The following is a 115807-nucleotide window of genomic DNA, read 5'->3' as shown; positions in this document are numbered from 1 at the left end:
GACTTCAGGTCAGGCTCTCCAACACCAAAAAACATCTTTTATTGTTGTGTTTTAAGCATGATTTCACAAAGAAAAAAATATTGAGATAAATCATTCTATACCACTCTATACTCCACTTTCTGTTATTTGGTTTCTATTTAACCGTCTTGTTATAGTTATTACTTGCTATTAGAATTATTTCCCACTAAAATGGATTTTTGAGTGTGTGCGTGTGTGCTTTTGCGAGAATATTGCAAATAAAAGTATATGGTTAAATTAGCCCGAGGTGGTTAAGCCTTATGCCAAAACAATTAAGCGGGTGCCCGATTAAATTGGCTGATATTAGCATTTTTCGAAACTGCAAAAATCGGCCAATGTGTTTTTTTTTTTTTTAGACATTAACATGTTATATATGACAAAAATGTAAACATTTCCATCACCCCAAATCAAGTCAGTTTAGCTTCATGCTAACAAACAAAGTAAAACTCCATAGACGGGCGAAGGAATAGCATCAGTGTTGCCACATTGTGACCATTTAAGGAACGGATATTTGAACACAAACTGTGGCGCAGCACATGTTAACAGACAATAGAACAACACTCAGAGGCAGGTTTTCTTTAGTCTTTGCAAAAAAAAAAAAAAAACTATCTTATGGAGACATTTTTGAAAATCTTCATGTGTCTTTCAGAATTACACTGCAAAAGTTGTGCAATTAAGATGGAGCAGCGCAATGCCTAGTGAATTGAAGGAAATATGTTGCGAATTTTTATTGATTTACTTCCCATTTAAATATTCCATTTCTGTAGGATTTTATAACATACGCGCATTTTGTTCTCCATATTGTGCATCAGCATCTGCGTGTATTCACTCAAGCAAGACTTCTGCCACATCAAAGTGCAAATTGCCCCATTATCTGTCATTAGCCCATCGGCCTTGAGGGAAAAAAAGGAGCAGTAAAGCTCCATTTTCAGCCTCTAATGACTCAAGTGCCCAGCAGCATGTATTGCGTAAAGCGCGGCTGCCTTGATTTTTGCCATCTCAGGTGGATGCTATTTATATACCTCGGTAATAATGTCTCCCCTCCCACCCTTCCTGTGTTGGCATGGCGACAGCATTTCCCGCCACAAGCTAGAAAATATGGAACAGCAGGGGGCGACTGATCACTACAAATAGGAAGAGGCAGTCGCTGGACACATGCACACACACGCATTCATACACAACTGCAGCCTTCCACGTTGTCATTAGCAACCGCTGCCCTGACCTTCTCTCCGTTTCTGCTGTAATGAGTCAGAAACAAGCCGGACAACACACACACACAAACACACAAAGCCAAGGTTGAAATTCAAAGTTTTGATGGATTTCCTGTGCAGTTATTTCTCTACAGCCTTGTGGAACTGCATTTGGATCCTTTAATATGCAATATCGCACATTCTCTTCAAGTCATGGTTAAGGGTTTTCAAACGAGGGTTAGGATTTCAAATTAGGGTTTTGGTTTTGGCCAAGGTTTTTAAATAAGTGGTAGGACTGCAAATTCAAGTGTCAAAATAAGCGTTTCAAACAGGGGGAAAAAAATCCAAATTAGGGTTTCAAGACAGGATCGAGGTTTTCCGTTAGTTTTTTCAACAAGGTTTAGGGTTCCACATTATGATATAAACAAAGGGGAAGGGTTTAAAGCAGGGGTGGGCAAACATTTTGATTGGCAGGCCACAATGGGTTCTAAAATTTGACAGGAGCAGATGGATGGAATGTTTTGGTAAACTCATGGGAGAAATTTAATTTTAAATGAAAATGAACAAAAGCATTACAACAAAATGTCAGTGTTTGACACACCAGAATATTTAGAAAATAAGACATTAACAAGTTTTATTCATTTAATTTTTTCCAAATTTGGCGGGCCGGATTAAAACCTTTAACGGGCCGCATTTGGCCCGGGGCCGTAGTTTGCCCACGCCTGGTTTGAAGCATGGGTTAGGTTTTAAACAAGGGTGAGGGTTCCAAGATAGAGTTGGGGTTTAAAATTTGAGTTTCAAAACTAAATTAAAGCTTCAAGTTTGGAGTGTCAAATTAGGGTTTCAAAACCGGATTGGGGTTTCAAGTTAAGGTTTTAAACAAGGTTAGAGCTCCAAATTTTGGTTTCAAGACAGGCTTAGGGTTTTAAGCAACGGTTGGGTTTTAAGAAAGTATTAGGGTTTCAAGACAGAATTGAGTTTTCAACTTAGGGTTTCAAAAAAGTGTTAGGGTTCCAAAATATGGTATCAAAACAGTGTTAGGGCTTCCAATTAGGGTTTCAGGTTTGGAATTAGAGTTTCAAACCCTGGTAAGGGTTTCATAGTAGGTTTTAAAGGCTGAGACAGGGTTTCAAACGAGTGTTACAGTTTTTCAAATTAGGTTCTCATGCCAGAGTCAGGCTTCAACACATTATTGGTAAGTTTGTACCCGAGCTGAATGATTTAGAAAAATCATCAAATTGTTTCTTTACTTCTACACTTGAGTAGCAGACCTAAATTGGCGGATATATTTGTTCATGTGGGCAGTATGGCTGATGAAATTAAAAAAATTAAAGGTAACGCTCTCATTTTATAATTGACAGTCTATCGCTTGCAAGACAAACGCGGCTGTGTGGACAGATAAGCCTTTTTACTGGCCACAAGTTTACAAACATGCCGCATAAATATGGGCGGGCCGTGCCGTGAACTTTTAGACTCACTCAGTGTTTGTCGCCCTCTCTCTCTCTTTCTCTTCATTTTTTTTTCTTTTGCAAGGACCCAGATCTTCCTCTTCCTCATCATCCTTCTTTAGCGGTTACCAGGCAACGTGAGCGAAGGAAGCTGGATGGAGAGCACATGTGTGGGTAGAGGATGAACACAAATGGAACCAGTTTCGTTACGGGTCAGATATTTTTATTAAATTACTTCTATTCCATTTTATGTATCAGAGAAACGTTTTTTTGTCCTAAAAACACCAAAACCAACAACAAGTGAATGACCAGGCGCGGTGACATCGTGCAGGCGGTGATGGGCTGCAGACTTCCCTAAACATGCTTGCCCAGCACGCCTGCAAAAGGTCACAAGTGTTCTGCTGCACTCGGTCGCCATGGGAACCGCCTCCCTAATGGACATGGCACGGAGTCCCCTGGACAATCTGGCTGCTGTGAGCGCCATGATGTCATTACATAAATGGGAGGAGAATATCATAGCGTTCTTTTTTTGATGGACGATGGAGAAAATAGGAAGAGATAAATGCTTGACATATGATGTGGTATGCTTTGGATTGTGGGATTAGATGGATGATAGCTGGTTGGTCTTTGGAACAAATTTTTATGCTGTTTTACTTAAGGTCAAATAACTCCTAATTGTTTCTTCGAGAGATCTTAAAATACGGGAAATTATAAAAAAAAAAGAAATGTGACAAACCTGCACAAGGGAGAAGTGTGGGGAGGGGGGCGATGGGGGAGTGGGGGGGGGGTGAATTAACAGATTTAGTGTCATCTCTCAGTCTGGGAGTATCGACCACCTTAATCCCTCATCATCCCTCTCTTCCTCCACCTCCTCCTCTACTGTCTACCACCACCCCCTGATTTTCCACCTCTCTTTATCCGTGTGTGTTTTTCCATACCTTCAGATTAAGATAATACTTCATGTTTGTTTGTACGTGTCAGCGTCTACGCTTTAAGCCTGCAGCAGACCCAGCAGCGTGACGCCGAGACCGCTCAAGATTGTCAACATATCGATTTATCGGACATCGTTGGAACGCTCGTCAGTGACATCATTTCCCGTTTTACTTTTTTATTGATTGACCTACAGGGGGTGCCACATCGCTTTTTAGGAATCGATTGGACGGCGCTCTCTGAGGTGGGCGAAGGCGCGAGGAGGGCGAGGTAATATCCTTGGCGGCTTATGTCTTCACTGCAGACGGTTTATGAAGACGGCGTTGCTATCTGTTAATCTGACACCCGTTTCGTGGGGGACAATCAGCGCTAATCCCATGACTAGCCTGATAATACCACTCACAATAAGACCCCACGTGTGGACAACTCACAGCGCATTCATAAACAATCAACAAGGTTGCATCGGGCATGGGCGCCAGCTTGAAAAATCGATTAAAACTGAAAACAATGGCAACAGAAGGGGATTGTTTCTGTTTTGGACATTGGAATTTGGTATACAAAATATGAAGTCATCATTATTGGTGCTGGACTTTACGAAAAAGAAGACTTTTTATATATTTTTTTATTTTGTCGTACCTTCCGAAAATCAAGAGAAGCTACTTAGTTTGCAATTTCTGAAAAAGAAGACAAACGTTTAATGTTGAACTTTCTGAAAATGAAGATTTAGGTTGGCGTTTCCTTAAAAGAAGAGAAGTTACCGAGTGCAGTTTCTGAAGAAAGAAAGCAAACTTTTAATGTTGCACTTTACGAAAAAAAACAGGAGACTAACTTACATCTTCATAAGAAGAAGACAAACTACTGGGTTGCAATTCCTGAAAAAAAAGACACTTTTGATGTGGCACTTTCCTAAAAGGAAGAAAGACTGTTGCTCTTTACAAAAATGAAGACAACGATTAATCTTGCGTTTTCCTAAAAAGAAGAGAAGCGATTCAATTGGCAATTTCCGCAAAAGGAAACAAAATTTTGACGTTGCGTTTTTCTAAAAAGTATTCACGGTATGTTGCATGTTTCTAAAAAGACAAGAAGTTACTGAGTTTGCAATTTCTGCAAAAGAAGACAAACCTTTGAAGTTTTACTTTCCTAAAATGAAGACAACTGTTTATGTTGTGTTTTCCTACAAGGAAGAGGAGTTACTGGGTTTGCAGTATCTGAAAAACGAAAACAACGTTTGATGTTTCACTTTACTAAAAAGAAGACAAACTTTTATATGTTGGACTTTCTTAAAAAGAAGTGAGGCTACTGAGTTTACAATTTCTGAAAAAATTGGGAAACATGTGGAACTTAACTAAAACAAAGACAAACTATTTATGTTGCACTCAAGTAAATATCTGTCTAAAGAAGTACAAGTACAAAAGATTCATCGCGATTAGTTAGCGAAGTCTGTGATTAATTTCTTTAAAAAATGTAATCACTTGATAGGTCGAAAAAAAACACCTTTATTTATTTTATTTTTTTTGCTCCTCCCTAACAAGAAGAAAAGCTGCTGAGTTAGGAATTTCTTAAAAAAAAAAAAGAAAAAAAAAAGACATTTGTGTTGTTGTAATTCCCTAAAAAGGAAAGAAGATACCGATGTTGAGATTCACGATCAGGAGGTGCGAGGCCGTCTGCAATGCACTTTTGTACCCTTTTTTAAAAAAAAAAATTTTCATCATGAAAATTAGATTCTGAGTGATGTGAGCACGTGTGCGTGCGTGGGTGCGCGTTTAGAGAGTGAAGGAGGCCGGCTCCTGCGGGGCGCGAGGGCGGGAGCCGGCCCCTCGCGAGGTGAGACGTGTAAGCTTGATGCTTGCAGTGGCGTTAGTGCGGATTAGGTCATGTATCTGTGGGATCAGGCCGCGTTAGTGGAGACCCTGCGGCCCCCTGACGCCTTTGCCGCTTCACCCCAAGCGTCAGCGCCACCAGCAAAGCACCAGCAAAGCACCAGCGCGTCGGCGCCTCACATCCTGTCGCTCGCTATATTCCCCCGTACGTAAAGAAACAGCTTGAGATTCGCTTGGCTGTTGTTTTATGACCCCGCTTGAATTTTGGAGCCCTTCGGAGGACAAAGGCTGAGGGGTATGAAAGCGTTCGGCAAGGTGACGGGGTCAGCTTGTCATTGACGGGAGGACGGCGGGGTAGCCATTCCTAAAATTTAAAAGATTAGGCTAAAGTGAGGGTGGGCAATGTATGGCACGGGGGCCAAATTGGGTCCGCAACGAGCAAAGAACTACGAATGAGAGGGGATTTATTACACACACCTTGTTCACGATTTTGAGCCCGATTTCCCAATTCCACTCAATCTCAGCTAAGGCCTGACTTCAGATTTCTGTGAAAGATTATCCTTTGGTGTGGGGTGTGTTCAGAGTCATTTTTTTTTTTCTTCGCTTGGGGCCAACAGTCGTAATGTGGAGGACACAATTCAGTACACTTCTTAGCGTTTTCCCTGATTTGGATCAAAATCAGCATAGACCTAATTTTTTTTATGCCTCTAAAAGATCATCCTGACTGAAAATCATGTGGTGCGGGGTGTGTTAAGTGTGATTTTTTTTTTTTTCCCCTTTCCGATCTGCTCAGAAAATAGCCCGGCCAACATTCGCAATGCTGTATACCGATAATTGCACCAGTTTTGAGAAATTTTCACTGCTTCTGATAAAAATCAGCATCGGTACGATTATTGGAAAGATCATCCTGACCGAATATCCTGAGGTGAGGGGTGTGCTAAGAGTGATTTTTTTTTTTCCTCACCCTGGTCTGCTTGGAAAACAGTTTGGCCAACAAACTTAATGCGGGGTACACACACTGATAATAGGGCCAGATTTGAGCATTTTTCCCTCCTCTTGATTGAAAATCTTATCGTCACCGATTATCCTGCGATGTGGCCGGTGTGTTAAGAGTGATTTTTTTTTTTCCTCGCTGATCTCCAACAATCATTAATGTTAATTAAATCTGTTCAATATTCGTGTGTGGTCAACTCTGAGTTCGGTTCGGGGAAAAAAACAATTCTGTAAAATCTGTGATTATCCTGAGCGATTATCATGTGATGTGGGCCTTGAGTTACTGCCCTCAGTTAGTGCATCTTCTCCTATTTCTTCTTCTTTTACCACTATTCATTCTTCTTTGTATTTTTGACAGTCTGGATGCCCTTTGGCACTGTACTGCCTCTCGCAGGTCAGCCTCGGTACTACAACACGTCTGGTTTGCAGGAAGAGACTCGCCACTGTCAATGAATATATCGTTATGTGTGTGATGTGCTGTGTTGATCATCCGGAGGACACCACACGCTATAAGCTCGGTAAGGACACACATTTTGCAACATGGAGCTCGCTTACACATGGACGACAGTTGAGTCAGAATTCACCCCATTATTAGTCAGAAAGAGATCAATTTGACCCAAAATCTAATCTTTGAGGTTGTGTTATATTAAACAGTCGATTACAAAAAAAAAAAAATAAGGTCGCCCAAGGTCGCGATCTGTCCCTTTTTGAGGCATCACTGGGTTATTTTTGACCCAACTGGTCTTTATTAAATGATTGGCTGACACATTGCATCATTCCAGGATGCCCCTTCGGGATAAATGTGTGCACAGACGCAGGAGGGATGACGGTGTGTCGGTGGACTATGAGGTAAGTTCCTCTGTGTGCCTCCCACTCTTTTTGTCCGGCACCCTCGCCGGAGGCCCTGTTGGTTTTGCTGCTAAGCTTTCCTCCGGAAGCGCAAACGATTGCCAGATAAAGAGGTTAAAACACAGAACACGAGGGCGAGGAGCTAAAAGAAGTGGGTGCGAGTTGCAACGAACTGGGATTTTTAGTGGAAAATACTTCTTCGAGTATCATATGGGCGGTCGCATTTTCATGACTCGGCAGTTAGTTTTTTTGTCCAAATCAGATTTGTAACAAAAAAAAACCCATCATTAACTGCTTAACGAGACACCACGACCAGACACACACACAGACTCCGGATTAGCAAGTTTAGTGGCCAGAAATGCTTGTTGTGCATTTCTCGACTTAGATGGCTTGCAAAGAAACAGAATTAATTGACAGATTTTGAGTCTAACAGATAGAGGCAGGATGGTTGGGGGGCGAGGATGGCGGGGTCAGATTTGTAATAACCAAAACAAAGCGCTTTGTGGACATTTGAGCAATCTTCCATGGAGAGCCTCACTCTTTTTTTTTTTTTTTTTTGTCTGCAATTACATTTCATTAACTTGACACTTTGTGTTTACCTCTGTAAATAAAGACAACAAATGGCGCTTTTTAATTTATTGATTTGAAGCATATTAGTAAATTAATGAGTCTAATTAAACCCATTAAGTTATATAATTATTATACAAATTAGATTATCTATAAAACACAATTAAATTTTTTTCATTTAGAAATAATTCATAAACCATTTTTTTATGAATTAATTTACAGATAAAGATGTCCTTTATTAGTCCCACAATGGGGAAATTTGAGAAAAAAAATGCACTGCAGCATCCATAAAAATATGGACTCTCTGCTAACAGTAGCACCTCAAATCATTGGGATAGGGCAACAACGAAACTCAAGTCTCATTCCAATAACATTCACATTCACTGACAGCCTGTACTTATAAGAATTATTTTAATTTAGTTTATTAGTAATGTGTTTTGGGGGTCATTTCACTTATTTTCACATTTTCTTTTACATAGTAGACTACCTGGACAATAAAGGCAGTAAAATTCAAAAGTTAAATTGCTAAATTTAAAGTAAACTTTAAAATTCAGCCAATTAATGTTGCACATTTTGGAATATTTTTCAATCACATTTTTATAAGAATGGATTATTGACCTGCTCTTTATTGAATCATAAAATGTCAATTTTAAGTTGTAAATCAAATTAAATGGAAAATAAATAGAGAGAGAGAGATGGAGAAAGAGATCGCATAACTGTATTAACTTTATTTAGTTTTTTCTCTTCAAAAGTTAATTGTAATTTATTTTTGTTAACAGTAGTATTTAATTGTCCAACAGGCGTGGACATTTCGAATTTACTGCACTTACTAAGCAAAACATGAGCTGAGCTGAGTGCAGTTGCGGCGAGTGTCCACACTGTGGCGACGCTGAGTCGATTTGCCACTGCTCCGAACTTCGCTGCCAAAGACAAATGTAACTGACAAGTGTGTCAGAAGCGAGTGCAAGGACACATCAGCATCACTGTACACACCATGTGCATCGTGCGTGTGTGTGTTTGTGTTTGTCAGTCCAGTTGAATTTAACGTGTGTGTGCCTGTGTGTGCGCGTGTGTGTTTTATGTATGGTCTGACAGGTAGCGAGATATTCCCAAAAAACAACAAAGTGCGCCGAAGAGACACAGGCCAACACAGGGAGTGCGAAAAACATGTGGGGGGGGGAGTTCTGGTATGGAGGGTTGGTGGGGGGGTGGGGGGGTGCAAATTCAAGTGAACCATGTGAGGGGATGCGCTGGCCGGGTTGGAGGGAGTGGGGGGGGGGGGCGAGGGGATGTCGGATTGTTGCAAACAGGGATTTGCATCAGCGGGGAAAGAAAGGAAGGGGGCAGTGGCACTGAGTGACAGAGCACTATAGACTCTCGCACACACTAACACACTCACACACACTCACCCCGTGTCCTCCTGTCAGTCACGCAGTCGGTGCGTCCATTCTTTTTTTTTTTTTTTTGTCCGTGTGTGTGTGTCTGTGTGCACGTGTGTGTGTGCCGTCATGTCGACCTCAGCTCATCGTTCATCTCTATGACTGACGGTAAGTTCATCTCATACTTTTTTTTTCTTTTTACATCCGTGTGTGTGCCTGTGTGTGCCTGTGGGGGTGTGTGTGTGTAATGATGGAGGCCTCCGCAGATCATTTGTAGACTGTAGGGGTCCCAACTAATGAGGTGTACCGCAGAGGCGCAAGTCAAAGGTGGCTTATTTTTTTTTAATCACACTTTCATTTTGACCGCTGAAGGCCTGTAATTAGCGACCAAGTAGCGTCGTTCCCACACGCCTGAATGGCGCCTTAATCCGAAGCATGTATGATAGCCAATGAAAAACAGACATTATGTTTGCCATGATCTTGGTTCATTCTAGCAATTTTGTAGGATTTTATTTCAAACAAACAACCAAACAGGCATATATGCTACACTTCAGTAAAATTCCGTACAGAAACAATGCAGCCCTCCTGTTACATATCGTTGTCGTCGGGCAGAAAACTCGTATCTCCAAAACCCACTTTTCAGGAAAACAAGAAAAGACCATGTTTGTTGGACAGACGTATACACACTTGTGTAACTTTGGTTTTATTGATACACCAAAAATGTTGACGGGTCAATGTGAGCCGCTAAAAATAGGAGGAAATTCCACTCCCTTGTCAAAATAGTTGTTTGAAATTGTGGCTCCATAGGAGTGTGCTTGCGTTCCCGTTGAAAGTGTCCACGGTGGATTAAGCGTCTGACGTTAATTGGATTTGCCCTGTGAGACTTGTGAATCTTTGTGTCAAAAATGATTAAGCCCGCTGAGTTATCGCACTCCACAAACACATCGATTAATGCGTCTAATCAATAGTCACTATGACATACGATGTTGAAATTGTGATTGTTAGTTTAAATCTTAAGAGTTGAAATGGATTAGGCATTTGTTATGAATGAAATGTGTTGGCAAGAAGTTTTCAATGGCTGTAACAGTTGCATTATTTGTTATATATGTGATGGGAAACAGTTTCATTCTTACCCTTGATTTTTCAGTTTTACAAACAAAAATTACAGTTATTTGCTTGCATTCCTGACTAAGAAACTGAATTTTGGTGGTTGAATGTCATGCTTGAATAATCCAAATGGTGTGTTTGAAATACGTTAACGTTGATGGACGGTGGGATGGATGACTGGTTGCTTGGGTTGGTGTCTGGGTTGCGTGGAAGGATTGCACATGATTGTGTCAGTGCATCAAGAAGTCCCACAGAAAATGCAACTTGTCATTTTCTGCCTTGCCTTGCTCCAGGACAAGTGAGACGCACATTAGACAAGGAAAAAGAGGAAGATCCTCCCTTCTCCCGCTCGCCACTGCTGCCTATGAGCCACCCTGAGGCTCTCTGTTGGATTTCCCAGCATTCCTGACAGACAGCAGACATCATGTCCTCGCCCTCCCTCCCTATGAACTCGCTCCCCCCCAGCCCGCTGGCCATGGAGTACCTCAACGACTTTGACCTCCTCAAGTTCGAGGTGAAACCAGACACACCGCCGCTTTCCGCTCAATGCGGGTATCCCAAATCGGGCGGCTCGCCGTACGCCGGCCACCCTGCGCCAGATTCCAGCCTGAGCTCCAGCCCTTACGATTCGCTGCCGCCCTCACCGACATTGAGTGATGCCCACCCGCCGCCGTCGGGCTCGTCCTCGTTGTCGTCATCGTCGTCCTGCATCTCCTTCCCGCTCTCCGGCTTCACGTCCAGCGTCGGTTCCGCCGGATCTCAGGGGAACGTGGACGGCAGCCCGGGCCACGCCGGCCACCCTCAAGGTCCCGGCCCGGCCTCGCTGGAGGATCTCATCTGGTTTGCGGCTCTGCAGCAGCAGTTTGGCGGAGAGGTCCCGGGGCCTGCCACCCTCCTGGGCGCCCTGGGTGACAGAGAGAGGGCGCCGGTTAACGGCTTCCTGGGCTGCGAGGACGCCGTGGAGGCTTTGCTGAACTCGGCTGCTGCGGCCGTCAGCTCCCAGGTACCATAACGGGTCGACATCAACCGAGATCTTTTGACCATGACCTTGCACTGATGGATGGATGGATTGGCAGGGTGGATGAATGGATGGGTGGGTGGATGGATGGATGGATGCATTGGCAGGGTGGATGGATGGATGGATGGGTGGGTGGGGGCTGGTTGGGTGGAAGGATGGATTGGGAGGATGGATGGATGATTGGTTGGTCGATCGATCAGTTGGTTGGTCGGTTGTTTGTTGGTGAATGATGGATGGATGATCAATGATGGATGAATGAAATATGGATGTTGATGGATGGATGGTGTATTTATAAATGATGCGTGAAGGGTGGCTTCTTCATGTAATGATTGATTGATTCATAAATTATGGATGGATGATTGATTGATAGATAATGGAAGTATGGAAAATGATAGAAAAATGGATGATAATGAATGACAGATGAATGGTTAATGGTTCGATGGGTGATAGATGGATGGTGGATATAACGATGGATGGTCGATGATGGATGTACAGATGGGTGGATTATGGATGGTTGAGGATGGATGGGTGGAGAAATGCATGGATGGATGATTGGATGGATGGAGAGTTGTCATAATTAATATCTGAATGGAATAATGGGTGGGTTGGTGGGTGGATGGATGTCAAATTAGAGAAAGAGGGAAATGAATGGACCATCAGATAGGAGGTGAGGGTGGATGGATGGATAGCAAGATAGAAATAGATCGACCGACTGAAAGTTGGACATCTTTATGGTATCTAGTATAAAGAATATACAATAAACTTCCTCTCTTGCTTCAGTTTCCAGGTCTTTCTCAGAGCTCCAGCAGCGCCCTGGGAGACTCGGGCAGCGACAGCAGCCCTGATGCGTCCTGCCCCAAGGGCGGCGACTTGTGCCACCGGCCGCTCGTCTTCCTGTCCAACCCCTCGCTCCCCAACGCCGCCGCCTCCGTGGGGTCGGCTGCCTACCCGCAACCTCACAGCCCCCAGGCCCGCCCCGTCCCCCACCAGCATCACCACCATCAGCACCATCTTCACCACTCCATGCATGGCAGCCATCACCATCATCATCACCCGCAAATCGCTCAGGTGGGTCTAACCAAACATTTTATGCTATCAAAAAATCTTTTTCAATCATTTTTTTAGGCATTTTTGGGCTTTTAAAATTTGTGCCGGTGTCTAAACTTTGCAGATTCCCTTACTGTAAATGTATGTCATAGGGCCTTCTTATTATATTATTCTATATCTTATATTATATTTGAGTAAAAAATCATTTTTTTGAACAGTGCCAAATTCAAATTTCCATCTGTCTGGTCTGAGACACTTCATTCAATGATTTTTTTGCTTTTGTGATTTTTCTTTGCGTATAATCATGAATAAACAAAATTAATCTACGGGCCGATTATAATCCGTGACATCATCAATAATCTCAAAATTAATATTACCAAATTAAATGTCGCAATTCAATGACCAGCATTTCAATTTTACACTTGGATGTCTTGGTGGATCTCTTTGAGCTCAATGTGGAGCGCAGTTCAGTCTTATTTTTATATCTGCTATTATTGCCTGGCGTAATCCCGATAACTGTCAGGCACACTTAGGTCAGATTACATGACAGATTATGGGACAACGAAAATGAACCCCCATCCCTCCTCCCCCCCGACAAACAAACGTAAATAAACGCATTGTTAATTATTTTCAGCACCAGTGGGAAAAAAATGCCATAAATCTTATTCCTCTCATGATTGTGTTTTCTGGCAGTGCGGCGGGAACGATCGCTTCTCCGACGAGCAACTGGTGAGCCTGTCGGTGCGCGAGCTCAACCGCCACCTGCGTGGCGTCAGCAAGGACGAGGTGGTGCGCCTGAAGCAGAAGCGGCGCACGCTTAAGAACCGCGGCTACGCCCAGTCGTGCCGCTACAAGCGCTTACAGCACCGCCACGCCCTGGAGTCGGAGAAACATGTTCTCACGCAACAGGTACATTGATGGCGCTCTGGTTCATCGTCCCCGTTCACGTACGGCAATTTACTAGGAATTTGTACCCAAAAAAAAAAAAATCAAGGACATTCTGAGTTGTCCTAATTTCTTACAACACATGAATTGTAAAAAATGAAAAAAGACATTCTACATTTTTGTAGTGTTAAAAAAATAAGTGGAGTCAGCACTCTGCCGTACAAAAAAAAAAGCATAGTCTAAACAGGCGTATTCTACTATTTTGTCAGATTCCCACCATAAAAATACATTGGAATTTAAAAAATAAATAAAAAAAATAGCCCGTAGTCTACAATTTACAAGTGTCGTAATTAGTGGTGCCATAGCCCCCAAAATCATGTAATAAATGAAAAAGACATTTTACAATTTAGTGGGATAAAAAATAAATAGATAGATAAGAATAATCAGCAAATAAAATTAATATTGTCCAATTTTGTAGAATTTTATACAGAAAATGTCCTATTTTTGAAAAAATGTCGTACAATTTTGTCAAATTTAATTTAATTTTTTTTTATATATAATTTAGAGAAAAACAGAACTATGCTATTACAAGTCCACACCAAAATAATGCATTGTCATAAGCAAAATGAAAAAAAAAATGGCTGGCTCCCGATGCGTTTTGCAGCATGGCTTCTTGAGACTTTTTTTGTACATTACGTCGCATGATGTTGGATCTACCCACCAAATTTCATGTTGCGAACATAAATCTGTCTTCTGGAGCTGAATTTTGGAATACTGCCAGGGACTCTCTTGAGCCTATTTTTCAGGCTCAAGTCCATATAAACGGGAGATCACTGAAAAATATTTACGGCTTGAAAGTCTGGCGATATTTTCTGACAGTTGGAACGGCCGTCTTGTCTTGTCTTTTGTGTGGCCAGCTGGAGCAGCTCCAGTGCGATCTGACTCGGGTGCTGCGCGAACGAGACACCTACAAGGCCCGCTACGAGAAGCTCCTCGGCGCCTGCCACGCCGAAGCCCCGACGGGCCGAGGCGGCAACGGCGGCAGCCCGCCTTCGCCGCCTCCTGACTTCTTCCTCTGAGGTGACCCCGCCCACAGCAACCCCCACAACCACAGAGACGAAAAGACGAAGGAAGAGCCAACATGGAGCAAACGTGGATGATTGTGACTGTTGATGAGTTGGGTTTGCTGCTTGGACTCATTTTGACTACACTGTGAATGATAGTTGCACTCACTTCGGGGACGGCAGTGCAACTGAGGGCAGGGACAGACTACACTATTTGGACCAAAGTCTTGGGACACAGTTTGAATTTGGATAATGAAGTTGCAATATTATGGGTGGGATATTTAAAGCATCCTTTCAGAAAAAAGTCAGAATTTATAATGAATATAGTCGCAGTTCATAATTAGGAATATTAGGATTTTTTTTCTGTTGATATTAAAAAAAAAAAATGACACTTTTTCTTTGATCTAATATACTGACTTTATTCTCATCATATTCAGATTTATTGACTGTTTAAAAATAGAATATCACAAATTTATTCTGTTAAATTTACATTTTTTTTATGTAATATTGGAACTATATCCTTGCTAAATTCGCCAGATTTTTATGTAAAATTTCACGTTCGCAATATTCCGAATCAGTTTTTCAAATACATGACACTAAATAAATCTGTAGACTATTAATTTATTTTCTGATATTTTTTTTAGTCATCTATATTTTTTAATTGGATTCAATTAAAATTCTGACTTCATTTTTATAATATTTTGACTTTATACTCAGAAAATGATCATTTCCATGCAATATTAGGACTCAAATTATTTATGAAGAAAAACCTTATTTTGTAATATTATGACTTAATACTCATAAAAATTCATTTTCATGCAATATCAGGACTCAATTATGAAGAAAGATACATTTAGGAAAATGTCAAATTCAGACTAGTAAAGTTACAAGAACGACTAATGCAATTTTGTCCATGTTAAATTTTTTTTTTTTTTGGGGTTATATCACAATTTCAGTATATGGACCGACTCCATGCTTTCTTTAATTGTGATTCGCATCACACGTTCCATTACTTTTGTCCAAATGGTGAATTTGATATGGACTTAGCTTGCATTAACACTGCTGAGCATTTCATGTATGCAAAATTCTCTAGGCCTGCAATAGTCTCCAATAGAGGCTTTGAGGCTGAAAATGTAGTTATTTATATATTTCTACTATATGCTGTTTCTATAAATTGTATAAGAGGCTGCTTAAGAGATGCGAGTAGTGCAGTGGTGCTGGCTAACGAAGTTTGAACGAAGCATCTGCGGCATGCAGTTAATATTTCACAGTTGCCTACCAAAGCGTTTTGTCAGATTGAAGAATGTATGACAGGAATCTTCCTGTGATTGTGCTCAAGCCGGAATAAGAAGCACCTTTTTTTTTTTCTTTTTAGGGACTCATTCTGCAGTTTTCCTTTTTTTGGTTTTGTACATACAAAAAGAGCTGCTGCTGCTTTGAAAGGTGTGCTGATCTTTGACAGGGTTATGGCAGCAGAGTGTGTGACGTGTGTGCTTGTGCCCAGTTCTAAGCTACCCTTGGCATCAAATTGTCCCCAGGCACACCTTCGCACCCCCTTTTTCAAGGCAACGACTGGAAATAATCATCAAACTTTGACACTGTGCTCTGCCCACATTTGAGTCATTAAAGTAAGAGTCCAAAATGGAGGATTTCTTGATCAATTCCAGGCATGGGTGATGGACATCAAATTCCATGTCCATCTACTAAACGGAGCCATTTTTTTCCCAAATTTTCCAGGGGGCACTACTGAGTGTGTTTTTAGGGGCCTTCTGTTCGAGACCGACAAAACACATAAACATTCACCCGGATACGTGAGCTTGCCAAAATTGGTGCATTTTTGCCCAAGTTGAAGCTCCCGAGCTCCCCAGACCATTTCTTCATTGAAAGAATAATAACTCGAGCCGCAAGCTGCAATGAATGTGCTAAAAGCTTGGTCATTAAGACTCAAGAGTACCTGCTTCCAGTTTTGGCTCAATTGGGTGAATTCTTTTATTGCTGATTATTTAAGTAAGAGCCCAAAAAGTCAGTTTCAAGTTCTAGAGACTTTTTCCGGCATCTGGAATTCAAACCAAAATGGCCAACTTCCTGTTGAATTTCAACCGTGCGTCCTTGTGACTATTTATGCATCCTTTTGCAATAGACAAGTCCAAACCAATGTAGTGTCAAAAATAGTATCCAGGGGGCTGATTTTCTCTTTTTTTTTTTTTTTTTTCCCTAAATTCCCAGGGGGCGCTACTGAGTGGGTTTTGGGGTGTTGTGTTTGGATGCTTGCCAAATTTGATGCATTAACAGGCAATTTGAGTCGTCAGAAATTCTCGTGTGGTGCTCGGGTCCTAATATTAAGTAATGACGCAGGGATAATAATGCAGCGAAACAATCTACTCATGGAAACATGAAACTATTGACGGGGTGGATGCATTAGAGCTACTGTATTTATTTTGTTTGGGTGTAGGATAAATAACGTGTTGTTTTATTTATTCACTTATTTATTCCATATTTATTGATTGTTTTATTTTGTGCTGATTCTAATCACTCTTTTGATCTCATTAGTGTGTATTTGACTTTCTTACTCTTGGTTTTAGCCAGCGGTGGTTAGAGGGAACGCGAATGATGACGGTTGTCACTCCTACTCTAGTTTGGTTTCACAGCAAATAAACTTGACATACTTTACCATATACTCTGACTCACTGGCGTTTTGTGTACAGCATAAAAAGAAATGAAAATGACAATTATTTGCATAATAGACTTTATTCGATGAAGTCGCAATTTATTTTTCATAATAGCGTCACTTCAATTCTATTTAAACAATTTTCCTAATATTGTGAATTTTCTTTCTTGTTGACTTTTCTTGTAAAATTAAATGTTTTTCTCATAAATGAATGATAATTTTCTAATTAATACTGTGTGGAATATTTTTGTAAAATAAATATTTTATTCAGATAATTCTGATGAATTAGCACTATTTTTTCGAATATTACACGAAAAATAATATTGTGAGAATAGTGTCAATATTACATTGTAAAATGTTTAATTATTTAATATTAATATAGCTTCAGTATTACGCAGTAAAAAATATTTTTTAAATACTAAATTATATGCGAAAAAATGCCACATGAAACTTTTTAAAAGTTTTGTTTTAAGAGATTAAAGTCGCAATGTGTAATCTGACGGGAGTATTAAATCTTAAAACAGTCATAATAGTGAATGAAAATGTACTTTCACAAAAATAATGTCAGAATTATGCATAATCTTTTCATCGTACATTATCGTAAAAACTTCAAACATCAACCCAAAAAATTTTAATGATATTAATAATACAAACCAAATATTGATCTAATTTCATCTAAAAATCATCTGACTCATTTTACAATAATAGCTTTAAAAAAATTCATAGTTGCGTACAAGCGGCAAGTCCCTGTAACTTCCGCTAACAGCCCGGACTAAACCTAGCTCCACCTCTACATACAAAGCTTGTCTCTTCATCATGCACATCACTCCAACACTCTGAATAGCAAACTGCAAAAAAATGTAGCGGGTTACTGTACACGTCGAAATCTCAATCAACTCACTACTCTGTATTAAATATAAAATTGCCATTGGAAAGTAAACGGACGGCATCTGGCGGGGCGCCGCCTGCATTTTCACCACCACTGTGGCTGGCCCCGGCGTCATTTTGTAGCTTTCCATTCAGCGATCTGCACGCGTACCTCTCACCCTATTCTTTCCATCCATCCCTCCATCCCGTTATCCATGGGGGGGGGGGGGGGGGGGGTTGCAGTGACCCCTGGCTGTGTGCTGTTTGGGATGACCTCATCTTCAACGCCACCTCCCTTCTCTCTGTGTGTCTCTGGCTCTCTCTCTGGCCCGCAGAATAGGCGCGGGATTAGGCCCCATAATAGCGTCCTGGCAGCCCACTGCCGGACTCTATTGTGCCTTTTATATGTGTGTGTGTGTGTGTGTGTGTGTGTGCGTGTGTGCGTGTGTGATTCACACAACTACGCATTGCATTCTGACTATAGGGTCTACGTCCACATAGCCGATCGTAATATAGTGTCGATTGATCCATGTCTCGATAATATCGATACCAATGTTGATATTGATGCATAGCAGTGGAGTCAGATCAATACTTTGCTTTCACTGCTACGATTTCATCGAATATTAGCAAATATTTTGTTCAACACTTTTGTTCTTTAAACGCTCCTATTTTCACACCATTTTCAATAGCTTCGAGCTGTTTAATGCCACTTCCAGTTGAAGTTTATTTTCAAAGTAAACATAAAACCGAGAGAAGTGAGCGTCTGCAATTGGCTGGTGACCAGTTCAGTGTGTACCCCACCGCACGGCCCAGCACAGCCTGCCACTCTAGCGAGGAGAAGCAGTGCAAATAATAGAAAATCACACTTTGTGTATTTAAAACAACCAAAAACAAAACAAAAAAAGCAAAAACACTACAAATATTACAGCTTACTGTTACTGCTTACTGAAGTTGTGAAACTCTTCTTCATGTATGTCGGCAAGACACTATTATATTGGCACTTCTTTTTATGAAATGTTTCAACTGGTGTCGGAAAAAAAATGTCACATGTCGACATGGTGAATTGTGTTTGAGCGCTGGAGAAGCGCTCATCATGGACATGTTGTGATTTGCTGCCCTCTAGCGGTACGCTCCCACACTGACACAGGAAAGGTCAACTCGGTAAAGGAGAGAGAGCGAGCGAGCGAGCGAGAGAGAGTGAGAGAGAGAGAGCGAGAGAGAGGGAGAGAGAGAGAGGGAGAGAAAGAGAGAGAGAGCGAGAGAGAGCGAGATCCCATCGTCTTGTTTTACTTTGTAGTTGCAAAGAGCCGCGTGACAGGTGAGGAGGGCTCAGGTGCTCAGTGAGTGCGTGGGTGAGTGGGTAAGGGTGTGTGTTGGGATTTAAGGGTGGTGGGCGGGGCTGTTGAATTGTGTCTTTTCCCCACCGAGTCCTCATCTCGCGCCGTGTCTCAGCTTGCAGATGCCGACAGATGTGCCCCAAGACGGACTCAAGACCGAGGAGGACAACCTCAAGGTACAAGAGCGATCCGCAATAAGTACATTAGTTGCTGCTCGTGTGTGTGCGTGTGCGCGCGCGTGTGTTTGTGTGTCTAAGCATTAAGAGGTTAAGAGACACCTGCAAATTAGGTTTTGTGTCTTTTTATATTTTAATATGGAAAATTCTACAACTGTATGACATAGTTCTTGGGAAATTTTCGTATGCAGTAAAAAGGGTATTGCAAAAATTTTAGTATAATTGCCTCTCATTGTAAGTATTTTCCCACCAAATATATATATATATATATATATATATATATATGAAAAAAAATGAGTAGAAAAAAATGGAGAGAATATTCTGTAAATATGCAGACAACTATATATTTCTCTGCCTCCGTTTTTTTGGGTGCAATTCCACTGTTGGCCAATAGATGGAGACACATTTTCCCTTTGACGCTAAATTTGAAAAAAAAAACAGTGAAACCAGGAAGTATTTCAAACTCAGTCGAGATTTTGCTAAAGATTATTAAATGTGAAATCCTCTTCAACCCTGCTCTTTTTTCCACCTAGAGAAAGTGACGACTGTTTTAGAATGAACACGGCATGATTAGTGATCTATACTGTGTTTGTTAGTCTGGCAAAAAAAAATTCCTGTAAACACAGAGGCATCTGCGTACAGTTACACTGTGCAAATGTTTTGTCTTATCCATTGCACGTTTATTATTTTTCTATACACGTTTAATTCTCTTGATGTTGTGTTTAGTTGAACAGAAACTTCAGTGGGGGTTAATAAACCTCTTTTATTAGAAGAAGTGTTCATTATCTGCCAAATGGCTTTTTTTTTTGTGCAGCTCACTGCCACCCCAAATTCTTTTTTTGTTCAACATGAAAAAAAAGAGTATTCTTGATTATTCAAAAATATGTTTTCCTTTTACTAGGCGGCTACCGTTTTCTCGCATAAAATGCACTTTGCACAGCCTCATAGAGTCGGCGTGTACGCTTTGAACGCCCACTTAGGTTACCAAAAATGGTTCCCTGTCAAACTTCCAACAATTCTTCCAGTGTGACCCCATGACCCTGTCCAGCACGCCCACCGCCCGGCGTGGCAGCACCCCGCTGCCCATCAAGCACCAGCTCAGGCGGGAAGAGGCCGTGCACGATGACTGCGACTGGTCCTCGGACGCCGCCGCCACCGCCTCACCGCCCATTCGCTTCACCTTGGCCCCGGCTGACCTGGCGCCACCGGCGGCGACGGAGGAGGCGGAGGGCAGGCCCGACGGCCCTCTGAGGATAGCCCTGCTCGGGCAGAACGGCGTGGGGAAGTCGTCGCTGGCCTTCGCCCTGGCGGGGGATGTAGACAGGACGACGTCGGTGGATTCTGACGGTTGTTTGTTTTGCATGTTCGAGGGCGGCCCGTCGCGCTTCTCAGGGTTAACCTGTGCGCTCGTTGTCCTCAGGGGAGGGTCACCTGAGCGCCGTCACCGTAGACGACGAGGAGAGCACTATTATCATCTATGACAACTGGAGACAGGTGAGACAAACATGTCCGCACTTTTTTTCTCCATCATATTCTTTTGTCATTAATACAGATGCTCAATGCATATAATTTGATTAGGAAACTGTAATTGTTTTGTTTGAGTCTATTCCTGTATTTGAAAAAAAAATTCCACATTAGAAAAAAAAATTCTGTACTCATTCACTGCCATTGACGGGTATTGAAGCCAAAAAGTGCATTCATTTTACCTAGGCTGGCAGTCAATGAGTTAAACAATATTTATGTATTTTTTTTACATATATTTTTGTACTTTTTAAAGAATGTCTAAATCTAAATTTAAGAATAATTCATGTTTATTATATCTCTTTTTCAAAATAAATAAAAAATTCTAATATTTACAGTAAAACATTATATATATTTTTTACAAGTACTGTATAAATAATAGAAATAAATATCTGAATATTCAAACTAAAACAAAATCTAAACTTTAATAAATAATATTATTTATATTTATATTTATATTTATATTTATATTTATATTTATATTTATATTTATATTTATATTTATATTTATATTTATTCCAAATAACAACAATAATACAATACTGGCTGTCCTATAATAATTTTGTAATAAAGGTGAATTAAGGGTTAGGTTCAGCAAAAGGTAGAATTTTGTTTTCTGGAACATCACAGCTATAAATTACAATCCATGATAAAGTCGGTATTGCGCAAGCTTTCATAGATCAAACATAAAACCAAACAAAAAAAAAAAGAAAATATCTCAAAAACCTGACGTGCAAGAAAAAAATATATTTGCGTCAACGGCCATTAGTGGGAGTCACAAACAACAAGACCACAATTATGCATTGCAAGCAAGGGAGGAAAAAACATAATTGCGAGGACATGCAAACGCTCCGTTTGTTGCATTTCTCCTGGGATCAAAACAATGGCCACATCGTGACCACCCCGTGTGCTCATTATCCATTTGTTTTGCGTGTTCGACTCAGGTGTGTGCGTGTCTGCGGGCTGCCCACAGATGTGCGAAATGACTGAAGGTGGCGAATTCCAGTGGGAGTGCAGCACAAACAACACGAATCATAGCGTGTCGTGTTTTGATTGTGGGATTTATTCCACAGTGTGTATGTGTGTGTGTGTGTGTGTGTGTGTTGCCAGGACCTGTCGGCGTTACGCTGCGAAGTGTGCGTGTTGGTGTTCTCGGTGACCGACCGGCGCAGTTTCCACCGCACGGCGCAGCTTCGCCTCCTCCTGCGAGAGACCCAGCCGCAGACCCCCATCATCCTGGTGGGCAACAAAAGCGACCTGGTTCGCTCCCGAGAAGTCACCACACAAGGTCAGACCAATAAGTACAATGGTCGCTCGCGTATTTGTAGTTTGTTGTTGTTTGATGTTTAAGTCAAAGGCCTGTCTAATATAAAAGTAGTGCTTTGGAACCAGCTTGGTGCCAAGGAACTATGTTGAAGTGAAGGGGAGGAGCTTCATTTGGTAAGGCCATAGCACTGTCTAATTGAAAAAGTGCTGCTTTGCCATCTTCGGGCGTGAAAGGAGGCTCTTATGACTAACTTGTGAGGGGCGTAATCACGTTCATCATGACGCGCATACAAAGAGCACCATCTATTGGTCAATGCTGGAATTACAACCAATATAAATTCGAGTAAGACCAAAATAGAGTCCTTAATTGTATAAAAAAAATATGAAGTTGTGGGCAGAACTGCAAACCAAATCTTTATTTCATTTATTTTTATTCATTTTAATAACCTTGATCGTATCTTGAAAAAGTCCTCCTTGTGCGTCCCCCCCCCCCCTCAGAGGCCATGTCCAGTGCCGCCCTCTTCAACTGCCTCTATCTGGAGATTTCGGCCTCTCTCGACCATCGCACCCCGGAGCTCCTGGAAAGCGTCGTGCGGCTAGCACGAGGCCAGCCCCCGTGGCCCCCGGGCACCAGCCCGGAAGATATGAGCGCCGGGGGCCAACGGGAGAGCATCACCTCACGCGCCAAGCGCTTCTTGTCCAGCCTGGTTCCTCGGTACCAGCGCGAGCGAGGGGACACTGGCCGCTTCCTGCGGCAGAAGTCGCGCTCCTGCCATGACCTGGGGGCTCTGTGACGAAGAATGATGTCGAAATCGGAGGGTCAAACTTGTTCTTGTCACCGGACACGGAGTTATTGTTGGCCCAAGGCGCAGCTTATCACGGTGAAACCACATGGAGGCGATATGATAAGTCTACACACCCCTTTTCAAAAACCAGGTTTGTGATATCAAAAGGTTTGACTTTGAGAAATCATTTTAAATCATTTGTTTGTGATATATAAGCTGTACACGTCCACTGAAAATTCTTTTAAGAGCAGGGAGGTAAATATAAGTGAGATCATGTGTTTGCATAAGTGTGCACACCTTCTGACAACTGGGGATGTGGCTGTTTTCAGAATTAACCTAATTGGCCTGCCATGACATGCCACCCCCATTGATTTAATGTTGGGTATAAGACACACAAAATGGCTTTAAAAGTCTACACACCCCTGCTCAAATACTGTTTTTGTGTTATAAAAAAAAAAATCATCATTATTGAGATCTATTTGTACAAGTCATTTTTTTAAATTGAAGTAAAGTGAAAAGAACTTCTGCTAGAAGAAGGGAGAAAAATAAACTGAGAAAAAATTGGTTGCAAAAGTGTGCACACCCTCTTATAATTGGCTGCGTTGCATGCAAACTCGCATTAAATGGGCGCATGCACACGACTGCCACTATTTAAAGTGCCTCTAATTAACCCCAAATACACTTCAGCTGTGGAAAAGGTTTTGAAATGATTTATCTTGATCTAATTTGTTATATCTAAAACCTGGCATTTGTCGGGGGGGTGTAGACTTGTTTATCCACTGTAGATGCACTGCAAGGAGTGGATCAGTCCGCCATAAATCAGCAGTTGGTACCTTGGTTTTTAGGCCACGGTTTGGTTCACATTTTTAATGGAACAAAATGCAAAAAAAAAATGCATATGCTTTGTGTAAATAGGAATGAATGCACGACCATTTGGAAACAAAGAGCAACAGCTAAAATCTTTTTCGAAAACTGCAACATCAAGAGTTCTTAAACGACACACACGAGGGCAACAGTAACAGCTTGAGCAGTGTGAATCATGATGCTAAAAAAGAAAAAAAACGCTAATTAATAGCATTTGTTATTGCTTTAGCTCCATTTGATTAGCCTGGAACAGATTGTGAAGCTATGAAACCAAGAGAATAGGTTGTTGGGGAAAACTTAGAATTGAGGTTGCGAATCTAGGTCAGTGCTTCTGATTTGTGTTCAGCAGAAAAGGCCTCGCTGGCCCTGACCAACCACCCGTACCGTAATATGTTGTGTGAATCCTAATAATCACCTCTTCATATTACATAACTTAACTGCCCCAGGAGTTGCTTGGTTAGTTTTGATAAGAAGTCAAGGTTAAAATGAGGGCAAACCTTAAAATCACTCAGAGGGCCTTAAAGGGGACGTCAACCCCAAAAAAATTCTTTGCGATAATATGTTGTGTGCATCGCCGCTAGTCTAAACATGGCATCCTGATTAATATTACGTTCGTGGAACATGAGTTAAGCAACAAAATCCACCCGTTTTTAGCCATCTCAGTGACGGCCATTTTGTCACTCTCTGTCAACTTTAAATGACATCACAGTTGCTCAGGGAACGACCAATCATGGCTCACCTGTTTTCTGAAGATGATCCATGATTGCCTGCTACTTGAGCATTGAGCAACTATGATGTCATTTTCAGTCAACAGCAAGTGGCAAAATGGCCGCCTGCAGAGATGGACAAAAATGAGTGGATTTTTCTGCTTAATTACCTCAAACACAATATTAATCTTTAGTCAGAACATATTATTGTAAAGAAAACTTTTGGGGTTGACTTCCCCTTTAAGTTTGACACCCGTGTGCTAAACGGAAGCGTAATGTTATGTCTGTTGTATTCATCCATTCATATTTTGTACAAAAAAGGACAAAAACATCATAATTTTGTGGAAAAGAGCTGCCGCAGTGATATTTAAATGCGAATAAAAAGCTATGCTTTTTTTTAAGACTAACAATAGTGTGCCTCGTTCATCTCAGTTACAACAAGGAGGCAGTGCAGCAATGCTGTTGACTGCAAACTCGCAAGTTGTTAGCGAGGAGGGATACCACGCTGATGATTCATTTACTCTCATTGTGGTATCCATGGCGATGGTGGGCAAGCGGGGAACCACTGAATAGTAAGCAAAGATAAAATGAAGATGAGGGAAACTGTGCCTCGTCGTACACGGAGGCATTGTTGCCACGTTACGGTCGTCAAGGAGACGCGAAGCCATCATAACATACGTTGTGGTGATGACGTCACGCCACTCTTTCCTCCTCTGCTGCTGTTATGCATTTGCCATTTCAGCCAGCAGCTTCTTCCTCCTCCTCCTCTTTCTTTTTCTTCTTCTTCTTCTTGGCGTTCAGCCACTATCCTCCCACCTCTTCCACCCACACGTGCACCAGGTTTTTGGAACATCACAGGTCATTTAACCCATTGTTTGTTGTCAGCAAATGATTGCAGAGCAGTGATATTTTGGAATGCGAGATTATATATATATATATATATATATATATATATAGTGTCATGAGGTTCTGATTCATTCCGTTCTCTGTAAACCACTGGAGCACTGGAAGCGACTGATTGGGGCTCGATAACGTTGACAACGGGCTCCCTCTAGTGGTCAATATGGTGTCCTGCAACTGAAAACCAATAGAATACGCGAATTCATGCAGCTCATTGTGTAAATACATTCAGGAAAATATGAATGAATTAAAAACTTCAGTAAATAAAAAAAAATGCTAAAAATACAATTATATACGTACATATCCATGTATATCGTCAAAATATCTTCACGACAAAGGCACAATGAAAAATAAAAAGCAATTAAAAAAAAAAAAAGAAAGAAAGAAAATTATTTCCAGAGGAGAGCCATCTTACATTGGACTGGACTTCTGTGAGATTATGCTAGGATCCTCATATATTAATGTTAGTATCAGAGTCGGGTGAGGGGCGGCATTAGCGTTGGTCCACCATTACGTGTCTGTGACGTCACAAGACCAAACCCAGAGAACAGGTAAACTGTGATTGGTTGGTCCCGGAGCTGATGTAAATTTCAGTCAACAGCAAGTGGCAAAATTGCCACACCCCAAGATGACTAAAAACGGCTGGATTTTTCGGTTTAGCTCACATTCATGAACGAGATATTAATCAGAATAGCGTGGTTCGACTCTTGGGTCGCATTGAACATATCATAGGAAAGATTACGTTTGACTTGACTTCCCCTTCAAATGTATATAGTTGTCATGCACTTAAAAACACTCATAAAAAGATCAGAGACATTTTGTTACAAGGTTTAACAAATAATTTTTATTGGAATGATTGAGACATTAATTTTGTTAAAGATTTTCTTGCTCCGAAGAGTTGAATAAGCCTGATGAAGGAAAATGATGATGATGATGATGATGATGATGAGACATTAGCTTAGAGGCTGCAGGCCTGGAGCTTCTTGTCGGCCACCTTGAGGGCCACCCAGGTGTTGAGCATGGAAGCCCTCAGCTTGCACCAAACCAGGTGATTGGTCAGACCGAAGATCTGAGCCGCAAACAGAGCGGTCGCATCAGGGGAGAGGATGGTGGAACAGCCCAGACCTGCAGCGATAGAGAAAGACTTTGAATGAGTGATATCGTCAATTTTACTTTACCAACACTACAAAAACAAAAGCGAGACTTACCGCTCGGCATGCGAAGGGAGGACCACACGTCCTGGGAGCCCCAGTCGGGTGTAATGGGCGGGCAATTGATGACCGGATAAGCAGTGTTCCCTGACATCACGGGGCCGAGGCCGTTGCTCCGGCCAGCCACCGCCACAAACACGGTGGGAACGCCGTCTCCTGGTAAAACAACAAAAATATGACATCAAACAGCCACTTCCTTGTTTAATTAATTATTAATTCATTTAAAAAATGTATTTAATGAATAAATAAAATAACTTTTTTGTTCCCCTAATGCATAAGGATTTTAATTACAGCAGAGAATTTGACCGTTGTACAATATTACAACCGAGAGGAAATAAATAAAACCTGCAAAAATTGTATGTTTTTTTTTTTTGGTTTAAATGTTATTATTTTCATCTTAAGTTGCAATGTATTAAAAGGGAAAAAAATATTTTAGCCAATTTTAAAAGAGCTAATATTGGCAGATTAAAATTGGTTCGGCCCAAATTAATCATGGCTAAAAAGTGAAGCGTGGAGAATCTCTGACGCCATCTCACCAATTTCCTCACGAACTCCAATAACCAAAGCATTTATTACTTCCCAGCGCTCAAGAGGGACCAACCTTCGTATTCGGCTTTAATGCGCAGCGTTTCGTCTGGGCCTTTGTGCGCAGAGGTGACGCGCAGCACGCAAGGAATCCCGTAAGAGCTGCAGGCCTTTTTGATCTTCTCGCAGTGGGCCATGTCTGAAGTGGAGCCCATCAGGACCACCACCCTGCCGTTGGCTTGGGACTCCAGCAACAGCTAAGGAGGTGCAGCATAAGGGACAGTTAGCGACATTCATTTAGTCAACAAAACTAAGCCCACAAAAATAAAAAATAAAAATGTCATTTGATGTCAGTCATGTGGATGCCAAACTAATGGACTCAGACAGGGAGAGCATGTTTTTAATAGGAGTCTTTTGAATTGTTTTAATCGAAAGCTACATATTTTTACATTAAAATTAATCTACAAAAATACTTGGCATTTTTAAAATAATTTGTATTAAAACCCTCAGCCAAATACAAAGTCATTTTTCTGACTTAGGCACTTATGCTGTTAAGATTTTATTCATGTATAATCTAAAAAAATGAATAAATAGTTTTTTTTCTGAATATGTTTAAAAATGAATTAGGCAACTATGCTATAAGAAAAATATTTTATGGTGGGTTCTAGATTTTTCATTTTTTTTAATTTGGAGATTCAGCCTTTGCATAAAAAGTTTAAACATTTTTTTCCCCCTTGATTTTTGCTTGGGAGTTTTCAGTTTAGAGTTGGCTTGATGTGGTTAAAATTTTCGGAATGCAACCTAGCAAAAATAATTAACAGATTCAAAGATCAAAAGCTTCTTCTGATCAGCGAGGATTAAAAAAAAAAAAAAAAAAAAAAGGCTTGGCGTACCTTGACCCTTTCGGAGACCCACTCAAAGTTTCGCTTCACCATTTGCATGGCCTCAGGGGTCACCTCTTTGAGGTCTCTGTAAACCTGGAGGGCGGAGCAAAGTCCGTGGCTCACTCAAGTCAATCAGTTCTTGCAGATGAAGAAACAAAAGACAGACCTGCTTATCTTTCTGCTGGCTTCTGTCTCCGGCGGGCCACAGCCTCCACGAGTCGTTGTCGATCACATCGGCCAGAACAATCTCCTGAGTCTTCACGTTCACGCCAAACTCGATCTGGGAGAAAAAAAAAAAAAGGAGTGTTTCAAACTTATTACAGGCTTCGCCAACAGGGGGCAGCAATTCACCCACACGCTGAATCAAAAATTCATCACTCATACAAATAAAAAAAATAAACAATCACTCGCTCACACCGGGGTTATAATAAGTTTTGGATTTTCCATTTTTTGTTATGACTTGTTTCTTAAATTTCAGTCAATTTTTTTTTTTAGAAATTCTTTTTTTTTTACTTTTTTGAAAATTCTTTGTTTTAGGTTAGTATTTAATTTTTTATTAATTCTTCTTTAATATGAATTTGTGTTGGCCAGAAAAAGAAAGGTCACGTGGCATTGTGTAATTCAGAAAAAATATTTTTAAAATGAAAGCTGAAGGCTTTTGTATGATAAATGAAAAAAAATGAAATGACATTTTCACATGAGTTAGTTTTATGAATGGAAGATGCAGTTTTGGTTGGCTCCGTTTTACTAAAAAGCATTTATTTTTATTTCATGAAGGAAAATGTGTCACAAACTACAATTACCTTGACTCACACACACCCACTCACCCAAGTATACCACCCACACAAAAATCTGACACGCAAAAAAATGTCACATGCACACACAAAAATCACACATGCATTGAAAAAAAAACTCACCGAAAAGATTAATTAAAAAAAAAAATCCTATGCACACAAAATAAAATCACATAAACATATCTCCCCCAAAATAAGACTTTCAAAAAAAAAAAAAAAGAAATCACAACCAGCACATATGCGCGCGCACACACACACACACACACCTTCATGTCCACCAGCGTGCAGTTCTGCGTGGCCCAGGCCTTCTCGAGGATTTCAAAGATGGCCACGGTGCTGCGGTTCATGATGTCCACCTCGCAGCGGCCGATGGCGAAGCCGGCCGGGGAGAACTTGGCCTCCAGCAGCTGCTCCTCCGACCACTGCGGGTCGTTGTTGGCGTCATCCTGGAGAAGTGTATTTTGGCAGCTTAGTGATTTTCATAATGCACTTCGATTCTTGAACCTTGGGGTACTTTAACCAAACTATGTCACAGAAGTATGGTGGGAACTGTTTTGAATTTAGCGTGGACTCACTTTGAAGAACATCTCCATCTTTAGCGGGGAGAAGCGGTAGCCCTCTTTCACACCGGGGTTCCTCTTCAGGAAAGAGCCGGTGGCGACCCTGCGACACACCCATTCGATGGGAATCATCTCGCAATGGGCCGCCACAAATGCCGTGTCCGAGTGCTGCCTCACAAAGGCCGTCTTGATGCCTGCAAAACATTGAACAAATTCGGCGCCAGGGGATGGAGGGGGAGCGTGGGGGAACAAGAAAAAAAAAAAAAAAGATGACCGGTCATGAGGGGGGATGACATCGCTTACGTTCTGCTTGATTACAAGTCACAAGGTGCTCACGTGCAAGATTTGACAGTCTCATGATTGGTAGATGGGTTACAATTAGACAATTTTAAGCAGCGTGCCGAGTCACGCAAGAATCGGGATAATGCAATGGCACATGACAACATTAGTGTGGGCTTTCAACACTGTAAAATGTTAATAGCGCACATCACATTTTACATTAGATTAAGGTCAAATGTTTAAAGCAAGCAAGCAAACTTGTCTTTTGGTAGAAATTATTCTCAAAATTTTAAATGAAAAAAAAAAATAAATCTTCACATTTCAGAATCCCAATTGTATGACTCTCTCTACATTCACCTACATGAATAGTCAAGACAAGGTAGTTTTAATGTAATTTGTAAAATATTATACGACTAAATTATGGTAAATTTGGAAAGTCTAACACTCATTGTGGTATTTTCCTTACATTACATAGTTTAGTCAAAATGTACTCAGGAAAAAAAAAATGTCAAAGAAAATGTAAATCATCCCTGAAAAAAAAGCACCTTAAAAACAACAAGTTTAATTTTGAGCAAAAATGTGACTTTAAAAAAAAGTAGACGTTATAGTTATAAAGTACATGTTTATATATAAAGTTTAACTATACATGAGGATGGGCGAGTACCAATAAGAGGTACAGGGTACTCATGGAGGCTGCCGATGCCAGCCACCGATACTTAAGGGGGGGAAAAAAATGACAGTGGAGTAAGTCCTCCTCTGCAGTAGTTGGCGCTATACTGCAACAGTTTGACACAGCGGCAAATTATCACCTCCGTCAGAAAATAAAGGTTTTGCGTCATTGTGTTCAAATAAAATTTTAGATGTAAAAAAGGTATTTTCAAAACTAACTTAAAGTAGAATAAATATGTACAATATAATAAAAATCAAAATGCATACCAAAAAAAACCCCCTGCGGGTTTAGAATCTTTTTAGGATTTAACAAATATGTGATGTAATAAAGTACATAAAATAAATAGTATAAGTCAAAAAGACTGCATCTGATTTGGGAGTTTACGAAATAAATTTAATTTTAAAAATTAATAGAAGGAAAAAGTGATTCTTTTTTTAATAGCATTAAATAATGTAAACGAGTCTTCAGAACGTAATGATTGCAATTGATTAAATCTATCCTTCTTTAGTTACTGCACTGATGTTTGAGTCCTGCCTGGTTACGTGTCTAAAGTTAAATTTGACTCATTTTGATGACGAATTACCAATTCGGCAGCTATTTTTCCTAACCATTTGTCCCCGTAGCAAAGTGCGCATGCATGCATGTCGTTTTTGTGGCTTTTTTCACCGGCTTGCTGCAACAGTTCAAACACGCAGCTCGTGGTTTTATTGGCGATTGCCGCTTTGCCCTCCATCTGGTCTTTCCTCACGGCATTCCCGGCGGTGATCTGGTCTTTGGACTGCACCAGAACCAGTCCGGGCTGATCCACGATCTCGAAGATCTGTTTGGTCTTGCCTTCGTTCAGCTTTTGGCCGATGCTCAGCTCTAAAAAGATGACAAGAGAAAAGCTTTGTGAAACAGTGCGATTTTTTAAAATAGTTTGCAAAATCCAAAGTATTGTACAGTACTCTGTGTTGAGGCCATGTTTCTCTTCGACGCGCCGCAAAACTGCACGACAAATAAAACAAACACAAAAAACAGTTAGCCACTCAAAAAGTTGTCAAGCGAGAATGAAAGTCGGAGGCGCGCAGGGCAGAAGACGGAAGTTGAGCGTTTCTTACGTGCTCTCATAGCCAATCAAGGCTCTCCACTCACTCATTTAGACCAATCACAAGAGCGTATTGCTCTCACGGTGGGTGGAGACGCCCCTACTCTATTCTGTCTCTAAAAAAAGTTATTGGGTTACATTACGAAACTTTCACAATTTCTTTTTTTACTGACACAGTGAGACATAACCGCCGGTCAATCAGCTCAACCCAATAGATTCACTCGATCGAGGTGATTTGTTATCAAACTTATCGCACAGCACTTCATTAAATCTTTCAAAGTTTAAGTAATGGCGCCCGTGATACAATACTGCCAACTTGTGCCTTTTTTAAAAGACAATGTTTGACCCCTACGTGGTGTTATCGTCTCCAGCTGATTTAGTGCCATTTTCGTGCGTTTTAATCGACCGTGTCGTGTAAAAAAACACGCTCCTGTTGTGGCACGTGTTCTGGAAACAAGAGCTGAGAGTTGTGCGCATGCGCAGATTGCCCGTTCGGCCACTTTGGACCAGCATTCGAAGCAGCGGCAGCGGCGGCGGCGAGATGGAGTTCGAGGAGTCCGGTATCGGGGAGGAATGCGGAGTGTTCGGTTGTGTGGCGGCCGGAGAGTGGCCCACGCAGCTGGAGGTGGCTCAGGTGCTCACCCTGGGGCTCGTGGCGTTGCAGCACAGGTAACGTAAAAGGAAGCATCTTGGCGACACTTTTCAAGTCACTCGAGGCACATGCGATTTTTTTAGGGCTAGGAAATGACAACAACATCACAACAACCAAAAAAGAACCGTTTCGGTGTTATTTGTTCACTCGTTTGTAAACGTGCGCTTCAAAATGGTCAACGAGCGGCTATCTAGCGTGGAAGTGGCAAAAGTTTGTGCCGAGACGCGTTCAAGGACCGAAGCCAGTCGTCTTATGACAGTGATGTCCAAACTCGTTTGACATTCTTCACATAATGAATATTAAATCCAGAGGTTGGTTGATAGACTGAAATTTCAAGCAAGAATACTGTAAAATGTATTAATGTTAATTACTCAAACGGAAGTAAATATATTTGGAATGAAGGATGATAGAAGTTGAAGCAGAGGCGTTTCTAGTCCATTTGGGGGGAGGGGGGGTCCTTAAGCAGCCCCCATATGAATCCCAGCACCCCAAAACATTTGACAATTAAAAATAAAAGTTTTACTCTGTCGATTTGAGCAACCTAGAAGTGTGTAAAACCATACAGTACTTGTTTGAAAATCCGACTGTATTTTAGCAACAGAAATACAGTTATGTACGTTATGTGATCATTTGAAAGCCAACGTGCTACTGAATAGCATGGTGACTGAAAGCACTGTAACATTATCTCTCCTTTTAGGACAGTCGGAGAGGAGCAAATAATTAAAGTAACGCAAAGGGAAAACAATAAATTGAAGCAGAAGTCAAATCCGATTTTTTTTTTTTCCCCAATACTATTGTCAATGGGAATGATCACAATCCCAAAAGGCTTTTTTGGTGTAAAGAACAGAATGTACATACAGTCCTAAAGATATTTGTGTAAAAAAAATGTAAAGAGTTAAAGTAAAGTGTATGCTTTTTTTTTATAGCATCGACAGCTCTTTCAAGATACAAATAACACTGTTTTACAATTATATGCTGCATATACACCAAATCTACCCAATGAAATAATCGACACTCCTTTCACCAGGAAAGAAAGTTTGATTCTACTATTTTTTCCCAATCTTTAGTATCCAGCAGTAGAACATAGGAACGTTTTATGAAATTGAAACATTTCTCCCAGAAACTGGAGAATCAGTGTCACAGCTCTAAGACCTCAGTTGTACGTTTTTCACATTTATGGCCAACTCACACTAGTAATATTGCAACACTGCAATATTAGTACATACAATATAAGGTTTTTACGTAGCCACAGACAAGGTTGATCAAAAATATAAAATAGCGCATCAGTGCCATCTCTTGGTGGTGGTGCCTCATACCACTCTCCTCAAGCTTGGAGCAGCATCAGATCCCCATAAAGCAAAAAAAAAAAACGAAAAACGGGAAAACACATTCTTAAAAAAAATGTAGAAAAACTAATTTTGGGCAGTTAATTGTACAAACATAATCCGTCTGTCTAGGTAATAATATGCGTGGCAATAATGATTAGGTTTATATGCATTATATTTCTTTATAAAGAACAATAATTGAAATAAATCAGAATTTTCAGATTTTTTTCTTTGGAATCGAATGACCCCCAGTGGCCTTGTATTCACGCTCAAACATATCTGCTCGTGCACCAGCAGCGGAATCTCATCAGCTTCACATTCATAACAAAACAAAAGCAATCTGTCTTAAGGTGACCTTGACATGGAGCAGAAAGTGGAGTGAACAATCTATGTTAGATAGCGTGCTATCTATCTGCCACTGCAGACAAATGATCTTTTTCTTCATTGGGGCACTATGAAAAGACATTTTGTCACTATTCTAGTGAAGTTTTTGCCGGAATAAAAGCGAGTGAGACATGAGAAAGAATTTCCTCTTTTCTTTCCCTGCTTGTAGAAAGTAACGAGCATAATGCCGGCCACCAACATGGACTGTGACACTTGTAAATGTTCGCATTTGCCAAGGGCGGCAATTAGTATTTTTTTTTTATATATATATATATTTTGAACTCGAATATAGATACAAATCCATTGGTTACTTCCAGGGTGGTCATTTTTGGCCAATGCTAGCATTCAATGAGCACAGAGTGGATGTTCAATTTATATCACGAACCAATAAATGTTGACCCAATCATTTCTTACAAATTAATTTACTACTCTGACGACTGTTATCGAGCAAATGTGTCACATAACCTATCACACTAAAAACTACACGGCAGTTTGGAAAGTCCCTTTGCACTTTTTTACGATTCAATCACAAATACATTTCAATATAAAATATTTGCGGTGCATATTCGAGTTAAAAAAAAAAGACATATTTTTATTAACAGACCTGTTTTAAAGTTAAACTAAAAAAAAAAAAAAAAAATAGAAAACTGCTTGCTACTATTGACCCACGTGAAAACCGTTGGACACTTGCCTTAACGAGCATGGATGGAATGTTTCCCTAAAACTGGGAGTGGGTGTGGAACTGACGGCCCGTGCAATTCTTAAAAAAAAAACAATAAAACCTGAAAGGAAGCATTTGCCAAAGTCTACAAAATGGCCCCTAATGAGAAACGTGTTCCCACTCCTTCTCTAAACTAACCCAATTAAATGTCACATACGGGTGACACCCTCACGGTAACGTGACACGCATTCCACACGTGGTGGTAACCGTGCCCAATTTAAACTCCGCATTTCCCAGAGCACTGGCCCAGAACTGTGACCTTCCACGGATTAAGTGAACTTTTCATCATTATTTTAGAAATAATTACCTGCGTCTCAGATGATGCATCCTGGTCGGCCATCGAGCAGACTGAAAGGACTTCTATTATTGGAACGTGAATCTGCTCTTCTTTAACGTTCACATTGTCCGCAATTTTTTTCACTGGTGTCAGGGAAGCGCCTGTGGAGAAATAAAAGAGACAAAAGCATGAAATCCCCCCCCCCCCCCCTGTTTTTTTTTTTTCTTTTTTTTTTTTAGTGAATGCAAAAGTGGTTGCATCATGAGTCTGGCCTTTTGTCCGCAGTGACAAACGTACCACTATCCGTACTAATTTCATTAAGAGCCCAATCATGGGACTCGGGGAGAGAGGGAGTCTGCGAGTCGAGAATTACAAAGGCTTGTGGTTTGTCATGTGAAGTCATTACGCAATCATCGGACACATTTCAAACCTTCATCATCCGCCTTCCTCTTCATCCCTCGGCCATCCGACAAAGTGTCACCGTGCGGCGGGCTGCTTTCACAGGATCCTGCAAAGGACACGCCATAAAAAAGACAAGTAAAAATAATTTGTCGATTTATCATAATGCATCTCTGCCCCACCCACAAATTAGAACCTTGGCTGGGTCAACATTGTCAAGCAGTAAGCAGATTACTTTTTGGCCATGTGGTGCATGCAGCAAACACATTCGGCATGGCGATGGATCGCTAACCCCCAACAGTGAAAAATTTAAAACTCCTGCGGGGGTGGGGGGTAGAAAAAAGATTCTTCTTTTGACATTCAGTCACACGAATGATTAAATCCTCGCATCTATTTTTAAAATGTCGTAAATCGGTGACAGGAGATTGCAAAAGTGAAGTCAGCATTCGTGTTATGAAATGAAATTGAATTAATTTCATTGGATTTGCTTCTGAATGGTCGCAACATCAGGCAAGTTTGCAATATTAGATAAGACGTCGTTAGAAAGGTTCATTACAGTTCTGTGCCGACCAAACCACAATAAAAATAATTTAATAATAAATGTACTAGTCAGGATAAAATAATTCAATAAAATTTTAAAAAAAGTAAATTAGCAAAAGAAAAATATTAAGTGCATTTAATAGTAACAATAAACTAATTAAAGTGAAAAAAAAACCCATGAAGGTGTACCTAATGAAACGTCCTGTGGGTGCCACTGGTCCAAGTGATGACCACTTCCTGTTTTCATCCCTTGTTCTTCCTGTGGCGTGAGCGCGAGGCGCATCGGCGAAACCGACTCCGAGCGACACTTTCTTTCCTCCGCCTCACTCACTGTATGAGCGTTGCCCTCCAACATGTCAGTTGGGCGCGAGTCGGCGCGGCGTTCCGCCCGCGAGCCCCTTGGCCTTCGAGTCATAATGGCGTCCACTTCGCCGTAATACCTCATGAGGCGCTTGGGGTCGCCGTCGTCCGTCTTGCCCTTCTGGAGCGAGCGGTAGAGGTACTTGAGGTTCTTGTACTTGGTGTGGCATTGCTTCCAGTCGCGTTCGATGCCCTGCTGCATCAGACGGTTGGAGATCTGCGTAAAGACGTCCCGCTTTCTCGTGGAGCTCTCCAGCTGCCGCCTCACCCGCTCGTCAGACCACACCTGAATGAGCGCTCGCACCTCCTGGTCGCTCCAGTTCCGACCCGTGTCCGACATGGTGACCACGTGGAGCTGGTCCGCGGCGGACGGCTCCGCGGCTGTTGAATTGACACCGGAAGGGAATTAACAAAGGGATCGTGAGGGCATCAATCGTCGGGCGTTTTACCTGTTCCTCTCCATTTGGAATCGGGGTCGCCGTCCATGTCGTAATGGTCGCTGTTGTCGTCTGACGGTGAACAACACTTAATAGTCACGTGTAATCAAAAGCAGATTTGCGTTTCCTGTGCCTACTGCATGCACCACATGCACAGATCCGCAACAGTAATTGAATTTGGTGGCTTGAAGATGAAAGTCTTTCCTCCACATGTGTTACGTAAGTGCAATTTTAGGTAATGAAGTGCTGCAGTGCGAAATTGAAAACACAATTAATCCACCATACTAATTGACGAGGGTAAATATTCAGCCTGATTTTGTGATGAAGTGCTGCGTCAGTGAGTGAAAATACAATTTATATTTTTGCTATTTTTTCTTCTTTTTTTTTAAAAGTTTTTTTTAGGCTCATTTTGATATTGATCAGAATGAAACTGATAACCGATTGATCGCCGATTAATTAATTAAAAAATCCATAATGAGAAATATAACTTCTTTCTATTCTTAACACTTACAACAGTAACAATATGAATTACAGACAGAATATTTGAGTTTTAATAATTAACTCATTTAAAAAAAAAAGATAGAAACACTATTCGCTGCCATCTCACATTACATGCTAAGTCCTCGGATGACGCTGGTTTTCCCGGAAGAATATGGCATACGTACAATTATCAATCTCGATGACGACCTCACTTTCAGAAGCCACTGGCGTCTTCTCCCCGTCGCACAACCTCCTCTTCATCCCCAGAGAGCCCTCTTCCAGGCCGCGGTCCAGCAAGATGGCCTCCACCTCGTGAAAAAACTTCATGTACTTCCCCGGACTGCAGCGTCCGCCGCGCTCCGCGTGGGTGCTCTTGGCCATCTTATAGTCGTACTTGAGGTTCTTGTATTTGGTGCGGCATTGTTTCCAGTTGCGCACCACGCCGAAGGTGCGCTGCATCTCGCTGGATATCTCCTGGAAGATGTACTTGTTGTGTAGCGTGCTCTTGAGGCTCTCTCGGACACGCCGGTCGGCCCAGATGCACAGCAGCGCTCGCACCTCGTTATCCGTCCAGTGGCGGCCTTCTTCCACGCCGAGTAGCCCCTGGTGAACCGGAGCGCCTGTTTTTGGACATATGTGAGGGCGTTAAGTGGGGACATCCGCGATAGAGAGGTAGCTACGTTTCATCCAAAAATGCACAGTTTAGCAAGGTCTTGTTAGGTAACACTCTATGGCAGGCGTGGGCAAACTACAGCCCGGGGGCCACATGCGGCCCGTTAAACGTTTTAATACGGCCCGCCGAACTTGGAAAAAAATTAAATGAATAAACCTTGTTAATGTTTTATTTTCTAAATACTCTGGTGTGTCAAACACAGATATTTTGTTGTAATGCTTTTGTTCACTTTCATTTAAAATTTAAATGTATTTTTTTTCCCCCGATGAGGTGAGGTTAGCAAAACACTCCGTCCATCTGCTCCTGGTCCGGCCCCTCGGTCAAATTTTAGAACTCATTGTGGCCCGCCAATCAAAAAGTTTCCACACCCCTGCTCTGTGGTCTTTTCTTTTGATTTTCACGTGTGTGGGTAGATTTTGTCTTGCATGTCTCTACAATGTTTTTCACCATTTTTGAGGTGTTAAAACTAAGCTATTACTTGAGAAATCGACGACTAATTGATTATCAAATGACTCGCCAACTATTCTTGTAATCGTGTCAACATTGAGAACCATTGTTTAATTTAGTTTTTTAGAAATCGAATGATTGCAGTCTCTCAACAGTAATTATTCTCTAATTTCTCTAATCCATGGCAGCAGGCGGATTGAACCTCTCAATAGCAAATATTAATCAGCGATGGATTTATGTGTCCCTAAATGTATTATGGCTGCTGGACGATACTTTCATTAACTTTCCCCGAACTGACACTGACACAACACCCACCGCATGTACGTCAACCAATAAGAGCACGGATTAGCACGCAGGCTAGCTTGTGGCTAGCGCTTCTTGTCGCGCGATGGGAAGCCCCTGCGGCGACCCAGTGGGATATCGTTCAGGAAGTGGAACCTTGTCGGCCTTTGGAGGCATAAGAAAGATTGTGTTTTTTGATTGAATGTTGACAGCTGAGCGGGGTGTGGTTTCAGCACATTTACATGACACGCCCACAACCTTCCAGAGCGTGGCTTGATTTATTTATTACATTTTGAAATCTCGTTTTATATACTTGCTGATTTTTTTTTTTTTTGTTAATGAAACAAATTTACAAAATATTTTCACTTTAAAGGGACTTTAATATAAACATAATATGTACCGCAATTTTGTATTTTCTTAATTGCAGCAACATATAGCGACACAAGTAGCAGCTTATAAAAAAAAAAACAATCAAATGTAATGCTTTATATAATTACTTGAACTGATTTTTGGGCGCAATAATTGAAGTTAGCGTGTTGGTGTGGCCCTCGACAAGCGTTCCAGTCTTCTTTGGAAAAAGGAATTGCCCACCCCTCGGTCTAAAGTTTTACCTTCGGGTGCTGAGGAGGTGTAGACGCTTCTCTGATGTGCCCCCACCTCCTCCATTGTCGTGTCTGCTCGAGGCCTCCTGTCGCTTTTCCTCGCAGCCACGTTCGACGCTGAGCCTCCTCAGACGCTCCGAGACCAGCTCAAATGTGACTCTGCTCTGAGCCTCGTGCTGAGCCACCGCCTCGTCCCCCCCCCCCCCCACACCAGAGCCAGCTCATCCGCCTCCCTCAACCGCCTTTATCGAGCTGACGTGGAAACGCTTTCCCCACCCCCACCCCCTCGACCCGTCTGGCTCTGCTGCTCAGTTCCCTAGGCAACCAGGCGGTTAAACCCGAAAGCAACGCCCCCACGCCGGAAAGCGGCCTCACCACTGGCTTAAGCTATGTGCAGAAGGGGGAGGGGCCAAATGTAATCTGAGAAGCAGCTTGGTAAATAGACTGGAACTGCAGCAAGGCAACAACTCCTTGTCGCTGGAAAAGCTCCTCAGCAACCCCCCCCTCCCCATCCCCATCTCCATCTCCTGCCAAAACCCATTTTAAGATTCTCCTTCCCGCTCTCTGAAACCTGTCTTGTTTGCCTGCAGGCTTGGCAGAAATGCGACGCTTGTATCGGTTGATACATGTTAAATGTTGCAAAGAGTCAATGCACAAATACATTTTCTAATTGTTACCATTGGAAATCACATCAAGTAAGCTACAAGCTTTATATATCTATCAAGTTACTTTATGCAGTTCTAATATTGACTTCTAAATTTTGGTGTCAAGGCTACACTAATTACCAACTTTCCGTAGTGGCATCGCAATTTTTTTTTTCCCATTGAGCCATGCGATTGTGCCTCCACAGGGGTCAGGAAAGTGCAGGGGTTGTCACAAGTGATGGTGCCAGTCCACCGACATACACAACCCTCAAGGTGAATACAAATCCCCTCGCAAACTTTATCAGTAGGTGAATCATTATCTCCTCCTCATATTGATTGCATGCGATTTCTTTTCAGGGGATGGGCTTGGTCAGCTCCGCTTTCTCCCCCGAGGCGCTCCTCAAGCTGCGTTACGGCAACCTCGGCATCTGTCACACGCGCTACTCCACCACTGGCATGTCGGAGCTGCAGAACTGCCAGCCCTTTGTGGTGGACACGCTGCACGGACAGATAGCGGTGGCACACAACGGAGAGCTGGTCAACGCGCACGCTCTGCGGAAAAAGGTATTTTCAGTCAATATTAGCGCCGGTGGGATGTCGCAACCGAGGAAAAAAAGTTTATTTATTCATTTATTTGTAAAAATTCTCAAAGGAAAGTCCTATTTTAATGCGACAACTAATATTTTTCATGAGAAAAAATATACTTTCATGAAAAAAAAAAATTTTATTCAAAAGAAAGCAGTCCTAATTTCATTGGAAAAAGTAACATTTGCAATAGGAAAGTAGTAATTTAACAAGGGGGATATTTTAAAAGGAATGAATTATCTTATGAGGGGGGGTAAGCATCATTTTATGAATGCTACACTAAAGAATACTAATTTATATGGTGCAAATATTCGTAAGAAAAAAAAATCTCACATTAACAACTTGCGGGGAAAAAAATTACACCGTCACTAAATTTTCTATAAATTGTTTTAGTCGTTTTTTTCTTTACTTCCCAACCAACATTTTTCATTGCACTGAGTTGTTTGCGTGCCCGTGCAGGTAATGCGTCACGGCGTAGGCCTGTCCACCAGCTCGGACAGCGAGCTCATCACACAGCTGCTGGCCTTTACTCCGCCCCAGGAGGAGCTGGACGCTCCCAACTGGGTCGCCAGGTTTGTGTCCTCGTCTAACTGTTTGCCATTTATTCCGCCAGCGATTAAATTGTCTCCCACGCGTTTTGTAGGATTAAGAATCTGATGACGGAGACGCCGACGTCGTATTCGCTCTTGGTGATGTTCAAAGACGTCATTTACGCCGTGCGGGACCCTTACGGGAACAGACCACTCTGCATTGGACGCGTGGTTCCCATCTCCAAACTGCACAACTCAGGTAGTCGCCGTCAAGTCAGAGCGAGAGCAACCCGTCTGTCATTTGTTTCTTAACGAGAAGACAATCGAATGCTTCTCCGTGTAATGTGTTCTGATGATTCTCTTGATCGGTTTGTGAGGTGGCGGTGAGGCCGACACGGAGGGCTGGGTCGTGTCCTCTGAGTCCTGCAGTTTCCAATCCATCGGTGCCAAGTACGTCTTTGGTCAAAACCGATTTAATCTTCGGACATATTCCTTCTTCTGACCGGCCCGTCTCTCTTTTGACACTCAGGTATTACAGGGAGGTCCTCCCGGGAGAGATTGTCCAGATATCCCGACACGGAGTTAAGTCATTGAGCGTGGTGCCTCGTCGCGAGGGGGACCTCCCCGCCTTCTGCATATTTGAATATGTTTACTTTGCCAGACCTGACTCCATTTTTGAAGGTTAGTGTGGACACTGTGCTGCTTTTGTACATTATTGGTCACTTTTGACCAATTGAAAGCCATTTTAACCTATTCGGGCTAACGAATAGCATCAACCCACAGTTGGCCAAGACGTTTCTCAGCATAAAAAAAAAAAAAAAGCATAGTTCGCGACAATTGACGTCAACAGCGCTCCTCGTTAGCTCCCGGCAAATGGAATGTACTAAGGGACTGTTTATGCAACAGGACAGATGGTCTACACCGTCAGACAGCGTTGCGGCCGACAGTTGGCCATTGAGGCTCCGACGGACGCGGACGTGGTCAGCACCGTACCTGAGTCAGCAACCCCCGCTGCACTGGGTTACGCCCAGCAGGTCCGCCAGGAACCAAATCTTGTCGTCAGTTGTCGTCTTTGGTGCTAAACTAAGCTCTCCCCCCCAGTCTGGCCTGCCCTACATTGAAGTTTTGTGCAAGAACCGCTACGTCGGGAGAACTTTCATCCAGCCCAACACTCGCCTGAGGCAGTTGGGCGTCGCCAAAAAGTTTGGCGCCCTGACGGACAACTTTGCGGGCAAACGTGTTGTGCTGATCGATGACTCCATCGTCAGGGGCAACACCATCTCGCCCATTATTAAACTACTGAAGGAAGCGGGCGCCACAGAGGTTTGTTCGTTCCTCGTTACTAGCCAGTGTTCTTAAAATTGCATCAAGGCTGTTTGAGGTTGTCAATTTTGACCACCTTACTACTTAGCAATACAAGATCATCTTTATAGATTTTTTTTGGGGCAAAACACACATGTATACAAACAACTGCAGGACTATATAAAGAGTGCAACCTCGATGTAATGGACCCAGATCCAAACTAGTCCTGATTCTCCACTCCACTCAAAACCGCACAATTTGAAGCAATTTTGTACCGCATTAGGTGTTTTTAGGCCATGAAAAAAAAAAAATACTTGTATGTAACTGGACAATCAGCTTTAACGGAAGACCCTTTTCCCCACAATTAGTACATTAAATCAAGGTTCTCATTCATAAACTCTTTATCCTCTGCAAAAAGCAGTTTAGAGTCCATAATGAAACTGTATTGTACTGCCCCCTGGTGGCCAAGGCACGCACCAGGAACACATTGTACGATGGTAGAATGAATTAAAGCCATTTCCACTCATTATCAATGCTGACATTTTATTTTTACACCACTCTTACCTAATTGCAGTAATTACATACCTTGTCATACCTCATGACCTCTCGCAGCTCACTAATACGCTGCAGCACAGTGGATGGGAGTCACTAATCGAAGGCTGAAATAAGCATTTCAGTTCAACCTTTGAGCTGGACTTATCAGTTTGACCACGATGGTAACAGTGGATTGCGTCGCACTCCTCCTCCCGACAGGTCCACATCAGAGTGGCCTCCCCTCCCATCAAGCACCCCTGCTACATGGGCATCAACATTCCCACGAAAGAGGAGCTCATCGCCAACAAGCCGGAGTTCCAGGACATCGCCGGATACATCGGTAAGCGCCGATTGGCCTACTTGGCGTTTTACTTCCGCTGACTATTATCTTGTGTGTTGAATTCAGGTGCCGACAGCGTGCAGTACCTGACAGTGGAAGGGCTGGTGACGGCGGTCCAGAAGGGAATCGCCTCCCTGCAGGGTGACAAAATGATCAACTCCACGTACAAGTCAGGATGCAGCGTGGGGCACTGTACCGCTTGTCTGACTGGAAAATACCCGGTGGAACTGGAGTGGTAAACTGGCGAGTCATGGTACATGTCACCCTCCTTCTGACATTAAAAAAAAAAAAAGCCGAGTGTTTCTACTGAACTCTAGTGGTAGATTAATCTGTGATGTAAATATACAATTAGAACACTTTAGTTTGCCCAATTTTATATGATCATAATTATGTTTAAAAAAAAATCTATATATATATGCGCTCAAACCGCGACCAAAGATTTTCCTTTTTATAAGAACATTTGAGTTTTGTACTAAAGCGAGTGATTGTGTACAACGTTCTGGTGGTCCGAAATATGTTGCGTTAATATGCTCTTTTCTTCTTTCACACAAAATACATGCAATAAAATAAACACTGAGAAGAAGTCCCAAGGTAGAGATTTTCTTTTGTCGTTTTTATGGAACTCACATTTAAAACACACACAAATGGTGAAACTACAACATATTGAATATTTTTATCTAAAATGCAAATTGAAGCTGTTTGAATAAAAAAAAAAACTTTCCAGAGGCAAGTAACAACATAGAATGAAACATTTCAACCAAGGATGCTTCACATCTTCAAAACACCCCAATAATCAAAATTCACAACCGATTGAACCTCTTCGTCTTAAAGCGGTGTCGTATAAAGCGTTTACCAAATCAGGATTACTCCAGCAAGGCGTGCCCCTAATCGGAATCTTCCAAAAGCGGTCGAGCACTGTAACCCTGAAACATTCTTTGCCTAAACACACCACACTGAGAAGCCTCAGCATCCGACAGACAGATCCGACGTCTCAGCTTCTCATTTCTGAGCCACTTCAACCCTGGTGAGTAAGGACTCCAGCGTTTGGAATGGGACGAGTTCTCCCAGTCCGACTCCCGGTGCCGCTTCTTCAGCTGGAAGCGGTGCGGTGACAAAGCCAGCGCTGCCAGTGTTTGGGATGAATGATGCCGGCGGGCCTCGGCACACCCGACGCACATTCGGCTGGGGGGCCCGTTGGAGACTTTGCTCTGACACACAAACTTGTGGTAGTGCTTATTGTAATCGTCGTCCAGGTCTTTTTGGGAGTATGTGACGCAGCCCGACGCCACGGAGGAGTCAAACAAGAGGTGGCGCCAAAATGTTTTGCGGGCCGGTGGAGGGGAGCCCAAGCAGGACTTGGGGTGAAGCGACTTTTGTAGTGGTGAAGCCGAGGATCTGGAGGAGCCCAGCACATGAGCAGAGTTGGGGCTTCTGGACAAGACCTGATGAGATCTTCTTAGGCCTTCCCAGTTCACCAACCCCGCTTTTAAAGGACTCTGCCTGACAGGGAAACCACAAGCGTGAGGTTTCTCTTTAAGTTCAGTGCTTTCAGAAGCAATGCCCGCAGAAAAGAAAAGACTTTCGGAACTTTGAGACAAGTCAGAGGAGGGACCGGCCAGCTGTGAAGAACTTAGGACTTGTGGGGACAGCTGCTGCAGCTCATTGACAGCAGAAAGAGCGAGTCTTTTAGATCTCAGTGAAAGGTCCAAGGAAGAACCGAATGACCGGGATGGACTTTGGACCCACGAGGAGGTCTGCCGCTGTTCTTGGGCGTCAGCAGCAATGGCAAACCTTTTAGACCTCAGAGACAAGTCTGAGGAGGGACCAGAAGACCCTGAAGGACTACGAACACACAAGGATTGCTGCTCTCTGGTAAAAGCGTTGGAAAGCCTTTTGGCTCTCAGTGACTGGTTTGGGGAAAGACTGGAAGACTTTGAAGGACTAAAGACCCACGAAGAGAGCTGCTCTCCGGCAGCAGCACTACATACCCTTACAGACCTCAGGGACTGGTCCGAGGTGGAACCAGAAGACCGCGAAGGACTGAGAACCCGCGATGATGACTGCTCTCGGACATCAGCGCTAGAAAGCCTTTTCAATCTCAGTGACTGGTCTGAGGAGGGACTGGAAGACTGTAAAAGATTGGAAGCCTTTGAAGGACTTAGGACCCACGAGGAGGTTCGCGCTCCGGCAGTGGTGTGAGGAAAACTTTCAGATCTTAAGGAAATGTCAAAGGACATCCCCATTGAGGCATCAGAAGACCGCGAAGGACTAGGCATGCCTGAGGATTGCTGATCGCCTGCAACAGAGAGAAAAAGCCTCCTGGAGCACAAAGGCTGGTCCAAAGACACTCCCGAAGAGGTACCAGAAGACTGTGAAGGACTGAGGAAGCACGAGGACGGGGGCTCTCCCATAAGCCTTCTGGATCTTTGCAACATGTCCAAGCATGCCTCAGAGGAGGAATGAGAAGACCATGAAGGGCTGAGAACGCACAGAGATGGCATCCCACCGGTAGCGGGGACAGAAAGTCTTCTGGAGTTGAAGGACGGGTCCGGCAAAGTCCCGAAGGAGGCACTGGAAGGACTGAGGGCAAAAAAGGATGGCTGTCCATCCACAGTGAAGGTCTCGTTTAGTTCAGTCTGTTTAAATTTAGGAGATTCTGGTTCACAAGACAAGTCCACGGCCAGAAGACTTTGCTCCCTCAGAGGTGATTCGCGGCAATTCAGTCCAGGATTCTTTGTCAGTTTCTTGCACATGGTTGGTCTGTGGCTCGTGACGGCGTTGTTCATGTGGTTGCCTCTGGTGGACTGCCGACGCCACTTGTGGTACTTCCGGAGCACACTGCTCCCCATCTTGGAGATGTGCCAGCGTTGCCGCGCCCGCCCGATTCGATCGACCATGCCGGGGTAGAGCTCGGACAAAGTGCTGCCTTGACTCCTCAGGCTCAGCTCCAGCTCCTCGTCCTGGTCCTCAGGGAGGACATCCGTCTCTGGGAAGTTCCTCTGACTGCTGTTGAGCGGGCTCTGACAGGAATCCACATTTGACACTCCTGCAAAAAAAAAAAAAAAATTTAAATTTGAGAAAAAAGCAAATTTTAAAAGGAGACTTGCACAACTTTTTCTTAAAACACAACATAGCGATCACAAATTACAGCACTTTTTACCCCCTTTCTTGTCAATGAGTCAACTTTCCATATGCCCCCTTGCATCCCATTAAGTGTCATTTTTATAAACGGTTGCTCTTACCATCATCAGCATCCTCATTATCAGCAGACATCTGACAAGAATCATGCGTCTCATCGCCTCCACGATCTTGTTGCGTTCGGTCAAGCTTTGGAACATTAGAACAAAATCAAATGCAAAACATCTTTTCGTCGGGAAAATTAATTTTCTGTACAGTGTGCAGAAAGTGGACGTACCTCTGAAGTACTGGAAGAATTATGCGCTATGGGGTGGGCAAAAAAAGTAGTATTTATGAATACAACTCGTCTACCAACGTCAGATATATTTTTATATGTAATTGACCCTTACATTGTAATAGGTCATCTCGTGAATCCAACAGGCTCTGAGGAGAGATTCAACTTTATTATTTTTTAGGACTACATTGACCTGTTTTGACACATACACTACTCACAAAAGACAACAATATTTGGCTTGCAGGTGAAGTTTCATGACGAAGCTTATATGCACTAATACCTCGAAAGGTGCATTCAATTTGACTTTGTCTAAACATTTGATTGCAAATGGCAAACTTTAAATGTTTCAGTCCTTTTTGTAGCGCTTACATTTCTCTAACAATTGAACTGAGGGGCAAAAATGCACACGTTTCAGCCATCAATCAAAATCACTTTTGTGTCTTTCTGTTACTCATTCAGTCTCTGTTTCAACTTGCTGATGACACTGAGATAAGTGTCCACTTCGCTTGAGAACATCTTGTTTGATGATCAGCTTGATGAGAAGGGCTCTTTAAATACCAATTCTAAAGCAGGTAATAATTAGATTACATATTTGCTCTGGAAAGGGGAAGCTCTCCAGTATAATGACAATAAAGGGCATTCTGGTGATTAAAATGCATTTTCGCTTCATCAAGAAAAATAAACCCTTAAAGTCCAATATAACTAATTTAAAATAAGATGCATATTTAAAATTCGAAGGGTTCGCGGGAAAAGTCATTCTACTTTTTTGCACCTCTGATTGCATCGCTTTCATCTGCTTTTCAGACAGCGTCATGTAGTCCATCAAATCTTAGGGAGGAGGAGAGAAAAAAAGTGAAAACGTGCTTATCAAGAGGCTTGACGTGAACATGAACAATAAACCACGACTTACTTTTTGTGCTAGTGTGATTGAGGTCCACTTCTATCGCCGCGTCTTGACTGCGCAGTTTGGAGTACTGTTTTTTTTCGGGGTGGGAGGAAGACGAATACAAAGTTTGAAATTTGATGTGACAAGAAGAATGCGCTAACTTTGTGGCTCCGGCAAACGATAGATCGCGTTTCGTCATCAATTATTTGGAACACGCACCTTTTGTATGATTCGATGCAGAGAGCGTTTGTATGCGAGGCCGTTCAGGGCGAGTTGATGCTCCATATTTTCGTCCATTGTAACGAATTAAAAGTGAACAGTGAAGAATGGGGAAAATAAGCAGAGGAACTGGCGAAGGCGCTCTAAGTTCAAAACTAGGTCGTTATCATTGGGCGAACGGTGATTGGACGAGAGTATCTCTGGGTGCGTTCAGGTATATTCAGGAAATTAGAACGCTTTTTATAAAATATATAGAAAGTGAATTTAACACACATTTAAACGCTATTTATTGTCTTCAACATTTTAATGTAAGACAGAAAAGTAAAAAAAAAAGAAGTATACATTTCATGGGTGTCATTATTTCAAAATTCGTCTTATCATTGACGTTGATTATCGTGAGCCCTGAACGCAGCTAGTTTTCAGTCGCGAGTTTGCATTTGACGTCATCATCACGCGACAATGTTATGGCTGCGGCGCGGAACAAGACCGTCTCCATTCCTGAACCCAAGTTCGGTATTAAAAAAATATGAAAATGTATTGAAGAAATAATTGTTGTGAGGTAGCATGGAGTCCAGCGGAACTTTGCACGGGCTCGTAGCCACCACCGCCTCGGTTCACTCTCAGCGGGTGGCTGTCACGTTTGACGGCGGGTCCCCGTCAGACGATCCGGTGTCACTTCTGTACAAGGACTTAGTCGAACTTTCCAACGAACTCTGCGGCCATCTGCAGCAACATTGCAAGCACAATAACGGCGTGATAGGATTGTACTGTAGCGACGATGTCTTCATACCAGTGTGGATCCTTGGGTGAGTTCCGTAAATATGCCTTAACATGTGCGTGTAAAAAAGTGAGTAGAGAGTGCAATCTTTATTTCTTGCATTTTTGATGGAGCAGGATTCTGCAGACACCTGCTGCCTATGTGCCACTTGATCCAAGTGCTCCAGGACTTGTCTCCTCCCGGGTCATGACCAAGTGTCGCCTCAAGTTCTGTGCTGTGAAGAGCGACCTCCTGCAGGTTCCCTCCATTTATTTTTTTAGTTGATTTGCTCTATGGCAGTCATTGTAAATTGTCCGCTCTAGGATGCCAAGGAATTAGGTGCCCCCTCGTACGTGTTCCAACTGGAGACGTTCGAGGGAGAGCTGGTTGACTCCAAAGTCAATTACATTGCTGTAATCTAGCCAAGATTGATTACTCTTTCAAAGTCCTGCTGTGTAAAAGCTCGCTCATGGTACAAATTAGACTCGTTAATCAAGAAACAACTGTATAGTGGTATGTTGCTTTCCCCAAAATAATCAGACTTGACTTTCCTTTCCCATGAAGAGATTCCAGGCAGCATTCACCCAGCACATGAGCGTGGAAGTATGCGCTGTGTTGCCAAAGTTCAAACTCACTCTAGTTCGGGTCGAGCCCCCGGAGGATGTCAAACAGGATGATCAAAAAACGGAACCGTCGACATCTGTGCCCGAGCCAGGAGGAGGTTTGGCGTACGTGCTGCATACATCCGGAACGACAGGCCTGCCCAAGATTGTGCGGGTGCCACACAAGTGCATACTTCCCAACATCTTGCACATGAGGTCAGAAACAACGTGGTTTTACTGATTAATAGCAGATTGCAAATAAGGTAATAAACCAATCTAATTAAATATGTTAAAACAAATAAATCAAATTACCAGAAATAATAGTTGAATATAAAATAAATTCAAATAGTATATCGAAAATGTAACATGAAAATATGAATACAGGCGTTTGTTTTCGGTGAGTTGTGGCGACGTGGTCTTCCTGGCGTCGCCGCTGACCTTTGACCCGTCAGTAGTGGACCTTTTCCTGGCCTTGTCATCCGGGGCTCGGCTCCTCGTGGTTCCGGCCGTGCTCAAGAAAATTCCCAAGAGGCTCTGCCAGCTTCTCTTCAACCGTCACAAGACGACGCTCATGCAGGTCAGACTGCTGCCTTCAATTGTGGCTTGGTTTTCTCACTTTCTTCACCCCGCATTTGAGGATTTTGTGACTTTCTGATGCAGCTTTTTTTTTTTTCCTTCCTTGCTCAAAATTCCTTTTCTATATCCTTCCTTACGTCATCATCTTGTTTTTTGTTTTCAAGTTTTCTTGCATCCTTCTTTCCATGGCTTAGTCCTGCTTTTTTGCCTTCCTTTCTTACCGTCTACCTTTGACCTCAAACCAGTCATTTTAGTTCTTTCTTGCCTTCCTTCCTTCCTTCCTTCTTTCCTTTCCATCTCATTCCTGTACATGTCTTCTTTCCCAACCTCTTTCATTTCATCCAACCTTCCTTCCTTATCTTCCTCCTTTCTACGTCATTTTCTGTCATTCTACGACTGCCTTCATTCCTCCAAACATCCTTAATTCTTTCCTTACCTCCTTCTTTCCACCTCACACCTGCCACCTACCATCCTTTCTGCCTTCCATCCTTCATTTTTCTTTCCTTCCGTCACACCCGTCTTCATCCTTCATCCATCCTTTACCCTTCTTCCTTCTGTTGCTTAAACCTTCTTTTCAGCCTTCATTTTTTACCTTCTTCTTTTCCACTTCAGATGGGCGTTTTTTTCTTTCTTTCCTAACCTTTTTCATTTCTTTCTGCCTTCCTTCCGTCCCTTATTCTTTCTTTCCTTCGATGCCCCTTTCCTTCCTACTGAGTCCTTTTTTCCTTCCCGATCTTCTTCATTCTCTTCTACCTTCCTCCCTTCCTTCCTTCCCTCAGCTATTCTTTTTATTAATGCACCCATCCTTCCTTCTTTCACTTAAACCTGTTTTCTGCCTTCTTTCCTTCCCTTCCATTTCACCTGAGAGCCGCTTATTTCTTTTATCCTTCCCGACCTCCTTCCTTCCTACTTTTCTTTCTGCCTTACTCACAGTACCTGTAAAAAAATGTGTACAGTGTATTTAATGAAGAAGAAGAAGAAATCGAGTGTCACTCTCATGTTTCCCTTCTACAGGCCACCCCGACGCTGCTGTCGCACTTCGGTCCGCAACTCCTCCGACAGGAGGTGCTGTCGCACAGCACGTCGCTGCGTGTGCTTGCCCTGGGCGGCGAGGCGTGCCCTTCGGCATCCACGCTGAACGCCTGGCGCCACGAGGACAACACCACAGCGATGTTCAACCTTTACGGCGTCACCGAAGTGTCCTGCTGGGCCACCTGCTACAAGATCCCGCTCTCGCTCCTGCGGCGGCGTGACAGCTCCGCCTCCTCCGCCGTGCCTCTGGGGAGCCCACTGATGGGTACCAGGGTGGAGGTGAGGGACCAAGATGGTGGCGTGGTGACGGAAGGTGAAGGAGAGGTGTTCATAGGTGAGTCCGTCCTCCAAAGCTTGTTAAAAATTGTAAAGTTTTTTTACTTTTGGCATTTTATGTATTTATTTTTAAAGCATTGAACAATTCTACACCGAATCATTATTTGAATTATTCTGTTGATTATTTTTTTCAATGAAAACAAATTCTCTCCTTCATTGAATTTCCAACTGACAGTGCAGAAAATGCACAAACATCAATTCATTATGATTCAGTTCCTTGTAGGGATGGACGAGTACCAAAACATTTTACCTGTGATTTTCGTGTACGCTACCGATACCAGCCACCGATACTTAAGGCAAAAATAAAATCTTAGCTCACCTTGCTCACATTTTTGAGGCTGGGGTTTCTAGAATATTCTGCTCCCTGCACTCTTCCATGTTTCTTTATGCGGCCCTTTCTGTGGGAAAAGTTCCGATTCCCCTGAACAAGCAAGTCTTAATACCAGCTTCTTGGTGGAAGCAGGCGGTGACGAGAGGGTGTGCCTCCTGGACCACGAGGACTCAGTGGTGCCCGGGACAATGAGGGCCACGGGGGACTGGGTGGACGTGAGAGACGGGCAAATGTCCTATCGCGGCCGAAAGGACAGAAGCGTCAAGCGCCACGGCAAACGAGTCAACTTGGACCACCTGCAACAAGTAAACTCATAAACCTAAATTGTTTTTTCTACACTTTCATTGAATTGAGAGGTTTTTCTTAATTAATAATAATAATAAATAAATAATAGCAACAGATTTAACCGATTTTAATGCAGAAAAATAAATAAAATGTCTGTTTTTATTTTTTTTTATTTTTGTAAATGACATTTTTTGTTTTCATTAATTTGACGAAATTTATTCACTTAAATCGATATTTAGTGCTCCTAATATTCATTTATGTACAGATATTTCGATAATATTGGCATTTCCTCTCATTTCAGCTGTTGTCGAGTCTGCCTGAGCTGGAGTCCTGCGCCGTGTGTGTGCACAAAGACTCCCGACTACTCGCCTTTGTCGTCACCGCCTCGCCCGTTGATTCCGAAGACGTCGGGTTCCCGTCCTCTTCCGACCTGAGCAGGCACCTCCTGAAGCATCTGACTCCGTTGCTGCCCTCCTACGCCATTCCGGACACGCTGGTGCACGTCCCGGCCTTGCCTCTGACGCCTCATGGTGAGAAAAGACCAAAAATGGATTTCTTAAATATGACTTGAATGTTCATTGCTTCTTGTGTGCAGGCAAAGTGGACACGCGAGCGTTGTTGAAAATATACCAGAGGCAACGCTTGGACGTCAACCAGTCACATAAAGATGTCTCAGAACTCAAGAAAACGTTGCAAACTTTATGGCAGGTATGACAATTTTCAGCTTTCAGTGGAAATCTGCGGGACGAAACAACAAAAGTAGTAAAATATTGCAATTAAATGTGTTTTAATTGATTTTAAAAATGATCCAAAGAAGAGGCGTCTCTCAGCTCATATGCATTTAGGAGCGAGTTGCTTCATGTTCCAATTCATTTGCTCTTAATTTGAAAAGAAAGACTGTCCAAACATCCAACGTGAAACACTAATGCTATCTTAAGACAAATTTGACTCACATTGTATACTTACTCGATGTTGCTTGGGGTTCTCAGTTTCCTGCTGAATTCCACAAATATTCATATTTATTCGAACCTGTCAACAGGACGCCCTCGGTCTCGACGGGAGCGCCTCTTTGGACGAGGGCTCCCGTTTCCTCTTCGGCGGCGGCGACTCCCTGAAGGCGCTTCGTCTCTGCGAGGACGTCCTAGTCGCCACAGGAGTCAGCTCGCCTCAGCTTTTGGAGGTGTTGCTCGACGGGACTTTCGCAGACGTTCTGCGGCTTCTTGTTGCACCGGGGAAAAGAGAGCGTATTGCGGCGGAAGCGACTTCAGGGAGCGGTGACAAAAGTCCACCTTTGAAAGTGTTCAAACCAGAAAGTAATGCGACAGCGATGTGGCGTGAAGACAGAAGAGGCGTGCTGGTCCTCAACGAGCGCTGGTCCTCGGACACTGGCCGATGCGTGGACGCCTCCCCGGTGCTTCTGGAACGGGAAGGGCAGGAAGGCATCGGAACCACGGTGTTCGTCGGCTCGCACTCGCACCGGATGCAAGCTCTGGACCTGGGCAGCGGTCGCCTGCTGTGGGAGCGCGTCCTCGGTGGACGCATTGAGGCGTCCGCCGGCGTGTCTCCATGCGGACGCTTTGTGGTCGTAGGTCGGTTTTCATCCTTTTTCACCGCCGCTCCTCAACCGTCGGCGTAATGACGTTTTGTTGCACAGGTTGCTACGACGGCGGCGTGTACGTGCTTAGCGCCGACTCCGGGGAGACGTGCTGGGTCTTTGAGACAGGCGATGCCGTCAAGAGTCGCCCCACCGCCGACCCCCTATCGGGCCGTATGATGGTGGGCTCACACGATGGTTTTGTGTACGCCTTGGACCTCCAGGTGAGTTGTGACCGGAGGAGGCGTACCAAATAGTAGTGATGGGTAAATGAAGCTTCAAATCTGCTTCATGAACCAGTTGTAGTATTTTTGGACTCTCTGTTCAATATTGGGCCGAAAGCACATTGACTTGCCATTTTTTACAAGCTTTTTTTAAACCAACAGTGCCATCTACAGGACCCAAAAAGTACTACAACTGGTTCATGACGCGTTTTTGAAGCTTCATTTTCCCATCACTACAAAATCAACCAATGCTGGTAACTGGAAAAATCAATGTCCATTTTTATTTCAGGCTCAGTGTTGTGTTTGGAGGCATGACTGCGGGGGCGGGGCCGTCTTCTCCTCTCCCTACCTAGACGCCGCCCGCCGCCAACTGTACGTGGCCACGCTAGGTGGCAAGCTGCTGTGTCTCCACCCAGTATGTTTTAAAATGACTTTTGTTTTCGCAGAACAGAGTCCCCAAAAATGTGACGCTGTGTTGTTTTGTGGCGCCAGGACAGCGGCGACGTCTTGTGGTCGCACAGAAGAGACGTCCCGTTCTTCTCCTCGCCAAAATTGGGAGGTACCGGTGGCCGCGTGGCTATCGGCTCCGTGGACGGAAACATCCTCTGCTTCAGCCACGACGGCACATTGGTGAGGAAAATACCATACCATGCCACTTTTGTTTTTTTTTTTCCTAAAGATTTTCCCGTATTTGTCCCATCAGTTATGGCAGTTCCAGACAGACGGCGCCGTCTTCTCATCGCCGTGCGTCTCTTCGGACCTCAAGAGGCTGCTGTGCGGTTCTCACGACGGCCGCATGTACTGCTTGAACGCCGCCGACGGATCCTCGCTTTGGACTTTTCGGACGCTGGGCAAAGTGTTTGCCAGCCCGTGCGTTTTTGACAGCGAAATGCCAGGAGAGCTGGTGGGCGTGGCATCGACTGACGGCACCGTCTATGTCCTGGACATTCGGGACGGACGTGCACTGTGCTCACGGGCGCTTCCTGGCGAGCTTTTTTCTTCACCGGTGGTGTGCCGGCGCTCGTTGGTGGTCGGGTGTCGGAATGATTATGTGTATTGTTTACAAATGGATATCAAGCCATAATTTAGGAACTTTTTTTTTTTTATATATATAAATGCGGTATTTTAAATATATTTTGTTGGCTTTTAATGTGCAGTATCAAATTTTAATGGACTAAGTCAAGTTAAGTCATTTCAGACATATTTATTTAAATTCTTCATAACATTTTTTTTTCATTTAACAATCCCCTTCATATGTTTTTGTGGGATCCCCCCCAAAAAAGTGCAAATAATACCAAACATCTTTTTTTTTGTTACACATAACACTTGGTACACCAGCAAGGTTAGAAACAGAAGGCTCTTGTCTTACATACAGTACATATGTTGCACATGGTTACGGCAGGAAGAACATTGACCAGGGACGAAGAGGAGAAAGTGCTGATGAAGATGATGATGATGGCCTAGAAACAGGATCTACATCAGGGGTGGGCAAAATTTTGTACTCAAGGGCCACATTTGATTTTTAAAATGGACGGATTGAGACAGATTTTGTAACCAGGACATTCGTAGAAGAAAAAAAAAAGTCAAATATTTCATTGTTAATTTGAATGATTTAATACTAAAACAATGTAAAAGAAATATTTATTAAATAAAAATTAAATTTAAATAAAATTTTATATATATATATATATATATATATAATAAATAAAAAAATATTATATTACGTAATACTTTGAATTATATGATGTTGCATTAATCTGTTTGATTGTTTTATCATTTATTTATGAATAAATTTGCCAATTATTTAACACAATAAATCTGTCTTAAATTCAATAGTTTTAAATTGAATTGTAAAAAAACAAAAACAAAACAATTATCAAATGTTTTTAAGAGAAATGGTCCACATTATTTGCTGATGGCTAAATTATATTTGAATTAATTACTTGCGAGCAATTGGTTGTCACGTCCGCCTCACAGTGCAGAGGTGCAGGGTTCGATTCCTGCTCCGGCCTTCTTGTGTTGAGTTTGCATGTTCTACCCGTGCGTGCGTCGGTTTTCTCCAGTTACTCCGCCCACATTGCAAAGACATGCATGATATGTTTAATAGAACACGCTAAATTGGTGATTGTGAGTGTGACTGGTTGTTTGTCATTGCGAGCCGTGCGATTGGCTGACAACCAGTTGAGAGCGAACCCCGCCTACCGCTCATTGACAGCTAGGATCGGCTCCAGCACACCCTCGACCTGACCTTTGTGAGTTTAAGCGCCTTAGATAATGAGTGCATAATTACTTGTGTCTAATTATGTTAAACGTTGCTCCTTTTCTTGGGTTATTAAATACCCATTTATTATAATTCATTAAACAATTATTTAATCAAATCAAGTGAAAAATTCCCAATGATGCGTGAAATGCTAAATTAATGCAAAAAAAAAAAAATATAAGACTCTTAATCATGTAAAATAACAATAAATTCATTAACCAATGATAGGGGTGGGGGGTGGCTCAATTATTAATATATCTTAGAAGACTCTTGACGGTACAAAATAAAAAAAAATAAATACAGTTGGCCAGATGTAAGAACATGGCCCGAGTGCCATACTTTGCCTACCCCTGATCTACGCTGTACAGCAAGCAGGAAGTGACCGGAAGCCGAGTGTGTGTATCAAGTCCCCACAATTCCGCCGCGGTCACAGTGGAAATAACACTGCTAGCCCTTTTAAGAGACCCTTAGTGACTCTTTCACATCTTCACCTCGTCATTGGAGGGCGCTGAGTATTTACAATCCCCGTGATTGGCTACAATAGGAATCAAAATGGGTATTGGTGTGTTAGCCGCATGCTTGCAACCTTTACATATTATAATATTTGTATATTTGAATGCAGCCAAGTGTGATGGGAGTCGTTGTGCAGTGGTGTGGTCTCTCCATGCAGAGCTGGTGCATGTGTTGTGGAGTGGAGTGCAGCGGCCCCCAACTTTTTTTTTTAACATTTTTTTTAGCCCCGCGGACCGGAAGCAATATTTTGAAAGGAATTAAAGTGACTTACAAGTTAAATTTGTTATTTAAATTCATTTTTTCCATTTATTAATCTGTTTTTATTAATCACTTTTTTTTTTCAATGGTCATCAAAATGTGTTTTGCTGGACAATACGCCAGATCAATCAAAAACAGAACTATGAACCATGTTAAAAAAAAAAAACCAGCAGGGTCTTATTTGCATGCTGTCTACTTTGTTGTTTTGGTCGTTGCAGAAAACCATGTTTAACAATAAATGGGATGTTGGAAATTGAAGCTAAAATTTCATCCATATAAGAATAAACTTGACCAACAGATTTTAGGCTGGACTGCTTCTGTGTTTTTCTTTAAAGTTTCTTTTGTCTTATTTGGCATTTTCATATTCCTGAAGAAGTCACATTCATTTTTCTAAGTTTAATTATCTAACGGGCTATCTTTTTTATAACTGTATCAGGCAGCTGCAAAAGTTTTCCGACGCTAATGATCAACAAAATCTTTTTGTTGGGTGCCAATACGCCACGGAACGGTCCCGGTCCACGGCCCGGAAGTTGGGGACCGCTGATATAGTGAATTGGAGGGTTGCTGGTGGGTTTGTTATTTGATGATCTGGGGACAGTCACTCCAGGCTTTGGCCTTTCGCTTGGCCAGCGCCAGCCAAGCGGGCTCCGTGGACACCTGGGATGAGTCCATTCCCGGGAAACGTTTGGACACCTCCTTGACAGCAGGGGGCGACGGCGTCGAGTCAGCGATTTCCACTGACAAGTTTAAAGGTTAAAAGAAAGAGTTGAATCGGTACATTTCCTTTTACAAAGTCTTTTTCTTTTTCTATTTAAGTACAGTAGAGAGTGTCGAACTTTTGCCAGCGGTGCATACCAGTGACGGAGCTGGGAAGCGTGTTGGCTTTCTTCAGCTGCTCTCGCCTCTCGAACCGTCCCAGCAGGCTGTCTGGTCTCTTGGGACCTTCCGGTGTCTGAGCTTTAGAAACCGTGCTGACGCTCCCGCTTCCTCCTCGGCTCTCTGTGGGGCTAATTGTCATCGCTAAGCCGACCTGAAGACCGATATGTGCAAAGATGAGGACATTCAGTACAAATAAAGAATGAGTACAAAAAAATTGGAAATGTCACATAAAGTGTAATCACTGTACGTAAGGTAGTATTCATGTGAAGGACGTGTGCCTTTAAGAGGCGTGGCCTAGTGAGTGACGTCAGGATCTGGAGTAGCGTTGGCCTGGAAAGTTTTCGTGGAAGCGTCTGGGACGTGAGTTTTGGCCTTCTGCAGCTTTTTTTGAACGCTATCTGATGTTTTTTTTTGTTTTTAGCCGCGGACACGAATAGTGCCGGTTGCCTCCTGGTCGCAAACGGTGCGACCGTGTACAGACTCAACTCACACTGTCTCGCTCACGGGCTTGCTTTTCGGCCAGCTTGGCTTCCCGATGGCTGCGACGCTCGTCGCGGTTCTGCTGCTGTTCCCGGAATCCTTTCTGCTTCTGCAGCGCCAGCGTGATCCACAGGGGGCCCGCCTCCTTCTCCTGGATCCTGGCGCTGTCCAGGGAGTGCCTGCTCTGAAGCGATGGTTTCTCTGTAGGAACAAAGAAAAAAAACGCCAAAGCAATTTGGAACGGGGACAGCTATCTATCAATCAAGGACGGTCTCTGTAAGCCGTACATTTACAAGACCTATGTGGACTAGGTGACTCTGACCTCTCTTGATGAGCTCTGTCTTCCTGTCCACTTTCTCCCTCCAGGGAATGTTGATGGATGGGAAGAAAGATCTTTTCTCCTTGGGCTCCTCTTCACATTGGCCTTGGTTGCCCCGCTGCAGCTGGCCGACTGCCGTTGGATGACTCCGGCCACCCGAGTCCTCAGTCTCGTCGTGGCTCACTTTAGGTAGCGGCGACGGAGGAGGTGTGGGAACTCCCTCGGCGGGTTTGGGCGAGGCGTGGTGTCTGCGGTAAAGCGATGGCTTGGAAGGTACGTGGTCCCCGTCGCATCGCAGCGTGGGGCTGGGGGATTTGCCTGAGTCAGCCCTTGGGATCACAGGGGAGGCCGAGGCGAGGGAGTACTTGGCTTCTCTCTGAGGTGACGCTGGACTGGATCGGTCGGAAAAGACTGGCGAGGCGTCGGAATCCAGCTCGATGGGGGTTAGGGGTGAGGGGACGCCGTCAAAGCTGTCTCCGGCACTGTAGCGCTTCTTTCGTTTCTCCATGGACTGCTCACTGTGGAACCGGAGTGAGTAGTTGGTCCTCCTCAGCTTGATTCCAAACGGTGAAGGCGTCTCCTCGCCGTCGCAACTCGGTTCGTCAGCCTCCACCGTGCTTTCGGGGTCCGCCGACACGCTACGATCCCGAGCCTTCCATTCAGGCCCTTCACCCTTGGCTCCAGGGCTCGGAACGAGGAAAGACGGGAGATCTTTGGCAAACACGCACTCATCCGCCGCTCTTTCTGCAACGCGGACATTCTTATTCGTCCTGTTCTGAGCTCTTCGGCTTGCGGCGGGCGAGGCAGAAGCAGACGCGTCGGACGATGCCGCATCCTCTACCGGTTTAGCATCCGCCATGCTGGAACTGGAGCACTCCGAATTCCTTTTGGGATCTCCAAATTTTTTCTTGGCAGGCGTGATGGAGAACTTGCCGCTGGCAGACATGGACATCCGCAACTGCGTGTGGGCAAACTCTTGCTGGTCTTCGTGGCTGGCTTGAGGTTGACTCCTGCTTGGGTCTGGGTACTCAGCGCCCTCCTCCACACCCTTAAATATCTTGGACCTGATGGTGGCCCACTCAGCCAGGATGGCTGCACCAGCCGGATCGATCTCCGTGGACTCAGAGAGGGATTTCGTCTTTGACGATTTGCGGTCCGGCGATATCTTGGTGCTGGCGGGCGGCGTTCCCTGGGCTTTCCGGTCCTCATTGAGACCGAGAAGGGACTTGCAGGCGGCGTCCCTGATCTGGTCCAGATTGACGGCAGGGCCGCACAACTGCGCGCCAGTCACCAAGATGGCGGTGTGGGGGACGTACGGAGAAGTCTGCCGGTTGGGGGAGTCCGGTACGTCGGATGAGGACTTGCTGCCTTCTACTGAATCGACGGTGGCTCCGTGAAGGGCAGACGTTGCCGTCACAGGCGTGAGGTTAACCTTCGGGAAGAGGATTTCTTTTTCGCCGGAGGAAACTTGAAAGGAGAAAGGCCGCTGCCGCTCTTCCATCTCCTTCCAGCGAAGCTCCTCGGCTCTCCTCTTCATCTCCTGAGCATTCGAGCAACCGTCCGCCTCGTCTTCCGACATTTTCTTCAGCTGTTCCTCCGATTCACGTTTGCGCTTCTCTTGGATCTCCCGCAACCTCTGCTTTTCTGCTTCCTTCTTCTTCCTCTTCTTGCTCCGCTCTTCCTCCAAATGTAGTCGCTGAGCATCGAGCTCCTGTTGCCTCCTTGCCTCCTCTTCCTCCTTCCTTCTTTGCTCCGCCCTCAGCCTCCTTGCCTCTTCCTCTTTGCGCTCCTTGTCCTCCTTGTGCCTCGTCTCCTCTTCGTTCCTCAATCGTCTCTCCTCTTCCTCGCGGAGCCTCCTTGCTTCTTCTTCCTCCTCGTGCCGCTTGCGACACCGCTCTTCTTCTTCAATCCTCAGTTGCTCTGCTCTCTGCCTTCTCTCCTCTTCCTCCAGCTCCCGCTTCCTCTTCATTTCTAATCGTTCCTCTTCAACTTTGTGCTTTTTGAACGTTTCCAGGGACTCTTCGGCGGACGATCTGCGGCGGTGCTCGGCGGACACCCCCGCCACTTCTTGGTCTTCCTGCACCACGCCAGGGATGGAAACTTCCTGGGGGTCCTAAGGATGCATAAGTATGGTTAGTTTCCGATGGTATTTCGGGCTACAATGGTGGCTATGTTCTCGGAAAAAAACTCGGAAGGATGACGTGGACCCAAATGTTTGTGGTGTAAAATGATATTTGTTCACCTGCGTGAAGCGCCGATGCTTGCGTGACACCCTCTGATTTTTGGGTTTGACGGACAGTTTATGCTTGGCGGCGGTGTTGTCCAGGAGCGATGCTGACTGCGGAACAGCGTCCAGGTTGACTGACTCGATGGTACCGCCGGGTGGGAGGACTCTTTTGGACCTGGGGGACTTAACAGGGGTGCCATGTGATCTTGCTTGAGGGACCACTTGGACCTGGATAAAAAATAAATCCAAAATGGATTTCGGACTTCATAACCCAACAGGGCGTGAAACTGAAGTGTTGTCAGCATTACCGTCGGCTCCGCTTTTGCAGGCTCCATTTCGACCTGCGCCGTCACCCTCAGAGGACTCTGTGGAGCCTCCTCCTCGTCTGAACTCCCCTCATCCCCTTCGCTTCGTCTCAGAGAAGGGGGCCTCTGGCCGAACTTGATCGTCTGCGCTATCTGCTTCTGCGTGATCAACAGGGTAACATTTTCAATATGGTATGAAGAGAACACCTCTGTGTATCTCACTATCGTCAATCAAGGATCCCATGTATTGTTGCGGGTTTGGAGACCATCGGATTTCGCATTTCAAAACAGCACTACAGAAACTGCAAAAACCACGCCCCATTCAAGGCGTTGATGTACTTTTCTTTGCCCTCGCCCAGGGCGGGTTGAGAAATTTGTGCTTGGACGCCTCACCTGCAGATTTTTCACTTTGTCTGAAACGTTTTCTTGGGACATGGCGTGATCCTGCTTGGCCGACTCCTCCGGGATGAAGATGCTGTCGTGCGAGAGGGCTCGAGACCCGACGGGATTCAGATCCCTGTGGACAGTGGGATCACAACCTTGTCGGAACAGTCTGCTTTGAAATTCAAATCGATTTTGCTCGACGAATAGATCTATAATGCATCAAAATGAAAAAAAATGTTCCATCTGGCTCCTTCAAGCTGCTTACACTAAAGCTTTGTCAACCTGAGCACGTTTATCCAACTGTTGTTCCTGCTCGAGGTGCTACTCCAGTGCTGAAGACAGAACACACGGTTCTGAATACGGAGGGGGGCGATGAGCATTTCCTACTCTGACTGTCTCTCAGAGTCCTCACAAGTCACCAGCAACACACGAACACTCGATATTAACTTAACTAATGGTCCGACATTTTAGCATGATCCCTCCAAACCTTTTCATCCTTTTTGCTGATTGGTTGCATAAAGGCAGCTTGTTAATGGACGATCTGAACACTTTCACTTTTCAGGAAAGGATCAACGAGTAGAGTGTACCTTAGACTTTGACTGGCGTTCTCGTCGTCGGACACAACTCCATTGCACACCTCCCCGGTGGAGAAACTGGCCTTCAGTTGCGCCCCATCAAAGCCCAACTGGACCTCCCTCTTCTGCTTCTTCTTCCCAAAGAGGCGTCTGAAGGGCTGGAACTTGCCCTGTCGCCTTCGCTTCTCTGCCGGTGAGAAGAAAAAAGAGCCAAGTGATAACCACACAGTATAATCTTTTTTTTTTTTATACCTCCGGCCAGATAATGATCAAGGGAGGCGGGCCTTTGCGGAACGTGTGATTTTTGAATGAGTGACGGATGAATGACATGAAAACAGAAAGTGATAACGAGTTGACTTGTTCGGAAGAGAATATAATGCGCGAGGGGATTGGGAGGGGGGCGGGGGGGGGGCAATCCCCATGCAGCGAAACAGGGCGAGCGAAGCAGCGGATAGCACGTCTCTAATCTGATGCGGAACCAGTGGTACTTCCGTAATGCTCGATGATGTCATCATATCACCGCCGTTTGAGAGGAACGCTGCTGCCACAACCATAAAATATGTTAATAAGTCATGAAATCATTTTATGGACGCCTTTGATAGCGCTGCAGTGTGCACAATTTCCTTTGTCAGGTTCGACAGTCAGTATTCTATTGAGTCCTACTTTTAAACTAATTTACCTGTTGTAAATATTGAGGAGCGATTTTATTTTTAATCCACCGGATTTGTCATAGGGCAAATTGACTCATTAATAAGTTAATAAAGTCATTTTTCTTTCGGTACAAATCATGTTTTGCTTAGCTAGTGTTAATTCACATTTACAAAGAAAATTTGATCCAACTTTTTTTGGGCATAAAAAAATGGTTATTTTGGAAGAAAATGACCCAAAGTTGGGTCAGATAGACCCAATAAGTGGGTCAGTTTTGTTTGACCAAAATTGGTTTATTTTTGACTCAGCAGTTTTAAAGATTCCTCAATAACCCTGCATTGCTGTACCCAGCACTGGGTTAGCTATTTCACCCAATTTGGGTTACTTTCAACCCAGCGGTTTTTAAGAGTGTATTGTGGTCAGGGGGTTGCGTGCCTCAATGATTCAGCAGGAGCTTCGTCTTTAGGTGAGACACCCAAGATGGGCACATCTTTAGGTTGGGGTCTGACACGACTCAAAACCTAATCCCACAAAGAAAACCCTATGCTAAAAAAATATGCTGGCACATGATTTGTAAGCATGATACCCCTCCATATTTCTTCCTCTCTCTCTCTCTCTCTCTCTCTGGCCTACGAAACAAAGACCTTAATGCACCGCCAAGGGCCCGCTCACACACTCATGCGTGAAATGAGAAAGGACCAGCCACTCTTCCTTCATGCTTGCTCGCTCACTGTGTTTGACACCCCCCCTCCCCCTACTCCCGGAGCCTCCTGCCGGTTCCTCACGGTGGACAGACATCTGATGCAGCCAATCAGGTAGAGGTTCAGCTAGCCCGAGGGAAGCAGGCGGGAAACCAGCGGGAGACTTTCGTTTGCACCTAAGTGTCTCCTACAAGATTCAAAACCACCACAAGCAGCAAAAGTCCAGCTCTTGCGTCACTTCAAAGCACACCATGCAGCTCTAAAAGAGACAGTGGCACCGGGGGAAAAAAAACCAACACTGTCTCTTTAAGAGATTTTGGGTCCTTTTTACCTGTGCCTTTGTATTGCTCTAAAAGCATGCCCGGCTCGGTTTCCGTGGCGCCCGTCGCCATGGTCGCACCACAGCACCCCTCGGCTGCGGCGAGATGAAGGAAGCGTGGGAATTTACTGTACTGCAAATGGATGTGATGGGTATTTTTTCAATCAGTAATGTCACGGTATGCAACTACGTGCAGCTGGAAAGAAGGAAGGGAGATGGTGGCGTGAAGGAAGGAGGGAATGTAGGAAAGATGATGTTGGAGGAAGGATACAAGGATTGTTCGAAAGGAAGGAAGAAAGGTAACAAGGATGTAAGAAAGGAAAATTGAAGGTAGGAAGGAGGGTTGAATGCAGGTAGGAATGTCGGAAGGAACAACATGCAAGGTATGGGAGGGAGGAGAGAATGAAGAAACACAGGAAGGAAGGAAAGAAAAAAGGACAGAAGGAAGGCGACAAAGGCGTGGAAGGAAATTATTATGCAAGGAAGGTAAGAAGGAAGGAAGGAAGGAAGGAAGTAAAGAAGGAAGGAACAAAAGAAAGAAAGAAAGAAAGAAGGAAGGAATGAAGGAAGGAATTAAAGAAGGAATGAAGGAACAAAAGAAAGAAAGAAAGAAGGAAGGAATGAAGGCAGGAAGGAACGAAGGAAGGAAGGAATGAAATAAGGATGAAGGAAGAAAGGAAGGAAGGAAGGAATGAAGGAAGGAATGAATGAAGAGAGGAAGGAATGAAGGAAGGGAGTAAGGATGCAAGGAAGGAATGAAGGAAGGAAAGAAGGAAGGAATTAAATAAGGATGAAGGAAGGAAGGAAGAAAGGAAGGAATGAATGAATGAAGGAAGGAATGAATGAAGAGAGGAAGGAATGAAGGAAGGGAGGAAGGAAGGAAGAAAGGAAGGAAGGATTGAATGAAGGACTAGTCTCTCTATATTGCGGATATTATGATAAATATCATAAAAGAATATGAAGAGAAAAAAGATCAAAAGTTTGCTTGTAAAACACAATATAGTGTGTGTGGGTGGGTGGGGGTTAACACCATATTCCAATTTGGAATACGGCTGCAACAAAACTCAATGAAAAATGTAACAATGTGAAGCAAAAGCACTTTCCAGATGCATCGGAAGTGACACAACTGGTCTTCCAAAACAAAACAAAAAAAAATACCCTCATGTGGCGAATCGTTAGCCGCAGATGAGATGGGAGAAAGCGCGGCGAGCCGCCATGCGTGCCGTACGCAAAAAGCATCGCCAAGCTTGGCTTCGGCGCATCGCCCGGCAGCTGCCGGCGGCCACAGCCAGCAGCAAAAGAGCAGCGGGACGTTTTTTTTTGCCAGACGGACGTCACGGTTTTACCTATTTGGGCCGCGCAGCTCGACAGCGCCGCGCACCACTGCAGTAAAACCTTAGGGAACATGGGCGGGCTCGTTTGCAAACTTTTGAGGCCCACGGACGCCTCGGAGGCCTCTGCGACTGCGACGGCTTGGTAGGAGGGAGGAAACGGTCACAAGAGACATTTTGTTAGGATTACGGCTCACATGGGACATGATGGTGGCATGGAGGGTGGGCATGGAAGGGGGGTGGAAACTGAAGCAAAAATTATTCGAATAATAATAATTAAAAAAATCATAATAATAATAAAATCATAATAAAATTAATAATAAAATTAATAAATAATAATAATAAATAATAAATTTAAAAAAATAATAAATTTTTAAAAAACTCCACTTGTTGTACTTTCTAACAGCAGTTAACCAGCGTTCGCAATTTTTTTTTATACTCTCCCATATGCTTTAAACTTTAAAAACTCTTTCTAAACCCAATAAAAACAGTTTTCAAATGACGAATGCCTAAGCTTCGTAATCGCAGGCAGTTTTATCAGAACCGCCCAACATGGCTTCATTCAGAGAAGCGCAAACAACAACAATGGAGGCTTTTTCCCTCCGATGGCCCCCCCACTCCCCTTTCCGGTTTGTTTTTATTGTACTCGGAGGGTGGGGGGGCTCATGCACTTGGCATCCAATAGTCGCAAACATCCTGCATGACAGTCCGGACCGAGTCGTGAACGATGTCGTCGATTATTTTTGGCGGCGTGTCGCCGCGTATCGCATGACATGAGATTTTCCACTCGGCGGTTAAGCGGAGCGCTGGAGTGTGTAAAGAACTAAGCAGTCTCCGGATGCACAAAACAAACGGGAAAAAAATGAGGAAAGTAGAAGATGTAAAGAGATCTTAAGGATTTTGAGGTTTGAGGTATTTAATAACACAAAAAAAAACAAAACGTCATCTTACCGTGCAGCTGTACGTGCAAGGTCTATCTGGGGAGTGTTCCACCTGCCTGCTGTCACTGTGGAACGAGGACGTCACCTGGAGTCAGGTATCACAGGCAGTGACGTTTGCTTGTGTGTGTGTGTGTGTGTGTGTGTAGTTTTTATTTTGTTTCGACTATTGCTTTGGAAACTTCATTTTAATTCATTTTAAGAGCAGGTTTGTTCGTTTTTATTTTGGTCTAAAAAGCTTCGGTTTAGTTGAGTTTTTATTAGTTTTAGTATTAGTTTTATTGAATGAAGATTAAAAAAAAGGGTCACTGAGTGTTGCGGAATATTTACACGGTAATTCTCAAACATTTGTTCGGCTTTCCTTCTTCTGTATGGATGTATAGCAAGAGCAAAAATAAAGACAGTTAAAATGAACAAGAAAAGTTCATATTTTCACTTTTTTTTTTTTAGTTTTATAAAAGTCAGATGTAGTTTCAGTTAGTTTCAGTTTATTTTTTTTGCAGTATTTTTGTTTTTATTTAATTTTGTCAAATGTGTTTTCAATTTTAGTTGTAGTTGTTTATTGTTACGTACAATGACGTTCGTGCGTGTGTGTGTGTGTGTGTGTGTGTGTGTGTGTGTGTCGTCCACTGTACAGTGCTCAAGACTTCATCGTCTCATATTGTAGCCAGTCAGCTGATCTATTTCTTTCTGTGTGTTCCGAGCGTCCTGAGGAGGCACAAAGTGACACTTTGTCTGGCAGCTGGAAAGGCACCGTGCGTCGGAACAGAAGGGCATTCATCCTTCGCATCGGCCTCACGCACACAAAGCCGTCGGTTGTGGACAAACTTGCGCTTGTGTGTTTGATGATGTGGCACACCACAATTCCTAATTTACACCTCTGGAAGTGCGACTATGCTTGTTGTTTTCCTCGTATTGTGGTCAGGAGAGATGATTTTTCATTAAATTGAGTATATAATACATATGTGAAAAAAATGCTTATTTAATTTAGTTAATTGAGTTAAAAAAAACTAAAAAGAAGGGGGAAAAGGAGGCCTTTATTTGAGGTGAAGCGCTTACATTACTTTTAAGACATTCGTTACTACGACAACGGGGGGGGATTAGGGGGTTGCCACTAGATACTTGGCAATGAAGAAGTCAATTTTACACAATACGGGACGTCTCCATCACAGCAACGAACAGCTTTGAATGACATCTAAAGGAAAGTGATTTTGCATCACGTTGAATATATCCTTCGATTTTTTTTTTTTTAATTCTGATTTTCCACCACATAACGGAATGCGTCGCTTTTGTTGTGATTGGAGAGAGCAGCGAGGCACAAAAGTTGCGTGCGACACAGCTGTCTCCCATTTGAGCAGGATAGAAAACAATGAAGGGTTCCTGGGCTCGCTTGTATGGAGTTTGCATGTTCTCCCCGTGCCTTTGTGGGTTTTCTCCGGGTACTCCGGTTTCCTCCCACTTTTCAAAAACATGCATGGTCGGTTGATTGGACACCCTGAATTTTCCCGAGGTGTGTTTATGAGCGCAAGTGGTTTGTCTTTGTGTGCCCTGCAATTGGCTGGCAACCAGTCCAGGGTGTACCACGCCTACCGGCCAAAGACAGCTGGGATAGGCTCCGCCCAATTCATCTGCGCTTGCCGTTTTAATTTGTTTTTACAATTGCACAACTGCTAGCCCCGTAGATAACCCACCCCACCCCACCCCACCCCTTCCTTGTGTTCAAGCATCTGTACCTGCAGGTCTACATCAGCCTGCATCGTGCAGACGGCTGTGCACTACTGCAATACACTCACACACACACACACACACACACACACCTGCTCTTGGGCGTCGTAGCACAACAATCCGAGCTGGGTTTTACATAACTCGACAATAAATGTAAGAAATAAATATGCAGTGAGCAGTTTGTCTACCAGTGCTCCATAAATGCAACAACTCGGAGCATGTCATCGTCATCCTGCCACCGCAAGACAGTATAATGCAGCATCGACTATTAATAAAACAATCAATAAAAAAAAATGCGTGATTCCATTTTCAGCAGGGTGGGTGTGAGCGAGAGAGGAGGGGTGAGGAGGGGGGGGTGTTGCAACCATCGGCCTTCCAAACCTCCACATCTCCAAAATGATGCATTGTCTCTTGGACAAGCAGACGTCACTAACAAAAAAAAAAGGCGTGAATCAAAAAGGAAAGCTTTTAAATGGCAGAATCGTGGCTACGCGCCACGCGTGGACTGCACGACAGAACGAAGAATGTGGCTTTTTTTTTTTTTTTTTGGTTTGCGTTGAAATAGCCGTGTGGATGCTTTGGCAAAACACACATTCGCACACGCGCGCGCGCGCGTACACACAACACACCCAAAGCGGTTTGGCAATTAGGCCCGCGCACAAGGGCGTCCAAATTGCACGTTTTGACGCACGTTGCGCGCGCCCGCGTAAGGCAGGGAGGATGAATGGAGGGATGGAAGGAGGTATGGAGGTGTGGAGATGCGCTGACAAGGTCATCACACGACGGGGAGAAAGCGAGAAGACTCACGCACGGCGATCGCGTGGTGGTTCCTTCCTGTTCTGTCTTCGACCCTTTTGTTGCCGCCGAGGATGAGGATGAGGATGAGGATGATGATGATGCGCGTACCAGACAGCGAGAAGCACGCACACGCACAGCTGCACGCGCCTGAAGGAGAGGAGGAGGGTGTGGTGGTGCACATGAGAGAGGTAGAATGAGAGTGAAGTTAACCAGGAGGGAGGGGGGGGGTTAACTATAAAAATAAAAAAATAAAAAACATACACATAAAGCTCTTTTCTCAGATTTGTTAAAACTATCATCTTGACTTTACCGTAATACGTGATAAAGATGATCACCGTGAAAATAATTTTGCAGTTTCTAGCCCCATCTTGTGGTCGTCAGGGGCGAAGCTACGTGGTGGCCAGGGTGGCCAAGTAGCCACCCCTTTTCACTCTCTGGCGACCCCCACAGGGGAAAATTTAGAAAACTGTGATTTTGTTTTCTGACATTTTTACATGCATGCAATATTCATTGAGCCCTTAACAGATTTACTACCATTGACGGCTAAAGATGTCAAAGGTCATGGAATTCATTTAGATAGGGCGAAAAAAAGAACTGGGCCAAGTATGGGACCTTGTAGGACCCCTACTGAACATCGAAGGTCGGGTGATTTGACAACATCGCTCATAACGGCACGCTGAATGAGAGATGTGATGTCATCTAGTTTAAAGCTTGTTGTGAAATGTTTTAATTTAGTTGATTTTGCAAAATATGGTCTACCTTGTCAAAGGCTTTTTTTTTTACAGGTCTAAGAGTACAGCACAGACATAAACGCGTGTTTTTCCAGGAACACACTGATAGCATCCCCGGTTGAGTAATTAGAGCAAAATCCGAATTGCATGCGATGTGGAGAAGTTCTACGTTTTTTAGTTAATAGTTTGAACAATCCATTTTTCAATTATTTTTTAGACCACTTGAAGTGAATGTTAATTGGTCTTAAATTCTTTAGATTCTTGTGTCCTGCTTTGAAGATTGGACAGACCAAATATTGTAAATGCATCTGGGACGACTGAATTTTTATGAGCGTATATTCCTGATTAGGCAAATAAAACAGTTATGTCTTGAACAGCATTGATAAAACAGTTACTAAACTTAAAGTCAGATTATTGATATTTCTTTCTAATTTCTGGATGATTTTTTTTGTTGCTGTTAACGTTACGTTTCTACGAAGTTCATAGAATTTGCTTGTTCTACGCAAAGTTTAGGTTGTAAATGCTATGAATTCGATAAAAGTGTTGCCGCCTGAGGGTTAACCACCGGAATCTGGTTTGATCAAATTATGTTAATAGGCTTTAAGGGAGCGGTTAGAATGTAAGGGATCAACATAGCTGGAATATTTCATATGTACTACTCGACAGTGTTCAACGCGGCACCAGATTCGTGAAAAAACGTTTGAGAATACCCCCCCCCAATTACTCGGTATTATTTTCTTCTTTAAATAAACAAAAAAACGTATTCAGTTTTTTTTTGGGGGGGGGGTGCAACCTCCCTTATTGAAGGTAGGAAAGGAAATTTATGTTAATTAAGTCACGAGTTTGGTCCCGGAGCGAAGTTACCACTGTACAGTAAAAAAATATTTGCAGTGTATTTTATTTTGAAACGTGCAATCGGATGTCTTTCTATTTTTCGGTTTTATGGACCATTGTTTCTCCCGTCAACTCAGGAGTTTATTTTGAAAATCCGACCGGAAACACTACGCGTGGATGTTGGCTGAACAAAAAGTTAACTATGGGTACGTGGTAGGTAACGCATCCAGCGCTTTGTCTGCTGCGCCTGTATCTTCAACAACAACGTTCCGAGAGGCGACTTGTTAGCGGGTCGGACGCCCCGGCGATGGCTCCTCGAAGGCCGGACTCGGTGAAGAGAAGCGGCGGGGGCGGCGTTCGGAACCCCGACTTTCGGAGCTCGGGCTCAGCGGCGCGCCGCCACTCCGCCACCGTGCTGCCGTCCGTGCTGACCTTCCTGGTGATCGTCGCATCCGGAGGCCTGCTGCTTATGATCGAGAAAGGAATGCTCAGCGGCGTCGAGACGCCTCCGCCCCGGGGAAGCCGGAGGCTGGCTGTCGGCCGGCACACGGGCCAACGGGAGAGGGCAGCGGAGGACGCGGAGTCGCAGGTAAGGGCTGGAGGCCACCCGGTCAGCTTCTGAATCGAGGGACTGGCACAACTTCTGCTCCCTCTTGAGTGGTGCTGTTAGTAGGTAGGCCTAAATAATCCGAGATTGCAAAATATATATGAAGTAAAAAAAAATAAACTTTTTTGGTAACACTTAAAAAGAAGTACACTAATAAACATTAGCCAAGCATTTGTAAATACTTATCATTCACACAGCATGTTTCTGACATGAATCGTGTGCAAGTGCAAACTCTTTACCAGGGTTGTCAAACATACGGCCCATGGGCCAGATCAGTGCCGCAAGCGGGTTTATGCAGGAACGCGAGATTTGGTAGTCTAAAAATAAGTACGGCCCAACTGAATAAATAGCCTCCCGAAAATTCGCCAAAAGTTAGTTGCGCACGAGAAAGATAAGTCTGCAAACTTAATTCAATGAACATCAGATCTTTTAATATGTATTGTAAAATTCAAAGTGGCAGTCAATCTGTAAACCTTTCGTTCAAAATGCTTAGATGAGTAGAGCAAGTTAAACAAGGGATTAGACTGAATTAACTTTTTTTTTTAAACCGGCAATCATTCATCATTCATCTTAAACCTGTGTGTGTAATCCCCACCTTTTCCTTTGCCGTGCCATCCAGATCCTCCAGGACATCCGAAACCGAACCATGACGTCCATGTGCAGCCAGAAGAACATGCCGCGCAGCCTGTGGTCACTGACGCCGCAGCAGAGGAAGACGCTGCTGCAGCACGTGCTGGTCAACGACGAGTACCGCTTCCTGTACTGCTACGTGCCCAAGGTGGCCTGCTCCAACTGGAAGCGCGTGCTGAAGGTGCTGGGCGGCACGCTGGAGAGCGTGGACGTCAACATCAAGATGGATCACCGCAGCGACCTGACTTTTCTGTCCTCGCTGAAGCCGGAGGGAATCCGCTACCGGCTGCAGCGCTACTTCAAGTTCATGTTCGTGCGCGAGCCCATGGAGCGCCTGCTCTCCGCCTACAGGAACAAGTTTGGCGAGATCGAGTCGTACCAGCGCAAATACGGCGCAGAGATCGTCAAGCGTTATCGTAAGAGCCGCGGCGGCAAGAACTCGCACGTCGCCGGCGACGACGTCACGTTTGCGGAATTTGTCCGCTACCTTCTGGACGAGGACGTGGAGCGTATGAACGAGCACTGGATGCCCATTTACAACCTGTGCCAGCCGTGCGCGCTGCGCTACGACTTCATCGGATCTTACGAGCACCTGGAGCGGGACGCCGAGTTTGTGCTGCGCAGCGTCGGGGCGCCGCCGCATGTCGGCTTTCCGGCGCGGCAGTCGTGGTACAAACCCGTCACGGCGGAGACGCTGCACTACTACTTGTGCAGCCTGCCGCAGAAGCTCCTGAGGGAGCTCCTGCCCAAGTACATTTTAGACTTCTCTCTCTTTGCATATCCGCTCCCCAACACGACTGCTGAGCACTGCCGGCATTAAAAAAAAAAAAAAAAAACTGGATTAGTGTTTAAAAGACTTATTTGTACGGAGGCCCAGACTTGACAAGGGGTGGCCATTGACATATGCACTGCAATGGAAAAATTTCAGGTTTCGAGGCTCCCTATAAAATATAGTCAACTGTATATATTTTTTTTTAATGAACCACAAAAACCTGGTGTGGTTGTCAAGGAGGAAGCAGATGACAGGAAATGTGCGAAGAGAAGGGGTGTGGATTTCTTGTGAGGGTGTCGGTGATCTATTTGTTTTAGCGACAGAGACTCTCCACACTTTGCTTTCCAGCCACAAGTTCATTTTAAATATTGAATTGGTACGAGACGTCGGTTGGCTACTTTTGATTTAAGAGCAAAAATCTGAGAACTGAGTGCAAAGCACGACATGAAGTGCCCCGACATTTGCTTGGCTCAGTGATGCCACAAGTTGGTGCCACGTGTTACGTTTTATATAAAATTATTTGCAGGCAGTCATTATTACTAGCGGACATTTCATTATGCAGTTTCTGGAATTAAATAAATGTGTGACTCTGTATTTTGTGCACAAATTCTACCTATTTTGTGGCCACAAATTGTTTTGAGCGCACATTTTCTTCATTGTGACCACAATTCCAAATGTTTCCCCCCCCCATGTCATGTCTGGTCTTCTGTAAATTTGTACTGCACTCAGTTTTTCTACTTTTCTATAAAGACTGTTCACATTTTTAACCAAGACGTCTCCTGACTTTTATTTAGTCGCCCGTCAGCAGGTTGCGGATTATTTTTCTTCCACGATTGTTGTTGTTGTAGAGTGAGGGAAATAATTATTTTCATCCCCTGCTGAATTTGAAGTACTTACAATGAAATTAACCGTCTCAAATGTCGATGGTGAGAGTCAGAAAATCCGTCAAAAAGGTGTCCACATAAAACAAAAAGCTTGACATCATTTCCAATGAGAAGTCAATCAGCATCTTCTTCCAAGGTTCCATTGTAAGACTTTGATCCTTTTGCTTTGTCTGTGCTCGAGATGTAGCGTCAGGGTCAGTCTACGGGTTTTTAGCTTATATGAAAATCCAAAAATAAATTATATATAAAAGGGAAACTTGCGGTCAATAGATTGAGTGTTAACAAAACGCACTGGTGTTTACGGTAATTAGGCGACATTTTCACGATTTGAATCGAAAGCCAAGTCCTATTAGGCATTGTCACTGCCGTCGTATCTAAGAAGCCAAAAACAATGACTTGGAATGAAGACAGTTAAGAGCCTCATTAAGGTCCGGTTAGGGAGGGCTCGTCTCATGTAGTACGGCTCCAGTCGGCAGCTCTAAAGCCTCATTTTTTGGAAGGCGGTCTAGTGGTGGGCTCACTGCGAGTCAGTCCCTGAAGCTCACGTGTCTGAAAGGATGACAAGATACCAGGAAGGTTACAATAAATATTTTGGGGGGGGGGATTTTTCATTCTAAGTTAGATTTGATTTTTTTTGGTCTTTTTAAAGTTAGTTTTAATTTGTTTTTAGAGCAGGTTTATTAGTTTGTATATTTTCGAAAATGCTTCATTCGGTGGTTATTAGTTTTAGTATTGATTTTAGTTTTGGTTACGAATATAAAGTATTTTGGAACGTAAGATTTAATTTAAAAAAAGGTCGCTCCATAAACGGCCAACGCGGCGTGACGCATCTACCAAATTCACAAACACGCTAAATTAGCCCATTGCCCCGGCTCGAAAATGACGAAGCACTCGGGCACCAGTCAAAAAAAAAAAAGGCGCTAATTGAAAAGTGACTTAGCAGCTTGCTGATTAAGTGAAAGTACGGTGCATTCTTTTTCTGGATTTTATCTCCTTGATCTGTTTCAAGATCGACTGTGACTGCGTGAAAGGCATCAGCCTCGTAACTCACTGCTCCCCGGTCGATCTTGCGTTCGCTCGGTCGTTCGTCTGTCGTTGAGGAGCTTGCTGATTGGTCACCTCCCTCGCAGGGTTGCAGTCGCCGCTGACAAAAAGCAAAACGTTAGCGGCTGTGAAAATATGCCTCGTGCTGTGGAACATCCAAACGCGTTTGCCTTACGTCATATTCTCAGCCGGAGCGGTGAGCCTGTCTCGTAGTGCCCTCAGCTTGGACTCTCTGTCGCTGACCTTCTGAAGAGCGGCGGCGAGCAGCGTCTCAAGATTGCGCACGGTTGCTTTCTCACTCTCCAGTTGCTTTTTAACCTGGAAAACAAAGAGAATCATTCTTGCGTGTTTCGAACTCAATGAATAATCGTGTTTAATAACCGGCATTTAAATCATCAGACTAAAGGCCCAGCCCTACGCACCATGTCGAGCTCCATGCTTTTCGATGTAAGCTCACACGCGGCGAGCTCCTTGTCCGTGTCCAGCCGGGCGCAAAGCTCCCGGACGCAGGCCAGGTCGGAGAGGAGAGCGGCCGGCCCTTCCTGGGCTTTGCGCAGCTCCACGCCGATGGCGCCAACGAGGTCTTCCACCTGCCGCAGCCTCCGCTCGCGCTCTTGCAGTTCCGAGTGGGCCGCCTGCAGGCGCTCCACCAGCTCGAAATTCTCCTGATCCTGTGGTTAACACATCACGGTCAGCATGAGTTTAGTAATGAACCACTTTGGGTTCCTCGGTCTTCAAGGTTTGAGGATCCTTTTGGAGTATTTGCCATGAAAAAGGGGGGGGGGGGCGCCAGGGCCCGTTTAATTATCCTTGCCTTTGTCCTCAGCAGGTCCTCGATCCTGTACATAGCACTGACGTAAGAGTGCATGCTCATCTTGAGCTCATCCCGTTCACGCAAAACCACCTCCATCCCAGCGTGCGCTGCCTTGATGAGGCGAGAGAAAATACAAATTGGGGTTACAGAAAAAAATAAGAAAGAAGAATATGAAAAGGAGAGAAATAATCCACAGATGATTGTTATTACTTGTTTTTCTCTGGCCAGTGTGGTCAGGTCATCTTGCAACCTCATGTTCTCTTTAACGATGACTTCTTGAGAGTCATCCTGCAGCTTTGGCGCCCCCTGTAGTTGACTGAGAGAAAAATATTCCTTAAACTCTAATTCAGTGCTTCTCAATGATTTTATGTTACGCCCCCCAAGCAAGAAAATTATATATATTATATACATTTTCAAAACAAACCTTGGCGAGTGAGCTGCTTTCCTCCGCTTTGTTGCCGCCTCCGCCTCCTTCTCTGAGTCCTGAAGTCGCTCAGCGGGCTGGAAGTCCCACCGTGACTCCGCATCCCATTTGCCATCTCTCAGCAGCAAGAGCTGTGAACGCAGCTCCAGCCTCTCCCGCTCCAGCTTCAACGCAGAACACGCACACACACAGATCAATAGTCAAGCATTTCCACGCTCGCCATCAGATATTCAAGTGCACCAAATTGGATTTTTTTTAAATTGAATTTTGCCTCTTTTGTCACAACTGTAATGCAACCCTTCTCACGTTCTGGACGGCATTTTCCAGGTCAACAATGCGATCCAATCCAAGTAAATTACTTGAACTTGTCTCTGGAGGCTCCTAAGAAAACAAAAACACAACAAATGGAACAATTTCCCGAGGTTGTTCCAGATTATAAAATGAGTTTTTATTCTTTTGAACACGATGGATGTAGCAACTTACCGCTCTTATTTTTACAAGATTATCTTCTAAATCTTTAATGACTTCCTGCTGACTTATAATGACTTCCTGAGGAGACGTCATGGACAAGAATATATCTTGTAATCGACTTCATTTGTCCTCATTTTCTTCCCGACGCCGAGTATTCTCACCTTGGAAGCGGACAAGTTCCGGTAAGCGATATCCAGCACTCGCTTCTTGTCCAGCTTGGTCTGCTCCATGATGTTTTTCTTTTGCGTCAGCTCTCGACACAATTCGATGTTCTTCAGGGAGAGGTCGGACACTTCGGCGGACGACTTGTGCTGCAGTCCCTCGAGCTTCTGTTCCAGCGTCTTGTTGCTCTCTTGCAGGTACTCGATCTGTGTGAGGAAATCATTGGCGTTAAAATATGCTGGATCATTTAGAAGAGTGCCTACCTAACAATAATTAGAATAAATAAATACAACATATGAATAAAAAAAAAAAACAACATGAAAAAAATACTCGTATTTTAAAAAATATTTGAAAAAGACATGCACTTTACCTGAAGGGTAAGATAGGCGATCAGTTTCTTATTGGTGCTGTTCTGAGCCTCCAAAGCGACAGCGTCATGAGGTCCATGAAGTGCATGATTCAGATTATCAATCTTTTTGTCCCTCTCGGCCACCTACGAGTGTTTGGGGAGACTCAGTGAAAACATGAACTACTCGTGCAACCAGTCGCTGTCCACTTACTTGGGTAAGTAAGAGTTTTATACACCCGTGGGCATTGTCCAGGTCGGATTTGACTTTGCTGACGTCGTCCTGCAACCCAAGAAGCCTACAAAAAGAAAATCAATTGATTTTTGTGTGTTTATGTGTCAATGATATTCTATTTGTCATGGCATGTCATTACTGGTTCACTTCCGTTTTATTTATTTTTTTTGCAAGGAGCTGTTAAAATAGAAAATTTGGGATTATCAACAAACCTTCCATCTGTCAGCGGATGCCGGTCATCTCCATAAGCATGCTCAGGCGAGTTGGGTGGAAGCTGATTAGTAAATGGTATGACTTCATGGCTCTGCATTCTGTGTGGCACTGGGAAAGAATACAGAGCTGCTTGCCACATGACAATACGTTTTTATTTTTTTTTTTTTAAACGTTGGCATTTCTTTTACCATTTTTAATCAATTAAAGATGAACAATTCCAAAGGGGCCCTTACATCTTTCTATATGCTGCTCTCGGCGGAAAAAGTTTGGAGACCCCTGTAATAAGAACTGTTCCTTCTTTTTGAACACTTAGATGGATTGCGCTACAGAATTTAATGTGATAATGGTGGTACTCGAAGCAATTTAAAAAAGACTTAGGTGGTCTAAAAAGTTTGAGAACCCCTTGGATAGTAAAACTGATATTTTTGGCAGCCCCCCCCCCCAATCAAATTTTACTGGTAGCCCCCTTAAGGTGTGTATTGTGCAACATCAACGTTTGTATGGTTGTGTCTCTCCACATTAATAATAGGAGAGCATTTTAATTTTACCTCTGGTGACATGGTCCAGCTGCCACTTCACATTATTCTTCTCCCCGGCCGGTTGAGCCTGCTCCGTCCCGTGCGATGGTTCCGCAGTGACATCACTGCTTTTCTGTAAATTTCGCTGGACTCCCACTTGACAGTTGACAATTCCAAAGTGGACTTGCATATACTCCAGCCCAGGGCAGCGTACCCAATACTTCCCAAGAACAGCGACGCTGTCCAGTTATTCAAATACACAGCGAAGCAAATTTTACGTTTACGTCTAATTTTGTACACACACCTGTCGCTTAGGGGGAAAAGACGAAGGCGAAAATAAGTGTTAATCTGCGGATGAAAGTTTAGCAAATGTTTACGACCGGCGTCGCGTGACGTCATCGGCTAATTAGCATGATAGAGCTAGTTTAGGATTCTAATGCTGTAAACAGGCAAGCGCAAATGTACGGCCGGTTTTTTTTTTATTTACGGGAGTTTTGTTTTTTTTACATGTTTCATTAAAATTGTGATTTTTTTTTTTAATAACGAAGGTAGTTATGATCACGTCTTTGATCCCATGTTGTTACGTGTCATAAAGACAAGCCCGTCATAGTCCCACCCACACTTTTTTATTTTTTTTAATTAAAAAAAAAAAAGAATAATATCACAGTACAAGCACAATGGCCCGACCGAGACGGGTCAAACTTTGGAAGACAGAACTTTTTGTCAAATCGAATTGATCGTGCTCTTGACAAAGGTGCCAGGATCGCGATTATCGACTGGACCACAACAACAAAACTTAAATGATGAAAGGAACTTGTTGTCTTTGGACCTGCGCTACAAGATGTACTCCGAAAGTTTGACTCTATTCATTCAACAACATCCAAAAGAATGGAGTGAAACCTCAGAATCATAATCTGGTGGTGAGATGGATAAATGAAGAGGATGACGTTTGCAAGAAGTAGTAGCCACTTCTGAAGGGACAGACTTGGAACCATCAGGTTTGTTGAAGGCCTTTCCTCACAGCTGGAATGTTTGAAACATCCATAATTAGCCAGTCCCTGAATAATTGTATCTGAATTTCCACCACGTCTATTTTTTAATCAACCTTCCTGTTGAAATGTGAATGACGGCTGTCATTCACATTCACTTCCAAGCAATTTTTATCATGAAGCGTCATCTTTTTGAATGATACTTCATCCATTCAAACTGTGGTGGAATAGAATAAGGTTAAAATCATAATTCAAGTTGAACATGAGCAATCGCTATGCTTTGCTCAAATGACATGTCAGGGTTTACTTGGGCTTGACATCATGGTGAAAAGTTCTAGTATCCCTTTTGGAAATACCGTCCATGTTTTACCCGATGCTTATCAATGTTTATGGCAGTTGAGCGCGATGGATATCAACAAAGATAAGAAATGGTCCAAGCTGAGGGGTCGCCTGCACATGCTGGGCTACAATCACAATCTTGGAGAAGAGTCTGTGCCACTTGTTGAGCAACTTTTCAGGTACAACTGTCATTTCTACCTTCTTGTCATTGTGAGTATTTTGAACCATCGCCACAAATTATTCTAATATTTGAAAACCATGAATACAGTAAACACCTTCCTATTAACGCCTCATTATTATTTTCTGTGGAAACTATACTCGGATATTAGTTGAAAACCTCACCTATATAAGTCTCCTGGCCTACTTTTATGATCTCACTATAATGCCATAAGAAGCCACAAGATGGTGGCAAATCCCACCCTAATTGGAGAGTAGTAATCGGTGACAAGGAAGTATGTTGTAGAAATATGTCTTTGTATGTCGAGAAGAAGCCATTTTAGCTTGGATTGTTAATGGAACATATGGAGACTTCATTGCTGTTTGACAATTGGTATTTATAGGTTGTGAGAGCTGCGCAGTTTTTTCAAATTCAAATCATGGCTTTGTTACCAATGCAGTGATTTGGTTCACACCACCGAAAGCCTGCGCGAATCTCAACGATCAACAGACAAGTCGGAGAAAGAAAGCCAAAACAGTGATGCTCGCCTTGCCCGAGAGAACCAAGAGCTTCACCTTGAGCTCATGATGGCCAAGGGAGAGAAGGCCCACATGACCAGAGGTAATCGGCGCGTGACATGTCTGACCATTACCCGGTCTGCGGTGACCCCACAAAACATCTTATTTCTCCTTCCAGAGTTGAAGATCTACATCTCGAAGCTGGAAAATGACCTCGCTTTGCTGAAGTCTTTGAACGAGCAGTATTTGCAAGAGATCCACAGTCTGGAGAAGGACTGCAAAGAAAAGGCCAGGCTCATCCGTCAACTGCGACGGAAAAATTTGAACAGTTGGGTGTTAGGCTTGTTAACAAAAACATTTGCATGTTGACTAACCTCAACCAGCTTTTTAGAAGTTTTTCAGTCTTGTAGTGAACTAATTGGTCTCCAAAACGAACAAGTTATTCTTTAGCGCATGCACCATCCCTCCACCAAATTTTCATTGATAATTAGATCAGTAGTATTTACATAATTGTAAATGACTAACCATTGACCAACTGATCTGCTAACGACGTACATATAACTAACTACCAACACCATTCTTGGTTCCTGTTCCAACCCACTGTTTCATGCTAATCAGGTGAGTCGTTTTTAGTCATTTTATATACTTACAGGTTAATAAAACTATTCGACCAACCAATTAATATTTGCACCACCCTTCAACAAAAGTTGCATGCACATCGAGGGCATGTGTGACCCTGGGGAACGTGTTTTTTTTCCTGCCGTACTACAATAAAGTGTAATTGCACATCCACTCCAGTAGTTGGCAGTGGCGCTAACTGCAATCGAAGCATAACCTCTTGCCTCACGTGATTCAAGCTTGCCCGAGGGAAATAAATAAAACACAATTGGCTGCATCGTCATCTCGAAAAAATAAAACTAATCTAAAATCCATTATGTGTCTTTACACGTTCTGTACTTCCTCAGATGAAAACAATTTGATGCATGCATCACCTCATGCTGTGTCCGCGCCTGACGATCCAGAAGCGGCTGACCTGCTGCCAGGGGAACTCACGAAATTAAAAACAGAGCTGGAAAATTCTCGGGGACACATACAGCACTTAAATAACCAAGTAAGACCATCAGATAGAGCGTTTCTTTTTCTCTGTGTATTTGCATATGTCACCGTCCACAGATTGATGAACTGCAAGAGAGCAACTTGTCACTGGCGCAAAAGCTCAAGGGAGCGCAGCGCAAGTCTTCTAGCAAAGTGGCCGAGCTCACCTCAAAGAACCACGAACTGTGTCAGGAGATCACGGACATCCGCAACCTAGCTAAGATGATGGAACTGGAAAAGAAGCAAAAGTTGCAAAAGGCCGAAATGAAATTGCAAGATCTGAAAGTGAGAATCAACCAAGATCACGTTAACTCGGAGAGAAACCATCAAAGAGTGAAGATTTGGTTCTTTCTCCAACAGGCCGTCATCCGAAAGCTACAAGGCGCCATTAAAGATTTGGAGGACCAGCTTAGTAATAAAAGAAAGGTGAGAGCTAGTGATGGGTAAATGAAGCTTCAAATCTGCTTCATGAACCAGTTGTAGTACTTTTGGACTCCAGTAGATGGCACTCTCTGTTCAATATTGGGCCGGAGGCACACTGACTTGCCATTTCTAAAACCTTTATTTAAACCAACAGTGCCATCTACAGGATTCCAAAAATACAACAACTGGTTGATGAAGCAATTTTCAAGCTTCATTTTTCCATCACTAGTGAGAGCTGCATAAACGGTACATACTGAGGTAGGCCCCGCCCCTTTCACTCCTGATTCCGCATTGCAGAATTCAGATCTTCCAGACGAACATGAACAAGCGCCGAGTACTGTTGACGATCAGGAAACTTCTGACCAGGAGTTTACAAAATCCCAACTTGGAGATCTAAGAGAGCAGAATGAAAAATTTGAGGTAATGGTGGAGTTCCTGGCGGCAGAGAAAAGCAGGCTGCAGGGCAAAGTGCAGAAGATGATGTCCGTTGGTAAGCTGCGGGTGCATTTTGAGTCCTCTTGCAATTTCTTGCGGTGATCCACAAGTTAACGTTCTCCAGAGAAAGTCTTGGTGCTGGAGTTGGAAACCTGGCGATCGAGATACGGCATTTGCGGAAGGGAACGCTCGCCATCGCGTCTGGATGCTTTTGTCAAGAGTTTGGAGGAGGAAAGGGATCACTATCGTCAGGAGGCGGAACACTACAAAGACATCGGCAGTCGCAGTCCAGACAGGCCGAGGAGTCACGTAATTGAGGTAAGCCACCATAGTTGATCACGACTTGTTGTCCGGCATCACGTCAATTTGTGGAAATCACAACAGCAGTCTGACTACCAAAACTCAAACCAACCCGATGAAATTCGAAACCTGAGAGAGGAGCTCAGACGGGTCAGAGAAAATCTCCAGCAGGTGACGAAAGAAAAAGGCTATCTGATGGAAGAATTGAAGGTGAGTCCCACCGGACTTTGTTATGTTCCACATATTTGCGTTATTACGGCGCTTGAAAGATTTCCCTTCATCTGTAACACAAACGCAGAAGGCGCACAGCAGCTCAAACGCGTCCCCGGAAATTCCAAATGCGAAGGAGAGGTTCAAACGTGCTGTAAAAATAGTTCAACAGGAAAGGAAAGAAAACGACGAGGCAACAGAAGACGCGGTGGAGCTTAGTACCAGCGGCTCAATCGCGTCCCCGGAAATTCCAAATCCGAAGGAGAGGTTCAAACGAGCGATAAAAAAAGTTCAACAGGAGACGAAAGAAAACGACAAAGCAACAGAAGACGCGATGGAGCTGAGCACCGACGGCTCATGCGCATCATCTGAAATTCAAAATCCAAAGGAGAGGTTCAAACGTGCTGTAAAAAAAGTTCAACAGGAGCCGAAAGAAAACGACGAGGCAACAGAAGACGCGGTGGAGCTTAGTACCAGCGGCTCAATCGCGTCCCCGGAAATTCCAAATCCGAAGGAGAGGTTCAAACGAGCAATCAAAAAAGTTCAACAGGAGAGGAAAGAAAACGACGAGGCAACAGAAGACGCGGTGGAGCTGAGCACCGACGGCTCATGCGCATCATCTGAAATTCAAAATCCAAAGGAGAGGTTCAAACGAGCAATCAAAAAAGTTCAGCAAGGGACGAAAGCAACTGAAGACGCGATGGAGGTGAGTACCGATGTCAGACTTCTGATTTTTGCAAAGTCATGCGCACATTTAAAAACACCCGATTCTTAAAACGGCAACGGCAAAACATCAGCAAACGCCATCATGACCGTGTAGCCTCAATGTCGTCCGTGCCTAAGCGAGATTTCCCCCCAATCGAAAGGAGCCGCAGTCCGATCAACGCGACTCGATCCAGTCTACTGAATTTTTGGATCCAAACGAGGAGTTCAACCTTGCGGGAGAAAAAATCCAGCTGTTGACTGCTGAAAAAGACTCGCTCATGGAGGAGTTTCAGGTTAGTGCAGCTGGACCACGAGCATGCGTGCATTTGGAGATTTCCAAGTTACATCTGTGGATTTCTTCACTCGTTAGAAAAAGAAGCTGCAGTGTGAGCAACACACCTCGGAAATGTCCGAGCTTCAGGGGCGACTCAAAGTGGCAGAAGCGAAAATCCAGCAGCTGACGAGAGAAAAAGACGCAAAAATGGAAGAATTGAAGGTTGGTAGAAGATGATTTCCTGTGTATGGTTGTGGAGCTTGGCATGGATTTATGAAAAGCACATTTTGTCATCCAGCAAAAGCTGCTGCAGCACGAGGAGCACAATACGAAAACATCTGATGAGCCGTCCGCGCTGAAAGAGAATCTTAAAAAGGCAGAAGCGGTCATTCAGATGTTGAAATCGGAGAAAGACAAACTGATGGAGGAATTGAAGGTTGGTAGCAGATCATTCTCTCTGTCTCGGAGTGGATCGTTGCATGCGATTTATGGAAATCACATTTCCCCCATCAGGAATTGCAGGAGCAGGAAAAAATCCCACAGGCGTCGACCGCCAAAGATGCAATGATGGAGGAATTGAAGGTTGGTGCATTTGAAGTTGTTGGCATCGTGACGCCTCTTGACCGTGTGCGCGTTTCTCAACATTTAGGAAATGAAGCAGCAACATGAAAGGCAAATCTCCGATGCCTCTGCTGAGAGATCCAAACTAAAAGAGGAACTCCAACAAGCAGAAGAAAAGCTCCAGCGGTTGAATTTTGAAAAAGACTCACTGATGGAGGAGTTAAAGGTCGGTACGAGAGGACGCCTTGTGTTATATTATGTCAGTATTAAATAAATTGGTCCATGCTGTATTTTCGTAGCAAAAGCAGCTGCAGCACGAGGAGCACAATACAAAAACAGCCGATGAGATATCAACATTAAACGAAAATGTTAAAAAGGCAGAAGCTGTAATTCAGAGGATGAAAGCGGGGAAAGAAAAACTGACGGAGGAATTGAAGGTTGGTAGCAGATCATTTTCTCTGTGTCGTTGCATGCGATTTATTCAAACCTCATTTTCCTCATCCAGCAAATGCAGGAGAAGGAAAAAAATTCTCAGGCGTCGTTTGTCAAAGATCCAATGATGGAGGAACTCAAGGTTGGTCCAGGAGGAGTGCTTGTGTTGTGAGCATCGTGTTGCCTCTTGAACGTTTGTGCGCATTTCCCAATATTTAGGAAATGCAGCTGCAACATGAAAAGCAAATCTCCGATGCCTCTGCTGAAAGATCAAAACTAAAAGAGGAACTGCAACAAGCAGAAGAAAAGCTCCAGCGGGTGACTTCTGAAAAAGATTCACTGATGGAGGAGTTAAAGGTCGGTACGAAAGGACGACTTGCCTTCTGCTGGGACAGTTCCGAATGAATTTGTCCATGTCGCATTTTGGTAGCAAAAGCAGCTGCAGTACGAGGAGCACAATATAAATACATCTGCTGAGATCTCCACGCTGAAAGAGAATCTTAAAAAGGCAGAAGTGGTCATTCAGGGGATGAAATCAGGGAAAGAAAAACTGACGGAGGAATTGAAGGTTGGTAGCAGATCATTTTCTCTGTATCGTTGCATGACATTTATTCAAACCGCATTTCCTCATCCAGCAAATGCAGGAGCTGGAAAAAAACTCACAGGCGTCGACTGCCAAAGATGCAATGATGGAGGAGCTCAAGGTTGGTACATTTGTGTTGTTAGCATCGTGACGCCTCTTGAACGTGTGTGCACATTTCCCAACATTTAGGAAATGCAGCAGCAACATGAAAAGCAGATCACAGATGGCTCTGCTGAAAGATCAAAACTAAAAGAGGAACTCCAACAAGCAGAAAAAACACTCCAGCGGTTGACTTCTGTAAAAGATTCACTAATGGAGGAGTTAAACGTCGGTACGAGAGAACTTCTTGTGGTCTGTTATGACAGAAATAAATGAATTTGTCCATGTCGCATTTTCATAGCAAAAGCAGCTGCAGTACGAGGAGCACAGTACAAAAACATCTGATGAGATCTCCACGCTGAAAGAGAAACTGGAGGAATTGAAGGTCAGTACCGCCGAGTCGCCGTGTTCATGTTGGATCTTAAAATGAAAAGTATGTCGGGATAAATGTACAGCATTTTGTAACCCCGTAGCAAGTTAAGCTGGAGCACGACAAGCAGAGCACGCGGAATTCCGCTGAAATTTCAAACCTCAAAGAGAAGCTCAAACGGGCAACGGAGAAGAAAACGATGGAACAAGCTGAGGTTGCTAAATCACAACCAATAAATTTTATGACTTTAATCTGAATTAAAAAAAAAAAAAATTAAAAAAAAATTCTTCTTATTTAGCCGCTAGCTAACAACAGCTTGGGTACATCGGAGGAAATCACAAACCTGAAAGAGCAACACAAATTGGCGGAAGAACAAATCCATCAAATGATGGATGAAAAAGAGTCACTGATGGAGGAACTGAAGGTTCGTACTGCAGGCCTTCCTGTCCAAATTGATTCATGATGGGGGGTAATAAATTAATTCCGACTTCATCCATAATTGTAGCAACAGCAGCTGCAGCACGAGCAACACACCTCCGACACATCTGCAGAAATCTCCAACTTGAAAGAGGAGCTCAGAGTGGCTGAAGAAAAAATCCAACAAGTGACGGCGGAAAAAGATGCGCAAATTGAGGAATTTAAGGTTCGTACTGGGAGACCTCTGCTATATTTACAGACATGCATTCATTCCATTTTGGAATTCGTAGCAAAAGAAGCTGCAGGATGAGGAGCACAACTCCAAAACATCTGCTGAAATGTTTAAACTCAACGAGAAGATCAAAGAGGTCGAGGACAAACTCCACCAAGTGAAATCTGAAAAAGACACACAGATGGAGGAATTGAAGGTAAGTAGTGGACGATGTCTGCTCTACACTCGGGAATATACGGCATTTCCCTTTTCCACAGCAAATTCAGCTCAAGCACGACGAGCAGCACTCCAAAACCTCAGCGGAAATCTTCAAACTGGAAGAGAAGCTCAGACTGGCAGAGGAACAAATTCAGCAGGTCAGAGCTGAAAAAGAATCACTGACAGAGGAATTGAAGGTAAGCATCCTTCATTTGAAGTGTATATATTTTCCCACCTGAATTAATTTCCGAATATTTCAACAACAGCAGCTGCAGCAGCGAGCCGACCGAAACGCCAGGACATCTGCTGACGTTGTCAAACTGAAAGAGAAGCTCAGACTAGCAGAAGACAAAATTCAGCAGTTGACGACTGAAAAAGACGCGCTGACGGAGGAACTCAACGTTGGTACCACGAGCCTTGAAATCGATCAACGTATAGAGTAGATGTGGAAACAAAAAGTGGCACGTACTATTTTGTAGCAAATGCAGCGGCAACATGAAAAGCAAATCTCCGATGCCGCAGCTGAGAGATCAAAACTAAAAGAGGAACTCCAACTGGCAGAAGAAAAACTCCAGGGGGTGACTTCTGAAAAAGACTCACTGATGCAGGAATTAAAGGTCGGTACGAGAGGACGACTTGTCGTATGTTAGGACAGTTCTGAATGAATTTGTCCACGTCGCATTTTCGCAGCAAAAGCAGCTGCAGTACGAGGAGCACAATAAAAAAACATCTGCTGAGATCTCAACACTAAAAGAAAATGTTAAAAAGGGAGAAGTGGTCATTCAGATGTTGAAATCGGCGAAAGAAAAACTGATGGAGGAATTGAAGGTTGGTAGCAGATCATCCTCTCTGTATCGGAGTGGATCGTTACATGCGATTTATGCAAATGAAATTTCCTCATCCAGCAAATGCAGGAGCAGGAAAAAGTCTCACGGGCGTCGACTGCCAAAGATGCAATGATGGAGGAATTGAAGGTTGGTAGAATTAAGTTGTTGGCATCGCGTCGCCTCTTGACCGTGTGCGCATTTCCCAACATTTAGGAAAAGCAGCAGCAACATCAAAAGCAAATCGCCGATGCTTCTGCTGAAAGATCAAAACTAAAAGAGGAACTGCAACAAGCAGAAGAAACGATCCAGCGTTTAACTTCTGAAAAAGACTCACTAATGAAAGAGTTAAAGGTCCGTACGAAAGGACGCCCTGTGTTATGTTATGACAGAAATAAATGAATTTGTCCACGCCGCATTTTTGTAGCAAAAGCAGCTGCAGTACGAGGAGCACAATAAAAAAACATCTGCTGAGATCTCAACACTAAAAGAAAATGTTAAAAAGGGAGAAGTGGTCATTCAGATGTTGACATCGGCGAAAGAAAAACTGATGGAGGAATTGAAGGTTGGTAGCAGATCATCCTCTCTGTATCGGAGTGGATCGTTGCATGCGATTTATCAAAACCGCATTTCCTCATCCAGCAATTGCAGCAGGAAAAAAACTCTCAGGCGTCGACTTCCAAAGATCCAATGATGGAGAAACTGAAGGTCGGTGCGCTTTTATTGTGAGCATCGTGATGGCTCCTGAACATTTGTCCACATTTCCCAACATTTAGGAAATGCAGCAGCAACATGAAAAGCAAATCTCTGATGCCTCTGCTCAAAGATCAAAACTCAAAGCGGAACTCCAACTGGCAGAAGAAGAAATCGCCAACCTGAAAGATAAACTCAAATTGGCTCAAGAAAAAATCCAGAACGTGACCGCTAAAAAAGACTCACTGATGGCAGAACTAAAGGTTGGTACCAGAAGAATTTCTTCCAATTTTTATGTCTTTTTCTTTTTTTTAAATTCCAAAACATTTCCCAACCCATAGCACAAATCCATCTCTGACACCTCTGAGGAACTCTCCTACGTGAACGAAAAGCTCAAACTAGCAGAAGAAAAAATCCAGCGTTTGACGGCTGAAAACGACTCACTGAAGGAGCAACTGAAGGTTCGCAAAGCACCAGTGGCGAGTTCCGATCGTAAACGTGCAGAAAGTGGATTAATATCCCAACCGTCCAATCCAAAGCAGATACGTGTCGACTCAAGCACATCTGCTGAAATGGTGAATACATTGCGAGAGAGACTTAAACTGGCAGAAGAGAAAATCCAGCGCGTGACGGCTGACAAAGAATCTCTGAGGGAGGAATTGAAGGTAAGCTCCGATTCTGTTATCTGTCCAATTTACTGTTTGGCGCAAAAAGCTTTTTCACGAAGCAGAGCTGATAAATATTTTTTTCTTTATCAGGGTAGCCTGACTTCCCCGCTGACATACGGACATGGACAGGAAAATCGGATCCCCGAGCTGCAGAATGTCATTCACAAAGTAATCTCCATTGCAGAGTAGCGTAACGGTTGTCAACACTACATTGCACGACACGCCTCCTCTCCTAATCTGGAACATTGATTAAAGCCGGAATAACCTTTCACCTGTGGGAAAGGCGAACCAGATAAACTCTGGACTCACTGGAAAAAAAAAAAAAAAATAACGAGCTGGAATTTTGAAAGATGCAGCTTTTGAATATTGATCGCGGCGATTTTTACTTGAGGCGAGGTTAATTGTAGTTAACGTAAATGAATGAAATCACAAACTAAAGTTGTTAACGAAATAAAATAACAATGATATTGCTTTACAAAAAAACCCCCACAAAAACTCATTGAACATCTTACGTTCATAAAGCTGACTATAACTATCGTGAGAATGTCCTTCATTTTTGTCAATTAATACCATGAATTTTAAAAGTTCATTTTAAATGTATTTATTTCAGTGTTTATGTAACTACAAAAACTCAAACTAATACTAAAACTAATACCAAAAACAAAGCAATTTCGAAAAAATAAATATCAACAAATTTGCTCTAAAAAGTTATGAAAGCAAGCTGAATTTATATTTAACAAAAACTCAAACTAAAACTAATACAAAAAACAAAGCCATTTTGAAAAAATAAATATGAACAAAATTACTCTAAAAAGTTATTAAAACAAGCTGAATTTTAAGTGAAAATTAAATTAAAATCTAACTACGTCATAATGAAAAATCCCAAACTATAACAACCCTGACTTGAGGTTGATGAAAATCATCCCTCGCAATTTAATATCCAATTAGTTGTGTACTCACCTACTCAACAAAACTCTCGTTCCAATGCGGGGATCACCCATTTCTGATGACTCAAACAAACGTTTAGAGCAGGGGTGGGCAAACTTTTTGATTGGCGGGCCACCATGGGTTCTAAAATTTGATAGAGGGGCCGGACCAGGAGCAGATGGATGGAGTGTTTTCGTAACCTCACCTCATCTGAGAAAAAAACCCCATTTAATTTTAAATTAATGTGAACAAAAGCATTACAACAAAATATGTATTTGATATTTTTAGAGAATAAAACATTAACAAGGTTTATTCATTTAATTTTTTGCAAGTTCCGCGGGCCGGATTAAAACGTTTAACGGGTCCACGTGTGGCCCCCGGGCCGTAGTTTGCCCACGCCTGGTTTAGAGGTTACGAACAGCAGACAATGAACTGCTTACTTGAAAAGCTATCTGATTAATGATAAAGTTCTCTGTTTCCGCCAATTTTTGTCATCTTATACCCTTACGCTCTTCCCTCAAAGTCCAAAGTTCTCATGATTTTCTCACCGGCATTGTTGTCCCACTTTTGCTCTCCTCCCTCAAAGTCCAAAAGTAGTGTGTGACTCCTCACTCGTTATTTGTGTGTTTTGCGGTGAAGTTGGAGCAGGAAAACCTGGAGCTGCGTTCACAGGTTTTTGCATTACGGGACCGCGAACGGGATGCGGGGCATCAGATGGACGCTCGTTCTGCTGCGCTGCTCCATGATCCGGAGGAGGCGCCGTGGGAAAGAAAAGCAGCCTCCGGTTTTAGTAGGTTTGTTGCTAGTTGTATCGACGCAGTCACATTTAATGAGGGGCACAGTGGTACCTAGTGATGGAGAAATGAAGCTTCAAATTTGCTTCATGAACCAGTTGTTGTATTTTCTAAATCCTGTAGATGGCACTGTTGGTTTAAATAAAAGTTTTTAAATAAATGGCAAGTCAGTGTGCTTTGAGGCCAAAATTGAACAGAGAGTGCCATCTACTGGAGTTCGAAAGTACTACAACTGGTTCATGAAACAGATTTGAATCTTCATTTACCCATCACAAGTGATACCTTGACTTACGAAGGCACCAACTTTCACGATTGATGGTGGCCGGATGAAGTGTTGAGCAAGGATGTAAAACAGACAACGGTCTGCTAAGTGCAGTGTGAAAATGGCTTCAGTCACATTTTTGGCAGCTTGGAGGTGGAAAAACTTGGAAGTGTAGGTACCATATGGTAATTCCCTGAATGACATGTCATCTTGTCTAAAGGTGGAAACAAGAGCAGATTCAGTATGCGCTTTTGGACCTCCAACGAATGCTGTCTGTAAAGAACGACGAATTGCACGCCACTCACTCCCAGATGGAAAAACTGAAAGAGATCATCGGTACGGATAAAGCGGCCATTCCGTTCAAAGACCTTTGTCTCGTGTTGGCCTTGATTTTCCCCAAATGTGTTTTTTGCCAGAGTCGCTGAGTCAGCAAGTTTACCAGCACAAGCAGGAAGCCGAGGTCCTTCGCATTTCTTTCGCGGCGTTGACAATAAAAAAGGACGTCCTGGAGGAGGAGGTGGCGACCAAAACCAAGAGACTGGCGGTTCTCCAGGAGCAGCTTGACAAGAAGGTTGCTTCCATGTTGTACATTGTTTTTTTCATTGTTTTGCACTAATAGCACACCAGTTTCTTCAGAGCCTGAACTAACGAAACGCACCTCTGATGTGAGTATCTCCCTCCCGTAGCGGCAACCAACGTCCACTCTGCTTGTGCAATCTGCTGATTTTTGCATTCCAGACAGTTGGATGTGGAACTGAAACGCCAGGAAAAGGAGCAGACCACCCAGAGGATGCTGGGGACCCATCAGGAGGCGCTGTTGCGACTCACAAGGGACAACGAATTGATCGTCAGCGAACACAGGAGGCTGCAGGACAACGTGGCCGCCATGACGCAGGAGAAGCAAGTCAGGAAATAAATACACAACTTGCTGGTAAACGCACACTCGATTCAAACTGAATCTTCTCGTCTAGGATGCAGACGAGAAGATGGAGGAGGCGTTACGTGAGCGGGAGGAGCTAAAACAGAGAGTCCATTCTTATGTCAATACGGTGTCCAGAATTGAGAACATCTTGAAAACAAAGGCAAGAGAAAAATAAAATTCTTGGCAGGTTGTTCCAGTTTTAAGACTAGCCGGCTAAACCGGGATTACATTCTTAAAATTTTAATTAATTATTGTAGGTCCGGTTAGGACCTTGTGGCTCGTTGGTCTAGTCGTATGATTCTCGCTTCGGGTGCGAGAGGTCCCGGGTTCAAATCCCGGACGAGCCCTCTTTTAAAGAGGTTTGCTCACTTCTCTCTGGAAAATTGTCACACAGAGACCCCTGTGACAAATAAGTGGGGTCATGAGATTCTCAAGTGGAGTGTGAGAGGGCCCAAATCCTGGAAAAAGACTCCTTTCAAAGGATTTACAAATTCCACATCATCCCATTTAGTGCCGTTTTCTCGGAAATTCAAGCGGTGACCCATGTGAGAGGGTGCGAGATGCCGAACGAGCATGTGTTCCCTTGCAGAATCAGGAGAACTTGGACCTCGCGGAGCGCTTCCGGCTGACCTGCTCGGACGTGCTGGAACGGGAGCAGCGGCTGCAGCAGGTGGAGGGATTCATCGGCTCCATTCGCCTGGAGCTCCTCTCATCCGAGACGGAACGCCAGCACCTGCGCGAAGCTCTCGGGAGCAAGGCGCGGGAGCTTCAGCAGGTAGGAAGACATCCATTTTCGAGAGCGCTTGTTCTCTTGAGGGTCGTGGGAGTGTTGGGGTCTATCCTGACTATCTTTGGGCGAGACGCAGTGCACTTCCTGGACTGGTTTCCCCAAACTAGATTTCTTTGCCTCTGTAGCACATCCAGGACTTGCAGACGTGCAAGGTGCAAGTGGCGACATTGGCCCACGGGATGGCCCAACTCGAGGAGGAGGTCCGCATCCTTCAGGAAGAGAAAGCGTCTCTCCTGGCAAACCTGGCGTCGGTCAGGGAAATCTGCGTCAAAATGGACGCGGACAAGGAAATCGCCGCCCGTCAACTTTTGCAGAGGAGCATGGAACTTGAGAGGGTGAGGCTCTCGAAAAGTGGAAGTACTGATGCAACTCGTTTTTGTAAAAAAAATAAATAAATAAAAAAACACAAATGTATTTAAATACAAAAAAAACAAAACACATGAATGTATTTAAATACAAATAAAGCTTTGTTGTCAACTAAAAAAGTGGTCAGAAAAATAAACACTATGACCAGACCAATATGGAATTTTTTTGGAGCTGACGCCAATTTCAATATTTGGCAGAATTAAATTCCAATAACCGATTCAAACACCTAATTAGTTTATAAACTGTAAAATTACGAAAATGACTTATTTTTTGATCCCCTAAGGCTCACAACATTAAATATGAGAATTACAGGCAGAATATTTGACTGTTTTACATTCTTTGGTCCTTTAGTATTTAACTTTAAAGCAGAGCGGCCGAAAAAAACCCAAAACATTGTCATGTAATGTGTGGAAAAAAATAAAGGCACCCTGACTAGTCTTAAAAAAAAAAAAAAAAAACACACTTCCCCTTTAAGATTTTACAAATCCTCAAAATTTCAGCCTCTCAACAGTAAACTGTTTCGCTGCAGACTGAGTATCTTTTCTGCTGGGTCAAAACCAGTCATTTGCAAACATCTGCTTTGACTTTGGAATACTAAAATGATTTTCTGACAAAAAAATCGTACGGCTCTAGTACAGACACCAAAACAATCTCCTTGAATACAGTAACCAAGTATTTGTACTTACCTACTTGCCACCACCATGTGTCTGCGTGTCGTCCAGTCGACCACGAGACAGGAGGACGCTCTGACAGAGGCGGCTCTCCTGAAGGAGCATCTGGCCAGCGAGAAGTTGACGGTGCTCAACATGGAGGTCATGCTGTCCAACAGTCGACAGGAGATGTTCCAAGCCCACCGGGCGGCCAGCGAGAAGGAGGCCGAGCTCAAGGCCCTACGCCACAAGCTCACCCTGGCCGACAACAAAATGTAAGATGTGAGGGCGCACGTTTGTTTGGAGAGATTTGGCCTAAAATGCTTGCCCCGTGTTTTTGCTTTGGCAGCGTTGCGCTCGCCGGGGAGGTGACCAATCTCCGGGGGAAAGTTACTCAGCTGCAGACTAAGATGGAGGTTTTGAGTAGCAAAGCCAGCCTAGAGCGGTGAGCCTTTTTTTTTTTACTCTGGAATGGCTAATGTCCAACCGGCGCAATTCTGCATTGGTGTAAATGCGAGGTAGAAAAAAAAAGTGTTCAGTGTTGCTACATTTACCCAGAAAAAGTAACTAACTGATTAGCTGATTTTAAAACTAAGTTAGATTACAACGAACTTTATTTGTGAGATTCAACAGATGCTGACAACTCACCTGAGCAGAAAAGTGACAACTGGTTCTGCCCAATGCTTTACGGGACGTGCATTTTTAAATACAAATATTTATGAAAAAAAAAGACATGATAGGGGGGGGAGAGGGAGAGATAGAGATAGAGAGATCGATATTTTGGGATTTCCGTGTCCTGACTTGACAGTGTCGTCTTCTCCCGACAGCAATGTCCTCCGGGACACGTCCTCTCAAGATATCTCCTTCAGGCCCCTGAGGGCCTCCTCGCCCATCGACCACATGGCCAATCCTCCTCAGACAGCCCCTCTCAGCTCCATCCAAGAAGGAGCCTTGGCCTCACCTGACAGAACGTCCTAAAGTCAAGAGACACTCCCCGCCCCCAAAGAAGGGGCTTCGTCCCAAGATGTTTGAACATCGACATGAATGTGAGACTTTATTGCTGCTGCTTTGTTTTTTTGCCAGGGAGCTTTGTTGGAGCACGGTGAGGAGTTTTGTTTTGATAAAAAGTTGTGCTTAGCTGCTGCCATCTTGTGGCAACTATCGGTAATGATGCTGGACAATGTAGCAAATCAAGAAATATAGATTATATAGTTATGCTCATGTGGGATGTGTTATGTGATCACATGAACAGAATATTCTCCTTTATTATTTAAAGGGAAGATTTTTTTTTATTTAAAATTTAATTAAAATAAATAAATAACTAAACAGGAGCAGCAATGTCTCACCTTCTGTTGATGCTTAAAACATGCAGCGGGCCACATTGACCGTGGACATTTATGGAGTGTGAATGAAAACAATGTCATATTTATTCAACAAAAGGCGAATATGTATACAATAGATATTTATAACATGGTGAGGAAAAAATAATGGAGGTAAACAATGTTATATTGTACAGAAAAGCAGGAAATCCATGACGTGCGTGAAACATTTCAAGCATAATTCTATGGCTCAATAAATACTAGTTGGCAAATGCTGGTCGGGCCATTCTACAGTGATTTCATTTCTGGAGGACGTTGAAACAAAAAAAATATTCACTGTTTTTGTATGTGATGAAAAAACAATCAATTGCGACAGTCTTAAGTCAAGGTACCATTGTATCAACTACATAAATGCAAAGAATGTATTAATTGTCTGACTGTGGTGTGGAGCTGTTGATGGACGTGCGCTGCGAGCCCGTCGAGACGTTGAGCGACGACGAGCTCCGCAGCGGCGAGATGGACAGGCCTCGTCGCCGCATCTCCTGTATCGCTCGCTCGCTGGCAGGACAGAGACAACCATACGGTGACCACGCAATGTTTTTTTTGACAGTATATGTTACAGAACCTCTGAGGTCCAAACGCTATCTGTGGTAAACCTCTGATATTGTTTTGCTTGAGAAAATCAACAATTTTAGAGACGTTGTTTGACAAAAAATTTTACCATCTACACATTAAATAGTATTTGATTTCTGTAGTACTCCATGATAGAAGACTGATCTTTGATTTTCCAACACGTTACGGACCAAACTGCACGTACTGAATCATAAGTTTGTGCATTTTTTGTGCTGTCATATTGAGAACTACAGTAAGTCCCGTTTTTTAATAAAGCGATGGAAATTACACTTTGGAAAATGCAATTTTTTTTTTGTGACCGATTAATTATTAAAATAATCATTGGTTGCAGCCTTAGAATTAATTTATTCCAAGGTCATACAGTTAGCATCTTAACACATTTATTAACAGTCAAGGAAATGCAGTAGAATATATCTTGTAAGTGTCAAATAAAAAAATCAAAGCAATATATATATATATATTTATTTTAACTGCACCGGCCCTCATATACATATACATTTTTTAATATAACATGTCTCAATTTCATGCCTATTTATTCAATCATATTTTTTGTGGAAGAATGCAAGTCTATACTGTATATGAGCTAATGGATATTCATTGCCATAAAAATACTACTATCATCAAACAGTCACTCAACTTGCAATTTGTACATTTTTGGTATTGGACTCAGCGCAAGGTGACGCTCATTGAACTCACCGTTCAAAGCGCTCTGATGTGAGCTGTTTGTTGAGTACGTCCATCTCTGTCTGCAGCTGAGAGACTTTAGTGCGGAGGTTGGACACGTCCCTCGCGTGCTCTGCGCTGTCGTACGGCAAAGGGTGAGGGGTGGAAATAAAAAAAATCCAAAAATATCAGTGATCCCACCTATAGGTTCATGTCATTTCTTCCGGACTAGTAAGACAATTCCAATGACTTTTTCTATACGTGCCAGACTTACTTTTTGCTGTCGGCCAGGGTGAGCCTATCGCGCAAGACCTTGAGCTCGGACTCCTTTTCGCTGGCCGTCAGGTGGGTCTGGAACTCCTTGTGGCGGTTGGTGGACAGCAGCTTCTCCAGATTTTGCACCGCCAGTCGCTCGGTGGCCAGCTGCTTTTTCAGCAGCTCCGCTTCGGAGCGCACGTCCTCAAGCTCTCCTTGCACCTGGATGGGACCAAGCTCAATTTCAGCAAGCGAGTGTATTTTCAAGGCTACAATTAAGAGTCTGGAGATAGCCTGGCTAACATTCCTGTTTTTTGGAATGGTGAAGGAAGACAGTGGCCTGGAAAGAAAAAAACATGCAAGCACGGGGAAAAGATGCTAATTTAACCATTGAACCTCACAACTGCGCGGCAGGCGTGCGAACCACTCATTCATCGTGCTGACACCGAAAGGCCTCACTCACCCTCTCGAGTTCCATGCTCTTGGACGTGACGTGTCGCGCTGTGAACTCCTTGGCAGAGTCCATCTTGACGCAGAGCTCCCTGACCGCGGCCAAGTCGGAGGCGAGAGCCGATTTCTCCTCCTGGGCCTTACGAAGCTCCTCCTCGAGTCGGGCCATCGTTCGGGCCAGCGTCGACACTTTGCCCTCGTACGCCTGCAGGGCTTCAATATGCTGGAGAAAAATCAATTCTATTCAAAATGACGGATTTTTTAATTGAATTCCAGGACCTAGGATCGTGCGTCTCACCTGCTGGATCTCGAGCTCCTTTTGACTGACGGCTTCGCGCAGGTGACGACGTTCCGCGTCGGACGAGAGGAGCTCCTGGCGGATGGAGTTTTTGAGCTCCTCGATTTGTCGCAGCTTGTGTTCCCGCTCCTCCATGTCAAAGTGGGCTGTGCGGTGGCGCTCTAGAAGATCCAGGTTCTCCTGATCCTGCATTGCCAACACGTCAAAGTCCGCAAAGGGAAATGCAACAAAACCCTGCAAGCACTCTAGCAGCAGAGGCTGTTTTGTTCAGTTTATGTACCATATATTTAGTTTAAAAATCAAATCGATTGTTTTTTTTTAATTGACCCAAATATTAAAAAATACAGATATACACACAAAAATTAGGGCTACGATTTCAATACTGTGATACACCGAGTTAGGGCCGAAGGTGGCCAATGAGGAAGCTGACGCTGTTGCCGGACTCACAGGGAGGAGTGACTAAAACCTCTGCCTACTACAGCATAAAAATTTGTTTTGCTGTTAACTACTCTTTCAGGGGGTACTTGGTGTAGAAAGTTTGAGTACCGGAGTTATAGAGTTAAAAATAGGAAGGCGTGTCCCCAAATCAAGCTATTGACAAGAATGCATGGAGTAAATTTTCTCTTGCCTTTGTCTTCAACAGGTTCTCAATCCTGGCCACTGCGCTTATGTAAGAGTGCACTCTCAGTTTCAACTCATCACGCTCCCGTAAAGCCTCCTCCATCTCCGCATGGACCGTCTGGCCGAGACAAAACTTGTTGTTCATTCTTTGTTTTTTAAATTTATCGGAAGGTAATCTCAATAATTAAGTCATCCTCACTTGGTTCTCTCTGGTCATAGTCATCAGGTCATCCTGAAGCCTCTTATTTTCTCTGGTTGAGAGCTCTTTGCTTTTTTGTAGTCCGCCCAGATGCAATTGGGCTTCGTCCAGCTGTTTCCTCAGACTGGCCAGCTCTCTCTCGCGGCTTTTTAGCGCCCCCTGCATTTGACTAAAACACAAACGTGGCGGATCACACAAGTCTCAATCAAGTGTGGTGATGCGTTTAAAAAAAAATTAAATAAATAAAATTAAAATAAAAAAAAAGGGCCTATTCACGCCATCGATTTGTCCATCGCGGTGACAGTGAGCCTCACATCCTCGAGTGTCTTTGCCTAAAAGGACAAAATGACATCACAGTGGCTCTTGTTACATTTTTTCTCAGCAAGAGAAACAATGTCAAATTTGATCAGCGACTTGTTCTATAATACATGATTGTCAGAAATTAAAAAAAGACTATGCATTCACGTCAAATGGGTTAATCAAGATTTGGTAGCGCTACCTTGTTGTCAAGTTCCCCCTTGAGAAGAACCAGCTTCTCCGCTTTTTGATCCACCTCATCTTGCAGGCCATCCTTCTCCTTATCCAGCGCAGAGAAGGAGAGCTGAAGACGTTCCGACTCTTGCTTGTACTTGGACACCTGCTGACGCAACATCCCTGCGAGACAAAGTCAAAGAATTCAGGCAGTCCAATCTTTAAAAAATAATAAAAAAAAATAAAAAACAATCATTAAAAACAAGCACCTATGGTCTCATCCTGAATTTCCATCTGTTCGTGAGCGGCGTGCAGCTCGGCGGTCTTTGCAGACAGCTTGTGTTGGAGGTCAGAGAGCGAATACTGTATCTGCTCCTGTTGCAGCCTGACGGACAGAAAGAAAGAAAACACCCAACTCAATTCATTACTCAAATTACCATGTTGCAGTAAAAATCATTTGCAAATTGACAAATTTACGATATATGGAATAGAATTTATTACATACTAGGTGTGAGTTATTAAAATATAGTAGCATAATATTATTAGAAAAACAATATATATTATTCTGCACTGTATATGTGTGTATAATTTTTTATTCATTTTTTATTTATTCTTTTAAATTTAACTCGTGACTGACTTTTGTGTCCAAAACCCTTAAACAGATCAAATTTCAACACACACACTTGAAAATAAATGGAGAGATTTTGGGTATGTTTCTTTTTGTAAAAAAAAATAAATAAATAAAGACATCCTCCTCTCTAGTAAATAAATGCCTGGCACGTTCTGGAATTAAATGAACAAGCTCCACTGGCCACAATTTAAACCCACCTCAAAGCAGAAGCCGTCTTCCTGTGCTGCGCAGCCTCCTCTGCATTCTGAAGCAGCGCGCTCGACTGAACGTCAAGCTTCTGCTCCATGTCCCGCTTGCTGTCCTTCAGCGCAAAGAGCTTCGAACGCAGGTCTAAGTTCTCCTGCTCCAGCTTCATACCACAATGTACAAAATCAATAGATTATTTTATTTTTTTTTAATAGAACGTGCAGTAAAATTAAAAGCAGAGTCTTGGCTCGGTCTGTTTTATGTTGAGGTTATTCAGGGTTCTTATCCAAGATAGCGGCGACAAAAAAAAAAAAAAAAAAAAAAGACTTAAAAATTGAATTTGGCGTTACTCATCCGGCTTACAATGTGAATGCCATTCTGCATGTCGAGAATCCGCTTTTCTTGCCCATGTCCATTTGGGAGAGCAGAAGTCTGGGCGACCTAATGAGGAAGAAGAAGATGAGCATGTAAGTGGAGAAATGGTTCCATTCTAAGCACACACGTGAAATGGAAAAGCGACCACATGTTTTGAAGTACGAAGGAAAAGGTGTGTGTGTAGGACCCCACTTGAGAGCTAAACTGGCAGCACAGAAGCAGACCAACCTTAAATTCCTCCATCAGTAAGTCTCTCTCTGTCTTAACCTGCAGGATTTTACTTTCTGCCAGCCTGAGCTCCTCTTTCAGGTTCAAGACGTCAACGGATGTGCTTGAGCTTTGACGGGCGTCCTGCAGCTGCTCTTGCGTCTGAATAAATGAGAGATTTTAGAGGCCTGACTCAAATTGAAAAAAAATAAAATAAATAAAAATACATCTTGAGATGGGCGGGGTTAGACTGTTGACCTGGTAAAACATGGCTTTGAAGTGGTCTCTCTCAGAGGTGAGTGCTTTCACGTTGGTCTGGATGTCCTCCATGCGCTCCTCCACGTCCTGCAGAGCCGCTTTCAGCTCGTCTCGCTCCTTCCCCAAAGTGAGCAACTCGGCAACGCCTGCCTGGACAGTGTCGACAAGTTCAGGATTTTATTACAGTGAACCCCCGTCCATCATGTTCCAGACCCATCCGTGACGTGAAATTAATAACATTTTGGGAAAGATGATCTGAGCTACACAGATAGGGTGTTTAACACAAGCGTGGTGACAGAATGAATTAATCTTGTAAATGTTGCACCACTGTATGCTGTAAAGTCCCGTAAAATTAAAAAAAAAAGTGAAAAATGCAGATTTATGCAATATAGTGGTCATTTTTACAACAGATATATTTCCACCCCTCAAAAAAAAAAAAAAAATCTGTGATACAGTGGGGAAACGTACTAAATAATTTTTCAGTCTACCATTTCCCTGATTACCTTGCCCGCTGGACTTCTGCTCCGGACCGGACTCCGAACGGGGCTGCCGGCGCCCCGGCCTCGTCTGCAGCGCTCGGCTTCCTGACGGTAGCGGTCCCGCTCCTCCTCCAGACTCTTGACGAAGGCGTCCAGCCGCGACGGCGAGCGCTCCCTTCCGCAAACGCCGTGCTTGCCTCGCAAGGCCTCCAGCTCCAACACTATGTCTTTTTCTACAAGACGACAGATAGACTTGAAAATGTTCACGTCGCGATGATCATGAGCAAAATAATCACAGTCAATAGTGTTACTACGACGTTGATGAAAGACATTTTAGATCCAGTCGCCCTTTTGAGCAACACTGACGATGAACAGGAATGACAATTTTTTTAAATTCTAAAGCGATGAGATTTAGAAATGATTCAAATCCAAAAAAGAGGAGAATTCCCTCAGAAATGTACCTGCAGCCATCATCTTCTCCACTTTGTCCTGCAGCCTGATTTTCTCTGCCTCCAGGAATGTCAATGTCTCGTTCTGTCTTCGGAGCTCCAGCAGCTGCTCCTCAAGAGAGCCTCTTTCAAAGTCCCGCTCAGAAAGCTCCTGGCACGCAAACAAATAAGTCGAAATGCAAAGTTGCGCCGGTGAAATTAGGTTTGTAAACAATTTGTAACACGTTTGGATCATGTTAATCAAGAAGCTTTGATTGACATTTTAAAGTTATGCCAACAACTCACCGCTCTTATTTTTTTAAGCTTCTCCTCCAAATCGTCAATAACTTCTTGTTGACTTTGAATGACTTCCTGCGTAAGGGGAAACAAAAGACATCTTGACTCTTGGGAGGGTTCTCGCTTTTGTTTAAAGAAGACATGCAGCTACTAATAACACGCTTTTGTCAAAATATACCAAACATCAAAAATTGCATACTTTCATTTTAAGTTGAAATCAGCAGTTTGTAGGGGGCGGGCCTGTCTTATGCAAATAAGCCACTGCTCCCTCCCATACGAGTAGGTGTAATTTGCCGATTGTGTTACCATGACGACAAGGAACAGAACTAAATGGTTGCGACTCGGTGAACATCAGTGCAGATTATTTTAAGAATTGATTTTTCTGCTGATTATCTTGTCGATTAATTGGTTTAAAAAAAAAAAAAACAAGAGCATGTTTTAATTTCCATCCCTGAGTTACTGGTTTTGACGTTCTTAAAGAAAAAAGAAATATGACAAAACAACAGCTTGTTTCACAAAAAACTTGGGGCACTCGTAAATCTTAAAAGTTTTAAATTAGAATGTCACATGCTCACTTTATTATCCCGCAACTCCACGTCGGCCATTTCCAGCGCTCTCTCCTTATCCATCTCCATCCGCTTGGCCAGGTCGTCGATGTGCGTCAGCTCCTGACACAGTTCAAAGTTCTTCAAGGAGAGGTCGGCCACTTTGCTGGAGGACTTGTGCTGCAGTCCCTCCACCTTCCGCTCCAGTGTCTTGTTGCTCTCTTGCAGCAACTCAATCTGTTTCGACAAAAGGTGATTTTTTTTGGGCAGCCCAAAAAAAAAAACGGCTGAAATTTCCTCCCGACAGAGCGACGTGCTCACCTGAAGGTTGAGGTGGGCGATCAGCTTTTCGTTGCTGACGTTCCGAGCCTCCAAAGAGACCACATCACAAGGTCGGCCTCCGTGAAGCACGCGGTTCAGACGCTCGATCTCTCGGTCCCTCTCGCCAACCTAAAACAAATGACCAATGAATTCACTTTAAATGTACATGAAACTTTATCTGATGAGATACTTACTTGGGTGTTTAGGAGTTGCATACATTCATGCGACTCGTCTAGCTCGGATTTGACTTTTGTGACTTCGTCCTGCAGCTCAACAATCCTACAAATCAAAATGGCGGACAAAATGATGAAAGGAATGGTACATTACTATTCACACCGGATTACATTTGTTTTGTTTTTTTTTATTTGAAAGTTTTATTTTTTTGAAGCAAGTCTGTTGATTTTTTATTAGTTTAAGGGTTATTTATTTCTATTATGGGGCATTTGTTGAGTGAAAAACAAAAAATTAAAGTTAAGTAAACTACAATTCCCAACGAAGTGTTCATCCTTCTGTCTTCTGAGTGGTTGTACAGTAATACCAAAGTAAATACATTTAAAATAAACACAAAAAAAGGTATGAAATTAACTAATAAAGACAAAACATGCATGACATTAAGTGTATTTATGATTTATTATGTTATGTTGTTAGTTTTCATTGATCAATAACCTTGGTGGATAGACGCTCCAGCGACCCAAATATTTGTATACAAGCCATTACAAATGAAAAAGCAACCTGTTATCAGCCAGTTGTAGGAGATCCGCTATATACGGATCGTCGGGCTGGGCCACGGGATATCTAGATGTTGCCGGTGGAGGGATGAGCTCATCCGTCTGCATTCTCTGGCGACGGAAAGCGATGTTACGCTTTTTCCCACCTGGCAAAAACACACGACAAGACTTTCATTTAGCCGATGCTGGCTTATGGAAATGAAAAGAAATTATAAATCTGGGCACCTCCCAGGCTTAGCTATTACCTGGTGTCTGCACCACCGCTTGCAGGTTTTTCTCCTGCAATTGCAAAATGCGCTCGGCTTTGGTTTTGCCGTCCTTCTCCAGGCAGCGGATCTTGTGCGCGTACTGATTGTTCAAGAACTTGAGGTCGCACATGTCATGGTCCAGTTTTCGGATGCGGCTTTTCAGCTCTAAAACAAGGTACGAGGGCATAGCTGTGCATTGTTTATATTTTCCAAGTTGATGAGTAAAAAGGGCCTTCATTGTGATTTCAGGTTTAATGCTGCATTGTGACGCTTTATGTGAGATTTTACATTTATAGTATTTTTTAGCATTATAACTTTGCACCTTATTATTCATTTTCATGGCTAGACACAAACGTGTTGAAAAGCATGACGGTTCAGGAAGAGTGAAGTGGACCTCCATGACATGTTTACACGTTGCCCCACGTTACCTCTCGTTATGTGCTCCATCTCCTCCTTCACTTTGAGGACCTCAACATGAAGCTGGTTGTTCTCCCGCACCAGCCTCGCATTGTCTGCTCTGTAGGGCTCCAGGAGGACGTCGCAGTTTTGGCTTTCTTTTTCTGACTTTGCTGAGAGTTTTGCATTGCGCAGGCTTTCGGTTGTATGGACCAGATCGCTGAAACAAACAAGTTATTGTGCTTTTATTTAGACCAGAAATTCTCAACCCTTTTACGCTATGCGATTGAAAGCATGCAAGAAAGGGGCCCTCAAGGACTGGAGTTTGACACCTGTGCACTGGAACAACTAGTGAGAAGGCACTAGCCTCCTTGACTCTTATTTACTAGTAAGCCAAAATTATCCTACTCGTAAGCAGAAATATCACACAGTAGTTGGAAATTGTTACCAGTAAAGATGGTGTAATAGTTTGGCCACCATAAAGGTGGTCATATTAAATTCACCTGAAAAGTTATAGTTTATTTTAAATTTATGGTGATAAAACTACAATGAAGAATGTCTCTTTATGGGGGAACTGAAATACATTTTAAGATGTATCACTTCACTAGAACAACCAGATTCGATGCAAGTACATGAACCTTTCTTTAGTTATATGATGTCACTTGGTCAGTTTTGTTTATCTTTTGCTATGCTTCGCGTGCGTAAAATGGAAATTGAAGGTTCAAACAAGCTGCTGCTCGAGCGCATGTTTTACCTGAAAAGCTTCTCCACGAGCGGCAGGTTTTCAATCCCCAGAGGATGTCTGTAGCCCAGCTGGTCCAGACGCCTCCTCAAGTTCACGAATTTCCTCTCCGCGTTGCTCTCCATGTCTTTTAACGAACAGTTACTGGTCCAAAATGACACACTAAACGGCGCATAGTCGTTAGGCAAAATGTCAAACGACCACAAATGGAGCCTGTTCGCAAAACGACTTAGCTAACGAGCTAACATTAGCCAAAAGTTACCAAGACATTTTTGGGTCTTTTTTCAGCCTGTTCGTTCGCCACACAGTGCAACATAATAACTTATTAACACGACAGTAGTAAGAAAATGTCGAACTTTAACCGAACCTACCTCCTTAGTGGCAAGTAAGCACTTTTTGTCTGACAGTGACGATAATTCAGCGTCCCAGAAATGGACGCTAGCGTAACGACCAAGCCATTACACGAGCAAATGTTGTATGAATAAATATGATTTTAAGAAAGCGTATGCCAAGGGTGAGCGGTTTTTTTTTAGGAATTACAAAAGTTTGAAAAGAGCGCCGACGAGCTGAGGTTTGCATTCGTCACCATGGATGGACAAAAACAAAGAAGGGGGGCGCGTGTTACACTCGACGGCGTCGCCCGTCTTTGCATATTTTGAAGGGCGGTGTGGTAGAATAATTGATTTAATCCGAAAACAATGATTTATAAAAATCTATTTCAATTGAAATCATTTAACACCCAATATATACAATTACAGTCAGAGAACTGTCTGTCTGTGTAGATCATCCATGGGCAAACTACTTAATTCTCGCCTTCCAAAAGGGAGCATATTTATTTATGAAAGAGAAAAAGTTTATGATACAACCAATATCAGAACATTGTCTATTCTCTTTGGGATGTAGTGTTTATCTTGGCTGCACTAGTTTGTATCTGTCGATATTTTAGTATTTTCATGTCAGTCTCTTCTGCCCTGGAAATTCAGAATCACTAATGTTGGTCAATGTCATCCAAACAACACTCATCATAATAAGCTTCTTCTTTTTCTACAAATTCTATGTATTTTATTCATCAGAAAAACATTTTGTGATGTAATTAGATGAATATTGCTTCTGAACTGCTCCAGATGCACAAGTCAGAGTGTAACTAACCATATTCATATTTTGTGAACAGAGTTTAATGTGCTTATTTTGCAATTTTTTAGCATTGAAAAAAAAAAACAACATACGAGAAAAATAATTCGATGACTGCAATTTTATTAAGAACATGGAACAAAGAAATAAAACAAAGGAAATAACATGCGGTAACCAAGTGTTTTTTTGCCTTGCAGTTCTAAAGTTCAGGGATGGAATCTCAGCTCTGGGCACCCTTGTGTTCGTTGGGGACTCCGACTAATGTTGGGTTCCTTAAATATTCTAAATTGTCCGTAGGTGTGATTTTTTTATTGTTTCAAATATGCCTTGTGATTAGCTGGCAACCAATCCAGGGTGGACCCCGCCAAGAACTGTAAAAAAAAAAAAAAATGGATGGACGGACGGACAAATAAACATGTTTTAGCCAGAGTGTGTCAGTAGTGAGTCGTTGTAAATCAGGCTAATGGGACTGAGCGATGCTGGAGAAATACTCCAGCATGTCCTGAATGGTAAACTCCATGGTGATTCCAGAGCCAGGATAACATCTGCCGATCAAGTCTTCAAAGTGTTTGTACTGCCTGATGAACTCGTCTTGCGTGGAGTGCCACACCACCTGCGGGGAGGAAATGTTTGGAAAGTAAAAGATAGGGAAGGCACGGAAAAGAGAATTCATTTCGTAGGGTCCGACTGATATGGATTTTTTTTTAGGCGGATGCTGAGTCTCGTAATCAGAAGATTATTTAAAAATAAATAAATAAATTATTATATATAGTAAAATAAAAAATATTTAAAAAATAATATAAATATAAAATAATAATATATCATAATGATTAATGACAAAAATAATTGTTAAAACAAAAACAACCAAATGAAAGATAATCCTCCCTTGCTTCTTCACTAAAAAAAAGTTTGTTTGCACCTTATTCCACTTTTTAGCTTGGAACGGATTAATTTCGATAGAAAAAATGATTTGCAATACAAGCGTTTTAAGTTACGTGTGGTCACCTATCAAATTAAAAGTTGTATGTCAAGGTATAAAAAAACTCCAAATTGTATGACAGTAATCGTATCTGACCTGTAGTAGGCTTTCCTCCTCGCACAAGTGTTTGTCCACTTTCTTGTAGAGGTTGTCCAGTCCTTTCTTGACTTCTTTTCCAGGGTACTCCTTGATGACTTTGCGGAGCTCCTGCTTGTTGAAGGCCAGCTGATAGCTCACCTCCTCCTCGCGGATTCCCTGCGCCACGCGGGTTTCCACACCCTCGAAGAAATGCTGCATGCAACAGAGCGATGATGATGATGATGGACTTTGTGTTAATCATTTTTTTTTTTTTTTTTTGGGCCTACGTTGAGCTTTTCCAGAGGCTGCCCGAGAGAGTTGATGACGTAGGATTGCAGGTGGTCCGTGTATTTGTGCTTGGCATCGCGCCTCTCCGTATCCAGGCATGAGATCTTCAGCCGGGACAGCGTGGAGAAGATGTGATGGAAGTTCTCCATCATCACCACGTCCCGCGGCGTCTTCTGACTCTCGTTGGCCACTTTCTCCACTGAGGAAGACGAGGCGCTTCGTCAGATGTTTGCCTCCGTTGTAAAAACTACACGAGTCAGCGTTCTTTTTCTTACCGTTCATGAAAACGGCCCTGATGAGCTTGACGTAAGCTTTGTCGAGGTCGCCGCGACGTTCCGCGTTTCGGAAGATGGTCTCGGCCAACTCGGCAAACTCTTCAAAGCCGGTGACGAAAGGCAGGATGCCAACTTTGCTCTTCTTGGAAATTTTCACTTCCTCCATCTGTCTGATCTGGCCAGACTGCGACGAGGGAAGGCACAGCCCATTATCAGATAGATTGGATACATCGTTATATCTATTGGAAGAATTATTGAGTCTCCGTCAAATTTTTGTTTTCGAAAATCCAATAATGAGATGGGGGGGGGGGGGGGGGGGGGTGTTAAACAGTAAAAATAAAGTGTACTGTTCAAATTCCATTTTTTGCGATGGAAAAAAAAAAGAAGCCATGATAACTCAAATCATTTTTGACTTTAAAAAAAAAAAAAAAAGCGTTTTGACACCATCAAGTGGCATCTAAAAGTGCAGAAGTTTTTTTTTCCAGGTTCATACAGTGCCCCTTCCTGTATAGAAACATAGCTCGAGCTTTGTTTATTTTCCTCTCTTTTCCTTTCCTTGAGTTTCCATTTTCTGTAAGAAACTTGTGGTACTGACTCTCCAACTCACCGGGCTTCCCGTCATGCCGCCCTCTGGTGGTCATTGTTTTTCATGTTTCTTGGACAGGTCGTTGCCGTTTAAATTAGTAACAGACCGATAATCGGCACCGGCCTTTTTAATAACTTTCAAGGCCGATAAAATAAAAGCTGGTTTATTTTGGCTCGCTGCAGCACACTTCTCTCTCTCTCTCTCTCTGCTGTGCTGGTGGCCCTGCCTGCAGAAGCCGATTAGCCAGCCCACAGCACCATCTGATTGCTTCCTTGTGCAGTGGGTAGCAGCCAATCAGCAGTAAGCTGCCTGTTTGCTTTTTCACCTCAAGTCACACGCACTACAACAGACTTTGCCGAAATTTAAATAAGGTCAGTCTACAACAACTCACAACAAATCGAAAACTTTTTGCTGTAGTAAACTTTAAAGAGATGTTTGTTTTCATTGAACTATAATACCTGCAGCTGAGCCGGGGAGCACTCGGAGCACTTTTTGTGAGACTTTCAAAATCAAGTTTTCTATTTTCGAAGATCTAAAACAGTTTCAACAGGTTGTAAATCACTAAAGTTGTTTAATAAATTGGCTTCCGTGACTACTAATAATCGGCATCACCCCTGAAAAAAGTACATTGGTATATCACTAGTTTAAGAGCATCTCGTAGCTTTGTATTCCTGAGCATGTGCGATGACAATTTAATGGAAATTACAAACTTAAAGTTTGCGACAATTTGGCACAGATTTTTCACCATACTGGCACGGTCGTACAAGACGTTAAAATGCACAACATAAAATATTGAATGCTGATTCAATATTAGCCTGAAGCGCACGCAACGCCATCAAAACGATACACGATACTCACAATGCATTTGTCAAAGTTTCTCTTGACGGTGACCAACACGTTCCCCAGCGTGGTGCTGAGAAAAGACGCCGGGTCCACGTTTTCCGCCGTCCACACGTGGTGGCTCATCTTCACCAGCATGTACAGCGAGTGAAAGCTGTCGATCTTGTCGCCCAGAGCGATGAGGCTGTTGAGCTCCGTCTCGATGCTTTGGAAGACTTTGTTCATCATCAGCCGCACCATGTCTTTGCTTTGAAGAGGAAGAAGAATGAGCAAACGTGAAGGGTGTGTGTGTGTGTGTGTGAAGATAGTTGACGGAATCGAGTTAATGTGAGGACTCACTCTGATGACAAGGAGTGTCTGTGTTCCGCCTGGGGAGGCATTCTTGAAGGCACGCTGCCATCCGAATCCTCGGGTTCCGGCTGACAAAGCAGTGGAAATAAAACATCACCACTCTTGCCAGACATTTCAAGGCGTTTATGAGGGATGAAAGCATGCCTGCGTCTGTTATTGCTTCGCAAGTTTATGCATTTCGGAGAGCAGGAAGACCGCAAGGGCGTCGTTGGCTCACCAAACGATGCCATGTTATGCTTTGAAAATGTTGTGAACGCCTCGACGGCGAAACACCAGCAAGTTAAGCAGAGCGAAACGCTCTGACGGATTTGGAGTGATGGTAGCAAAACACTCCTGACTGAGAGGCAGAAGCACTAAAACTGCGAAATCGCCTTCAATTCAAAGCCGTCATCATTTCACTGTTACGTTGAACATTTACTGACGGTGACAAATCTCTGAATCCAAAAATTCACCTGAGCCAGAGGAGGCATGACGGTCGGGTGTTGCTGCAGCTTAAAGAACTTGCTTATGAAGTCTTGTTCGGCGAGGCACAGAGGCTCCAGCTCACCGAGGACCTGCTCGAAAATCTACAAACAACAACTCTAGTTGATTAACGCCATTCCCATTAACCCCGCCCGTCAGTGGCTACCTTGTCAAATTTGGTGCGGTCGGCGACGTCCAAGTCGGAGGCCGACATGTTGCCCATGTCCAGCAGCGAGGACGACTGCGAGCGCCGGCTGTTGGATCCCTGCACGCTCAGCTTGTTTAGGCTCGACGTGGAGCCTGTCAGCTTTCCGGAGCTGCCGTGTAGGCCTGAGTTCAACGTGTGGTTCAAGTCAAATGAAAAAAAAATACATTCACGCACAAAGAAACACACAAACATGACGTGTTGATCTAACATAAGCATTAAAAGCAAGCAGCTTCAAGTCAAGACTAAAGTTGTTTCCAACAGATTGAGGAGGCTCTCTCCTCAAATATTACTTACTTTCCGTCTCTTGTTTGAGCGCGCTCTCTTTCCGAGGAAGCGTGGCTGCAGCCAGTTAGAAAGGGCGGGCATCAAAGACAGAGAGAGGTTAACGCTTAGTACATGCAGCATGGGTGTGTTAAGACAAGCCACTTGATGGAAGCTGAGGCGCACCGCAGCGGACGGACCTCCAGACAACAAATCCTAACGATGCAGAAAAGCAGATCTGGCCAGTGAGATGTGAAACTGGTGAACAGCTTGAGAAAGTTGCAAGGCATCACGATCACCGCAGCGGATGAGAAGGAGTTCTTTCACACTTTTAAAGCTTGTGTTGATAAAAGAAGTCAGATGCAAAATGTGTGATGCGCATTTTAGTAGCTTAGTAGGATCTAAGTTATTACATAGTTATAACACACTACCTTGTGATCATACACGGAAATTGACGAAAGTTTCACCCTAATTTCATGTCATGTGAAGACGAAGAAGAAGGTGTCAGGGGCTAATTTTTTCATTTTTTTACGAGGTCGCGCCACAATAAGAAATGACTGATTTAAGACAAAATGTCACTTCCTGTTTTATTTCAAACATGGGTCCTTGAGACATTTAATTGACTCCTGTCATGAAAGACATGACCACCCAATTTCACATTGATGGGTAACTTATTTATTTTTATTCAAACTTTCCAAGGAGGCGCTACCGAGTGAGAAAGGACTGACTCAAACCAAATTTACAACTGCAAAAAGCTAGCAAAGGACTACTTTTGTCTAAATGAAGCTCTTGGACTTTCATTTTGACTTTGCGAGGGAACATTGGGAAAGCCGGGTTCAAACACAAATCTAAAGTAACCCGTCTCGCGTTCTGTTTTAGACACATTTTAAAAAAAGTGACTCGCACGGTTATTCATCCGCCATCTTACCAAACTTGCCCTTCGCCTCCTTGCTGGTTCCCGCCATCTTGATCTTGGCGATCTCAAAGAAGTCTTTGATTTCTCGTTCATACAGTCGGCTCATGTAGTCCACATAGGTCTAGAGAAACACAAACAATTCCGGTGTAATGTCAGCCCCTGGTATGTGATTACGAAGTGCTTCAACAAGCTCAAGAGGGGCTCTTGAAAACTAGCGAGGGGGGAGCACTGACCCTGGAGAGGCCCTCATACTTCTCCCGGTGGGTGATCTTCAGCCACTCCATGAGCTTGGCGTAGCGCAGGAGGTCCCGATGGAGGGGGCTGTGCTTGGGCAGGGTCAGCTCCACGTTGTGCTGAGACAGGGTGGAACTCTGGTCGTGGCCCTAGATGGCGCCAAAAGCAACATTAGGATCCTTAATGCTACATTTGTTATATTCTGACTAACTCGCAAACAACTATTCACACCAGTGGACAATTTAAGTCGTCATTGAACTTAACATGTTCTTTGGAACGCGTGAGGTGGTATCCCCTGGCTCACGATGCTGGTATATTAAATCTCTGACACACGTACTCTGTCACTTTCACATGCACGCACACGCTTATGGGTTTTTTTTCACAAACCATGATTATTGTCATTTGCACTTCTCTAGTGTTACGCAGGTTGGTTGTCCTGCAACACATGCACACCTATTAAGGATGTGAGTCCTTCAGTGACAAAAATAAAAGCCCATTAGCACCAAGACCCTCAAAGAGGCCCTCTCCACGTTTTTGGGTCATGAGGCCGTTAGGTGGTTAGAGACAAATTCCATGCACAGCTTATTGGTTTTGTGGGGGTGAGGTGAGGTGAGGCTACTCACTGAAAGTGACAGACAGGAAGACCTATAGAAGTGAGGGATGGTCATTTGGAAGTGACTGAAGTGGTTGAACTGACAGAGACAGAAACAGCAGAGTTGGGATGATAGAAAGGGAGACGCCGACAATCAACACGAAGATGAGGGGGAGGGAGGATGTGGGGGTGGAGGAAGGAAATGAGGAGGTCCAGGAAGTAGAGACAGAAGAGCAAAACAGGAAGTCCAATGTGGGGCAGAGCGAGAAAAGAATAACAGCAACAAGATCCCCAAATTTTTAATTTGTTGGTCAGTTTTGTATCGTACATATTGTTGACGTTTAAGGCAGACACTAATCTGAGGTAAATATTGTGGAAAATTAATAATATCTTCTTCTGCCTATTTACCATGATGTACATATAAGAAGTGTTTTAAATTGTTAAAGGAAAAAACTAAATTGTGTGTGAGATGTAGTACCCTGCCCTGCCATCGGGGGCAATAGTCACTGCGTGGTATTTGAAGGTGACGTCGAATAACGGCGGTCTTTTGCAAATGAGAGTGATTACGTCGTCTTCACGCGCATCTGTCCGACCAGCTGTTATTTCCATAGAGGAGCAAAGTTCATTAAATTCTTGAGAAATAGCTTCAATTTTCACAGTTTTTCCGCTTTTCTCTGGCTAACAGCCAATCACAGTGCTCATTTAACCTGATTGTCCATGTTGAACAGGCCAAACACGTCACAACGCGGGCTCAAACTTTACGACGTGGCGCGCTACGCCACTCAGGCGGCGTGTGCCGACTTTCCGACAGCCGACGTCGGCTTGGTGTGTTGTGGCAACAACATTACCTGGTGCACAAACACGTTGTTGAGATGATTGGTGAGGCGGCGAGCGAACATATCCCTGAGCTCGGTGAACAGGTGCTGCTGCTGCTTCACGGCCATCAGTTTGTCGTGGCCTACGCGGGCCAAGGATGGATTTTACTTTGACGAATGGAACAAGCGCTTATGATGTAAGGTGAATTAAAATAAATAAATAAATAAATAAATAAATACCCGGCAGGAGCGCCACATTCATGCACTGCAAGAGGGCTTCAGCGGCATTGATGCAAGCCTCGATCCCTTTCGGAGAGGTCAGGTCTCCGTCTTGCAGGGCTCTGATGTGGCCCTTGGACAGGTCCATGTTGTGCTAGGCAGGGAGGGGGGGGGGGGAGATGACATGGTTACTAGGCAACAGGAGGCGGGGCAGAAATGATCAGTAATTCTACAAGGGGATCCACAGTCTTCAACAAAGCAGCTTTTAGATTCCCTCTTCGGGTTTGAACACACCATCAAAAGCCCTGACCTGTATAATAGATGATTTAGGCCACGCCCCCTTCTGGGTCATCATTGCTCACCACTAGGAACTGGATCTCATCCAGCAGCTTGCCGTTGTTGGTGTTGCTGATTTGGATGAGACGGTTGCTCTGCGAGATCTGGTCCATCTGGTCCTTGACGCTTTGCAGCATCTCCTCGTAGCTGCTCAGCTTGCCCTCGATGGTGTCCACCTCGCCCAGCGCCTCGTCCAGCAGCTGCATCAGGATGTTCACCTGCTTCTCCGACGCCATGATGGACTGGATGTTGGCCTTGAAAGTCACACGAGAGGAGGATGGAGAGTTATTTGTCGACGCCATTATAAAGTCTTGACGCAGGATTACGTAGCAACGTAAAATGTGTTCATTCTTAACGGGCATTAAAGAGGACATACGATGGAAAATATTATTTTTTTAAAATTACTATTATATATATATATATATATTTTTTTTTTTTTGCGTTTGGTGATGCGTTTCCCATGTTCCGATGACAAAGAAAAACATTTTTAAGTATTTGTTAGACATTATGGTGACACTCACCCCATCTAACACCTGCAACTCCCTGGACAGCTGCTCGGCAAAGGCCTCAGCGTTGGAGATGGCAAACTCGCACACCTCCATCATGCCTTCGATGTCCTGCTCCTCACGGGTGCTCAGTTCCTGGTAGTCATCCAGAGCGTCCTCGTCGCCGCCGGCGACACTCTGGCTCTCGCCGCTGGGTACAGACTCTATTGGCAAAAAAATGAAATAAGATTGTAGAGGGACATGAACGTTCACATATGTTCTGTTTTGGTTAAAACACATTGGAGGCGGAACATTGGATTGACAGGTGAAGACATTCAGTGACGGGGAACAGATATTTTACATACACTGATCTCATGAGATGAAATTGAATATTTTTGAGTAAAAACGTCATGTAAGATAACAAGAGACGAGACCCTCTACATTGCTCATAAGCAGGTAACAAACGATATCCTTCGGTCACTTAATCCGTGCAAATATTATGACTTTAATAAAAAAAGAGAATATCCCTAAAAAAAAAACACTTGAGCAAAAATATGCAACTTCTTCATTCATGCAAAATTGTGAGCTTAATCTCAAATAATCTCAGAGTATGACAACCTAAAGATAGAAAAATATACATTAAAAAAACAATTGTAAAATAAAATGAGCATGACTTTTTTATTTATTGATTTATTTTACAAAAAATATTTAATTTCATTCTGATTTTGGGACAATTCTCATAACGTTACGACTTTAATGTTGAAAACATGTTTTTTTTTCTCTACAAAAAATAAAATAATAATTGTTGAAAATATGCATTTTTTCAGAAAATTAAACAACTTTTGTTTCCACAAAAATATACCTAAAATAATTAAAAACTTATGATATTACGGCTTTGGTCTAAACATATATACATGACTTTCTCATAACTAATTTTGTTTTTAATTATACAACTTTATTCTCAAAAATGTTATTACCTAAAAACACAAAAATACACAATTTCTTATAGCGCAACAGTACAACTTAATTCTAAAAAATATATAACTATATTTTTCACATATTTTTTTCTCAAATGATTCTCAAATGCCCTCCCAAAAAAAATTCTTCATTCCTTCATATATTAATTTTCACCTGGCAACAAAAGGCAAATTAGTCATGTTATTCTCGCATTTTTTTACTCGACGAGGCCTCAACTCTTTTTAGAACTTATCAGCGAAAGGAGGTCTGCAAAACTTAAAGCAACATCGGATCTTTGCTTCAATTAGGTAAGAAGAGAAATAATAAACAAACACCTACTGATACTGGTATGCAAAAAAAAAAAGGTATAACAATGTGGGCTGGACGCGTGTGATGAGTTAATTCACAATTATCAGAACTTGTTGGCATGGTTATAGGAATGGGTGTCTTTTAATAATGGCGGCTGGTGACGTCATGAACAATAATGGAAAGGAATTAAGAGGAAGGAGAGAGTGAGCGATAGTGCGGGGGAGTTAAGTCCTACCAACCTTCCGCTTTAGGAAGTTCTGGCCAGAGAAAGTTGAAGAGAAAAATAAGAGATTTAACACAGAAAGCCATAACAAGAAGCAGAAAATACAGAGAAGAAGGGTTGAGTAGTCACTCTACAAACATGCTTAAAAAACAAACAAAAAAACAAAAAAAACAAGTCTAAGTTTGCGCACCTTCCAGCAGCTGAGAACTGACATTCACAAACTCCACCTTCTTCCTCAGGTAGCGCTGGTTCAGCTTCCAAATGCACGAGATGAACGAGTTCTTCTCGGCCGTGCTGCTGGCCACCCAGCGGTAGACCTTCTCAAAGTGAAGGTCAAACTCTGGATTTTCCTGGAGGAAAAAAAAACTCATTCGCTGCCATGGACGTTTATATCCGTCAGAGTGGACTTCAAATGTGTACTGTCACCTACTTACCGTTTATAATATAATACAATGCAACTTTATTTATATAGGGCATGAAAAATTGACAACTTCAAAATTGTCTCTTAGCACCAAGATGCCGTGAAAGTAATACTTTATATTGGAGCACAAAACAGCAAATTTTTCAGTAAATAATAGCAGATGCATTGCAAAATAAATTGTCAAATAGGTGAATTTGAAAGTATCCTGGGTTTTTAGGTGCCACAAGATAGCGCCAAAGGAATACTTCTAGACGAGAAATGGCTTTGGACTGAGCACAAAAACGGTGAGGAGTTAAGTTTTTCAGAAGCTAGGTTCCACAACAAAAAAAATGTGAATTTGGGAGTATCCTTGATTTTAATTTGTCAAAAAATGTCTCCTTTAAAATATCGGGGGGGGGGTGGTTCCAAATAGTGTACACGTCCTTCGAGACTTTGTTTTATGCATTTTTCCATAATATTGCCTTTTGCTAGACATGAATTGAAATTTTTAATTATTATTCCGAAAATGTTGAAAATGTAACTACACTTTGTGTTAAGTGGTGCAGCGTTCTCCGACCTTGCTCGCATCTTTGGCGTCCACTTCAGTCAGATCGCGGAGTTCCCACGTCAGTTGCCGTTTGTAAAAATCTCCTTTGTCTGACTTTTTCACCTTGACCACTTTGACCTGCACGGGACGCTCAGTGGTGACTGGAAAAAGAGCAATGAGCAGATTACCCATTCTCCTATGTTTACAGTGGAAGGTGATGAATAAAAAAAAGTCATGAGCCACGTACCCGTGGCGCACAAAAAGCAGTTCTTCTTCTTCTTCCCCGCCTTGCAGACATTGACGATGCCCAGCAGACGTTCGTCATTGGGCGTGAAGATGTCTCTCTGGAGGGCATGCTTGATGGCCGTCATGGTGGAGACTGTGAAACACATTAACATTTATTATTCATGGCTAAATAGAGATTACAATAAAAACTATGGCAGAACAACTTAAAAAATAATTCATTACCATTTTATTGCACAATATTATGATTTATTGAGCCATTTTCAATGTTCTCTTCCCATGTATTTTTTAACAAACACAAGCAATAAATCAATCTCTATTAAAATAAAATAAAAATATTACTATACATAAATGTCTTGCGCTTATAGGTTATTTTAATGCTGAAATAAAGGCAAATGTATCAAGAATTGGACAATTAAAAAAAAATTGTTTGCGATTTGAATTGTTCAGCCGTAGTAAAGCGCCCAAGCTCATTTGTGAATCCTCTTACTCGAAAAATTCTGCAAAGAAAAATAATATTATTATTACTGACTTTTTTAAAAATTTATTGCAATCCCCTTGCATGTTTTATAAAGGTTCTTTTAAAACACGCTAAACGTCATTGCATTTTCACAAGTGGCGATACTTCAGAAGCAAGGACGATTTTCTCAAGTTATTTCGAAAACGTATGTCGTCCAAGAAATGAAATATTAGAGTTCTCTCGCCTTGCGCTTGACAGTGGCGAGGATGTTGCCACTACGTAATGACAACATCCTCGCTGGCTCCAGCTAACGCTAGCTCGAACGCGCTAACGACAGCCTCCATTACGTTGAAACTTCACGGATAACATAAAGACAACGAGCGTAACTACGAGCTGCCACGTCCCGGAATGCAGGTTTAAATGCTTTAAAGGCAAGCTGAGGTCAATGAGGGACATAAATGGAAGCCATTACCTTGTTGGAGTCCACCACCACCGTCCGTCGACTAAGCCACGCCCCCTCTCACTTCCGTGTTGCGGAATGACGTCAAGGTGATCACGGAAAGCAACATTCGCGCATGCGCCGTACACATCGAGGACAAATTACGTGGTAATAAATTATGATTAAGATTTGTTGTTCATAAAACGTGTTAATCGGTGGAAAGAGGATACATTTTGTGGGTTAATTAGTTGTGAATAAAAAAACACAATAAACAAATAAAAACTAGAAATAAAACATTATTTATTGTACGTTTTAGTTTTAACGTACTCGTGGATCATTAGATTTTTTTAAATCAGATTCTCTCAGTGATGTATTTATTCGAACAGTGATTAATATAAGAGGATCAAAAAAATAATGCCTTACTGTGATGTGTAGTTCTACTGCAGAACAACCACAGTAAACCTCTGGTTATGCTGTGCCATTAACACGTTAAAGTTTCAAACTAATTTTATTTTAGTCATGTATTTTTTTTTTCAGGACACTGATCCTGTAGTGGTACATTTGTCTGACTTTGGTGTAGGTGGTACAGGTTCAATTGCCACTCAGAATGTATTTTCTTTAACATTTCATATTAAACCTCATCTATACAATACCATTCATG

The 115807-nt window shown here is 43.3% G+C and overlaps 12 protein-coding genes and 1 non-coding gene across 30 annotated transcripts; 7 read left to right on the top strand and 6 right to left on the bottom strand.

Moving 5' to 3' along the window:
• The first annotated feature begins 6661 nt into the window (after positions 1-6661).
• On the top strand, positions 6662-16990 carry nrl (neural retina leucine zipper). 2 transcript variants are annotated; one of them, XM_088312236.1, is made up of 6 exons: positions 6662-6917; positions 7182-7248; positions 10595-11304; positions 12100-12387; positions 13060-13275; positions 14169-16990. In XM_088312236.1, exons 3-6 carry the CDS (start codon positions 10726-10728, stop codon positions 14328-14330), a joined length of 1245 nt encoding a protein of 414 aa, XP_088168362.1. In that variant the 5' UTR covers positions 6662-6917; positions 7182-7248; positions 10595-10725; the 3' UTR covers positions 14331-16990. The 2 variants fall into 2 exon arrangements, with proteins under 2 accessions (XP_088168362.1, XP_088168361.1); XM_088312235.1 differs by lacking the exons at positions 6662-6917; positions 7182-7248 and adding an exon at positions 9230-9362.
• A 2077-nt stretch (positions 16991-19067) lies between these two features.
• On the top strand, positions 19068-24907 carry LOC148324718 (GTP-binding protein REM 2-like). 2 transcript variants are annotated; one of them, XM_088314205.1, is made up of 6 exons: positions 19068-19168; positions 19303-19363; positions 20389-20710; positions 20784-20857; positions 21995-22172; positions 22649-24907. In XM_088314205.1, exons 2-6 carry the CDS (start codon positions 19310-19312, stop codon positions 22942-22944), a joined length of 924 nt encoding a protein of 307 aa, XP_088170331.1. In that variant the 5' UTR covers positions 19068-19168; positions 19303-19309; the 3' UTR covers positions 22945-24907. The 2 variants fall into 2 exon arrangements, with proteins under 2 accessions (XP_088170331.1, XP_088170332.1); XM_088314206.1 differs by having other exon boundaries at positions 19149-19202.
• A 1321-nt stretch (positions 24908-26228) lies between these two features.
• paics (phosphoribosylaminoimidazole carboxylase, phosphoribosylaminoimidazole succinocarboxamide synthetase) lies at positions 26229-39171 on the bottom strand. The gene is made up of 15 exons (XM_088313003.1): positions 39005-39171; positions 37177-37611; positions 36524-36583; positions 35904-36455; positions 35206-35283; positions 34806-34936; positions 31277-31316; positions 30996-31193; positions 29396-29574; positions 29087-29266; positions 28193-28306; positions 28036-28119; positions 27219-27399; positions 26615-26773; positions 26229-26531 (listed from the first exon to the last, which is right to left on the bottom strand). Exons 1-15 carry the CDS (start codon positions 39057-39059, stop codon positions 26365-26367), a joined length of 2613 nt encoding a protein of 870 aa, XP_088169129.1. The 5' UTR covers positions 39060-39171; the 3' UTR covers positions 26229-26364.
• Positions 31931-43524, top strand: ppat (phosphoribosyl pyrophosphate amidotransferase). Its single transcript, XM_088313001.1, has 11 exons — positions 31931-32085; positions 39846-39912; positions 39997-40203; positions 40684-40796; positions 40868-41013; positions 41132-41204; positions 41284-41435; positions 41661-41788; positions 41856-42077; positions 42810-42930; positions 42997-43524. The coding sequence occupies exons 1-11, from the start codon at positions 31958-31960 to the stop codon at positions 43167-43169; spliced, it is 1530 nt and encodes a 509-aa protein (XP_088169127.1). The 5' UTR covers positions 31931-31957; the 3' UTR covers positions 43170-43524.
• A 112-nt stretch (positions 43525-43636) lies between these two features.
• hjurp (Holliday junction recognition protein) lies at positions 43637-47754 on the bottom strand. Its single transcript, XM_088313000.1, has 7 exons — positions 47448-47754; positions 47253-47316; positions 47115-47170; positions 46458-46491; positions 46346-46371; positions 46173-46257; positions 43637-45976 (listed from the first exon to the last, which is right to left on the bottom strand). Exons 1-7 carry the CDS (start codon positions 47523-47525, stop codon positions 43815-43817), a joined length of 2505 nt encoding a protein of 834 aa, XP_088169126.1. The 5' UTR covers positions 47526-47754; the 3' UTR covers positions 43637-43814.
• A 141-nt stretch (positions 47755-47895) lies between these two features.
• aasdh (aminoadipate-semialdehyde dehydrogenase) lies at positions 47896-56385 on the top strand. Of its 4 annotated transcripts, none has more exons than XM_088313865.1 (13): positions 47896-48253; positions 48342-48462; positions 48769-49022; positions 49191-49383; positions 50397-50748; positions 51214-51386; positions 51668-51896; positions 51962-52074; positions 52406-52955; positions 53021-53184; positions 53474-53599; positions 53677-53814; positions 53888-56385. In XM_088313865.1, the coding sequence occupies exons 1-13, from the start codon at positions 48012-48014 to the stop codon at positions 54266-54268; spliced, it is 3036 nt and encodes a 1011-aa protein (XP_088169991.1). In that variant the 5' UTR covers positions 47896-48011; the 3' UTR covers positions 54269-56385. The 4 variants fall into 4 exon arrangements, with proteins under 4 accessions (XP_088169991.1, XP_088169992.1, XP_088169994.1 ...); XM_088313866.1 differs by having other exon boundaries at positions 53474-53556; positions 53636-53814; positions 53888-54314; XM_088313868.1 differs by having other exon boundaries at positions 53474-53556; positions 53888-54152.
• Positions 56375-68009, bottom strand: cracd (capping protein inhibiting regulator of actin dynamics). 5 transcript variants are annotated; one of them, XM_088313861.1, is made up of 11 exons: positions 67854-67950; positions 65335-65389; positions 64399-64524; positions 61397-61571; positions 60819-60942; positions 60429-60584; positions 60136-60348; positions 57897-60006; positions 57585-57775; positions 57071-57245; positions 56375-56952 (listed from the first exon to the last, which is right to left on the bottom strand). In XM_088313861.1, exons 3-11 carry the CDS (start codon positions 64457-64459, stop codon positions 56792-56794), a joined length of 3366 nt encoding a protein of 1121 aa, XP_088169987.1. In that variant the 5' UTR covers positions 64460-64524; positions 65335-65389; positions 67854-67950; the 3' UTR covers positions 56375-56791. The 5 variants fall into 5 exon arrangements, with proteins under 5 accessions (XP_088169987.1, XP_088169988.1, XP_088169986.1 ...); XM_088313862.1 differs by lacking the exon at positions 65335-65389 and having other exon boundaries at positions 67858-67982; XM_088313860.1 differs by lacking the exon at positions 65335-65389 and having other exon boundaries at positions 67854-67970.
• A 135-nt stretch (positions 68010-68144) lies between these two features.
• On the top strand, positions 68145-72174 carry chst14 (carbohydrate (N-acetylgalactosamine 4-0) sulfotransferase 14). The gene is made up of 2 exons (XM_088313874.1): positions 68145-69998; positions 70636-72174. The coding sequence occupies exons 1-2, from the start codon at positions 69717-69719 to the stop codon at positions 71464-71466; spliced, it is 1113 nt and encodes a 370-aa protein (XP_088170000.1). The 5' UTR covers positions 68145-69716; the 3' UTR covers positions 71467-72174.
• LOC148324710 (uncharacterized) lies at positions 71810-92192 on the bottom strand. 4 transcript variants are annotated; one of them, XM_088313873.1, is made up of 14 exons: positions 91799-92192; positions 76011-76119; positions 75778-75862; positions 75588-75710; positions 75217-75423; positions 75068-75133; positions 74891-74965; positions 74585-74748; positions 74371-74476; positions 74161-74271; positions 73769-74017; positions 73522-73664; positions 73354-73446; positions 71810-72851 (listed from the first exon to the last, which is right to left on the bottom strand). In XM_088313873.1, exons 2-14 carry the CDS (start codon positions 76106-76108, stop codon positions 72830-72832), a joined length of 1542 nt encoding a protein of 513 aa, XP_088169999.1. In that variant the 5' UTR covers positions 76109-76119; positions 91799-92192; the 3' UTR covers positions 71810-72829. The 4 variants fall into 4 exon arrangements, with proteins under 4 accessions (XP_088169999.1, XP_088169996.1, XP_088169998.1 ...); XM_088313870.1 differs by lacking the exon at positions 91799-92192 and adding an exon at positions 76560-77730; XM_088313872.1 differs by lacking the exons at positions 75068-75133; positions 91799-92192 and adding an exon at positions 76560-77730.
• Positions 77903-92935, top strand: LOC148324709 (uncharacterized). Its single transcript, XM_088312335.1, is given in 42 exon segments — positions 77903-78036; positions 78475-78635; positions 78711-78860; positions 79498-79643; positions 79706-79912; positions 79988-80053; positions 80348-80540; positions 80610-80995; positions 81084-81701; positions 81862-81993; positions 82071-82196; positions 82624-82761; positions 83196-83324; positions 83398-83535; positions 83603-83671; positions 83740-83901; positions 83951-84034; positions 84123-84233; positions 84318-84443; positions 84525-84662; positions 84727-84864; positions 84926-85063; positions 85136-85267; positions 85346-85483; positions 85566-85694; positions 85772-85840; positions 85907-86044; positions 86118-86255; positions 86333-86398; positions 86467-86646; positions 86725-87048; positions 87142-87219; positions 88618-88772; positions 89255-89370; positions 89451-89605; positions 89777-89938; positions 90006-90116; positions 90546-90731; positions 90872-91081; positions 91835-92037; positions 92112-92207; positions 92590-92935. Coding segments are annotated over 42 exon segments (6606 nt in total). The 5' UTR covers positions 77903-77923; the 3' UTR covers positions 92741-92935.
• Positions 90232-90303, top strand: trnap-cgg (transfer RNA proline (anticodon CGG)). Its single transcript has one exon. It is a non-coding gene; the product is annotated as a tRNA-Pro (tRNA).
• A 131-nt stretch (positions 92936-93066) lies between the features above and the next one.
• On the bottom strand, positions 93067-103133 carry cep135 (centrosomal protein 135). 3 transcript variants are annotated; one of them, XM_088313859.1, is made up of 25 exons: positions 102884-103133; positions 102525-102674; positions 101803-101990; positions 101372-101539; positions 101131-101272; positions 100593-100677; positions 100399-100527; positions 100108-100314; positions 99542-99607; positions 99269-99407; positions 98832-99040; positions 98329-98478; positions 98092-98232; positions 97852-97929; positions 97500-97651; positions 96941-97056; positions 96700-96854; positions 96477-96532; positions 96201-96369; positions 96009-96119; positions 95381-95566; positions 95096-95305; positions 94652-94854; positions 94411-94515; positions 93069-93639 (listed from the first exon to the last, which is right to left on the bottom strand). In XM_088313859.1, the coding sequence occupies exons 2-25, from the start codon at positions 102635-102637 to the stop codon at positions 93507-93509; spliced, it is 3411 nt and encodes a 1136-aa protein (XP_088169985.1). In that variant the 5' UTR covers positions 102638-102674; positions 102884-103133; the 3' UTR covers positions 93069-93506. The 3 variants fall into 3 exon arrangements, 2 of the variants coding, with proteins under 2 accessions (XP_088169984.1, XP_088169985.1); XR_015846373.1 differs by having other exon boundaries at positions 93067-93639; positions 94411-94510; positions 102525-103133; XM_088313858.1 differs by having other exon boundaries at positions 93068-93639; positions 102525-103133.
• A 616-nt stretch (positions 103134-103749) lies between these two features.
• exoc1 (exocyst complex component 1) lies at positions 103750-115253 on the bottom strand. 4 transcript variants are annotated; one of them, XM_088313811.1, is made up of 21 exons: positions 115180-115253; positions 114252-114383; positions 114035-114165; positions 113248-113407; positions 113074-113091; positions 111605-111792; positions 111110-111337; positions 110769-110901; positions 110562-110671; positions 109745-109813; positions 109121-109270; positions 108900-109008; positions 108005-108049; positions 107669-107832; positions 107493-107606; positions 107029-107108; positions 106708-106936; positions 105264-105447; positions 104988-105187; positions 104719-104913; positions 103750-104256 (listed from the first exon to the last, which is right to left on the bottom strand). In XM_088313811.1, exons 2-21 carry the CDS (start codon positions 114373-114375, stop codon positions 104104-104106), a joined length of 2784 nt encoding a protein of 927 aa, XP_088169937.1. In that variant the 5' UTR covers positions 114376-114383; positions 115180-115253; the 3' UTR covers positions 103750-104103. The 4 variants fall into 4 exon arrangements, with proteins under 4 accessions (XP_088169937.1, XP_088169934.1, XP_088169936.1 ...); XM_088313808.1 differs by lacking the exon at positions 109745-109813; XM_088313810.1 differs by lacking the exons at positions 108005-108049; positions 109745-109813.
• Positions 115254-115807: the final 554 nt, after the last annotated feature.

Source organism: Idiotropiscis lumnitzeri, chromosome 13, assembly GCF_059441095.1.
Source record: "Idiotropiscis lumnitzeri isolate Australia: NSW breed Sydney's pygmy pipehorse chromosome 13, RoL_Ilum_1.0, whole genome shotgun sequence".
Taxonomy (NCBI): Eukaryota; Metazoa; Chordata; class Actinopteri; order Syngnathiformes; family Syngnathidae; genus Idiotropiscis; species Idiotropiscis lumnitzeri.
The sequence above is the reverse complement of the archived record's forward strand: the minus strand, read 5'-3'. Positions and strand labels throughout refer to the sequence as shown.

Bases quoted from the DNA above. Each gene is read 5' to 3' on its own strand.
- exoc1 (XM_088313811.1), bottom strand. From the start codon at position 114,375: ATGACGGCCATCAAGCATGCCCTCCAGAGAGACATCTTCACGCCCAAT. The intron at 107,833-108,004 runs GTAAGTAATATT...CGTTGAACTCAG, and splicing joins GCTCAAACAAGAGACGGAAA to GCCTACACGGCAGCTCCGGA. The intron at 105,188-105,263 runs GTAAGAAAAAGA...CGTCTTCCTCAG, and splicing joins CAGGGCCGTTTTCATGAACG to TGGAGAAAGTGGCCAACGAG.
- cep135 (XM_088313858.1), bottom strand. From the start codon at position 102,637: ATGGAGAGCAACGCGGAGAGGAAATTCGTGAACTTGAGGAGGCGTCTG. The intron at 95,567-96,008 runs GCAAGAGAAAAT...TTGGCAATGCAG, and splicing joins AGAACCTGTTGAAGACAAAG to GATCAGGAGAACCTGGATCT. The intron at 94,855-95,095 runs GTGAGTGAGGCC...GGTCCCATCCAG, and splicing joins AGAGCATGGAACTCGAGAGG to GTGCAAGGAGAGCTTGAGGA.
- LOC148324718 (XM_088314205.1), top strand. From the start codon at position 19,310: ATGCCGACAGATGTGCCCCAAGACGGACTCAAGACCGAGGAGGACAAC. The intron at 20,711-20,783 runs GTTGTTTGTTTT...CGTTGTCCTCAG, and splicing joins GACGTCGGTGGATTCTGACG to GGGAGGGTCACCTGAGCGCC. The intron at 20,858-21,994 runs GTGAGACAAACA...GTGTGTTGCCAG, and splicing joins TCTATGACAACTGGAGACAG to GACCTGTCGGCGTTACGCTG.
- paics (XM_088313003.1), bottom strand. From the start codon at position 39,059: ATGGAGGAGGTGGGGGCACATCAGAGAAGCGTCTACACCTCCTCAGCA. The intron at 34,937-35,205 runs GTTTGAAATGTG...ATTTCTCCACAG, and splicing joins GAGGAAGGCGGATGATGAAG to GCGCTTCCCTGACACCAGTG. The intron at 26,532-26,614 runs GTAAGTCTCGCT...CTATCGCTGCAG, and splicing joins CTCCCTTCGCATGCCGAGCG to GTCTGGGCTGTTCCACCATC.
- LOC148324710 (XM_088313870.1), bottom strand. From the start codon at position 76,719: ATGCAAGTCCACTTTGGAATTGTCAACTGTCAAGTGGGAGTCCAGCGA. The intron at 75,711-75,777 runs GTAAGTGGACAG...AAACACTCGTAG, and splicing joins TAAAACTCTTACTTACCCAA to GTGGCCGAGAGGGACAAAAA. The intron at 74,966-75,067 runs GTAAGTTGCTAC...TTGTTTTCTTAG, and splicing joins ATCTTGTAAAAATAAGAGCG to GAGCCTCCAGAGACAAGTTC.
- aasdh (XM_088313865.1), top strand. From the start codon at position 48,012: ATGGAGTCCAGCGGAACTTTGCACGGGCTCGTAGCCACCACCGCCTCG. The intron at 49,023-49,190 runs GTCAGAAACAAC...ATATGAATACAG, and splicing joins CCCAACATCTTGCACATGAG to GCGTTTGTTTTCGGTGAGTT. The intron at 53,600-53,676 runs GTATGTTTTAAA...TTGTGGCGCCAG, and splicing joins AGCTGCTGTGTCTCCACCCA to GACAGCGGCGACGTCTTGTG.
- chst14 (XM_088313874.1), top strand. From the start codon at position 69,717: ATGGCTCCTCGAAGGCCGGACTCGGTGAAGAGAAGCGGCGGGGGCGGC. The intron at 69,999-70,635 runs GTAAGGGCTGGA...CGTGCCATCCAG, and splicing joins CGGAGGACGCGGAGTCGCAG to ATCCTCCAGGACATCCGAAA.
- nrl (XM_088312236.1), top strand. From the start codon at position 10,726: ATGTCCTCGCCCTCCCTCCCTATGAACTCGCTCCCCCCCAGCCCGCTG. The intron at 12,388-13,059 runs GTGGGTCTAACC...GTTTTCTGGCAG, and splicing joins ATCACCCGCAAATCGCTCAG to TGCGGCGGGAACGATCGCTT. The intron at 13,276-14,168 runs GTACATTGATGG...TTGTGTGGCCAG, and splicing joins AACATGTTCTCACGCAACAG to CTGGAGCAGCTCCAGTGCGA.
- ppat (XM_088313001.1), top strand. From the start codon at position 31,958: ATGGAGTTCGAGGAGTCCGGTATCGGGGAGGAATGCGGAGTGTTCGGT. The intron at 39,913-39,996 runs GTGAATACAAAT...ATTTCTTTTCAG, and splicing joins CGACATACACAACCCTCAAG to GGGATGGGCTTGGTCAGCTC. The intron at 41,436-41,660 runs GTTAGTGTGGAC...TTTATGCAACAG, and splicing joins ACCTGACTCCATTTTTGAAG to GACAGATGGTCTACACCGTC.
- cracd (XM_088313862.1), bottom strand. From the start codon at position 64,459: ATGTTCCCTAAGGTTTTACTGCAGTGGTGCGCGGCGCTGTCGAGCTGC. The intron at 57,776-57,896 runs GTCAGAGTCACC...TTGTTCCTACAG, and splicing joins GACAGAGCTCATCAAGAGAG to AGAAACCATCGCTTCAGAGC. The intron at 56,953-57,070 runs GTATGCACCGCT...TAAACTTGTCAG, and splicing joins GCTTCCCAGCTCCGTCACTG to TGGAAATCGCTGACTCGACG.
- hjurp (XM_088313000.1), bottom strand. From the start codon at position 47,525: ATGGACGAAAATATGGAGCATCAACTCGCCCTGAACGGCCTCGCATAC. The intron at 47,317-47,447 runs GTGCGTGTTCCA...GAAAAAAAACAG, and splicing joins TGCATCGAATCATACAAAAG to TACTCCAAACTGCGCAGTCA. The intron at 46,258-46,345 runs GTACGTCCACTT...AATGTTCCAAAG, and splicing joins ATTCTTCCAGTACTTCAGAG to CTTGACCGAACGCAACAAGA.